The 144,179-nt window shown below is 44.2% G+C and overlaps 1 protein-coding gene across 1 annotated transcript; it reads right to left on the reverse strand.

Annotated features, from left to right (window-relative positions):
• Positions 1-14,861: 14,861 nt before the first annotated feature.
• LOC119172843 (uncharacterized) lies at positions 14,862-118,662 on the reverse strand. Its single transcript, XM_075893590.1, has 8 exons — positions 118,417-118,662; positions 35,123-35,154; positions 34,314-34,510; positions 24,392-24,519; positions 22,088-22,356; positions 21,613-21,679; positions 18,322-18,979; positions 14,862-15,274 (listed from the first exon to the last, which is right to left on the reverse strand). The coding sequence occupies exons 1-7, from the start codon at positions 118,559-118,561 to the stop codon at positions 18,771-18,773; spliced, it is 1,047 nt and encodes a 348-aa protein (XP_075749705.1). The 5' UTR covers positions 118,562-118,662; the 3' UTR covers positions 14,862-15,274; positions 18,322-18,770.
• Positions 118,663-144,179: the final 25,517 nt, after the last annotated feature.

Genomic DNA, 144,179 nt, shown 5'->3' on the forward strand with positions numbered 1-144,179 from the left:
AACGTCACTAAGGATTGGGGCAAGGCATGGCCTGACGCAGATGCCGCAAAAGAACACACAACGAAAAGCACAAGCGGCCGTACATGAGATTTCGGAAAGCTAGAAGAAAAGCAGCCAATGGCATCGTCAACACAAGAGGAAGAAAACTCGCACCAATATCATCATCAAGTGGCTCAAAGATGAGGAATTAGACGGCTCTTTGGCCCGAGCACACGCTGAATATGCTATACAGCTGGGCATGGTATATGTGGCTTTGCCTGCATGACCCCAAGCGACGACGACAGCATACGTCAGCTTACAAAAACCCGGCCCCCTAAAGTGCTCCTACAATAAAAAAAAATGTTAAGCATCGTAAAGCATTTTAATCCGAACCTCCTGTGTGGTAGTCGAGTGTTCGACCGCAGAATCACGCCGGTGTTCGACACGTCTTTGCGAAAACTCCCCATACAAGTGTGATGGCGGGAAAATTGCGGAAACAGCGTTCAGAAGAATAAAGCAACAACGCGGAGTCACGCAGCGTGCATTTCACAACGAGTGTTGGATTTAAAGCTTTGTATCTGGTACCAAAGGGCTGCGCCGTAGTCCCTCATTGTAATCAGTTCAATGCAGCATCAACAAAGTGAACACACTACCTTATGTATGTATACTGGGTATCTCGCTTCTCCGAATGGACAATATAATCCAGAAAAGAAAATAAAAGGCCCGTGAATTCACGTTAAATAGATTGATAACAAAGATGCGCTACCTTATTTGAAAGCATGCTTTTTTCCTCTGATAGTGAAGTCATCAAAACTAAAGTTCAGCGGGTATAAACGAGATACTTCGGTTGTATGCTTAGAAAAGTCCTGTTCTATTTCAGCGCTGTTCAGTTCCTTGTTACTATCAGATTAGCCATATCGACGCTGAACACGTAGACGCTTTTTTACTGCTATCAATGACGTGTTCGCACCACGGTTTCCCTTGAGGGAGTCGTGTACCGTGCAACGGTATAACATAAAACGAGAAGAGCAGCTGCAATGACTTACGTTTGGGGCCTTTCCCCTGCATGCCTCAGCAATATATATATATATATATATATATATATATATATATATATATATATATATATATATATATAGTCCGTGGTGCTACACACATTTGTTCGACCTCTCAGTCCGTGGGAGATCCAGGAAACGTTGCGATCGGCGACTCCCCCGTGCACGGTATCGATTGCTTCCATACGTCGTAATCTTTTCGGCCACACCGGGATAGTGCCGTATAAGGCCGCCACGTTGCCTCGATCAGCGAGTCTTATTTGTTTCCCGGCCTGAGATCCGTAACTTACACGGCGAGTGCCGCAGTGTAAGGAGCGGCGATATCCAAGCGGCCAAGCATTCGGGTTCGTTCCCTGTATTGACACGGTCATGAAAGTGTTTTTTGTGCGTGTACCTCGGGATTCAAGCGTACGTTTCGGGTTTGCGAACGAAGATAACGTTCTCGGCAATGTTATTGTGGGGTTGGCGGTGTTCGTTAAACGCATTTTCTTGACTACAGAGGGACTTGTTCTGACGTCGACGCCTCGTTCCGAATGTCGCGCTTTGTGCTGACTTGGGCTTCGCTGTCTGAGGCTCACCTGTGCGTTCACGGAAGTCACCTACACAGTACAAGAAGAGGCTGAATGTAGCGTGCCTACATCGTTTAGCTCAGGCGTGTGGGATAAGGCATCTATTGTGTGGTGAGAGAGGAGGTGGCATACATTTGCCTGTTGTACTTATCGGTCTGGGCGAGACGCTTTTACATGACGTTGGTCTTCACAATTATGCCACCAATGTCGCAATGAAGGCTTTCTTTCTTTGTGTGAAAAAAAATGCTACGGTTTAGATACAACTCTGCGAACTATCATGAATGTTTGAGGGCTGTCTCACAATAGATTCTTCAAGCCACAAATTCCTCTATGTGATCACCTTCATTTAGGGATAACGAAGAAGTATCTGTAACAAAACTACTACAATATATAGAATTATACAATAAACGAAACATTTATTTTCAACTATTATCATCCTCATACAAGCCGGACAGGTAGGAAAGCCCTAGATGAAGTATATCAACATTTTGTAACAATATGCAGGAAGGTACAGTACTCTGAATTTGAAAGCCACACGACTTATAGCCATGTTGGTCGCTTTACGTATAAGCTTCAGTAGACAAAACCACGCAAGCGTTGTTACTTGCATCATGCTGCATAGAAAACGCTGCCCGTCATGCACTAGTTTCTACATTGCCGTCCCAAAATTAAAGAAAAAGGATTACGTGACGGCATCTAACGCAACATAGAGGTCAGAAATATTTTTAACGGGACGCCTGATGTGTTTGTCGATAAATAAAAAAACACCGCTGGAAGTCTATAGTAAACATGATCTGCTCTAACTCTTGAATGCGAACGGGATTCGCCCTGAAAAGACGACGGACCGCAGTACATTCACCTCTAGAGAATTGCTCGTGCACGCTTTAGTCGCTTTGCCTTAGTTTTTACACTTATTTTCATTGCATCTATATGACAGGAAGTGGAAGCGGGAGCCTTAAGAGAGGAGGAATGGTTTGTGTCGGCCAATCGGATTGCGCAGACACCAATCGGCGGGGATCGCATCAAGCGCGAGCTATCACCCTGTGATCTTCGCTCGTTAAGTGAAGCCAGAAAAATCCGGTTGACTGCTGCTGTTTGAGCGGTGGCTGCGGCGTGGTAGCAAAAGCCGGGCTTGCCCACTGCGAATGCCGCCCACGCTAAGGCCACGGATGTACTTTTCCGCTGGCGCAACGCACCGGTGCGCTTCTCTCCGTTGCTTCGAATTGTTATGTGAGCGCCTGTACAATTGAAAGACGTGGTGCGGTACGGTACGAAAAATTTTGAAGACTTCGCACAAAAGCAACAAAGTAAGACGTGTGGTCCTTTTAGTGGTGAGAATAGCATTTCTGCCGGTGTTGTTCTGACCTAAAAATGTCAGTTTGGAAAAGAATGAATCAGTTTCCCGCCTCATTATATTGTGCACACTTGCATAATTTTAGTATCATCACGCGAGCATGAATTGCTGGAAACCGAAGATTATAATATTGCCGAAAAGAAGTGATAGCAGCAAGAGTTTTCTGTATGCATAATCGCACAAATAAGGCCAATGGTGCGCACCACAGAGTTTCCTAGAAATAACTAGAAGGCACTTTGGCGCTTTGGAAAGCATGCACAAAGGATAAGCTGCTAGTGAGGATCAGGTAACATCAGATCTGCTGAAAGATGGAGGACAGATTGGGTTAGAAAAACTAGCCACCCTCTTTACGAGGTGTCTCCTGGCGTGGAGAGTACCAGAGTATTGGAAGAATGCTATCATCTTAATACAAAAAAAGGAGATGGCAAGGACTTGAAGAATTACAGGTCGATCAGCTTGCTCTCTGTAGTATACAAGCTATTTACGAAGGTAATTGCTAACAGAGTAAAGAAAACATTAGAATTCAATCAACCAAAGGAACAAGCAGGATTTCGAACAGGCTACTGAACAATCGACCGCTTTCATACTGTAAATCAGGTAATTGAGAAATGCTCAGAATATAACCAACCACTATACATAGCCTTCATAAATTACGAGAAGGCGTTTGATTCAGTAGAAATATCAGCCATCATGCAGACACTGCGGAATGAGGGCATCGACGAAGCATATATAAACGTCCTGGAAGAAATGTACAGAGAATCAACTGCTACCAAAGTTTTTCATAAAAAAAGCAACAGAATACCAATCAAGAAAGGTGTAAGGCCGGGGGGTACAATCTCCCCAATGATAATTACAGCGTGCTTACAGGAGGTTTGCAGAGGCCTAGATTGGAAACAGTTAGAGAGTATCTTAGTAACCTGCGCTTCGCCGATGACAATGCATTGCAGAGTAACTCAAGAGACGAATTGAAACTCATGATTACAGAGTTAGACAAGCAGAGCAGGAAAGTAGGTCTTAAAAATAATCTGCGGAAAACGAAAAAAATGTACAACAACCTCGAAAGAGAACAGAGATTCGAGATAGGTAATAGTGCACTTGAAGTTGTAAAAGACTATGTCTACTTAGGATAGGTAGCAACCTCGGAGCCGAACTACGAGACTGAAGTAACTAGAAGAATAAGAATGTGGTGGAGCACATTTCGCAAGCACTCTCAAATCATGACAGGTAGATTGCTACTATCCCTCAAGAGGGAGGTATATAACAGCTGCATCTTTCCGGTGCTTAGCTACGGAGCAGAAACCTGTAGACTCACAAAGAGGGTCCAGCTTAAATTGAGGACGACGCAGCGAGCAATGGAAAGAAAAATGGTAGGTGTAACCGTAAGAGACAAGAAGAGAGCAGATTGGATTAGGGAAGAAATGGGGGTTAAGGATATCATAGTTGAAATCAAGAAGAGAAAATGTACGTGAGGGTGGGGCATGTAGCACGTAGACAGGATAACCGCTGGTCATTAAGGGTAACTGAATTTATAGAGAAGGCAAGCGAGTTAGGGGAAGTCAGAAGGTTAGGTGGGCAGGTGAGATTAAGAAGTTTGCGGGTATAAATTGGCAGCAGCAAGCACAGGACTGGGTTAAATGGCGGAACATGGGAGAGACCTTTGTCCTGCAGTGGACGCTGATGATGATGATGATGATGATGATGATGATGATGATGATGACTTTGGGGCTTCGATCGTTCAGCGACCATGGGAATGATGGGCAGTACAGGAATTCGCCTAGTCTTTGTACTTGTGGGCTGCGAATCGCACTTGTGGCTTTGTTGATTGCAATGATCTGGTTACGTTTCGAAGGAAAGAACGAATCCTTTTAAACTTCATGACCCAATTTCAATTGGTAAGCCTAAAATAATATAATGGTGAAAGGAAACCGCTTAACATTTGCCGATTTTTGGTTCGTGAAAAAACAGCTCCAAGCTACACGAACGAACACAGAGCAAGAAGAACGAAGGTTAGACAAATTCATGTACTGCCCATAATTTTCAATCTACGATTCCCCTGTACGCTGAAGTGCCGTGCGTTGCAGCTCCCATAGACACTAGAGCCAGAGTTCTCCTTAGTGTATATTTAGGAAACTCTATGGGGCGTACTACCTGCGTCAAATGAAACCCAAACAGCGACAAGCCTTCGCGATGGTATAGTGGGCGCCATCCAGTTATCACCTATGACTGGCGCGCGCATACTATTCGGCAGCTCTGCGCATATATGCGGGTCTGTCGATGGAGATAAGTGGACGGTGTGCACTATACCATCTCGAACAGTTGCCGCTGTTCGGGCTTCGTTTAACGAAGATAGTATGCCTCTCTGAGCAAGTAGCGTAGCAGGCGGCGCTCTGCGAGTGTACTCTGTACGCTTGCGCGTGATGCCGAAAATGTTGTTGCTACCCGCCTATATTTTGTGCTACCATGTCGAGGGGTCGATGCTCACCTGATATTGTAAAACTTTGGAAAGTTATTTTTCAACTGCCCTGACCATACGTCGTAAAGCCTTCAGACACTGCCTTAAGAAGCCCATGCTCGATTTACTACGTTCTTCTACCCTTACGCTTTGGCGTATATAGGCGTCTCTTCCAAGCCACCGATGGCCGATGGTGACTGTGCTCGTCACCAACGTAACAATCACCTGTTAGCTGAATGCTACAATCCCGCATACGGTAATCATCAAGAAAAAAACACACAAAATAAAACAGAACAACACGACATGTCTCCCTATTGTGGATTCCGTACATGGCTCTCTACAGTGCTGCCCAGTGGTATTTCCCTTGCAACCCTTATACCCAGGCCTGCAAGTACCACATGTCCGCTTTAACTGAAGGTACGTCGCCTCCTACCAGTCATGAGTCGTTTGTTATATTGACTGTGTGACAAAAATGATCATCTCTGACCTCCCGGCCGAGCATGAGCACACGCTTCGTGGCCTTTTTGCACCATACCTAGAAATCTTAATCCTGGTGACTTCCCACTGCGCCACAGAAATGCCGTAAAGCACCAGATCAACACCGGTCATGCCAACCTGGCACTCTGGCGCCCCAAGGTCCACCGAGCACCAGGTCATCCGCACAGAAGCCGACAAGATGTTTTTTTGGTGCATCAGTGAAGGTTCCTCAAGCCCTTGGGATTCGCCCATCGGTCTAGTCGGGATAACAGCAGACGCTTCGGTGCATGAATCAGAGCAACGTCATGACAGAAGGCGTGCACGCCATAGCAAATTCTGATGACTGCCTTGGTGGAGCGAAGTATCTTTTCTATCGGCCTTCTTTCTACTTACTGGCCGGTAGCTGCTGACGACATGGACCGTGAAGAGGTGGTGCTTGTAACGCTTGATGGTTTCGACCAGTGCAGTGAAGCCGAGCGGATATTTAGTGCCCCAGCTACGATCATATAAATGACGGACGGTGTGTTTCATGGTTTCACGCTTGTGAATATGATTGTGTTACTTGACGACGTAATCTTTTCACCGACCCTCGGAACCCACCTCGAGCCCTTCACCAATTGGAGCAATAACGGACACCGTAACAGTGTGTATTGCCCGACGGCAATATGCGGGGTAGCTTTTCTCTTATAGCTATATACGCGGGTAAAATGCAGTAAGCTCAGTTTTTCTGCTCTTCAAGATGCGTTTTTTGTCGTGCAGCCTAAAAAAATTTTCTGACAAAAATTCATAAAAGATTAAGTCAGTTTGGTAATACAGATTTACTTAGCTAAACACGAAAATGGTAGTGACCTACGCCACATTGAAAAATCAGAACCAAGCATAGCTGTTTGACAATCAGAGAGAACAAAGCATTCATTGGCTGGAAGAAAGATAAGAAGCATAGTGCAATCTGAGATTAAAATGCACGTATGTTTAATGTAAACGGGAAAAGTAGCTCCAAACTCATTCACGTGTTCATGTCATTGTGAGCACAAAGTTAACTTGAATATTTCCATACATTACATGAGAAAAAAAGGTACACCGTAACTTGAACAGTCGAATGTTTCGCTAATGCAACCACGTTTCGTTCCCCTGCATCAAGCTGCCGCTGGTTTCCTTCTCCGTACATCATAGATTCTTGATTATGTGCGAACTTTTGTTTCTTAAGGTCGTAGTTTTCAAAGGAGACTGTTTAAAATTGCATTCAAGATGAACAAAACAATTGGGCACAGGAAATCTATCGAGTAGTACGACAGTCGGTAGTTACGCAGAACAATTTGACACTATTCCAATGAACACATCAAAACATCGGTTCGACATAGTCACACGTTACATCACGTGCTTATCATGTGTTTTAACAAGTTGGTTGGCTGTGTCTGGTCTTGTGGCACAAATGTTACTATGGCTATATTTCGCCAAATCTGTTAAAAAATAAGCAAAAGGGGAGAATATACGATGAGCTACTTTGAAGATATGGTAATAAAAGCCCGATATATGAAGAATGTCTAACCTGTTTTTTTGAAACAACGCCCTTGCCGACTTCGGAGCCATCGTCTGCTTCTTTCTGTGGCCGCTTTTCTTTCGTATGATGAGACGTTTCAGGTCTTTTGCTAGTGATTTCACATTACCGCAATTAATACAGCAGTCTTGAAGTCAGTCTGACGATTCTAATCACGTTGTGAGCAACGAAAAACAGTTCAAACGCAACCATGTAGGATCGTAACACATCATGGCCGCAACCACGGCAAAAATGTCTCACTCGTGAAGAACGATGGGAAGGGTGACGTGCTTCCTCGGAGATGCACGCTAATCGTCTTGGTATGGCATGCTCGGAAGCATTGGTCATACTACTCATAAAACTGCGCACAGCGCCAGACTATGACACGCACTTGCACGTAGGTCTCGTTATCTACCGAGAACTATCTGCGTCAGAAAGGGTACACGCTCGCACTGGTTGGGATACATTTGGCTGATGACAGTGCACTTGATCGCGATAAATGACACCATTTAAAAACATTCTTCCAGGCCTATCAGTTAGGGGAAAACTAGTGAGCGTGTTCTGCACAGAGTAAATAGCGTGAATGCTGGAACTTTGATTTATTATAACGAAAGGGTTAAGTACGCCTATCTTCTGTGGGCACGGAATATGAAGACTAGTATTGGTTTTAAAGGAAAATAAACTGCTTATATATTGACAAAAAAAATGTACTCTTTCACACCACTGCAGAAACTGGGAAACACTTAGGAGATGAGGAGAGCCTTAAAAAGTGAACATGTTCATGTCATATTGTCTTAAAACATACAATTATCGTACAACTAGTGAAAAGTTTGAACGGAATAAAAAGTAGGACTTTGGCGGAAAGAGTTAAAGTGAACACGTACCTTTGGCTTAAAATTTCTTCCCCGCAGTTCTTAAAACATGCATGTTGACCCAGCTGTAGGCCTTCTTTATGGTAGTTGCGTGAAAGGATTCCTGTAGAACATTAAAAAGGCTACTACGCTCAGCGTTTCGCGAGCATTATCGGAAAGGTTCGAGATCGTTTCTTGGACGATATGCTTCCCTCGCAATGGTTCACGGTAGCGATAAGCAGACGCAGCAGTTTTCGCTTGTGTTTCCACCAGCAAAATGTGTGTCATCACCTTCATCGCCACCCTATCGAGGCACCGCACCGAGCCATATACTCAGGTAGTTTTCGCGCCTAACGTTAGGGAGCGCTGCAGTATGACATGCAAGTGGGCCTGTCACGTGGTATTCTTTTGTAATTTGCGCGCAGTTGTAGTAAGCACAAAAAAGACTAATATTTCATGGGTATAAAGTTACAAGCTCTCTGATCGAAATTTGGGCAGCAGGATCTACAAATTTTCGGATTAATTCTTTACCCAGCCTTTTTGCTTCTGAAGTTAGGTAACAAAATTGTCTCATTAAGAAATGATTCTGAAGATGATAAAAAGTATACGAGCTACAGATGAAAATAAGCAATATGAATTTGATTGCATCGACATATAGTGCGTCGCCATTTTTTTTTCAACCGTGGTTAAAGATAGTTGGGGCACCGTTTCAATGTTGAAATATAATGATATTTCGTTCGTATCACGTTTCTATCACTGCAGCCATGAAGCGCTAGCAAAACTGCTCGTGCTTGTGAGTTTTAATGGGGGAACATTTATTTAAGACTTTTTTACTCAGACTAGCTTGTGGACCTTCCATACGTTTTTGCTGCATGTAATGAATGAATACAGAATTCGTCTTAGCAGGATTCATTGCTTGATCATTTTGTGGGTTTTAACGTCGAAAAACCACCGTGCGATTATGAGAGACGCCGTAGTGGAGGGCTCCGGAAATTTCACCTCCATTCGCCTCCATCGAAAATGCAGCCACCGCAGCCGGGATTCAATTTCGTGACCTGCGGGTCAACAGCCGAGTACCTTAGCCGCTAGACCACCGTGGTGGGGCAGAATTCATTGCGTAATAACAACTTATATATGAGTATGTGCCATATAAAAATGAGATTTGGGTGCACGTTAAAGAACCTCAGATGGTCGAAATTTCCGGAGCCTTCCACTACGGCATCTCTCGTAATCATGTGGTGGTTTTGGAACGTTAAACCCCACATATAAATCAATCAATCAATCATATAAAAGTGTTAATGGAATATGCAATTATCTTTGATTTTCGTGAGCCTGTGATTACACAGTATGTGTACACAACTTAATAAATTACTTATTTATTCTGACTTTGCAATATTTACGATGATTTACTGCTGCCAACTGCTTGCTGCCTTAGCGGCTTAGCGGGTACGATGCTCGGATGCCCACCGAAAGACGCGGCTTCTATACCTGTTGCAGCTGTCACTTTTCGATGAAGATGATTTGGCGGATTGCCTTGTGCAAAGTGAGGTAAGGGCGCATTAAAGAAATCCTGGTAGTAGAAATATACTGGATACATCTACTAGGGCAACTGTTAAATTAAGCTGGTTATGGACGTTAGAAGCAATTAATCAAGCTAACCAAGCTCTCTTGTTGTCAACTACTTCCCACTCCCGCTCTGGCCCTGGGAATGGGCTGTCGTTTAACTATCTCAACCGCTGAATAACTAATCGACTGGCTGACTCACTGAGCGACTGCATGAATCCTAAACAGGAGCTATGCTTACGATTAAATATAACGCATAGCTACGAGACGAACGTAATTGGCTTCACAGAACACCATTTAATGCCAGGAACATGTCAAGACCCAGTTGCCTGCGGCGAAATTGGGTCCAGTGTGCGCCTGTAGCAATACGTTACAATAAAGAGATGAAGTTTCGTCGTGCAGGAAAATAAAATAAAGCGACAATTCAGAAGACCAAGAAGAAACGTGGAAGGAACAGTCTCAGCGCCATCGACACGTGTTCCTTGTGTGGAAGAACTCCTTTGTCGTACGTTCAGGTATTGTTGACCGCAACGTCTATGTAGTTGCCGCAGCCATTAATCATTGACAGCGGGGCCTGCTTCCTTGGGCAATTAATCTTTCTGCCGCAGCAGTTCTCTTTGGCACCGAACATGTCTTTAGTGAAGACAGCGTTCCTTTCACTTGCGCTTTGAAGGTGGGTGTACGTGAAAGATGTCCCATGCATCGATACTCTCTTTATTGAAGCGGCAAGCTTCAAGTTACGCACGCGTCCTCACCGTACTATTTAGAGGCTCGCTAAAGTGATATATGACAGGCGATTTCTTAAAGTCTTTCAGAGCCTCGTGCCTCCAGCGCCTACTGTTCCCGCCGTTCGCCGCATCATCTTCTCCCCTTCTGTCGATGTATTTTTCCCCACGAATATATGTATAAACTCAATAACAATGCTGACCTCAGTAAGCTTTTGATCATCGCAGTTTATGTACACCGACAAGCGTAAACTTTAACATTTTTTCATTGTGAATCACAGACGATTTAATTACTGTGCTTATACTATTGCTATAACTGTAATGGTAATACTATATTGTTTCATTCGACACTTCTCACGTATGAGTTAGGCAATCAGCGCATGGTAGTTTTCTAGGTGTACGAAGAGGCAAGTTCCATCACTTAAAAAAAGTATGTGAAGTTAGCGCGAATTGGTTAATACAAAGCATTGTAAATATTGTTTACTCATCTTTGAAAAAAAGTGTTCTTGTATATTCTAGTTTTTTCTGGCACACTCATTGCTGTGCAGTCGTGAAGCGCTTTTGGTTACATTCAAGCTAGTTGCAGTGACTCTTGCGAATGAAGGACCTACAACAAATTATTGAAGATGAAGTTGTGATTCTGAGTATGATTAGGGCGACACGCAAATCATCTCGCGGAGTGCAATTTCATACATTCAACTACGAACAGAGTATACATCTCCGGCACAACCTCCCCACGCTCTCAGAACAACCAGAGAGCAGATTCCACCAAGCTGCAAACACGTTACGGATGAGTTGCGTAATATTGCCGCCTCGGTTGCTGCCGCAGGGCCCGCTTCGTTTCCGCTCTGTCGACGCGCAGCAAACCGCATTCCATCGGCGGCCTGCCAATAAGGGCGGCAAGCACACGTTGGCGCTATGTGCGAAGAGCGTGGGACGTGTCTCGCAGCTGTGCATCGGGTGGAACTGTTTGCCACGGGCCTTCGTTGCCTGCCACGCTCTTCAACCGCGCTCTGTTTGCCAGCTCTGGCAGTCAGAAACCGAATCTGATTACATCTTGCCGAAAGGCACTACACGACGCACCGATGTACAGGAGTGGGTCGCGGCTTACTTGGAGGAAACGTCTGACGGCAGCGTGATTCGGGCATTCTTGGAGCTGCCATCGTGTTTGGATGGGAATATGGATGGCATGAGAAGTGGCTCACATTGAGGATCATAGGCATGCCCAAGGTTTTTCATCCGGGTGTGGTGGAGAGGCAAAGTTTTATTGCAACCACCTCACCACCTCTACATGTGGTCGAATCTGATAAACCAAAAACAAGGTTCACAATGGTTGCAAGAAAGAAAGATTCAGACGATCCGATGTCCTGCGGAAATTGGTTTTGTGCGAAGCATATGGTGAGCCTACGCTGCAATTTTCGGCTTGCAGCCAAGCGTGACGAGTTGAACATACGTATTTTTATCCGCGTAGTTGGTCTGTGCACGTGGTGGGCTTACCGGAAGTGTGAACGGATTGTGAAGCGCAACTTAACGTCTCACATCTGCGTTTTAACGCCAGCGCTTACCTTACAGCACAGACGTCAGTTTTATCAAAACTAACTGATTCGATTGATTGATTTTTCGGGTTTAACAACCCAGAACTTCATATGATTACGAGAGATGCCGTAGTGGAGGGCTCCGGAAAGTTCGACCACCTGGGGTTCTTTAACGTGCACCCGAATCTGAGCACACGGACCTACAACATTCCCGCCTCCACCGGAAATGCAGCCGGGATTCGAACCCGCGACCTGCGGGTCAGCAGCCGAGTAGCATAGTGACTAGACCACCGCGGCGGGGCTATTGAAACGAACTGCACGCTATGGTGTGATGATGTGAATATCACTCGTCATCGACAATATAACACACCTGTCCGGTGTCATATGGCTAGACAAGGCTCGACGAGGCATGCGAGAGGATTGTCGCATTATGCATGCCATGACCACATACCCGCATCGTCAAACCCTCGAGCCCTCCTATGCTAAATTTGGTTTCCACCAAGTAATAAAGAATTTTCAAGAGCACCCATGGGCGCCTAGACAGATCCGCCGATAAAAACGCTCACAATGACATTGGTTCACTAAAATATTATTCGAATTGAAAATGAAGCGATTTCGTGATGCCCTCAACGACTTCCTTTTGGTTTCCGTCTTTAAGGGCTAAATGGTGTAACCAAACAGTCATTACGGTGAAACATAAGGAATTATAACGTACTTTGTCGGTGGGCTAATCGGTTCATCGCCGGAGTGGCGAGGAGCTTGAATTTCTCAGTGTCGTTGACTTCTTCCTGCTGCCTCAGAGAAGTAAACACGTGCACTCGTCTTCGTTTGCTTCATGCGTATGCGCTACACTACATTACAGGGAGCGGAAGCTTCTCACACGTGCCCACCTGTGCAGATTCCTGCCGTGAGGGCCAGTAGTAACGCGATGTATGTGTTGGCCCAATAAGAAGCTGAAGGTTTTGAAGCTAAAAATCTCATGGTAGTACTCCTGGAAAGTCGTCGTTCCAGCCACGTTCTTCATGCTCATGTTTATTACACACGGAAGGGTAATGATTATAATACAGTCCACAAATATAAATCAGAATTGGTTGACAAGACTGCTGGCTTAGAATTACGCCATCATGATAGAAACTTACCTCCATTATCTGACGTCATAAACCGGAACACTTGGTTCAGCCATTATTCCCCACGAAGACACACTAACTCTCCCAAGTTTCCATGATATTGACGTTTTACTCCCCTAGTTATTCTGACTTTGAGGTATGTTTTTTACTTGCAATGTCATTGGTCACAAGAAACGGTAACTAGTTCAACTTTCCTGCCTTTTTATCATGCAATATCTTTACGTACAAGTTTACTGAAGGACTGAAGAACACTTGATTGACCTGGCTTGCATGACCCAGTTCTTTCCATGGAGGGAATATGTCATTGCTACTGAATACCCTATATAAGAATGTACCGATATATATGTAATAGGTGTTGGAGTTTTGTATAAGTCGCATACCGCATATTTTCATCCGTATTCCTATTTATACTTATTTGGCCATTTATTTCTGTTACTCATAAGTAAATAAACATTCGTTTCGCAAATACCTATTAGTCATTCAAATTTCATTCAACGGTCTTTCACTACAAAACACACAGGCAGCACTGTGAGCAAGACTTCCTTGCAGTAGCACGTACTCAATTAAGCAATGTTCCGAAATTGTGCTATTAAAACCGGTTGACAATAAAATATGTAGAGAGATTTCGCTGAGACGCTAGTTGTCCTTCTGACGTTTATGCGAGCATATAGGACAAGAATTTGCAATTCACGAAGTTTCACTCTATATGCAGCGCTTGCTGTGGCTAGCAAGAGTGACAGCAGAAAGCTGGATACATATACACGACCCTTTCTGCGTAATGGCTGAGTGATCTCATTTCTATGTCGACACGTTGTTCTTTTGCTTTTTGGTGCAGTGCAGAAACATCCCGGTAACTTACCTGGTGCTCCAGAAAAAGTATGTCTCGTAATAAATCTTTACAAGTTTTTTTAAACTTACGTGTATACCTTAAAAAGTAGGTGCAGATATGCCAAGAGCAGTGCGCCGACAAGTTACCATCAAATGGATTGCACATAACGACAAGAAACACACATACGCCAGCGTTCACGTCATTACTGCACCGGTTATTATGTGGAACATTTTTATTCGCTATGAATTTCCAAACTCGAGCTATAGTGACTCTTTCAACAGAATTACTGAGTCGCAGCTTGTCAAACGGGGATTTGTACAGCTCTTACAAAGGTTGGCAAGGCTATCTTACATCGCAACAGGGAACGGTCAGAAAAGCAGGACTGTCGGACAAACGCTCAAGTACGTAGTCACAATAAATGTACGACTGATAAAACTCGCACGTCACGAAGAAAAGTACAGTACAAGCCTTCACACGCTGATCGACAAACAAATGTCCCGAGAGCTGTGGAAATTTCATGCACAAGTCGGCTGCAACACTTTTCAGCTGTGTTTTCAAAAGTCAAGTGCCCTTTAGCAACGTTTCCATGTTCCACTCCAGTGAACATCAGGTGATCTACGTAGCCGGTATCAGAGCGAAAAAGTACGAGCTGCTGCACTACTAGTGTTCACAGTTCATCATCTTGCACCAACTCATCGGTTATCTAAGTGTCACAATCTTCCTCGCGCACCACACTACGTCTTGATAGCTACGTGCAATAACTTAGTAAAACAACCGATTTTCTGTCGTTCGTGACGTCATTCATCGTGGGAATGAGTGACGCTTAAAGTTTTGGCGCATATTTATCGAAGCGCTGCAAATGAAGAACAAATGTGAAGGTCACTGAGGCTGAAAGGTCAAGTACAGAAACAGATACCTTTTCCACACGCTCAAAGAACGCTGGGTAAACCACAGAAGCGACTAACACACACACGCGCACACACCACTCAGATAGTCGAAAGCACAATCTTCATTTTCTGCGAGACATAAGGTCAGACGAGGTGAGACGACTCGATGACCCCGACGCCGGCACCCAGGGGAAAAGCCAGTGGCCGCAACAAGCTGTCCACAGTTATCACTGAGCACTGTAGCTGCGATCTTGAGGACTTTCCAGAAAGTGTCCATGCAGTGATGCGCAGCGCTGTGAGGAAGTTGTCAAAGTAGCATCGCTCATTGCAGTCACTGAAAGATAAGAATGCGAGGTGATTGGAACCGCATTCGAGTACTATTCCCCTGCGTTATTTTAATCAATCAATCAATCAATCAATCAATCAATCAATCAATCAATCAATCAATCAATCAATTATTCAATCAATCAATCAATTCCGTTGATCAATCAGTTAAGCTTATACACCAGAGGTCAGCAGCCTTTTGAGGTGGAGGTCCGAGTTGCATGAAGCCGACATGGTCGAGGCCGCACGATCAATAAAAGAAGGGGGGAAGTGCAGGCAACAAAAGAAAAGAGAACTAAAGAAAGAAAAAGCGAAAAAAAGTAGTGCGATTGACGTTTGTGTGCAGAACTGGAGTATAAATTATGCTCATTTTCATCATGCATGTCGCAGGGTTGCCAGTAACAAAAAACGGTTACACGTAAAAGCACAGCTTGAAGTCAAAATTTCCATGTTCGCCTTAAGGCAGGGGGTGAGAAAGGAAGGGGGGCTACATAATACTGCCACGGAGGCCGTAGATTTGCGACCACTGTTTCATACATACATACATACATACATACATACATACATACATACATACATACATACATACATACATACATACATACATACATACATACATACATACATACATACATACTTATGTCCTTATGCGCTCGAGATGACTTCAATCCTGGTTTTGCTAATAGGATATATATCGCATTGTGCTCAGCAACAGGCTGGCGCGTGATATAGATGAATGAATTTTCGTGACTCGACTGACATCAACGACAAGATTCATCGCAGTAGGTTTTTTAACTGAGCTAAGGCAACGTGCGTTACATAAATGACGTCACATGTCATGCACGCCGTAGCCCGTACAATATAAATTCGCATATCGTCTATTTTGGTAAATGCCAGGTGGTGTTAACTAAGGTTTATTAGAGTAGGCTAACTGCTGCCAGCTGTCATGTGATGTCGATCATCTTCGCTATATATTGATAAATGTTCATTGAATGGGCTTTTTTCACAGTTCATGAAGTGCTCAGTACACCAGAATAATTTGTCACAAGGAACCGGTCCAACTATCGTTGACGAAATGGTAACCGAACTCGAAACATTCACGAAACAACCAAAGGAATACCATGGCAAGATTACTACAGTTTTTTTTTGTGGGGATACTGATTTACATTACGCTCTTGTTTATGTGTAGGTACGTTTCACGGGACCCATCACAAAAGATTCACGATATCTTCGCGAACTGCACAATATGTAGCTTTACCTAAGTAGCGAAGTATGACATACACAACGTCGTCTGATTACATCTAAGTACCGAAGTGTATCACATTCACAACGCCCTCTCGTTACACGAAGTGCAGAAGTGCACTTATTTGGATATTGTCGCATGGTTGCGACGGCGAAATACGACGGCGAAAACTCAAGCTGGTTGCGACGGCGACGGCGAAAACTCATGGTTGCGACGGCGAAAACTCAAGCTGCGAGGCATTGAACGTTTTATAGGGTGAAATTGTGCCCAGGAAGAAAGAGACTCAAAGTACAAGCCACACTCGCCGCAGGAGTAACGACAAGCACGCGCAAGTTGGTCGTAAGGAATCTTTTATTTAGTGGAATGCGTGTTTCTTTATATACATGCATTATCAAACCTTCCCGAATTACCGCTATAGTGCTCGCTGCAGTCCTTGAATAGATTTGGTTACTCGTGTTCGGAGGGTACACTTTTAAGGGGCTTTTAGCTTGTACGTTTAGTTCTCTACGTTACCGTGTTACCAGATACTGGTAAGAATCTGCGCATGCGCGGGTCTTTACGAAATGTAAACCTTTACGTTTTCCGCTGAATGGTGTTTAAGTCTTTACGTTTACAAACACACTAACGCCACAACCCTTTCGCAGAAGCTCCGTGAGGCTCTGCGGAGCCCCGCTCTTTACGACCAAACCTGGGCGACCCAGCACGCCCGTAAGGCAGCGTCGAGGCAAGCCCTTGACGTCCCCTCATGGGAGGCTTAGGCCCGGCCACCTAAATCGGCTGGTTTCTTACAATAAAGTTTATTCCTCCTCCTCGTCTTCCCGCCATGTAGGCCTAATGTTTTTCGCCTTATCTCTCCAATCCACATTCGTCCGTAGAAACTCGTGGTATCTGCATAGCGGGGACTCGAGCCGTCGAGTTTAAATAAGCCGAAGTGCAAGCGCCAATAGCCATTACATTGTTTCAGCCGGATTACCAAAGCTGGAAAGGCCTAGGAGGCCTAATACAATGACGCCGTTGACGTGCGAGCTCCAGACAAGGTGGGCAGGTAGCGCCATCTAGCCAATAGTCAATAGTGAACCAGGTAGTTACAAAATGGTTATTGCAGAAACATTGTGCGTTTCACGTTTGATGCAAAAACTGCACAGCGGCGTTATTACAAACGAGTTACCTTTTTAATTATTTTCGCCTCAAAAACATTAAGCGTAAGACAACGTGTTCATGACTGTGGTTTCACGAAGTGTCACAAGATGTCGACACCATCGTTGCACTAACCTTGTATTTTTCACTCTTTTGCGCATATGAGGGTACTTACTGTACGTGATAAAAAAACGTCTCGTGATTTTACCACCACGGTGATTCAATCCTATATAAGTTAAATGCGGTTCACACGCAGTTAGCATCACCCTTTATGGTTTGTGAAAACGTAAAGGTATACGTGTTTACGTACGTACGTAAACGTTTACATATGAGAAGCTAAAACGTTGAAAGACATGCGTTCCGGTAATACGGTAAACGCAAACCGGTGTCCCGTAACACGTTAACGTAACAAAGTATACGTACAAGTAAAAACTTCCTATTGTCTGAAGCAACTCTGTAGATCCTAAACACTGCAGCGCGGTCAGCAACGAGTGGTGTTAACTGTTCTTTGTTGTAAGCAATGCGTGAACACATTCAAATAATAGGATATCTACTCCTCCAATAAGAGCTAGCGTTTAGTTCTGCCGTATTGTGTGGCTGATAAACGACTACACGAAATCATCTTGCTTAATCCTACCTATAGTTATTCCAAAAGGATTGACTGGTGGTACACCCACCTGTCCGGAAAGTCTTGTCCAATCCGACGAGCTCCGACACGGGACCACGAAAAGTTGCCGTCGAATCCTGGTCATAAATTTTTATAGGACGGCCCGTGAAGGCCCGTCTGCGAGAGGCGTTGGCACGGAAGGCTTTTCTGTACATGTGTGTTGGAAAGGGTGCGCGAAAGGATATTGGGGATGCCGCGAAGACAAAGAAGAAAAAGGAGAACGATGACGGGAAACACTGCTGGCATTCGAGACCTGTGATTTCCAATTACACAGTCCTCTGGTCCGCTTTTCAGTTCATACCAGAGGGGGCCATGTCCGTGAGATGTCGAATCGATCTCGGCGCGAACGCACCACGAATCCGGGAGTTGGTACAGGACCCGACTGCTAAGCCCAACAAACTGCTTTTTTCTTGTTGTTTTCTGTCCTCTTGGCAAGTTCCGATGCCGCCAGCTGGCGGACTACCGGTCGGGTGGAAACTTCCCCCTTTCCAGCTGGCTGACCAAATCATCCACGCTGGAGCTGCTTTCGTCGTCCGTGGCCGATTTTCCAGAGCCGCTGGCCCACGTCACGAATGCACCACTGGATACCAGAGAGCTCGGCCTCACAGTAGATGTCCTATATTGCTTTCTGGCAGCCGAAGTCCTGGCACCGACGACAGATGATTCAACTGCATGGAAGGCGGCCATTCTATTATTTCTTGCTTTGAAAAAAAAATAGTCTAGCTATAAAAAATCAAATTTGTTTCACGTTGGAAGAAAAATTGATAGGTGATAAGCAGACAATCTGCTAGTCCTTTTATCGCAAGGGCAAGAAGGGTTGTGGGAGTTTATGCCTTCCGAAACCTTTCCAACTATTTCTATGTGGCTGTATGTACATAGTCACATGCAAGCACACCCAAGAACGTTTAGGTGATGCATATTATGTGGTTTATTCCCTTTCAAAAGAATATTGGGCTACACCCATACCTGCTGAAGAAGCGAACTTTGTGGATCTTTTTACAGGAATGTAAAAAGAGGTGTTTATTACGATTATCATTTTGAATATGCCACACTGCCACGTTGCACAACACTGTTACTTCAGAGAAGTTATCTAGTACGTTACGGCAGATCTGCCACAGTTAAGAAAGAAGACAACTATAGTTCTATCACTGTGTTCTATCACTGTGTTCAAACGCCATCGTTGAAACTGTTTGTGTCAAGTAGTTTTGTTCGAAAGATAAAGTGATACCTCGGCGTGTTTCCGTTGGATACCTGTACACAGACCTTCGAAATGGGGCTTGCTCTCAATTCAGCGTCTCGTGAGGACGTTTTAAAACTAATTTACTTTCGACTAATTTCGAACAGGCTACCCAACAATTGACCACGTTCATACTATCAATCAGGTAATAGAGAAATACTCAGAGTATAACCAACCACTATACATAGCCTTCATAGATTACGAGAAGGCGTTTGATTCAGTAGAAATATCAGCCGTCATGCAGACAGTGCGGAATCATGGCGTAGATGAAGTATATATAAACATTCTGGAAGAAATCTACAAGGGATCAACTGCTACCATAGTGCTTCATAAAGAAAGCAACAGAATACCAATCAAGAAGGGTGTAAGGCAGGGGGACACAATTTCCCCAATGCTATTTACCGCGTGCTTACACGAGGTTTTCAGAAGCCTAGAATGGGAGCAGTTAGGGATAAGAGTCAATGGAGAATACCTTAGTAACCTGCGCTTCGCCGATGACATTGCATTGCTGAGTAACTCGGGGGACGAATTGCAACTCATGATTACGGAGTTAGACAAGGAGAGCAGAAAGGTGGGTCTTAAAATTAATCTGCAGAAAACGAAAGTAATGTACAACAACCTCGGCAAGGAGCAGCGCTTCGAGATAGGTAATAGTGCACTTGAAGTTGTAAAAGACTATGTCTACTTAGGGCAGGTAATAACCGCAGAGCCGAACCACGAGATTGAAGTAACTAGAAGAATAAGAATGGGGTGGAGCACATTCGGCAAGCACTCTCAAATTATGACAGGTAGATTGCCACTATCCGTCAAGAGGAAGGTATATAACAGCTGTATCTTGCCGGTACTTAGCTACGGAGCAGAAACCTGGAGACTTACAAAGAGGGTTCAGCTTAAATTGAGGACGACGCAGCGAGCAATGGAAAAAAATGGTAGGTGTAACCTTAAGAGACAAGAAGAGAGCAGAGTGGATTAGGGGACAAATGGGGGTTAACGATATCATAGTTGAAATAAAGAAGAGGAAATAGACATGAACCGGGCATGTAGCGCGTAGACAGGATAACCGCTGGTCGTTAAGGGTTAATAACTGGATTCCAAGAGAAGGCAAGTGGGTTAGAGGGAGACAGAAGGTTAGGTCGGCAGATGAGATTAAGAAGTTTGCGGGTATAAATTGGCAGCAGCAAGCACAGGACCGGGTTAACTGGCAGAACATGGGAGAGGCCTTTGTCCCACAGTGGACGTAGTCAGGCTGATGATGAGGATGATGATGACTTTCGACTAAGTTTCGAAACAACCCCTAGTGCAGCACTTCGTGCTTCTAAATTTAGGTGGGCGTTAAAAAACCACAAGTGGTCCAAATTTCCGTTACCATCGAGTATGGCGTCTCTCATAATCAAATGCCCGTTATGGTTCATCAAACATCAACAAATAACATTAATAACAATTGATGACTAGGGCTGTGCAGTGCTCACAACAAGGACAAGGAACAGAAGTACGCATAACTGCACATGTCGAGTGCAGTTCTTCTGTCCGTTGTCCTTTTAGTGAGTGCTGTGAAGTCTTAAGCATGAATTTATATCAACTTGCTCAACCTTCTATCCAATTGCCACTTGGTTTTACTTTGAGAGAGAAGATAACAACCTAAACATTCATTAAGGAGTATGTCGAATCAATGAATAGTAGCCGGACCAACTGTCTTTCGAAAGCATAAGAAAACAAAGTATATATGCCATCATCACATCGCACACACCTAGTGCTTTGTACATATTGCTACGGGGTGCCACAAATGAACATAACAGGAAAGATGACGATGTTTAGTGTGAGCTCGTGCAGACTGGGCTTCATATCGTATGCCTGTCTGGTGAAGGTGCCTGTACCCAGCACCTCCACCGAAATGTTACGGGGAGAAGGCGTCTGAAAAATACCTATACGTTAGATGAACAGGCAGACAAACAATATGGAGCCCATAATAAACATCGTCCTCTTTCTTATTATGTCCATTTGCGATGCCCCGTAGCAATATAATGCAATAGAGAGTGAAGGAGAGAGGTAGAGAAGATAATTTACCATCAACGTGCTTGAATGTCCTCTCCACTTTCTCTGCTGATGAGGTGAATTCTGCTTGGCGCTTTGCCTGCGTTGTCCAAAGCATGGAATATCAGACCAGACTGCCTCTAAGAGCAAGAGTATTTCTGCCCATGACCGAACAAAAAAAATCATTCCTGTCTTTCCATCCAAGTACTCGTAATAATTGTAATAATTATATTTCAAATAGCTATGCGTCGCAATCAGTATTAAAAGACTACTACTTCTGTGCTTTCATTTCCCAGAGAAAAAGTCATTGTGCTGTTATGTGATCTATTGTCTGTCTTGAGATTATGCGACATTCTCCTATGCTATTTCGATTACGGTAATGTAATCAGATACCTGATCAAACTACTAGGCTAGAGCGTTAGGATCTTTATATTTATTCGTTTCGAGCAATATAGGCTCGTGCATAACACGAATTTCGAAAACACAAGACAACTGAACACTTTGTCACCTTGCCCAATACGATGGGCGTATCACGAGCAGCAAGTGGAGTAGTCGGACGCAGGGAAACATGTCTTCCAGAATCCAGGCTGTATGTCTCCGTAGTAGCACTAACAGTTTCGGGCGTCGGTCGCAGTGTTGTCGCTGAAGACTTCAGCTGATGCCGCCGGCCGTGGAGCTGCCACGCCAAAACGTCGTTGTCATCCTCGTCGGTGACAATGTTGGGGACAGTGACAACTTCGGACTTGACCATGTCGTGCTCTTCGTTTAATGTAGACCCTGTAAAAGGGAACAGAAAACTGGAAAAGTGAACGCAATCAAGAACCTCGCTACTCTTCTCATTCACAAGTGAATATCACACGATTTATTCCATGGCTAATTCGAAAGTGCTCAGTGAAAGGCCAGCAGCTACCATAGTTAAAACCAAGTGATCTAAAATCTTATTCTGCACAATAAAGAGCGCGAACAGTGCGAAAAGTATAATGACTTCGAAGTGTTCTCACTCATCAACCATTGGTGGGATAACCATGCTGCTATGAAAGCTTACTGACTGTGTGTTAAATAGAAAAAGTTCTTTTTCAAGTCTACCCCTGGCGATCGCTCGCTATTCGCCACTGGGTGCTGTCATGTTCTCGTAGCCGGGGCGCGGAAAACTGCAAAAACCGAGTTTGCGCACGCGACGCGAGCGTCGTGGAGAGAAGGGTAGTGAGGAAAATATTTCAGTGATCCTCCATTGCCATTTTCTTAAGCACACTATGAGTCAAGTATAGGTCAACTCATGAGGGAAGTGTTCACCAAGTGTACACGTCCACAAATGCCACGCTACAAATGGTGAATTAGCGGTCGGCAACTTATGCCCACGAGGCTGTATGATGCGGCGCCCAGCACGGTTTCAAAAGCATAAACGCACCCCCTTCCCACTACCTTTGTCACTGCTACCTGAAGGGTGACATGGCAGCCAGACCACAAATGTGGTTTTAGCCTGTAGCCCTCGCTTGAAAATTGCAACTTCGCGGCTTGCGTACAGCTAATTAAGAACACAATATCTCTCCATCTCCAACCCTCTAACCCCACCCATACCGAGGAACAATAGGAGGTACTCCTTTGCAGCACCGACTGGGAGATCCAAACACGTATTCTGGAAACACGTATGGCCGAAATTTTCATACTCTGTGCACCTCTGGCACTACGGGATGAGAGTTACACAATTGCATCATATTGCTATGTTTGTCTTGGTGAAAATACCATTTGGACATATTAAGGAGATGTTATAAAGTACTCGTGTTCACGAATGCTGGCAATTGGATATTATATTATGTGTCTTCAAATATTGGCACAACTTGAAAGTTACCCTGCTAAGACGAGGCTGCAGAAGACGACTCTTTTTAGGGGGCGTGTGTAGTACGTAGGAACATATTTGAATTGTAGTACGTGTATATAGATAGGAGCGATTTATGTAAATGTGTTCTACGGTGTTTTATCAAAGCGCAAAAACTAGGTCAGCTCAACAAAACAGGCTTAGAGATTGTAGCTTGACAATCATTTTTTTTAGCTGAAGTTCTCGTCATTATTCAACAACTACAAGGAAAACATAACTAATTAAAATAAAAAATTGGTAGCTGCGCAGCAGTGGTGTGAAGATGGAGGAATCAGCGGAACTGGTGGCAGTGCCCTCTCTGTTTTTCTCCTGCTCACCCTCCCTATTGTTTACCACTCCATGGTGTACTTCACCATACAGTATTTCTTCGCTTTACGCTCCCACCTCCTTTTATCATTCTTGCTCCCCTTTGCTTGCTTTTTCGACCCCTTGCTGTACTATGCTTTGCGTGGCTATGCTTGTTTGTTCTATCGTTCTTTATACCAGTTTATCTCTGTATTGCTACCATGACAATATCTTTGTCTCTCTTTTTCTTTCTCTACCGTTCTCTCTTTCATCTTTTTATTCCATAATTTCCTCTCTATCTCACTTTTTCTTTACCTTTTCATTACTCTCAATGCCAGTTCTCTCGCCTTCTTTCCCTCTCGTTCTTTCTTTTCTTTCACTGCATTTTCCTCTAACTGCGTTTCTTTCTGTAATTGTTCCCTCACCCATCAGAATTAATGCGTCCTGCTCCGGCCCTCAGGCGCTTGTATTCTGGGGGCGGGGCCAAAAGTGAAGAAGATGATGACGTCATCGCATGCCTGTTTCTGATGATGATAGCTTTCTTGTGGCTCCACGAGGCATAACAAAAATCTTTATAGCTCCAGTGTTAAAATATTATTAGAGACCATTATAGCTGCTGAGGGTTATGCGCAAATTGTCAGAATTACGTACCCGGTGTAGTCGTTCTCGTTCCGCGTACAAGAACGGGAGATGGTGGCGGGCTGATCTGACCCGTCGTGGGAACAGTTTGCTCTTGCTGATGTGAGGACTCGTGCACAGACGAGAACACGGGGGGCATCCTGAAATACAGCATCAAAAGTACATCAGATTTACGATGTCTGCCAGTAGTATCATAGAATTGCCAAGAGAAGCCACCTTCTAAAAACAGAATTGAGAATGAGCTAAATTGAGAAGCTTGTATAGTCGTACTTCGTCTATTGATCATTCTTAAACACAATAAGTATTACTTTATTGAGTTGCATTGGTTAGTCCTTGCTTGCTTAGAAACGCCGTTCAGAAAAGACAATAGTGAGACAATAAGACGACAAGCGCTTGTTGTCTTGTCTAATCGATGTGTGTTCTTGCACTACAATTCTTAACAAAGCAAGTGTTACTGTTCTGCAAGAGAGGAGCCAGACTACACAAAATGTTTTTGAAAAAATGTAGCCTATTATTAAATGACAGATGGTTGTCAAAAACACCTACGCTTGCGCGACACGAATTTACAGTTGAATTTCAGAACTTTGAGAGCGGATCAGTGATTACAATAAAATATATTATGAGTGGTGTTTCAACAGCAATGCTTTTGAAGAAGTGATATAAAGTTTTCGATGATCAATTGCTCTTCTCGCTACTTTCACTGTATTGTGACAACCACTTGATTTTACGGGCGCGGATTCACCCTGTAAGCAGTCTTATTATTGATGAATTCCTGCGCGTAGCTTTCACCAATGCGCCTACTCATTTATGATTGAAATGGCCGACAAGGTCCGGTGCAATGACTGTGCTATCGATGAGACCATTGAACACCTTTTGTGTTTTGGCCCGACATACGCAAACGAGAGGCTTCACATTCGCGCCGTTCCACGTCAACAGGACGGAAGCAATTTCATCGTCGGTATGTCATTGTGGTCATGTAGAGGAAAACATTCGCCATATTCATTTGGAGTGTGTCGAATACGTGAATGAAAGAGAAAAACTAAAGAACAAACTAGCAAGTTCGGACAGACGGCCTCTCACATTAAAGAAATTACTCGGACCATAGCCTGACATTGATCTTCAGAAAAAGGCGAACATTTTCCTGACAGACTTCTTAATAGAGACTGGGCTGGATGAGCGCCTGTGACAGAGAGCCAGGGGTTGGCATGTAAAAAATGATGTGTTAGTGTATATACTGAAAGTAGAAAAGAATACTGTGCGTGTGAAAATTTTATGAGTGTGCGGAATTCCGTGAGCAAAGTGTACATCGGCATGATATTTCACCTTGTTTTAGTATGCCATTATGTTTTTTTTTGTTTGCTCATTTTTGGGTACTATTCAGTATTATTCTTTTATTTTTTGTCGCCACAGAACTTATTGGTATACACTAGCCGAGTCAATATGTACCTCGACCTCTCCACAGCAAAACAGAACAGAACGGGACAGAAGAGAAGAAGGTCGAGAAGGTATATAAGCCATGGGGCTGCCCATCTCAGTTCCGAAAGGCGACGAAAGCATTGTTTGGTTTGCTCACGGACACTGGTCTGATGCGTCATTTGTGGTGTGAAATGCGAAACTTTGTCAAACTGAGATTTCAAAGTGATGTGAAACGTGATGCTCAAACAGTGACTTTTCTCGCCTACTCTATACCTTGCTTCCCCCTCCCCTCTCCTCCCGTTCTGGGTAGCCAATCGTGTTCAACCCAGCTTAACCTTCTTAGCTTTCTTCTAATATTTTTCTCTCTCTCTTTCTTTCTTTTTCTCTCGCTCTCTCAGGAATGCCCTAGCTGCTATACTTTACAGCAATACCACAGCTTGGAAATCTTTCTCTGTGTACCCCTCTCGAAGCGAATAGAGTATGCCCTCGGCTGGATAGTTTCATCTTCATATTCTTGATATCTGACCGTTGTGCAACCTCTTCCCAGACTCTTTATTCTTATCTTGACCCAGAAATTCCACCCCTGCTTTTTTGAACTATAGCAGAAAATGTTTGAGGACAGACGAGCTTCGCATACAGCAAAAGCGCCAACTAGGCCACCAAGAGGTGAATACGCTCCACAGCAAAAAAAAAAAAAAAAAAAAAAAAAACTGCCAAAAGTGATGCCCACATCCTTCTTGCCCTATAACTGCCAATAAAGTGGTCCATATTTTGTATATATTTGATATATGAACGTATTAGGTTAAGTGATAAGTTCTTCTATTAATTTATTAATGAAATTATTACAATAAAGTGTTTAATAGTAATGTGACATTGCTGTTCCTTCACTACAGTACAAATGCATAGATTGTGCTTGTTGCAGTTGTCTTTGGGACTATGTCATGCATGATTTTGTTGTTAATAAAACTGTTTATTTGAGTGTTCTCCTAACGCTAATGCATAATGTATAATTTCTTATGTCGTTTTGACATACTAGTGATTGTAACCATGTATGACTTTCTGTAGATAATATTATTTCTGTTTTGCCTTCCTAGCTGAAATCTCTCAAGAGATTGACAGTCTATACAAGTAAATAAATAAATAAATAAATAAATAAATAAATTTTGTTAAGAACTTAGCCTACAGTATAATAAATGTTGTCGTCTTCAACGACGGAGTCTCTTTTTTGTTCCGGAGATTGGGCACATGTTATTATTAATGGCCCAAATACCAGTCGGCATCAGAAAGTATCCGACTTTTGACACGCTGAAATACTTCTATTGAGTAGGAGGCAGAAAACCCTAATTTCCTTCAAAGTGGTCACGCATAGGTCGTGCACACACTTGTCCCTGTGGTACTGTCGTTATTAGGCACAATCGTGGAACGCGTCTTGAGAAAAGGTTGGCAGTCGAGCAGCTTTACTCAGCGTGTTGTCATGTCTATACTTCAATCGAGTTTCTTTAGGTGGCGTTTTAACCTTGAAAAATGAACAAAAGTCACCGAGGGTTTTGTTGTAGTAGAAAGTAGCTTGGCGAACTAGAGAAACGTTTTCGCCGCCGAATACCTTCTGTTCCACTCTTCGCAGTTTTGGCACAAATATCAAGGACACTCACCATGCCCAAATCCTCGGCGAAGAAATTCATTGTAATGATCCCACGTTTCGCCTTATGTTGTTCAACAATTCTCGTGTTATGGCCGGCACATAAGTTCGCCTTGATGAAGTCCGCATTTGCTGAGTAGCGGGTTCATTTCGGCTAGTTGAAAGTGTGATTAAACTAGGTTCGCCATCTACTGACGAGAGGCCATCGTTGAAGTGATTGTACCTCTCTACTATTCGCGAGGTGCAGCTGTTGCCTCGTCACCGAAGACTTGTAGAATCTCACGAATGGTTGACGAATCAGGCCTACTTAATGAAGCTGGCTAGTGGTTTGCGCTTGGGTACAGCCAAGCTGTGACCAAGTTTGTTCCATTGTCTCTTCTATGGTTGTTATTTTATTTTTACAGCTTTCTAAAATATGACAAGCACTAACAATAAGCGTTGATTCAAGAGCCGTACACTCTGAAATGACGCTTTCCGCAGGCACAAAAAAAGAGCATATTCTTGAATACGCTCCATAACTCAACTGAAACAATCTTCCTTCTCTTCATTAGATTATCTAAAAAAAAGGTTCGGTACTGCTTGAACACATCTTAAACCAGCCAAACTAAGAAACGCCCACTCTTCTTCTCAAACAGTGCAAAGGTGTCACAAGAAGTTCAAGACAGGTGCAGCCAACCCTGCATCCGCAACAGAAGTTAACCCGAGGTGACGTCTGTATCATACGACTTCATATGTAGTGTTTGTGAGATATTTATAAAATAGATAGCCAACAGTATGACCACAGTTTCCATCGAAGCGTAGTTACGCCTGCATGCAATATTATCCTAACTTGTTTGTAGAGATGGCCTGGCTCTATGATGGAGTACATGAGTGCCAAGCAAAATTCTTCAGTTCAATTCCTACTGGGATCCATATTTATCCTCTTTGCATCCGTTGGGTCAACGCTCGCGAGGTCAGTTTGTTCTTTACCTTTCGCATTTTTATTAGAAATATCTGTTCTCGCCGTTTCTTTGTAGATATGAATTGTCGATTTCTTCCGGCGCATGCCCGTACACCGCTGCCCGTGGTATACTCGTATGTGCCATACGTGTCTCGAAGAAAGTGCTGGATGGCGTACGCGAAAGACGCTCCGCATTATTCGTGTCATGACCATAGAGTCATATTGTTGAAACCGTCTTGGCCTCTCATAGCAATTTTTATCCACACCAAGTTGAAAAGGAGATCACGGGAGCACCAAGGCATAGTTGGTGAGATAGATCGATAGATAGATTCATAGAAATAAACGCTCAAATTTTCTATATTTGGCTCAGAAATGCTGTATCAATTTTTATCCACACCAAGGTAAAAAGACAATCACGACATCACCAAGGCACAGTTGGTGAGATAGATCAATAGATAGATCCGTAGTAGCAAACGTTAGAATTTCCTACATTTGGCTGAAAAAGTAATTCGCATTGACTATAATTGGCGTTATTTACCAAACACGTTCTTACTTATTCATTATGATTATTATGGCATTACTTGGCATAATGCCAAGAACTATGCCAGGAGAATGAAGTATTATTAAATTTCATCTAATACTTCATTCTCTAAATGCAGCAATGCGTAGCTCCTCGGCACATATGATTACTTTAATAATCTACAGCAGGATAGCATATTGTGACGAAGGAACGCGTTTATTTACAGGAAAATGGTTGAGATCGGTACAGCTCAGCACCAGAAACCGGCGACCGAGCTGCTCGTGAGCCAGACCGCTTCTACCTCTTCCTCTTCATGCGCCCATCGAGGTGTGTCATTTCCCCCGTTCGCAGACGATGCCCACTGGGCGAGTCAATAGGAAGGTTGGTGGTGATATGGCTTGAGGCGCGCGACGTGTGTCAGCTGTGTCTTGCTAGAGCGCCGACCATTGCTTGTGACGCCGGAGATGACGTATGTGACGTCACTGAGACGGTCAATGACTACAAATGGTCCGGAGTAGTGGGCCAGAAACTTTTGGCATAAACCACGTTTGCGGACAGGTGTCCACAACCACACCAGGTCACCCTTTGTGTAGGCAACGGAGTGATGGTGGGCGTCGTACCGGGTCTTGGAGCGCTGTTGAGATGCAATGGTTCGAAGGCGTGCGACGCGACGGGCTTCTTCAGCGCGGCATAGTGACTCGGCAACCGATGTTTCCACATCTAACGTAAAAGGCAGAATGGTGTCGAGGCAACTGCGAGGGGAGCGGGCGTAGAGCAGGAAAAAGGGCGCGTACCCTGTTGTCTCGTGTTTCGCGGTGTTGTAGGCGTATGTGATATAGGGCAGTACTTCATCCCAGTTTTTGTGCTTGGCATCAACATAAATTGACAACATGTTCGTTAGCGTCTTGTTGGTCCGCTCTACGAGGCCATTCGTCTGGGGGTGATACGGGGTTGCGTGGCGGAATTGGCTGGCAGACAGGCGTAGGATCTCTTCAACGACGTCAGCGACGAACTGACGTCCCCGGTCGCTAATGACGACTCGTGGAGGGCCATGACGGAGAATGATATGCCGAAGCATAAACTGCGACACGTGAAAGGCTGTTGCAGTAGGTATAGCCGCAGTTTCTGCGTAGCGCGTCAGGTGGTCGACGCACACGATGACCCATCGATTGGCACTGGCTGACCGCGGAAACGGACCTAGAAGGTCGACACCAACAATCTCGAAGGGAGAGCTAGGAGGTGGTACGGGATGGAGAGGTCCGGGTGATGTAGTCGTGGGACGCTTGTGACGTTGACATTGTTCGCAACCCGCTACGTATTTTTCTGTGTCGCGTCGCATCTTGGGCCAGTAAAACCTTTGCTGGATGCGATGAAACGTTCTGGCGAAGCCCATGTGCCCACTGGTTGCGTTGTCATGGCAGAACCGAAAAATTTGGGGACGTAGAGCGCGTGGAACTACCAGAAGCAGACGGGCGCCTTGGCCAGAATAATTCTTCTTGTAAAGGACGGCGTCATGGACTACAAAAGAGCTTGAACTGGCCGGGTCATTCGCGGAGGCAAACAGGTGATCTAAGCAATGATCCTCGTGCTGTGCTGTCCGGAAAGCCGCGATGTCAGGAAAATGAGAGTCAATAGCTGTGATAAAATCGTCAAAATTATCAGCTTCACACTCGGTCGTTGGTAGAGGAAGCCGTGACAGGCAGTCAGCGTCTGCGTGGCGATTACCGCTCTTGTAGCGGACCGTGAAGTCAAATTCTTGTAACCGTATGGCCCATCGCGCAAGTCGACCAGATGGATCACGTAGGCTCACCAACCAGCAAAGAGAGTGATGATCGGTGATGACTGAGAAACGACGACCGTAGATGTAGGGGCGAAACTTGTGTACGGCGAAAACGACGGCGAGGCACTCCAATTCGGTAACCGTATAATTACGCTCTGCCTTGCTCAGGGACCGGCTTGCATAGGCGACGACGTGTTCAGCATTGTTGTGTCGTTGAATAAGCACCGCGCCGAGACCAACTCCACTGGCATCGGTGTGGATTTCCGTGGAAGCAGAGGGATCGAAGTGGCATAGTATTGGCCCGGAAGTGAGAGCGAACTTTAGTTGCTTAAACGCTGACTCACAATTTGGTGTCCAGTGGAAAGGGACGTCCTTGCGCAGCAAGTCAGTCAGTGGCTGGGCCTTTTCAGCAAAATTAGGTACAAAGCGGCGAAAATAAGAGCATAGGCCCAGAAAGCTTCGTAGCTCGCGGATAGACTGTGGCTGCTTAAACTTGCTGACGGCGTCCACTTTCTGCGGGTCCGGCCTAACACCAGCTTTGTCCACAAGGTGTCCTAAAACCAGTGTTTGCCGTTCACCGAAACGACATTTTTTTGAGTTCAGTGTCAAGGCGGCTTTCTCCAAACATGTTAGAACAACGTCAAGGCGATGATTATGTTCTTCAAAAGTTCGTCCAAAAATAACCACATCGTCCAGGTAACATAAACAAATTTCCCATTTAAGGCCTCTCAAGACGGTATCCATATAGCGTTCAAATGTTGCCGGAGCATTACACAAGCCGAACGGCATAACATTAAATTCAAATAGACCGTCTGGCGTTACAAAAGCCGTCTTCTCTTTATCAACTGGATCCATGGGAATCTGCCAATACCCGGATCGCAAGTCTACCGAAGAAAAGTAGGAAGCTGAATGAAGGCAGTCAATTACGTCATCAATGCGGGGGAGGGGGTACACGTCCTTCTTGGTTATAGAATTGAGACGCCGATAATCAACACAGAACCTCCAGGACCCGTCTTTTTTCTTTACCAAAATAACAGGTGCAGCCCACGGACTTGACGATTCTTGAATTACACCAGTGGCTAGCATCTCGCCAACTTGTTCAGCAATAACTTTGCGTTCGGACACGGACACGCGATAGGGCTTTTGTCGGAGAGGATGAGCAGAGCCAGTATCGATCTTGTGACGAGCGCGCGTGGTCGGTATCTGAGCCCTAGGCACCGTCCGTGCAAAATCAAATACTTTAGCATGTCTCGCCAGCAGTGCAACCAGGTCTTTGCGCTTCTGTGAGGAAATGGACTTGCTAACCATTTTTGAAAATTCAGCTTCCATACCAGAAGTTTCCGGACCCGCCCTTTCAAGATCGCTTAAAGCTCCAATGCAGGTGCTGCTCTGCTTTTCGAACAGGGCAAGGCGCATACCAGCCGGTAGTACAACCGACTCGGGTGAGCTGTTTATCACCCATAATTGAGCCGTCTCGTCTGCGAGAGATACAATGCACCGTGGTACAAAGATGTTTTTCTTGAGACAAGCTACAGGCAATGGCTCAATCACTATGTCACGTGAATTCAAACTCGAGTTGGTTTCCGAAGTGGTCACTTGTACGCTGGCCGTGGACCACGCTGGCAGAAGTACATCTTTAGCTACAGTGAGGTTACCTTTCTCACAATCAGGCTGCTGGGCGAGAGTAGACAACAGAACCTCACCTGCTCCACAATCCACGGTCGCACGACACTCTCGCAAAAAGTCTATGCCAAGTATAACGTCATGCGTTGATTGAGCCAGTACTGTGAATTCCGCCTTGAACGTTTTACCGGCAACACCAACAGACGCAGTGCAGACGCCGACAGGACGCAAGAATGCGCCGCTCACTGCCCGAAATGTGGCAGGTTTGTCCCAGTGAAACATAACCTTACGGCCCAGTCGTTGCTTAAAAACTAAACTCATCACGGAAACACTTGCGCCAGTGTCTATCAATGCCATCGTGGGAACGTCGTCAACAAGTACCTGAACCTTATTCTGAAGCATAGAAACTGGTGGAGGCATTCTTTGATGAAAATCGGTACGTCCAGCGACCTCACCTCCGTCGGCCGCGCTGGCTAGTTTCCCGGTGGCGGAGACGACATTCGTGACCGGCGCCGTGGAGATGGTGACCGAGGTGGACGGGTGGTGGGCGGCGTTAAGCTGCGCACAGATCCGGGCGAATCACTCCGGTTGATCGGCTGGTAGGCGTGCCGCTCGTCAGTTGGGTTGGGGGGCCAGTAGGTGTAGTCAGGCCGTTGGCTTCGTTGTGCAAACGTCGCGGATCTCTGAGGGAATGTCGAACGTGGATTACGTCGCATTGGGCAAAATCGGGCGATATGTCCACGAACACCGCACTGGTAGCAGACGGGCCGTTCACGGGGCATAGGGAACGTCGCTGGATGTTGAGGGTACGCGGCGCTCTGTTCCCACTGAGACGCAAAAGGAGGTGGATGGCTGTTGTAGCCGTAACGACTGTGGGGAGCATGAGGCGGCTCTACATAAGAAGACGCCGGTGGTGGAGCCCTTAGCTGAGGGCCGCGGTTGGAATAGCTGCGCTCCTCGAAACTCGTAGCATTGATACTTGTGGACGGTGTATCGCACGGTGGTTCTCGGGCGTGCAAGGGCGCGTAAAGGTGACGACGAAGTTCCTCACGTACAATGAGGCGAATCGTTGACGAAAGGTCGGTAGGCACGGAGTCTTGGCACACATCGACAGTGGCGACGGTCGTAACATTGGCAAGGCGTCCGAACTTCGTAGTGATGCGGCGAGTCTTCAGGGCCTCAAACGTTCGGCAGTGCCCAATCACATCGGCCACAGACTCAAGACTCTCCTTGCCGATAAGGAAGTGGTAGACGTCTTCCGCAATTCCTTTGAGAATGTGGCCCACCTTGTCCTCTTCCGTCATGTTGGTGTCCACACATTTGCACAGTTTCAGTACCTCCTCAATGTAGGTTCTGCATGTCTCACCACAAGCTTGAGCTCTCTGCGACAACATTTGCTCTGCACGTTTCTTCTTCGTCGCAGGGTCGCCAAAGCACTTCTTGATCTCCTCCATAAACTGGTCCCATGTTGTCAAGGTGTCTTCGTGATTCTCGAACCACACTAAAGCACTGCCATCGAGAAATAGACCCACGTGGGACAACTGGCTGGCCGCATTCCAGCCATTGGCTCGGCTCACCCGTTGATAGTGGCTGAGCCATTCTTCAACGTCATCGCCAGGTTTTCCTGTAAATGTGCGTGGCTCTCGGTAGTGGAAAGACGGCGCCCTCGCGACCGGCTGCTGGATGTCTCCGTCCAAGTTCATATCTTGAGGTAGTGGTGGCAAGCCCGCTAGTCGACGGCTGCGGCGAAGCTCGTGCTCTTGCGGTTCCGTCGTTAGTAGACGGCTGCTCTCCGGTCTCGCTTGACAGTAGCTGGCTTACCCAGCACCTTCCACCACAACTGTGACGAAGGAACGCGTTTATTTACAGGAAAATGGTTGAGATCGGTACAGCTCAGCACCAGAAACCGGCGACCGAGCTGCTCGTGAGCCAGACCGCTTCTACCTCTTCCTCTTCATGCGCCCATCGAGGTGTGTCAATATTTAGGAACATCAACTTTAAAGTCCAGTGGCTTACCATGGTAAAAAGGTGTTTCGCTCAAGCTCCATGGCCAGTTGCGTCAACCTGTGCACAAACGCCTGAAGCCATCGGCGCTGTTGTACATCTTTGGCTCTCGGAAGCATTTGGCTGGCTTCGCTCAAAAGAGAGGCCATCCTCTGGGAGAAGAGCGTTGAATAGCCTCGCCATTCTTCTTTTGACATGGCCGGTTCCTCCTGCAGAAAATAAATAAGCGAGTTTGGCATTGCGAAAGGACCCTGCAGTATCTGTTTAGGGAACGGTCACACTCGCTCTTTCCCTTTTTTGTGGAAGTTAGTCACACACGACTCTGAACAGTCAGCGGGCAAGAAACTTGCTGATGCCTCGTTTGCGCAACGACATTCTTGCAGCTAGGGAGATCCCACTCATCGCGGGAAAGAAAAGTAAGTCTCAGAAAGGGTAAAACAGGAGGGGAGAGGGTGAAGCAATGCGAAACCATGTATCGCATCATGCAGGCAAAACAATGTTTAACATAGCACGAGAAAGGGAAGTGAGGAGAAAGAGGAAAACTAGAAATAGAGGGGAGGGAAGAAGTATTCTGTTGTCGTATGACAGCGTATACTCCCTTATTCATGTGTGCTTAACACAATCCCATATAGCCACGGTCGTATTAAAACGGCGCGTTCCGTGAAAATGCTCGCGAGCCTTTCCAGCCTGGCTGTAGTACGGCATAGTCATGTATTGTACGGTATAAAAAGAAGATATCGAAAAAATTCAGTGATCGCAAATCATGCTCGTGTCTAAGGGGGATCCACCATTGTGTATCAAGCGCTGTTAGTGCTACTCACCATGCCCGGTTCCTTTTGACTTCTTGCGTAGTCTAGAAAAGAGAAAAAGAAGTCATGTTCACACAGTGCAGATTGAAAATAAAAGACAAATAAATACAAGAACAATCAGTAATTAATAGTGTTCCGCAGATCAACAAGGTAAATGAACCTTGTTTTAAACATCACTCTAGATGATCTGATCCCTCTAGATGAGGGATCAGAAACTAGAAAGGTAAAGGGCCCATCGATATCATGTGTGCATGGTGAAGGCCAAAGGAAAAATTGATGTCGAGGAAGGGTGGAGTTGCAGGTAAAGAAAAAAATTCGCCGAATTTACAAAAGTGCACAAAATCGGAGGAGAAATCATGTATTTCCATTGCGAAGGACTTAACATTGCAGCTTGGTAGTTGGCAATACCTAATGGCGGCTGCGATCTTTGTTATTGTTAGACCTTGTTTGATGTCAAAACACCATGTCGACTTTCAGATGGAAAGTTACAAGGGCAAGAGATAGGTTTTGACGTCGTTTTCGGGCCACCTAATACTTTCCCTGTGTCCACAGCACGCTGATCCTTATTTTATATCAACCAATCAAATAACTTTTTTGCTGGATGATGCTTTTAGAATAAATAGGAGAAAATGAACAGACAAACTCTAGCCATTGTGTTGTGCGTGTATTTTACGGGTGCATAAAAAAAAAGCATGAACACTTGGCCAGTCTATCGTTTTTCGTCGTTTTTCTTGCATAAGCCTCTGTACAGAGGCATATTACTTGACCGAATGTTAACATCATGTAGAAATAACGAAGGAGAAAGCAAAGACAGAAGTTTTTAATGGTTTACAAGCTTGATGATGGCAAAAACGGTGTTTAGTTGTAATATGCTAACTAAACGCAGTAGCTTAACTCTCTCCAACCCAAATTGTTTCGTTGAGCTAAATTCCTCTGGAGTAAACTTGCTTTCTAATAGCTCCACTTGCTTGGTGTAGTTCAAAGAGAAAAAAATATTGCCTTTAGTATCACTCAGCTTTTACATGTGTTTCTGACATCCGGTTTTGAAATGAATACATTAAGATATTGATCATCACTCTGGCCCGTTGAAATCCCATCTTTTGTAAGTATTACAGAAAGTTAACCATCACCATCTCTTGGAACTATACTTGGTAGTTTAGTTTTTTGCCTTAACACAGATTTATTCTCAGTAGCAACGTTGGTAAGCTGCAGTGACTATAATTGTAGTGCTACTACCGGTTGTATTACCGGTTGTAGATCAAAGCACACATTCCTCTCTTTCCTATACCTTGATAAAGGAAAATGCTGCAGCGCCAATATTTATATTCGCTGTAATGATCTACGGCAAGCCTTCACTTTTCACCGAGAAAAAACGGTAAAATAGCCTCATGACCACGAAGTAATGCTTAAAGGAGAAATGTTTCGCGAACTGAACGTCATTCATGGCTCCTCTAAACCCACGTAGGTCCTTTAAAGCGGCTATCTGGCACGTACTTTTGTCCCCTCTTGAGCAGTGAAATCCTTTTCACGCATTCAGGATCACGTCTCAGAACGCTTCAGGGCACTCTGAGCCTTTCTTTTATGTTCATTATAGGGAAGTTTGTGTAGACCAGCAAGAAGCTATCCGACGACTCCTGTGCTTTTCGAAATATGAGCGAGAAATTGCAAGGAAAAGAACCCGAAGCTTAATGTTCTTTCCCCACTCCCTCGCGCTTTTGATTCTTTCTGGGTACTTCTCTTTATCGCTACGAGATTTCTGCTTCACAAAAAGCGAAGGAAATTTCCACCTCGATAGCGTAAAAACTGTGATCTCGTCTCAAACGAAGCAGTAACGAAACGTAATAAACCTTTTTTACGGACTCTAGCTAACATACAGTGAATGAAGATAACGGCTATAAGAGACATAAACATTGTGATAGAATACATTTTTGTTCTATGATATTCAAAGAAGTGTGAACAGTAATATTCTCTGACAACGAAATAAGCACAAAACATTTTTAGCTGATGGGTTCCTTATGAAGCTCCTTACTTTTCTTGACAACTACAGCACAGTGTTAAATGAGATCCTTTAAATTTGAACGGTATTATAGAACATGATTTCTGGATGCACGTGATTCCTTAATTTTTTTGCCGATTTTAAAGAATCTGAAAATTCAATATGTACACAAGAACTGCCAGGTCTGCGCGAAACACGCAGCACAGTCGCAGCGAAAGCTGGAAAAGTGACCCGGCCTTTTAGATTCTTTTTCCAAACACTCTTTGGGTAACTGGTACGAGCACACAAGCCGGGTACCCGCTATGACATTTCACCCCCCCCTTTGTGTTGTAGGGATGCATTCTATATGCCATTCTTCGACATTATTTGGAGAAGCGTGGCACCCTACACACTTGCAAGGATTTTTGGGCAATTTTTTTTATCCTGTAGCTGACGATGACGAAACATTATGCCTAAAGCTTTTGAAATGGGTTGAAGCATTCAACGACCCACTTGTTATGTGATTCACAGTGTGTCACGCCTGGTTGTCGTTTTGATATTCTCAGATGCTTTATAACTCATATTAACGTTATTCCTTGGTGCCATCAAGCCTGCCTAAGGCCAGTTCGCTACGCAGTTTGCAGCACCAGTGTGATTCAGTGGAATGCTGGGCTGGCAAGCACGTGATCGGGGTTCAAATTCCATTGAGTCCTTGGCATGTTTAGTTCCTTAGTTGTTTTTTTATTTGGCTTAATGTTGATTACCGACACTGGTGGCAGCGGCAGCGCTGGGTGGGACTCTTGTTGTCATCTCATAACAGCTTTCGCTGTAAACCTCAAATTCTGCAGTGTATGTACGAACCCGCAAGTCGCATTGTATATATGACAAATTGCATCGACCATTCCTTGTAAACGTACATTTCTTGTGGGCAAACTTGGTCGATCGCTTCGAGTGATCTCACTTGCCTATATAACGGTTACATCAGGAGGGCACGTACAATACCATCGTAGAAACTTCCACAAGTGCAACAAACCTGCCTCATTGCATAAGGCTTCTCTGGTATCAGTCTGTTTTTTATTAATATTGTGTCAAAAAGAAGAGCCATTCAGATTTTAACTTCTCTGGTGTCGGTGTTCCAAATGATTGGGGCTACAAAGAAACGGTGTTTGTTTAGCATCTAAATGTAGGAATTTGCAAACTTTGTGATATTCTTTTAAACGCCAGTTTTGGGGAAAACTAGTGCGAAAGAGTTTATAGGGACAAAAAATTAAAAAAATGTCGCTCCCTAGAATTCTGGCAAATCGATATTTCTCCCTAAAATTTCACATGAAATTCAAATCAGCCCAAGTTCTCGCCCCCTAGTTCGGGGTAGCAAGCCGGATGCTCAAATCTGTTTAACCCCCCAGCCTTCCTTTTCATCCGATTTTCTCTGAAATCGGTCAAAGGTCAATTTCCCTCCTCAAGAGGTTTTTTATGTTCAGTATGATGGCGCGTATATTACTCTCTTCTTTCGTCATTCATATAGGTCTCCTAATGCATTAAAAGCAATTATTTGCAGAAAACTTCTATAACAGTACTCATTCATGACTTCTTTGCGAAAACACGTACACGGACACAAGGAAAAGAGGCAAACAACATGGGCGCAACTCGCCCAACTTTCAGTACTGTTGTTCTATAACAGTAATCTTGTTCGGTAGTAGAACAAAAAATGTTGTTCCAAATGAAGGTTTTCTCTTTGGGAATCGCCTCTGTCTAATAATATCTATGCTTTGATCTACCAACTCAATATTGCTGTTTACCGGAAGTACTAATGACAGTCATAACATAATACGAGTTCGTAAAACTGCCTGTGATCCACTGATAGAAATGAAACGTGGCTCAACATAAAGAAAGCGATGCTGTTCCGAATCCTCTCATGACCTTTCGTTGAAAGGCATCTTCATAGCGCTAGTTACCAATGCCTCGGAAACTGAACAAAACATCAATAAGAAAGGCGCAGCAAAGAACCTCAAAAAAATGCAGCTAAGAAAACGACACTACTGAAAAATACTTAGAAGAATAGGCAGAATAAGAGAGTTGGCGGAAATTGGGGTCACGCCAAGGACAGACCAAGCTCGAAAGGGTGGTTTTAAATTACACACGAGTAATCAAGGCCACTCTTTTGGAATCGTCACAATGCTTTGTGCACACAATGATCACGAGGCATTTTCATTCCTTTCCAAACCAACAAAGCATCTTTGTAAAAATTTGTCGGACGGCGCGGATATTCCCATTTCAGAGGAGCCACAAGGCAAGTGGTTCTGAGCGCATGCATCAATCACTTATAATGACTTCACCGCGAGCCGCAGAATTGCCACAGTTCTTCGCTCCCCTTCTCCACCGCTTCTTCTCCACGCAGTTCTACCATCTCCTCCCACCCCTTCTTCATCATTTATGCATGTCCTTCGTTCCAGCTAGTTGCGGCATCAGACACGTTTGTGCAACCATGTTCAAGGAATGTTGGAGGAGTAAAACGACGCACTGCACCACATAATTCTCTTTCTAACGAAACGCTACCTCGCAAGTCTCATTGGACAGGTAATTGATTTCGTGAATGTTTGGAAAAAAACTGGCTGCTGAAATAGGGTTGTGCAGCCTGACACGCGGGGAGCGTTCAAGCGCTCCACAAAGAACTGCCCGCTCAGTAGCAGCGCATTGAGGAAGGATCCTCGGTGGGCACAAAGGCGTCCGTTAAGGGCGGGTGGTGGTGAGGGGTGAAGTGCTCGTACTTCTTTCTAGTACTCATTTACAAGTGAGAGAGACACTCTCTCCCCCTCAGACGCATACCTAGAGAGACCAAGCTTGGGATGCAGTCTACTGTAATCGTGTAGCATCGAGTTGAAGTATCTCAGAAAAAGAAAGATTCGAAATGTCACCCGTCAATGAATAAATATTTTGTGCGGCTTACTCTCGATTCATGTTAGAACGGCTTGAGTTGCACACTGCCAGCAACTGATAACGCTTCGACGAAAACAATAAATAAAAGCGTTAGAAAAAAAAGTTGGAGAAAGAGGCAGATTTGCATTAGCGATTGGTGTAGTTCAAACTCCTGCGCTAACCATGGCTACACTATATAGTGCAACCTGAGAAAGGGGTTAGCACAATCACGCAACAATTTTTATTCGTTGGGTTCCCACTATTCTTCTTGCCCAAACTTTGATGTTGTCGACAATTGAGGTAAGCTTTAAAAGTCATATGTATTTTACAGTAATCCACCTGGCTCGAGCCAAGTTTGGTATTCCATAGTTTTAATAGTAAAATTAGAAACTCGTCTACGTTTGCAGACTTGTTCTTAATCACGGAGGGATAGTCTGGCAGGCTGCTAAGCTATCGACTTTTCTAAGTTGTTGCACTGTCCACTGTCGTTGCTCTATCCACACTAAGCGTGGCTGGAGAGTCTGCTTATTTGTATAATCCAGGTAAGGGTGCAAGTTTCGTCGATACGAGATGAATCTTGTTAGTGAGGTTCGAGAGCTTCGTATGCGACATACGCGTTACTTATTGGTACGTTTTATCCTCTTGCTGCTTGTCATGTTTTATTTGTCATGTTATATCAATCGTACGCAATAAAATGTTTTGTCTGAAAAATATAGATACGAGGATCCCATAGTCGAAGTCTGCAGTGGGACCCTCAGTTAATATTATATAATACCTCTAAAAAGGAGAATAAACACTGAGCAGGTGAACAGCAAAAAAAAAGGGTATTAAAAAGAAGTAAAATAAAGAGATAAATACGTAGATTGAACACAGTGGCAAAGTGCAATAACTGAGGAAAAAAACAACGATACTAGTAGTAACACAAGTGTTGCATTCTGATAATCAGGAAGAACAACGTGTGAAAGTAGCGATAAACTAAATTGCATAAATTGACATTTGATAAAAACGTCCAATGGCATATCTCAATTGATAAATAGATGATGAGGTTTTGATAGTCAGGACTAAATCATTCCACAGTTTTATGGCGCCGAATGTGGAGGTCATTGTTCTGTAGTTATTATGTACAACGGGTAAAAAAATGTTGAATATCTGAGCAAACCTGGTATCATTTTTATTAGTAAGACAACTCGAATCAATTAAGTCACATGAGAGCTGTTTATTGAGTTGTTTGTAAAGCATAATATTAAGATGATAGCTGAACAAGCAGGATATATGTAGTATGTTACATTATTGGAGCAACGCGTAGCATGTAGACAATTCCGGCATGTTATTTCCCATCTAAACACAAAGCGAGGACTGCACCGGTGAATGCCGGTGGGAACAGCATTTGTACTTTGTTCAGATGGCTGCATCATCTCTTGCACAAGACGGGCGAGAAAGGGGGGGGGGGAGGATCTGGCACTTGTTACTGACGCGTAGTTAGTAAATTTATGTTAATGACTGCAAATAGTTTTGGTTCTTGTTGCGTTTAATATTTTGAACATCTTGCATCTGAGCCAGTTTTCAGCATTGTGAACACGGTTTAGGCCTGCATTGACAACTTGAATTCAACTGTGATCACGCTCTAAGAGATTTATAAACTGGCGACTCGCCCAGTCCTTTGAAAGCACCAGGAAATGTGGTTTGAGAGCACATACGCTTTAAGACTTCCATAGGATGTGTCGAGGAAAAAGAAAGCAAGAAAAAAAAAAGGCAAATCTCATGTACATTGAGAATACATTGCGGATGCAAAGCGATCGTGTTATAATTTTTTTATGGAGTGCGACGCTATTGAGCGGCGTTGAATATATGTACAAAATCACGCAAACACATACGTTAAACAGCCGCATATCTTTTATATTAGCAGCTCTCAGGTGCGTAGCGATGCCGACGGAAACATGGATACGAGCAGCACCAGACGCGGTAAGCTGATATGAAGCGCTGGCGTTTGCGCTGGGGTTCGCTAGGATAGTAGCACTCAACGCTGTTACACAAATGAAACTTAGCGAATGGCACTTAACTACGAGTCACGTCAGCCCAACATGACGACTGCATATTACGAGTACATGTGTAGTATCTACAGAATTTGACAGCCAATAATGCAACCAGAATCGACGTTTTGTGAGCATTAGGGTCTATTTGCAAAGTACTTGAGGGACATGGCGTGACTCTGTGGTAGAATACTTGATTGCAACGCGGAATGTTAGGCTTACATTCCTGTTTGGACACAGACATCTAATTTTTGCATTCGTCTGGTCAACACTGCTGATGTCAGCATTTGTGCTAACGCTCACGCGTGAAAATTACGCATGTGTGTTCTCGTCGTTCATAGATAAATATAAAATGTCAAACAGCTGTTGCGCACACCCGCATACCAGTGGGACACAACTGCCCCCCAGTATGTGCCACTGTTTTTTGTAAAGGGTTTGACCACGCGCGCGACTAGACTGTGACGTTATTCATGTCATGACCAGCGCATCGTATTCTTCAAATCATCTTACCCTCCTGTACTGATTCTATAGTACGCAAAGTTTAGGAAGAGTTGCTGAGAGCAGCCAGACGTGTCTGCGTTGATAGATACTTAGAGAGATAGATAGATAGATAGACAGATATATATATATATATATATATATATATATATATATATATATATATATATATATATATATATATATATATATATATATATATATATATATATATATTGACACGTGCGGTTCTTTTGGTTTACGAAGGAAGACGCTATCACTTTCTGTTAAGCGCAACGCAGGCCGCGTTTATCTTGTATGCCACTCTGGAACGCGTCACGACGCGTGTATAAAAAACTGACACGTGCGGTTCTTTTCGTTTGCGAAGGAAGACGCTATCACTTTCTGTTAAGCGCAACGCAGGCCGCGTTTATCTTGTATGCCACTGTGGAACGCGTTACGACGCGTGTATAAAAAGCCGGCGCAGTGCGCCACTGGGGGTCTTTTCTTTTTTTTCCGTCGGCCGACGACTGTTCACGCCGCTGTTGCTATGAGTTGTGTTTGGCCCCGTTTTGCTGGGCACAAGTTCGCCCAATAAACAGTTCGCCTGACACCGCCCTGACTCCTGCGTGCTTCCTCTCAAGTGCTGCGTGTATCACAACCTCGTGACATCTGGTGGAGGTGCTTCTCGGTCCATGTACCGTACGCCCCCGTCCAGCCGTGAGCCAAGCCCAAGCCGGCAAGAGGACGACGCCGACCCGGTCGTTCGAGTGAGCCGAAGACAACAAGGACTACCGCCCGAATACCTGCCGCTCCCCGACAAGGACAAGAAAACAAAGGCTGCTACGAAGCCGGCATCCACGATGACGGAAGCAAGGTCTTCGGCAACCGTGGTCGTCAACCAGCCCAAAGAGCCGCCTACCTTCCGCGGATCGACCTACGAAGACCCGGAAAGCTGGCTTGACATTTACGACCGCGTCGCAGCCCTCAATAAGTGGGACCCGGACGACAAGCTGCGTCATGTGTATTTTTACCTGGAAGACACCGCAAGGACTTGGTTCGAGAACCGCGAGTCAACGCTTCGAACCTGGGACGACTTCCGCGTTGCTTTCCTGCGCACCTTTGCAAGCGTCGTGCGAAAGGAAAGAGCCGCAGCACTGCTTGAAACTCGGGTGCAGCTCCCCAACGAAAACGTAACGATCTTTACGGAGGAGATGACGCGACTTTTCCGCCACGCCGACGCCGACATGTCTGAGGACAAGAAGGTTCGCCTGCTTATGCGAGGAGTGAAGCAGGAGCTCTTCGCCGGACTGATCAGAACCCCGCCAAAGACGGTACAAGAGTTCCTCTCCGAGGCTACCACCATTGAAAAGACTCTTGAAATGCGGACCAGCCAATACGATCGGCGCATGTCGCCAGACGTCGCAGAAGTCCGAGGACTCTGCCCCGACGACCTGCGCGAGACCATACGTGCTATTGTTCGTGAAGAACTGCGCCGCATGTTGCCATCGTCTCAGCCCCAAGTCGCCTCTCTCGAAGACGTAGTCCGCGAGGAACTACAGCGCTCACTGAGCGTTCCTGAACGGCCACAGCCCCAACCGGAGGCGATGACCTACGCCGCTACTGCACGACGACCTGTCGCCGCTCCTCGCCAACACCAGGACCCAACGTCTCCGCAGTTTCGTCGCCAGCCACCGCCGCCACCCCCGACGCCTTCCCGCTCGCCAGTAATCCAGCGCTCGCCGAGGAAAACTGACGTTTGGCGCACCCCGAACCACCGCCCACTATGCTACCACTGCGGCGAAGCCGGGCACACCTACCGCTACTGCCAGTACCGTGAGATGGGACTGCGTGGCTTCGACGTGAACGCGCCGCGTCCGCGCCCAGGTGAGCGACCTCGCGACATCGCCGACTACATCGCCGGATCGCAGTGGCAACAACGACGACCATCCCGTTCACCTTCGCCTGGCCGCTACGTCTCCCCGGATCGCCGCCAGTACACCGGCCCTAACCGGGGCCGATCCCCAAGCCCCTACCCGGGAAGCTAAAGGCAGCAACCGATGGAGGTGCGGTTGCTGCACGACGCAATGCCGAAGATCCTCCTCCGCCGCCGCCGCCGCTGCCGATGACGACGACCACGACGCACGAACTTTCCCGACGTAGTCGCAGTACGCCGCCTGAGCAGAGTCTTTACGACAAAGCCTCGCCGCCGACGCGACATAGCAGCACTGGACCAAGCCGACGCAGCCGTGATCCGACGCCCCGACCTAACCGGAACGCCAGACGACGAACCACCGACCTCGACGTGATCATCGACGGCCACAGCGTCACCGCCCTAGTCGATACCGGCGCCGACTACTCTATCATCAGTGGTCTCTTCGCCGCTAAGCTCAAGAAGGTAAAGACTGCATGGGAAGGACCGGATATCCGAACAGCAGGGGGCCACCTTATAACACCGACTGGAACCTGCACGGCAAGAGTCACGATTCACAGCCAGACGTATTCTGTGAATTTTGTGGTCCTGCAGCAATGCTCGCGAGACGTCATTTTAGGCATGGATTTCCTGGACCAGCAAGGCGCAGTCATCGACCTAAGATCCAGGTCAATCACGCTGTCCACGGATAATGCAACGGCGTCAGACTGCAACGTCGCTCACAATGCCTTGAATGTAACAGAAGAGCAGGTAACCATCCCGCCACTGTCGAGCGTCATCATTTCCGTCGGCACCAAAGCGTCTACCAACTTACAAGGTGTCATCGAAGGCGACCAGCACCTGCTCCTAAACCGTCAGATGTGCGTCGCAAGAGGCATAGCCAAGCTTCATAACGGCGAAGCCAAGGTAATGGTGACGAACTTCAGCAACGAATATAGGCACTTAAATAGGGGCACGACGGTAGCACATCTAAGCGAATTTGTGGAAGCGAGCAATGCCTTCGCCCTCACTGATTCTCAGGGAGCCGCAACGTCGACAGCAGTGTCCGCGCCCGCCTTCGACGTCAATCAAAGCCTTTCCAGGCAGCAACAAAAGGAGCTCAAAGCCTTACTCCACCAATACAAGGACTGCTTCTCGTCGTCGTCGAGGCTTCGTCAGACCCCTCTCGCGAAACATCGCGTCATAACCGACGAATATGCCCGTCCGCTCCGGCAGAGCCCCTACCGAGTTTCTGCACGGGAACGCGAGGCCATCAAGCAACAAGTCGACGAAATGCTGCGTGACGACATCATTCAGCCGTCTAAGAGTCCGTGGGCATCACCCGTGGTGTTGGTGAAGAAGAAGGACGGAACCCTACGTTTTTGCGTCGATTATCGTCGCCTGAACAACATCACGAAGAAAGACGTGTATCCCCTCCCACGGATAGACGATGCTCTGGACAGACTCTACAACGCCAAGTATTTTTCGTCGATGGATCTCAAAACCGGCTACTGGCAAATCGAAGTAGACGAGAGAGACCGAGAGAAGACTGCCTTCATAACACCAGACGGCCTATTCGAGTTTAAGGTCATGCCCTTTGGTCTTTGCTCGGCGCCTGCGACGTTCCAACGGGTTATGGACACAGTACTCGCAGGCTTGAAGTGGCAGACTTGCCTCGTCTACTTGGACGACGTAGTCATATTTTCTTCCAACTTCGACGAGCACCTCCGGCGCCTTGAAGCTGTTCTTCGGGTAATCAAAGCCTCGGGACTTACCCTGAAGCCAGAAAAGTGCCGCTTCGCCTACGAGGAACTATTGTTCCTTGGCCACGTTATCAGCAAGTCGGGAGTGCTCCCTGATCCACAGAAAACAGCTGCGATCGCCGACTTTCCTGCACCCACCGACAAGAAAGCAGTACGCCGATTTCTTGGCCTCTGCGCTTATTACAGGCGCTTCGTGAAGAACTTTTCGCCGAGCCACTGACGTACCTCACGAAGGCCGACGTCGACTTCAAATGGGAAACGCCGCAAGTCGAGGCATTTCGAGAATTAAAGCGACGCCTGCAAACGCCGCCAATACTGGCGCACTTCGACGAAGAAGCTGACACCGAAATTCACACGGACGCAAGCAGCACAGGGCTCGGCGCCGTGATCGTGCAGAGGACCGACGGACTTGAAAGGGTCATCACTTACGCTAGCCGGTCACTTTCGAAGGCAGAAGCCAATTATTCCACGACAGAAAAGGAATGCCTTGCCATCATCTGGGCTACATCAAAGTTCCGCTCCTACCTGTACGGCAGGCCTTTCAAAGTCGTGAGTGACCACCACGCCTTGTGTTGGCTAGCTAACTTGAAGGATCCATCAGGGCGCCTCGCACGGTGGAGTCTCAGACTACAAGAATTTGACATCACCGTCGTCTACAAGAGCGGACGAAAGCACTCCGACGCCGACTGCTTGTCTCGCGCCCCTGTCGATCCGCCGCCCCAGGATGACCAGGACGACGACTCTTTCCTGGGACCCATAAGTACCGACGACTACGCGGAACGCCAACGAGCTGACCCGGAGCTCAAGATCCTCATGGACTACCTGCAAGGCAAGACCGCCGACGTGCCGAAAGTATTCCGCCGAGGACTGGCTTCGTTTTTTCTGCGAAACAACGTCCTCCTGAAGAAAAACTTCTCGCCGCTCCGCGCCGACCACCTCCTCGTGGTACCTTCAGCGTTACGTCCAGAGGTTCTGGAAGCATTACACGACGACCTGACAGCCGGACATCTTGGTGTTTCCCGCACACTGTCACGAATACAAGAGAAGTACTATTGGCCTCGCCTCGCTGCCGACGTCGCCCACTACGTAAAAACATGCAGAGACTGTCAGCGACGCAAGACGCCGACAACTAGGCCAGCCGGACTTCTGCAACCCGTCGAACCACCTCAACGGCCATTCCAACAAATCGGCATGGACTTACTGGGGCCGTTCCCGACGTCAACTTCTGGCAACAATTGGATTGTCGTAGCGACTGACTACCTCACCCGCTATGCCGAAACAAGGGCCTTGCCCAAGGGCACTGCCACCGAGGTCGCCATGTTCTTCATTGAGAACATCGTCCTCCGCCACGGAGCCCCCGAGGTCCTCATCACCGACAGAGGTACGGCCTTTACGGCTGACCTAACGCAAGCGATCTTGAGGTACAGTCAGACAAGCCACCGCCGAACCACCGCGTACCACCCACAGACGAATGGCCTCACCGAGCGTCTAAATAAGACCATCGCCGACATGCTGGCCATGTACGTGGACGTCGAGCACAAGACGTGGGACGCCATTCTCCCGTATGTAACCTTCGCGTACAACACGGCCGTGCAGGAAACGACGCAGTTTGCTCCATACAAGCTCGTCTACGGACGGAGCCCAACAACGACGCTTGACGCCATGCTACCGGTCGGCACCGACGAAGAAGACCTCGACGTCGCCAGCTACCTGGATCGCGCTGAAGAAGCTCGACAGCTAGCCCGCCTGCGTATCAAGAGCCAACAGACGGTCGACAGGCGCCACTACAACCTTCGACGACACCACACCGAATACCAACCAGGTGACCTTGTCTGGGTCTGGACGCCGATACGACGACGGGGATTGTCTGAGAAGCTCCTGCGACGCTACTTTGGACCCTACAAGGTAGTCCGACGTCGTGGTGAACTGGACTATGAGATCGTGCCCGATAGCTTAACGTCATCCCAACGACGCCATGCACGACCCGAAGTCGTACACGTGGTGCGACTTAAACCTTATTACGCGCGCTGATTAGCTGTGACGCATTGTTAATGTAATTTATTGCATGTACTCTCTCTTATGTTTTGTCTTTAGCATCGGGACGATGCTTTTTCAGAGGGGGGTAGTGACACGTGCGGTTCTTTTGGTTTACGAAGGAAGACGCTATCACTTTCTGTTAAGCGCAACGCAGGCCGCGTTTATCTTGTATGCCACTCTGGAACGCGTCACGACGCGTGTATAAAAAACTGACACGTGCGGTTCTTTTCGTTTGCGAAGGAAGACGCTATCACTTTCTGTTAAGCGCAACGCAGGCCGCGTTTATCTTGTATGCCACTCTGGAACGCGTTACGACGCGTGTATAAAAAGCCGGCGCAGTGCGCCACTGGGGGTCTTTTCTTTTTTTTCCGTCGGCCGACGACTGTTCACGCCGCTGTTGCTATGAGTTGTGTTTGGCCCCGTTTTGCTGGGCACAAGTTCGCCCAATAAACAGTTCGCCTGACACCGCCCTGACTCCTGCGTGCTTCCTCTCAAGTGCTGCGTGTATCACAACCTCGTGACAATATATATATATATATATATATATATATATATATATATATATATATATATATATATATAGCAATTAATTGAGGGAAGACCTCGCAAAACGAACGGGAAGAGCCAGTACACAGACGAAAACGATGATAATGACCCAGTGTGGCAATGAGGACAAAGAGACAAGCGGATGATGATGATTGTGATCATGCAAGGATGAGGACGATGTAATTAACAAATGGCCACATTATATATATATATATATATATATATATATATATATATATATATATATATATATATATATATATATAGACAGAGCGATAGATAGATAGATATGCAGACAGACGCTGAAAGTACTTGCACTACACACAAAAAATTCTTCGAAATTAAAAAAAAAACACAAGCGAGAAAACTTGGACGTACGGCCTAATTTTCCTCCGAGAAACTCTTTAATATGGGCGGAACGGGCAGGTCAACGGCGCGCAACCACCGGTTTCACCATCATTCGTCAACCTTGATTAAAACCTGCTCACGTTAAACCGAGCGCCACGAAATAGCCCACGGTGTCATGACTCTTGGCCAAGGACAATCTCCTCCTTTGTCTCGACCAGCACAACGGCCCCGCTCTTCTAAACTTTGCGCAATTCCTTACAGCGTCTCCTTTCATCTCATCTTCTAAGTAATAAGACAGCAGTGCCGATCTCTGTTTGAAGATACCGCCTATATGGGTAATCATACATGTCTCTCGGCGTGTCAGCTTGTGTAGCCGCTAATAAATATGCACGGCGAAAACACACACAACATATAGATAGTGCCCGGCAGGTCATATGCAAGGATTTCTGGAATGTCGAGATGAAAAAAAGATAATGAAACCATGACAATAAATTTAATATATTGTAGAAACACCGAAAAAAATGGCCCTTTTAAAATTTAAAGTTTTAGAGAAGTTTATTCTTACTGGATCAGTAGCTTGAAATTGATGGTATATTGAAGCCATATAGTTCAAGAGCTTGTTTCACGAATTTCGCTATTGGTGTCTGCGTTGGTGTGATTAGATGTAAGCAAAAATGAGCGTTGTCTACGTGCGATAGTACTATGCAGATGCAAATAAAGAACATATAAAAAATTATGGTTCCGGAGAAAATTGAACCCAAGAATTGCCCTTGCTTGAAAATAGTTGGGAAAAAACACTATATAAATTTTACGGAGTGCGAAGAGTGCCAATTTGTAGCAGAAGCCTCCCATCCCATGAGGCGTTCTAAAATGCCAGTTTTCACCGAATGTTTTCCTTAAAGGCCCGTATATTTTATTAAATGCAGGTATAACGAATTAGGTTAGTATATTTTAATATGATTTATTTTAATTATCACTTTTATGAGCATCATCATCACTAACATTGTCATCATCATCCTGACGTTTCATCAACTGCATCAACAACGCGCTCAGCTGTGCAGGAGAGCGTGTGGCGTGCCGGAACCATGGTGGGTTCCTCGTCAACTCTTAAGATGAAAAAATTTTGTGGTAGCGGGCTCTTTGCGTCTGTACTTGCAGTAGGCATTTTAGAGAGTTTGAAAGAACAGATATACAGGTACAGGTAAATGATCCTTTTCTTGCGGCACGGTTGAGGTGTCCACCAAACCGCGAGCCGTGCTAAAGATTAAGAAGGCGGTGCGAGCAGGGTATGGTCACGCTGTCGTGCTCAATGCTTGAAAATGAAGCTCAAGCGTTCTCCATGTTTTATTTCTACCGCAGGTTGCGGGATTAAATCCCGGCTGCGCCGGCTGCATTTCCAATGGATGCGGAAATGTTGTAGGCCCGTGTGCTCAGATTTCCGTGCACGTTAAAGAACCACAGGTGGTCAAAATTTCCAGAAAACACTTCACTACAGCGTCTATAATAATGGTATGGTGGTTTAGAGACGTTAAATCTCACATATAGATCAGTCATTAATCAAGTTTTATTTCTACCTTTCTTTCGGAAAGTGCCCATTTGCTTCAGTTTGCCTGTAAAGCGTGTTTTGCCTGTTAGACAGCACTATTTGTGACAGAAGCCAACTTGAAAACTGCAAAGGTGTTTTATGGACAACGAGGACAAGAATAACAAGAGAGAAGACAGGGAGCTCAACCAGGCACATGCCCGGTTTGCTACCCTATGCTGGGGGAATGAGAAGGGGGCATAAAGATGTGTGAGAGAGAGAGAGAAGAGAAGAGAAGAAAAAAAAAGGATTGTCAGGCTGACGCGTATGCAGCGGTGGCAATACACAAAAGTTAAAGATGTTCACAATGGCTTGTAGTCCTCAAAAAGCGCAAGATCGCTTTGTCTGATTTTTGAGCCGACGAAAGGTGACGACGGGTGTTCCAGCAGCATCTGCATAGAGAGTGGCCGATCATCCAATTGTCGCAATGCGTCCGAAAGCTTCTGTCTTTCAGAGGCAAATCGAGGGCAATGGCATATCAGATGGTCGATGTCTTCTTCGGTACAGCAGACGTCGCATTACGCATTGTCGGTGAATCCGATGAGGGTTGTATATGCTTTTGCGAAGGCAATCCCTTACCAAAGGCGACAAAGAAGCGAGGCTTCACGTCGATGAAGTCCTAATGGAGGTCGAAGTTCCAGTCGAGGGTTTATTTCGTAGAGTCTCGTATGTCTTATGCTTGGGTTCCCTCCAAGTTATGCTGGTTATGCTAGTTTCACTCCAGCAGACACAGACTACCTGCCAAGTGACGAAGTTGCTTTGCAGCGTCTGTCCTTGACAAAGGAATCGGAAGGGTGTGCTATTCTTCGTGCGATGTGCGAGCCACGTTGTCTGTGGAATCATTGCCATTGACCCCACAATGTCCAGGTAGCCACTGAAAATTGACCTCACAGCCTGTTTCTGTGACGTGGTGAAGAAGCTTGACAACCTTGTAAGTGTTTTATGTCAACTAGAAAAGGCATTAGAGCAAGCTCGCTAGGTCTCACAAAGAAGTGCGAGAAGTAGTAAACGAAGCGCAGAATTCTTTTTAAAAACATTTGGTTCATAAATGCTGGAATCTTAGGGGAATATGATAAAAATTATAGTAAATGTATGGAAAATATTAGTGCAAAAACGGTATTTGTGGCATAAATGATAACCGATACTATTTTGAAAATATTTTAGTCATAATGACGTGTAATGGTGCAAGTGGAAAAAATAATGGCGTATAGTGGGCGTGGTCACAGCCACCCCACAATTCGCCACTATTTGCTACCACTATTGTGGAGTAGTGTTTGAAATTGCCAGCGATGGTGAAAGTCTAAAAAGCTCGCGGATGATAGCGATGCCAAACATGTTTTGGTGAATGGCATGGCTACCAATCTGAATGACAATGGCATGAAAGAAGCATGGAGCTGCATCAATCTAGACAGAACTATGGTCCCATCAGTATGTAAAATTAGTCATTCTATATTATTCTTCGTAGAATGTGCTGAAAGAATTATGTAGACCAACACACCAAATAAGCAAATGCTGAAAATCACACTTCATGGAACGATTTTTTTCTCTGTTTATTCATGCGGCATCAACAATGAGCTGAATGGGCGCGGGGCAGATTAGCCATGTCCTACGACTGCTGGGCCCACACTTATATTAGTTTATGTACGTACGTATACGAGTTTAACATCCGTGATGTAGCGCTTCACTGCGATTTTTGTGTGCGTCGAGGTGTCAGCGACAATATACGCGAAATTTCTTTCAACGTTACACAGTTGTCGTGCAGTAAATGAGCTGTGATCTCGCAACCCCTTTCAACACGTATGCCAGAGAATAGATACCGATAGATATCGCCACGCTAGAACGCATTTCTGGCAATCCTTACACACTCATGTACCACAGCTGCACTTTGAGGTAACAGTGAAGAAGCTTGCATTACTAAGACGCACAGAGTTCGAGTTCCGGAAGTCACCTGAACCGACATAGGTCTCATTGAGTACAACTTCCAGCAAAAGTTGAGCCGAGCATACCGACTCCGTTTGTCGATATGTCATTGCCACTACTGAATTTAGGTGATTCCGGCCAGTACGAATAGCGTCGCAACACAGTTGTGGCATCGGTTAATCTAAATGAAGCATTTTGTTTCCTTATGTAGGGCGTATGCACAAGAGGTGACGAGCATTATAGCGACACGTGCTTTCAGCAAACTCCTCCAGTCATTGAAAGTGGCCCGTCGCACTCGCCGGCAATTCTCTGACTATTATGGTAGAAGACGCACAGAGTTTGGTCGAATTCACTGGAGGGAACTGACGCTGCTATTGTTCAGCTGCCATGGGAATAATGAGTAACAATTACGGGGCTTTGGCTTTGTTATACATAAAAGAAATGGCCATTGTGAGTTTTGTGAGCTGTTTTAATCAGTGAGCTTAAAAAGTGAAGTTGGTGAAGGTAAAGTTCAGAATTGTTAATGAACTTCGCCTTGTGGTAAAGAGAATTCAAGCAATGCAGAGCCAAACGAAGCCGAAAGTACGAAGATTAGACAAGTTTGTGCGCTACCCATCATTCCTGTGCTGGCTGAAACAACGTTCGGGGCAGCTTTCATTATCACTAGCACCAGAGTTTCCTCTAGTGTATTAAAAAAAAAAACTCCGTGAAACGTGGGCTTGACAATTGTTAGGCTTTATTGAAACAATGTGGCTACATTTTTTTTCACACATTGAGTTAGTTTTCGCCAAGCCGTTATGTAATTGTCACTATCGATAGAGCTACTAATCAGTGCACTTGCATGGCCACGCTGCCCCGCCATGGTGGTCTAGTGGCTAAGGTACTCGGCTGCTAACCCGCAGGTTACGGGATCAAATCCCAGCTGTGGCGGCTGCATTTCCGATGAAGGCGGAAATGTTGTAGGCCCGTGTGCTCAGATTTGGGTGCACGTTAAAGAACCCCAGGTGGTCGGAATTTCCGGAGCCCTCCACTACGGCGTCTCTCATAATCATATGGTGGTTTTGGGACGTTAAACCCCAAAAATCAATCAATGCATGACTACGCTGTGTATTGTCGCTAGGGGAAACAGCATGACCATTCTCTATCGATTGCACATGCACATTTTAAAATCAGATTGGCGACAAGAGAAAGCCCTCCTATTTGTTCACATTTGAAAAGAAAGAGAAATGACTATAGAACTCAACAGCAGCAGCCGGAAAACTGTACCTGCTACTCAATCAGCCAGATATTTTGTTAGCTGGCGAGTTGTAAAAGAAAGTTAGTGCTGTTGCCATTGTCGATGCTGGTGGCGAAAAACTTAATTACAATTGCCGGGCTTGAATTGAGTGCGCAAATTTTTAGACAGGGGAAAAGAAGACACAGAAGACACGAACAAGGGCACACTCGCAACTGAATTTGATACCACCTGCATTTAGTTTGCGTTGAATAAAGACAGAAAAATTTAGCAGCAGGTGAACAACGCATCTGTCTTGAATAGGCGACACGTGAACATGAAGCAGAAGAATATGTTAATGTGTTGACAAGCCATTTGATAGAAAGTAGAACGTATTTCAGCGTGGCGTAGTGGTGAAGTGCGTGGCAGAAGATCTGAAGGTGGCAAGTGCGAATTTCGGGGTGGGAGGTTTTGAATTATTGTACAACGTTTTTTTTCTTTTTACTAATCATGCTTTTTACGAGCATGACTTTAAAGCACAAGGGTTCTGATGCTGTTGAGTTGGTTTGCGTGTCGTCAATTTTTGTGATTAAAATAACAGCTTAAAATCCTATATGACACATAGAATTTAACGTACACAGCACTGCGGGCGTTCCGTTTCTGTAAGTGATGTAGTTTTTATCACTGTTTTATAATCATGCACAACCTTTGCTTTTTTTATTGTCCAGCAACCGTCATACGCCAGCATTCTGCGGGATATATTAAATGCCACCACGGCACAATTCACCATAGAGATGAATGATGGTATCAGCCCTTTCACTATATCCCTTTTTTTTTAGATACAATTGCGCTGATTTTAGAAGTACCAAACTCTAACACAGCGTATATCACGATAATGTAGCTGTCAAGGGCCAAAACGGTAAATGTTTTTATAGTAACACACCTGAGACCGCAGTACCTCCCACAACCTAATGAGTGGTGGACTATTATACTGTTTACGTGCCATAAACGAGAAGGCGTAGACACTGATTACCCACACGTGAGTTATTTTTTTCCTGGAAAGGAGGGACGACCCCGAAAACACCATTAAATAAGACCTCAAGAACGATGTTCATTTTGTGTCTCTGTCTCTCGAAGACATTAAAAAAATTCAGCTTAATTCGCTTTCTGCTATGAACAAAAACTGTCCATTCGGCCTATAATATTTTTATAAGTTAGCGAAGTTTGAATGACCCACAAAAAGTATTCAACAAAGCTACCACGTATCGAAATGGTGATGGTAATAATGGTATTTTACGAATTCGTTATTATTTACAAGAATAGAGGCATGCATGAAGCGTTGTTGGTACCACAGGATAACTATTGTTGATATATTTACCATAAATGCGCACTAAACTTCATTTTGGCCTATTTGTTTATATCGAGTAAAAAAGCAACCCGAAAGCAAGAGAACCTCATGAACACATGTCTATATTCACATAAAGCTCTAACTATAGAGGAAAGCTTGCCAAGACCACAAAAACAATTCTCTTTTGACAAGTGGAATTCGTATAAGGAAGCAGCTAACTCACTCTTCTTGGAAGCAGCTAACTCACTATTCTTGTGCATAAAAAATAAAATACTCCAACATTTAAAAATATCTCGCATAAGTAGATATAAAATACCCCAAGGAAACTCTTGTTAGAGTCCCGCCCCACTACAACGTATAAAGTGAAAATATGGCATATATATCGTTGAACATGTGCCCTGCTGCGGTGGCCTAGTGGCTAAGGCACTTGGATGATGACGCGGAGGCCACGGGATTGAATCCCTGCTGCAGCGGCTGCATTTGGAATGGAGGCGAAAGTGCTGTAGGACCATGTGCTCAGATTTGGGTGTACGTTAAAGCATCCCAAAAGGTCGATATTTCCGGAGCCCTCCACTACGATGTCTTTCATTATGATATGGTGGTATTGGGAAGTTAAACCCCGCATATCAATAAATAACTAAATAAATAAATAAATAAATAAATTGAAGTTTGAAACAAAAAATATTGGCTTTCTTTGCCGAACGTGACAAAGACCAATATACGTGGACGTGAAAAGGTGGGAGTCTGCAATAAATTGAACCCTGAGCGTAACTAAATGCGTCCTATTCACATCAACATAGGGTATTCGAATGAAACTGTCAAAGTTTCAAATAAAAAAAAAAGAAAGTCGGCCATGTTGGGTGAGTAAGTGCATCGTTATTTGAAAGACGAGCCACTCTTTCGATCTCACCTTCGTTATCTCGGTTTTCAAGCTTGCGCCATGTCACTAAAAGAAAGAAAGTAAAAGAAATAAAGAAAGTCAGCTTCACCGCGAAATCGAGGCAATCGTTGCGATAGCATCATACTGTAAAGGTGTACAAGGAGAGGCTGGCAGCTAAGTCTCTTGGATTGTATCTCACGCAACTATACATAACGCTGGTGTAACGAACGCTCCAGGGACACGTTTAGCACATTCTCGACGCGATGCGAGCGGGACATTTGGTAGAATATACGAGCCGCTTACTGACGGTTCTCGAGATTGCGTCATGCCGCAGGTGTCAGTGATGGCCACCGTGGGCGTTAATTCAAAGTTCACATTCGCGGCTCAAGCACTCCTCCCTCGCGTCTTTCCATGCTCGGTAAATACGGGCGGCACTTTTATTTTCTGCCTGGGCATTTCATTGCTAGTAGAACAGGCAGGGCACGCGTCCTGTCGCATGAGTCCGGCGAGCCACGGAGATGGGCCGGCTCGTTCGATCTCTCCTTCAGTCGCGTTCGTGGCCCTCGCTCGCCCGCTATTACCCGCGGGAGGGAACGTACAATGCGCTGAGCGATGTTTTCACTCTGGACTTAAAACAGGACATGACGGCGGCGGCGACAGCACAAACCCCTTGAGACTGTTCATGATATTGATACTGCAAAAAAAAAAAAAACCTCGAGGTACACAGAGCTACATATCTGTAGAACTTTCAAAGCGTTTACGGACCCCGCGCCACGCAGCATTTTTTTTTTCTGTAGCGTAAAAGGCGCGCTTCCTTATGTGATTCCTAAAAGGAAAAGAAGATAAAAGTGAACCCCGTAACTGTCTCTCAAGAGGAGGACACCTAACAGTAGCTTACAAGAAATGGGGGTAAGGAGGGATTAAAAGGATAGGATTAAAGTGTATATATATAGAGAGAAAAGAGAGAACGAGGCGCAGGGCATCGAGTGACGGAAGTAAAGAGGAGATAGGAAAGATGAACACGGTCGCAAGAGTCCGAGGACGGGGCACCACTCGGCGAGAGCTCTTGTCGGCGTCAGGAGATGGCGTAGGGGGAGTCCAGTTGGCCTGAACTGTGGTGTCGTCGGAGATTGCGGGGGTACCACTGGTCGCCAATCTGACGCGCACACGCCTGTATCACACACACACACACACACACACACACACACACACACACACACACACACACACACACACACGTAATCTCCGTTTGGCCGAACGCCAGTTTCCGAGTGCATGAATAAGGTAGCCAATTTATTTCCCCAACGTATGTTTGACTTCAACACCTAACTTTAACCATCAACCACTTCTTCCGAGGGCGCTGAGGAAGCTAGAGAACAGAAGCGCATGCCTGCTATCGGACCATAGTATACTACTTACGTTTACTGATAATTTCCTCATTCACTGCGCTGTATAAACGCAGCTTTATTTATTATGTGAATGAAACAGTTCCAGAAAGTCGTCGGTAAAATACAGTTATTCTTCACTTTGCAAAAAGGCCTGCCTTTTCCTTCCCTTTCTTATACAGCACCATCTTTTCAGCTCATCTGTTTTTCAATGTAAACATGGCGTCCGTGATGTAGTGGGTCAATGTGTGGCCACGAACGAGCTGTCTGGTTCTCAAAAAAAAAAAAAGAGAACAGTGTTGTAATATAGCACAAAACTGTACTGAGCTATCAAATGTTTCCCACGATCATATTTTCGTGTATATATTGTTGTAAAGGCGTTCACTCTGCTACGGAGAAAAATCGAAATCAGTCGCCAGCTGCCGCTTGACTTGCGGAGTAACAAGGATATGCGTAAGCCCTGCATCTGTAGCCTTTGCTTCAATCTCGAAACAGTTTGTCGCCGAGTGCACGCAAAGTCATCCACAAACGTGCTATTGGCGAGCGTGATGATCAGAAATCTGTTTGCTGGAAGAATGCAAAGAAGCCCCCCGAGCGCGACAAGCGTTTGGGCATTTGTTGAAGTGAGACGGCGAAATACGAAGCTCAAGTCTGTTTTTTTTTAAGGAAAACTGGCAACCAAAGCCAAACACCATATAGTGTTTAGAGAAATTGTTTAACAATTTAAAGTACTTTGTACTAACTACGGGAAAGCATTAAGCCGTCCCAGAAACAGTCACAGAGAGACGATCAACCTAATAAAACGAACAGTGTGTTCAGATAAAGTGTTTGCTGATTTAGAGTACTTTGTACTCTCTTACGGGAAAGGAGACTGTTTCTAGAGGAAATAAAGCTAACATGACCATATTGCATTCTAACATGTTCACTGTAATACTTGGTACGACCAGCATTAGCATTTCACTGAATTTGCTATTCTGGAAAGCCTCCGTACTTGCTCAGGTTGCTCGACAGCTTCAGCCTTTACAAAAAAATGAGTATTTTGAACCAAACGCAAGGTAACTACTTAGCTAAGAGATCCATTTTTTTGTTCATATACTTCATTAGTCATCTTCATCGAGTTTATTTAAATAAGCGTCATATCTGAATATTTTTCGCATAGATCCACAGTACTCATAGGGCATTTTAAAGGGACCAACATTTTTTCAAGAAGCAGTGACAATAACTTAACGCATATCGCGTTTTTTTGCGTGAACTTCTAGTTACTGTTTCCCAAGCAATGGTTCGGTACTAACAATGCTATAGAAGGACGAATTACTATATGTGCCATAGATTAGTATTACCAGTATCGACCGTAATTCAAAATGGGTGCCAAGCACGCCAATTTTCAGCGCTGCCAGCGCTGCAAGGCGGTAACCTTGCGTGGTCACGCCCCACCTGATCACGTGGTCACTCTAAATGGTGACGCAAGTTTCAGTTGACGGTCGTCTGATGGGCGAACATGTATTCGCCACACCTACAGCCGTCGCCGCCATCAACAGCTTCTGTGATCGAGGATAAAAACACCGAGGAAAAATTACCCCTTCTCACACTCTAAACGAGTACCATGAGTAGCATGCGAAGCTGCGCATGGGTCGACTTAGTTTTCTCTTCATCACAGGCACCTTGTCCTATGATAAAGGGCCCTTGCAAGTGGAGCACACTGTTAACTCACTTAAGTTTCTGTTGTTGTTACTCGTCTCAAAGTCTTGTTGGAGCTCGCCACACGGGCTCATCGCCACACGTCGCGGGAGCTTGTGCGTTCGTCACGCGTCGGCAGAACCTCGTTTCTTGACGTCATCAGATGATTGCTGTGGGAGTGTAAGATGGAAAGGCCACATCTTATTTCCCAGCCCCTTACATAGGCCGCACTTGAGCGTGTTTTGGCAGTAGCACTTGAGCGTGTTTGGCAGTGCTTGGCCTAGCTGTCGCGCATGCGCAGAAGGCATAGTCACGCCACACACCACCGAATGGAACTCCACCGTAAGCTGCTTCACATAGCATCACCACAACTGGTGGCGTGGCAAATCATCTTATGTTCGATTCTCTTCTGAGCAGTGACTCAACATTCGACGCCGGACAGAGCAGCTACGAGGCAGCTGGAGGCGCAAGCTCGCGCCCTGCTGGCTTGTAAGACATATGAAGGCTGCGGACGTGTAACTTGTTCGCGGTGATTGTAGATTGAAATAATCACGTTCGCCTTCACGACTTCAAGGCGAATCACCCTAACGCTGTATTCGCACAACAGACGAAATCGCGATTTGATCCCGGAGGTCGCGTACTACGTCACTATACGTCACCTGTTTCCGCACTCCGTCTTTGTTCCGCGGGGAGCGATTCGTGAAACGTCGGGAAGCCAAATCGCAGTTGAGATCAGTTGCAATTTCGGGCAAAAGATACCAAACTTCTGGTGGTGAAACTTGTTTGCCTGGCAGCCATGCTTCTTTTTAATGCAATACAATCCGCTAGTACTTTTCGCCATCGCTGCTAGCCATCCTAATGCTCGCGAGTAGCTTTTCGTAAAGGTGGTTTTGCATTCCGAGAGATTTTTGTGTGAGCCTCGGCTGAACCGAGTTCGACCACTTGCAGTTGCAAGTTCAATCTCTTTTAGTTTTATCTCTTGCTTCGTCGTCGGCTGCTTCGAGGGCAACAATGATATCGGGAAGGCTGCGCTTGCGCTTGACGTACAGTATGGTACACTGTTAAAGGCAACACTCGAATGCGCACCACCAATATTCCTGGCCCTCTAAGAGCAAGCGGATTAAGAAACATTCTTCATGCAAGTCAATAGTCTGTAAAGAGGAGTCAGAACTTTCAACCACCAGTAGTTTCATGCATCATGCATATCCAAGCCGCAATGATTCCGTAAGATAGCGAAACATGCTGCTCACGCAGGTGTTCCTTTTAACAGTGGACCCGTCTGCACAATCGGCTCAATGTGGCCTCTACAGCTGAGCTCCTGTAGCCATAGAGTTTCATAAATATACACTAGAGGGAATTCTGGCGCTAGTGTATTAGGAGCTGCTATGCACGGTGCCTCAGCGAGCATGGGAATCACGGGTATGACATGAATCTGGCTAGTCTTCTTACTTTAGGTTCGTTCTGTCACAAAACAGCAATTGGCAACTGTTGGGCAGTTACGCTTCACAACCTTTATCTTTCAGGCTTACCACTCCAAATAAGGCCCCGAAGTAAAACATGTTTTGTGTTTTCATCGAAATAAAACCAAAAGGCAACAAGAAACGAAGCTGCAACTGCATTCACCGCCTGCAAGCACGAAGACTAGGCAAATACATGTCATGCCCGTGATTCCAATGTTCACTGAACGATCGCTGCCGGAGGGTCCTCTTTAGTTAATTTTAGGAAACTTCATGCCTGCCATATTTACAAGATGTTTCAGCGCGCGAACAAAGGAAAAAGGACAGGGTAGACAGAACTCTGTCCTTTTTCCTTTGTTCGCGCGCTGAAACATCTTGCAAATATGACTACGCACCAACTAGCCAAAGCTTCCACTCTTGTGAGTTCCATGCCTGCGGCTGCGTGCGCCATCGTTTATACGCTCCTGAAAAAGAGGGTGCAGCTGATACGTTCCCGTCGTCACCTGCATTTTTGCGTTGTTTTGTGAAAGCGAGCCGCAGAGAGACCCCGAGCGCGTCACATCTCAAATGGCTTATCCGTCCTCGATGACGTCTAAGGTGAGAATACTGCTTATAACATAACAAAAACGCAAGATTCACATCAACGCGCTTGACGAACCATGCAAAATAAAGCAAGTGACACCGTTGCCAGGCAGCCATACTTCGCCGCCGGACGGTATCACATGAAGGCGTCACGATGACTATGCTAAGATTGTCAATGCTCGCTCATTGTCACTCAGTGCGTGTGGTACGTCCTAGGAGCTCGCTGAACACGTCACAATATTACGAATGTCGCATGGCTGTGAGCATGTCGTTGATCTTCAGAACGCTCTTTGCGCTCAAAATAAAATACGGTATACGCAATGAACACCATTCGTACTTTGCTAAAAAAATCACGAATAACAAACAATCGAGTGAACGCCACACCTTGAGTTTTAATTTTGGGGTCACTGCTTCTTTGGTACCAATTAGTTTACCGTTTTTTTTCCTTCACGAACAGCGGAAAATATATTCGGATTCTGCTTATATGAGCCTCGTGCACCTCGTTCCTCACTAGAAGCCTTTTTGAGAGACTTGCCAAGTTGTACACCACCTAACGTTCATTTCCATGCATCTTGGCGAATCATGCAGGACCGTTCCTGCATAGTCCTAGTCGAAGCGCGACTACACTGCCTGTTCTTGAAATATGCGACGTTGAAAAGCTGCATATATGGCATGAAAAACCGCAGCACAAGAAACTACTACTGTGCAATCAAAAACGTGGGAACAAAGCACAATCCTACACCAATTATCGAAGCTGGTTTATGAAAAGGAAGAAGCGACTTAGGTATTCAATATGAAAAGGAAACAAAGTATGCGTTACTTGAAAAGCGACGCAGATAAGTATTGAAGTGATAAGAAGAGAAGTGTTTCTGTGTGGCCATGTAGGAGTGACGATTTCCGGCATCCTGACACGCTGGCGTAGCAGCAGTCAAATAGAAAAAAAAATGCCAATAGAGTTTTCTGGCAATAAACATAAATAGTACGGTAAAAAGCACACGGAAGAGGAGACAGTCTTGTTTTGCGGTGTTATATAATGCGTGCCCACGCACACACGAAGACAAACAGATGCAGAAAAAACCACTTGAAAAAGAAGCCTCGGCACTCTACGCAAGCGGATCACAGCCACCTTTGGTGAAACGCCTAAAAGCCGGGACGTATTTTTCCACTCCTCATTCGGCACTTGAGGGCACTTTCTGCAGGAGTTGTCAACAATCGCAAACGCACTCCTGTTATTTTTCTCGTTCTTCCTGGAAAGTTTGTAATCTCCAAGTACATGCCATCGCTACTGCTTTTCTCTTGAAGGCTGAACCAAGTGGAATGGAATGGTAGTTGGCGAAGTTCTAAAGTGTGCCGGTGCATTAGGACCCGAGTGCATTTGCACTCCAAGGTGCTGTTCGTGGTATCAAGTGCGAAAAGGAGATTATTGCTGATACGGAAATTCCCTTGAAAACAAAGACGTTCACGAAAGTAGCCCAGATTTCTTCGGCTTATAAGAAGGGAATCGAGAATGTGAGGCAGCTGGATCACTTCGAGAAAATACCCAACTTCCTTGTCATCATATTTGTACCAGAAGCTGTGTTATAAGAGAAAGAGAAAACGCTTTGCATTACACTTTTGTGCCATATAAAAAAGTCTTCAGCGAGACAAACGCAAGCGTTCTTGTTTGAACAGCTAGAACTGAAAATTCCCCAACTGCAAAAGCACATTGCTCTGAAGTACCTACGGGATTACAATAAAATGGTTTAGGTTATATTATATATTTAATGTTTACAATTACTGCCAGTATAACAAGGAAAAGATATCTTCACGTAAAGAGGTGCAGAATAAAAGTGCTTTATTTTCTGCATTACGAGTGATACCACGCAAAAACAAAACGTGTTAGGTGCAGGATAGGTTAAACAGAGAGGACACTTGAAGTCTACGCGTTGCCTCAAAAGAAACTGCTAATGTGAAATATGTTGTGTTTTAAAGAGTTCCATAATTCACTGAGTGAGTGACTCCAGTATATTCGCAGCGTCGCGTTTTGAAAAAGAAAATAATTGCAGTCTTCTATTTACGAAAACTGGTTATAGCTTTGTTGCTATATACTGCATCGTCACCATCCGCTTCGCAGAGCAAGATCGTTCTAAAAAGTAGACAGTAACGTTGACTTGCGATGACTTCCACTTTGTATCACATTGCACATAACCAAAAAACTGATTCCGGCACGTACCTTGGTCTCAGCCTGAAGCAGATTGCGCGCGCGAAAATCTCGGTAACATTGCGAATATTTCCGTTGTTTTGATAATAATAATACAGGTTTGATGTAGTTAAACCCCCGTTATGCGAGACGTTGTAGTGCAGTACACTAGAAATTCTGACCATCCAGTGTTTTTTAACGTGTACTCAGTGACATGGTACAATCATCTACTATTTCATGTCCATAGAAATGTGACCGCCACTGCTGGAATCGAACCCGCGACCTCCGGCTCAGCAGCCGAGCACCCTAGCCATATTTCCACCAACGCGAACAAGTCCCACTTGTTTAAGCATGCTCGCTGTAGTGAAGGACACAGCCAGTTACAACCGCTGGATACATGAAAGCAGATTCCACAAGACACTACTTCACTTCATACGCAACACCGGCCTAACAGCACACATTTACCTAAAGTATTATGCCTTAAAAGCAAGTCTTTGTCGCAATAAAAAAAAAGCATGCTCGCGTAACAAGTGTTTGTATTCGAAGTGCAGAGAAATATTTAAAAGAAAACTGACTGGCGCATTGATTACTCTGAGAAATTACTCAGAAATGTTTTTACGGATAGGTCGCAGTACTTAAAATAAAGGCGTTTGCTGCACATAAACTGCTCCCAAATGCTAGCGAACTTATCAGTGTGCCGCTTCATTTCGGAAAATTGCTTACGGCCAACATGTATGAGAGAGCGGCTGAAAACGACCAGCTAAAGACGCCATTAGTGAAAGGAGATGATCGCCCGACCACAAGTACGCTAGTGGAGATAAAAAGCGAGAAAGAGGCAGCACGCTAATAATTAACTTAGAAAACAAGGGCCAATAGGCACACTTGTAATCAAGGCCTTTTGCGAAACCTCATTAGTGTAGAATGACCGCTTTTCGGAATAGAGAGAAGCGGCTGAGCAGCAATCAACGCGCCTAGTTTGGTAACGTCGGCGCCAAAGCATCATCTAAAAGTTCTAGCCACGTGGACCAACGCAGTGTCAACATTCCGCAGTTATATCTAAAGCGAATGGTTCTTTCAAATGCACAATTTATTCTATATTGAAAAACAACTAGGCGCAGATCACGTGTGAGTGAAATCTGTTCTACGGAATCACTACGGGCGGAAGAGTATTAGAGGAAGAGGTATTGCCCGCCCGTGCTATGTTATGGCATCGAAGGGTAGAGGAAACACGGGCATTGTCCCCCTGAAAACTTGCAATCGAACGAAGCCGGAATCTAATGGATGAGCAAGGGCTCAAAGTAGTGGCTGGTGTCTACAATCGGAGATAAGCATAGGTTGTGGGAGATTGTGGGGCTTGACTGAGTCGTCTTGCAACAAGAATCGCAGACGGCGGGAACATTGTAAACAATCTTTGCGAAACCTTTTCAGTGGGGTATTCTAGCGCACGTACAAACACGCGCAACCTTCCTCGCCACCCACACACGAACACATTAAGGCTTCTGAGATTAGACGGCGGCACGACGCCGGCTAACGACGGAGGCCACGAACACACACACAAACAAGATATGTGGGGTTTAACGTCCCAAAACCACTATATGATTATGAGAGACGCCGTAGTGGAGGAGTCCGGAAATTTTGACCACCTGGGGTTCTTTAACGTGCACCCAAATCTGAGCACACGGGCCTACAACATTCCCGCCTCCATCGGAAATGCAGCCGCCACAGCCGGGATTTGAACCCGCGACCTGCGGGTTAGCAGCCGAGTACCTTAGCCACTAGACCACCACGGCGGGACACACACACACACATACACACACACACACACACACAAAACAAAACAAACAAACAAACAAACAAACAAACAAACAAACAAACATAGACATCACAGGAAAATCGTCCCTTGTATAGGCTTGAATCCCGGAACATGACAGCACGCTGGTGGTGGCAGGTTTTGTATAGCTCAGTTTGACTAGCTGTAGGGAGATCATGGTGAATCACAGGCATCATGATGGATGGTAGCGCAGACAACGAACACGGACAAGAGAAGGCACATAGACACAACACAGCGCTAACTTTCAACAACAGTTTATTACACGCAGATCTCCGTGGTGTATGCGATCCACCACGCCAACGTCGCACGTGCGTAGCTCTAAAAACCATCAAATATAACCAACGCGCGTGTTCCAATACTTTACAATTTTATATTTTTCAATCTTTTTTTACTTTTTCTTTCTTCCTTTTATCCCATGTTACCACAAACCCTATCGCGAATACATGTAATCAAGTTCCTTATCTGTCAACACCACTGATGGGCTGCTCACACACGTGTCACCTAGCTCTGCAATTCTGCCGGCCTCCAATACCAACCGCGTCATCTCGTGCCTACTTCTATTGATTATAACCGTTTCCTTGAATTTCGGTGTGCAATTACATCTCTGGCAATGAAGGGAAAGAAAACCATCAGGAACAACACTATTTACTTTGTTATTGTGCTCGCGCAAGCGATCGTTTATGCATCTACTGGTCTGACCGATATAACACTTTCCACAAGTAAGTGGAATGAGGTATACAACACACATGATGCACTCCACAAATAGGTTTCTATGTTTCTTTTGGCATACATTTGATTTTCCCTTGTCTGGTCTTGTGCTTCTGCAAAGACTCACCAACTTATTGGGTGCCGAGAAAACTACGTTAGTGCCACATTTTTCCGCAATCTTTTTTATCCTGTGAGAAACCTTATGCATGTATGGAATTACGGCAAAACTTTCCTTTCTTGAGCTCACCCTATCCATCCCTTCACATCTTTTCTCCAGCACTTTTCTGTGCAATCCTTCAGCAACGGACACGACGAGGCTCTTGGGGTACCCGGCATTGCTTAGCCTCGAGACCTGTTGTCTGAAGCTTTCATTCATGAGGCACCGGCAGGATTTCTTTAGTGCCTCACTCAAGCACATCTTCGCAATGCCTCGTTTTACCAGTTTAGTATGCGCTGAGTGAAACTGTAGTAAAGGCTTACTTGCTCTGGGCTCGTAACACCAGCATGTCTTTTCATCTGAGAATTGAAAGTTAATGTCAAGAAATCTGAGCCTTCCGTCACATGGCATTTCAAAAGTCACTTCAAGTGGGTTAAGCCCCTCACGAAAAACGCTACACACGCTACTACATTGAGTAGCAAAATCTGCAGTTCTGTCATTGATAAACACTAAAAAGTCATCGACGTACCTAAATACGTGCACAACATTGTATTCATTTAGGCGTCCTGATAGCCTCCTGTCCATTTCAGCCAAAAACAAATTACTTACAACTGGTGCTAAGCACGAGCCAATGCATACTCCTTGTTTTTGCAGATACAGGGTACCATTGTTTTCAATAAACGTTGACGACAAGTAAAACCTAAGTAATTCTAAGAAATTGTCGACGGACGTACCTGCTTGTGAGCTAAATCTAACGGCACCGTACTCATCGATGCATTCGCCAACACTTGTTAATACTGCTGATTGTGGCAGAGAATAGTACAGATCTTTTATGTCAGCCGAAAACGCTTTTAACCCTATGTTTTTTCGTTCCCTGACGAAACTTATCACCTGTTCCGAATTTTTTGTCAGGAAGGGGTCATTTATGTCAAGCAAGTTTAATGTTCTTTGCAGATACACAGCTACAGCTTTTTGCCACGTGTCCTTCTCCGACACTATCACTCTGAACGGTACTCCTTCCTTATGCGTTTTAGCACTAAAGAACACATCCAGACTGTCATTTTTACTTTTTCTGATACCGCTAAGCACACCTTCTAGATTCATCCTCTTACAAAGTTCTATTGCTTTTCCCCTCACTTTTTCAATCGAAATACTTTTCTTTTCGCTGAACACTGCCGTAATAGCACTTTTAGCCTTTTCTTTAAATTCATCATGCGAGAAAACCGCAAACCCTCCTTCTTTATCGACTGGAAGTACACTCAGAGCATGCTGTGTCAAGTAAGTTTCCACGCGTTTGAGAGGCAAACTGCGGCATGGAGGCCTACACAATTTTAAAGCGTCCACACCTTCGTTGATGATCCTGGTGGCTTGATCCTCGGGAACCCGCTTCGACACTTGACGTACAATTGATACGAGTTCCGGCTTGTTCTTTTGAGGTTGCACGGCAAACTTTGGCCCAAGTCCCAATACTTCTAGTACAAAGTCCGGTAGGCAGATGCCTTCTGCCACATGAACGTTGGAGGTTGCACTCACGCGCACTTTGTCCACCAAATCACGTAACAGTCGTAATTGAAGCTTCCAGTGGAATTCTATCATTTGGTCTGCCAGACGTAGATGCTTTCGAAAGTGAATCTCCGCTGCATATGACTCGTAAGTTCGATGCATCTGCGCCCGTAGGTAGGCTCTGAAAAGGCGTACCTGTCGAAGCCATTCTGAGCGCTGAATTTTCATGATCCTCGTTCTGTGCCCATCTGAAGGGGTACACCCTCCGAAGAGCGCTCGAACATCCTCTGGTAGAATCTTGTTCCTTATGGAAAAGCTGAGCGTTCTTGCCTTGCACACGGCGTTGACGATGAGGGCTACAACACCCGAAGGATCTCGCAGTACATGAACGAAAGAGCCCGTTGAACGAGAAATGAAGTCAATGAGGGTGGCGATTTGGGCTTGTTGGTATGGTTGCATGATGATGGATGGTAGCGCAGACAACGAACACGGACAAGAGAAGGCACATAGACACAACACAGCGCTAACTTTCAACAACAGTTTATTACACGCAGATCTCCGTGGTGTATGCGATCCACCACGCCAACGTCGCACGTGCGTAGCTCTAAAAACCATCAAATATAACCAACGCGCGTGTTCCAATACTTTACAATTTTATATTTTTCAATCTTTTTTTACTTTTTCTTTCTTCCTTTTATCCCATGTTACCACAAACCCTATCGCGAATACATGTAATCAAGTTCCTTATCTGTCAACACCACTGATGGGCTGCTCACACACGTGTCACCTAGCTCAGCAATTCTGCCGGCCTCCAATACCAACCGCGTCATCTCGTGCCTACTTCTATTGATTATAACCGTTTCCTTGAATTTCGGTGTGCAATTACATCTCTGGCAATGAAGGGAAAGAAAACCATCAGGAACAACACTATTTACTTTGTTATTGTGCTCGCGCAAGCGATCGTTTATGCATCTACTGGTCTGACCGATATAACACTTTCCACAAGTAAGTGGAATGAGGTATACAACACACATGATGCACTCCACAAATAGGTTTCTATGTTTCTTTTGGCATACATTTGATTTTCCCTTGTCTGGTCTTGTGCTTCTGCAAAGACTCACCAACTTATTGGGTGCCGAGAAAACTACGTTAGTGCCACATTTTTCCGCAATCTTTTTTATCCTGTGAGAAACCTTATGCATGTATGGAATTACGGCAAAACTTTCCTTTCTTGAGCTCACCCTATCCATCCCTTCACATCTTTTCTCCAGCACTTTTCTGTGCAATCCTTCAGCAACGGACACGACGAGGCTCTTGGGGTACCCGGCATTGCTTAGCCTCGAGACCTGTTGTCTGAAGCTTTCATTCATGAGGCACCGGCAGGATTTCTTTAGTGCCTCACTCAAGCACATCTTCGCAATGCCTCGTTTTACCAGTTTAGTATGCGCTGAGTGAAACTGTAGTAAAGGCTTACTTGCTCTGGGCTCGTAACACCAGCATGTCTTTTCATCTGAGAATTGAAAGTTAATGTCAAGAAATCTGAGCCTTCCGTCACATGGCATTTCAAAAGTCACTTCAAGTGGGTTAAGCCCCTCACGAAAAACGCTACACACGCTACTACATTGAGTAGCAAAATCTGCAGTTCTGTCATTGATAAACACTAAAAAGTCATCGACGTACCTAAATACGTGCACAACATTGTATTCATTTAGGCGTCCTGATAGCCTCCTGTCCATTTCAGCCAAAAACAAATTACTTAAAACTGGTGCTAAGCACGAGCCAATGCATACTCCTTGTTTTTGCAGATACAGGGTACCATTGTTTTCAATAAACGTTGACGACAAGTAAAACCTAAGTAATTCTAAGAAATTGTCGACGGACGTACCTGCTTGTGAGCTAAATCTAACGGCACCGTACTCATCGATGCATTCGCCAACACTTGTTAATACTGCTGATTGTGGCAGAGAATAGTACAGATCTTTTATGTCAGCCGAAAACGCTTTTAACCCTATGTTTTTTCGTTCCCTGACGAAACTTATCACCTGTTCCGAATTTTTTGTCAGGAAGGGGTCATTTATGTCAAGCAAGTTTAATGTTCTTTGCAGATACACAGCTACAGCTTTTTGCCACGTGTCCTTCTCCGACACTATCACTCTGAACGGTACTCCTTCCTTATGCGTTTTAGCACTAAAGAACACATCCAGACTGTCATTTTTACTTTTTCTGATACCGCTAAGCACACCTTCTAGATTCATCCTCTTACAAAGTTCTATTGCTTTTCCCCTCACTTTTTCAATCGAAATACTTTTCTTTTCGCTGAACACTGCCGTAATAGCACTTTTAGCCTTTTCTTTAAATTCATCATGCGAGAAAACCGCAAACCCTCCTTCTTTATCGACTGGAAGTACACTCAGAGCATGCTGTGTCAAGTAAGTTTCCACGCGTTTGAGAGGCAAACTGCGGCATGGAGGCCTACACAATTTTAAAGCGTCCACACCTTCGTTGATGATCCTGGTGGCTTGATCCTCGGGAACCCGCTTCGACACTTGACGTACAATTGATACGAGTTCCGGCTTGTTCTTTTGAGGTTGCACGGCAAACTTTGGCCCAAGTCCCAATACTTCTAGTACAAAGTCCGGTAGGCAGATGCCTTCTGTGGCAGAAGGCATCTGCCTACCGGACTTTGTACTAGAAGTATTGGGACTTGGGCCAAAGTTTGCCGTGCAACCTCAAAAGAACAAGCCGGAACTCGTATCAATTGTACGTCAAGTGTCGAAGCGGGTTCCCGAGGATCAAGCCACCAGGATCATCAACGAAGGTGTGGACGCTTTAAAATTGTGTAGGCCTCCATGCCGCAGTTTGCCTCTCAAACGCGTGGAAACTTACTTGACACAGCATGCTCTGAGTGTACTTCCAGTCGATAAAGAAGGAGGGTTTGCGGTTTTCTCGCATGATGAATTTAAAGAAAAGGCTAAAAGTGCTATTACGGCAGTGTTCAGCGAAAAGAAAAGTATTTCGATTGAAAAAGTGAGGGGAAAAGCAATAGAACTTTGTAAGAGGATGAATCTAGAAGGTGTGCTTAGCGGTATCAGAAAAAGTAAAAATGACAGTCTGGATGTGTTCTTTAGTGCTAAAACGCATAAGGAAGGAGTACCGTTCAGAGTGATAGTGTCGGAGAAGGACACGTGACAAAAAGCTGTAGCTGTGTATCTGCAAAGAACATTAAACTTGCTTGACATAAATGACCCCTTCCTGACAAAAAATTCGGAACAGGTGATAAGTTTCGTCAGGGAACGAAAAAACATAGGGTTAAAAGCGTTTTCGGCTGACATAAAAGATCTGTACTATTCTCTGCCACAATCAGCAGTATTAACAAGTGTTGGCGAATGCATCGATGAGTACGGTGCCGTTAGATTTAGCTCACAAGCAGGTACGTCCGTCGACAATTTCTTAGAATTACTTAGGTTTTACTTGTCGTCAACGTTTATTGAAAACAATGGTACCCTGTATCTGCAAAAACAAGGAGTATGCATTGGCTCGTGCTTAGCACCAGTTTTAAGTAATTTGTTTTTGGCTGAAATGGACAGGAGGCTATCAGGACGCCTAAATGAATACAATGTTGTGCACGTATTTAGGTACGTCGATGACTTTTTAGTGTTTATCAATGACAGAACTGCAGATTTTGCTACTCAATGTAGTAGCGTGTGTAGCGTTTTTCGTGAGGGGCTTAACCCACTTGAAGTGACTTTTGAAATGCCATGTGACGGAAGGCTCAGATTTCTTGACATTAACTTTCAATTCTCAGATGAAAAGACATGCTGGTGTTACGAGCCCAGAGCAAGTAAGCCTTTACTACAGTTTCACTCAGCGCATACTAAACTGGTAAAACGAGGCATTGCGAAGATGTGCTTGAGTGAGGCACTAAAGAAATCCTGCCGGTGCCTCATGAATGAAAGCTTCAGACAACAGGTCTCGAGGCTAAGCAATGCCGGGTACCCCAAGAGCCTCGTCGTGTCCGTTGCTGAAGGATTGCACAGAAAAGTGCTGGAGAAAAGATGTGAAGGGATGGATAGGGTGAGCTCAAGAAAGGAAAGTTTTGCCGTAATTCCATACATGCATAAGGTTTCTCACAGGATAAAAAAGATTGCGGAAAAATGTGGCACTAACGTAGTTTTCTCGGCACCCAATAAGTTGGTGAGTCTTTGCAGAAGCACAAGACCAGACAAGGGAAAATCAAATGTATGCCAAAAGAAACATAGAAACCTATTTGTGGAGTGCATCATGTGTGTTGTATACCTCATTCCACTTACTTGTGGAAAGTGTTATATCGGTCAGACCAGTAGATGCATAAACGATCGCTTGCGCGAGCACAATAACAAAGTAAATAGTGTTGTTCCTGATGGTTTTCTTTCCCTTCATTGCCAGAGATGTAATTGCACACCGAAATTCAAGGAAACGGTTATAATCAATAGAAGTAGGCACGAGATGACGCGGTTGGTATTGGAGGCCGGCAGAATTGCAGAGCTAGGTGACACGTGTGTGAGCAGCCCATCAGTGGTGTTGACAGATAAGGAACTTGATTACATGTATTCGCGATAGGGTTTGTGGTAACATGGGATAAAAGGAAGAAAGAAAAAGTAAAAAAAGATTGAAAAATATAAAATTGTAAAGTATTGGAACACGCGCGTTGGTTATATTTGATGGTTTTTAGAGCTACGCACGTGCGACGTTGGCGTGGTGGATCGCATACACCACGGAGATCTGCGTGTAATAAACTGTTGTTGAAAGTTAGCGCTGTGTTGTGTCTATGTGCCTTCTCTTGTCCGTGTTCGTTGTCTGCGCTACCATCCATCATCATGCAACCATACCAACAAGCCCAAATCGCCACCCTCATTGACTTCATTTCTCGTTCAACGGGCTCTTTCGTTCATGTACTGCGAGATCCTTCGGGTGTTGTAGCCCTCATCGTCAACGCCGTGTGCAAGGCAAGAACGCTCAGCTTTTCCATAAGGAACAAGATTCTACCAGAGGATGTTCGAGCGCTCTTCGGAGGGTGTACCCCTTCAGATGGGCACAGAACGAGGATCATGAAAATTCAGCGCTCAGAATGGCTTCGACAGGTACGCCTTTTCAGAGCCTACCTACGGGCGCAGATGCATCGAACTTACGAGTCATATGCAGCGGAGATTCACTTTCGAAAGCATCTACGTCTGGCAGACCAAATGATAGAATTCCACTGGAAGCTTCAATTACGACTGTTACGTGATTTGGTGGACAAAGTGCGCGTGAGTGCAACCTCCAACGTTCATGTGGCAGAAGGCATCTGCCTACCGGACTTTGTACTAGAAGTATTGGGACTTGGGCCAAAGTTTGCCGTGCAACCTCAAAAGAACAAGCCGGAACTCGTATCAATTGTACGTCAAGTGTCGAAGCGGGTTCCCGAGGATCAAGCCACCAGGATCATCAACGAAGGTGTGGACGCTTTAAAATTGTGTAGGCCTCCATGCCGCAGTTTGCCTCTCAAACGCGTGGAAACTTACTTGACACAGCATGCTCTGAGTGTACTTCCAGTCGATAAAGAAGGAGGGTTTGCGGTTTTCTCGCATGATGAATTTAAAGAAAAGGCTAAAAGTGCTATTACGGCAGTGTTCAGCGAAAAGAAAAGTATTTCGATTGAAAAAGTGAGGGGAAAAGCAATAGAACTTTGTAAGAGGATGAATCTAGAAGGTGTGCTTAGCGGTATCAGAAAAAGTAAAAATGACAGTCTGGATGTGTTCTTTAGTGCTAAAACGCATAAGGAAGGAGTACCGTTCAGAGTGATAGTGTCGGAGAAGGACACGTGGCAAAAAGCTGTAGCTGTGTATCTGCAAAGAACATTAAACTTGCTTGACATAAATGACCCCTTCCTGACAAAAAATTCGGAACAGGTGATAAGTTTCGTCAGGGAACGAAAAAACATAGGGTTAAAAGCGTTTTCGGCTGACATAAAAGATCTGTACTATTCTCTGCCACAATCAGCAGTATTAACAAGTGTTGGCGAATGCATCGATGAGTACGGTGCCGTTAGATTTAGCTCACAAGCAGGTACGTCCGTCGACAATTTCTTAGAATTACTTAGGTTTTACTTGTCGTCAACGTTTATTGAAAACAATGGTACCCTGTATCTGCAAAAACAAGGAGTATGCATTGGCTCGTGCTTAGCACCAGTTTTAAGTAATTTGTTTTTGGCTGAAATGGACAGGAGGCTATCAGGACGCCTAAATGAATACAATGTTGTGCACGTATTTAGGTACGTCGATGACTTTTTAGTGTTTATCAATGACAGAACTGCAGATTTTGCTACTCAATGTAGTAGCGTGTGTAGCGTTTTTCGTGAGGGGCTTAACCCACTTGAAGTGACTTTTGAAATGCCATGTGACGGAAGGCTCAGATTTCTTGACATTAACTTTCAATTCTCAGATGAAAAGACATGCTGGTGTTACGAGCCCAGAGCAAGTAAGCCTTTACTACAGTTTCACTCAGCGCATACTAAACTGGTAAAACGAGGCATTGCGAAGATGTGCTTGAGTGAGGCACTAAAGAAATCCTGCCGGTGCCTCATGAATGAAAGCTTCAGACAACAGGTCTCGAGGCTAAGCAATGCCGGGTACCCCAAGAGCCTCGTCGTGTCCGTTGCTGAAGGATTGCACAGAAAAGTGCTGGAGAAAAGATGTGAAGGGATGGATAGGGTGAGCTCAAGAAAGGAAAGTTTTGCCGTAATTCCATACATGCATAAGGTTTCTCACAGGATAAAAAAGATTGCGGAAAAATGTGGCACTAACGTAGTTTTCTCGGCACCCAATAAGTTGGTGAGTCTTTGCAGAAGCACAAGACCAGACAAGGGAAAATCAAATGTATGCCAAAAGAAACATAGAAACCTATTTGTGGAGTGCATCATGTGTGTTGTATACCTCATTCCACTTACTTGTGGAAAGTGTTATATCGGTCAGACCAGTAGATGCATAAACGATCGCTTGCGCGAGCACAATAACAAAGTAAATAGTGTTGTTCCTGATGGTTTTCTTTCCCTTCATTGCCAGAGATGTAATTGCACACCGAAATTCAAGGAAACGGTTATAATCAATAGAAGTAGGCACGAGATGACGCGGTTGGTATTGGAGGCCGGCAGAATTGCAGAGCTAGGTGACACGTGTGTGAGCAGCCCATCAGTGGTGTTGACAGATAAGGAACTTGATTACATGTATTCGCGATAGGGTTTGTGGTAACATGGGATAAAAGGAAGAAAGAAAAAGTAAAAAAGATTGAAAAATATAAAATTGTAAAGTATTGGAACACGCGCGTTGGTTATATTTGATGGTTTTTAGAGCTACGCACGTGCGACGTTGGCGTGGTGGATCGCATACACCACGGAGATCTGCGTGTAATAAACTGTTGTTGAAAGTTAGCGCTGTGTTGTGTCTATGTGCCTTCTCTTGTCCGTGTTCGTTGTCTGCGCTACCATCCATCATCATGCAACCATACCAACAAGCCCAAATCGCCACCCTCATTGACTTCACAGGCATCATTTTGGAAGTGTCCCTGTGCCGTGGGTCATGCGTCCGCGATGTATGTAGTAGTAGTATCAGTCGTCGTTGTAGTAGTAGTATAGTAGGTAGCCACCTACATGGCCGGACTAGAGCAGCGGCACACGCGCACCCTTTTCAATTGAGAAAGAAACCCAAGCACGTTAATCATACATAAAAAGATAGTTGTTTCTGAATAAATACTTTACAGAAACAATTATTGGCGACTCATTCTCCTATGAAATTTGCTTTGAATTTGATGCTTACAAAAAAAATTAGTATAAGAACACTTTGAGCACTATCTGACTAGAAACTCGCTGAGCGTAATCTCCATGGTTTTAACAAGGTTTAGCGAGCATTGCGCCGCAGTGCTATCAATATAGTGAACTAGTATATTGCCATGAACTAGAGGCGGTTAAAGGTGGGAAGTAGACACGAAGTGCAGGCCTTAAGGAAGAGCGCGAGTGCCACCTCTCGTTCAGTCCTTGAAATGTCCGCTGCATGGCGGTACTTCTATAGGCTGAATATATGATGAAAAGATGCGAGATGGCGGTACTTGGAGTGTTCACTAGATGAATGGATGGACGCACAGGCAGACAGATGCACAGACAAACGCATGAATGGATGGACGGAAGGATGGACGCATGGATGGATGGACGCAAGGACAAACGCAGGGACGAACGCAGAGATAGACGCACAGGCGGATGCACACACAGACGGATGATTAGACGCACGAACGGATGCACGGACAGATGGATGGACGTACAGACGGTCGCACAGACGGACGCACGGACGGACGGACGCGTCGCCCCACCCGTCATCATGAACTCCGTGGATATGCTGTGATTTTTTTTGCTCAAGTTAAGGTAATCAGAACTCTTAAGAAAGATAGAAAAAAATAAATGCACCAGACGTGTGCGTTAAACATATACTGATTTCCTAGATATCGGAACTACTGGAAGCTTGTCAGCCTAATATGAAACAGAGGCAGCTTTTTAGCTACGCATCTATGTATATATATATTATAAAAAAGAGCTTTATTCGAGACCAGCTCGAGCTGGCACACTTTGATGATGATATCTACAGATGAGAAAATTGTACAAATGATGAGGCGTCTAATTGATAAACAAGAGTCGGTGACTGCGCTCACAATATGTACAAAATATCCATTGAACCTTTCCTGGGGACATGCATTGTGACGCAGTCCCTCTACGCATGCGCTTAAAGCGCCTATCTTCCATGGTATGTTTGAAAATAAATCTGATGGTTTTGTTTTTTGGGATCACCGTACCAGTCTGCTCGTAGAAAATCAACACTTATTAAAGAGGTCCCAAAGAAAAAAACTGCTTGTGATTTGGAATTTACGGAGCACAAATGAGAGAATGTTTTCGGAAGTCTATGCGCCATAGTTTTGGTAGGGGCATTTACACACGGAGAAGTCATGAGCGTTTTGAAGTTAAATGCAACAGTGGAAAGATGTTGTTGTTGGATTACATAGCACATGAACAGACATCCGACGCCAATTTCAAAAGTTGAAGAACTTCACGATACTTCACCCTTTGAGGGAGGTTCTGTTTTTGTAAAAGAGGAACATCGACATAAAACAGACTATTAGACAAAGCACCATAGCTTGCTTACGATACTGCCTATGTCTCTTTCCAGTTGTTTATTTTATGAAAGCATCTTTGGAGTGCACTGTTAGTGACAGCATGAACAACTTTCTGTGGCTCGCACTCCGGAGCGAGATTTGGACTTATTTTAATGTGTGTGCCTTTCTATCATTATCAATTACACCCCGCTTTATAGTAGGCTTTTTTCTATGTAGAAAAAAATAAACAAGCTTACATAAGCACTGACTTTTCAGCGAAACTTTTGGTCGCATTCATAAAAAAAAACGCCAGGTATCCACGGAACGCGTAGCACAGTCACAGTGAAAGCTAGAAGAGAGGCCTTTCAGAGCCTTTTCTAAACACTGGTTGAGGTAACTGCTACAAGCACACTAAATGAATATTGATAATTTTTGTGCAGTGTGTCAACATTTACCAAGTTTTCCTTCACCATTATTTGGAAAAGCGTGGTATTCATTACACACTTGTTAGGAATTTGGGGTAATTTTTTATGCATTGGCTTACGACGCCATGAATAATGATTTCTAAAGTGGGCATGCGCCACAGTTATTAGGTGGGTAAGAACAAGTTTTCTAATAAGTTGGAGCATTGTACTACCCACAGGTTACGCAATTCACATTGTGTGACGTCTGACTGTGTTTTTGGTGTTCTAAAATGCTTTATTACTCACAAATAACGCCATTATTTATCTACATCAAGCCTGCCTAATGCCAGTTTGTAAACTAGTTTTAAGCACTGGCGTTGCCCAATGGTAGAATACTGTGCTGGCACACAGCCAACCCTTGCGGGGACCCCCATTGTGCCATTGGTGTTGTACATTTGCTGAGTCTTTTTTCTTTGGACACTGGTTACGGAAACTAGCGGCGGTGGTGGCGGAAAACTATGGCGTCACGCGTGACCCGCGTTTTGATTTCATAACAGCTTTCGCTCTAAAACTACGCGTACACTATATTTACATGCAGAGCCGCCGAGCCAACGCAAAGAATGTTACACCGAAATGAGCATTCAAACGCCAGAAGACGAGTTCGTTGAGAAGATAGTTGAAAGAACCCCGCGACATTTTTTCGAGTAGTCATCAACCGGCTTCATTTAAGGAGTTTACTGCCTCATCAATGGACGGGTGAAAAAGGTTTAGAGCCAATCTAGCACGGAGGGAGTTACGTGGATTAGTCACATGCTCTTTGCGTTTTGACTCAGCTTTCATAGCAGCGCGTGAGCTGGAAACTATGCAGGGCTTGGGATGAACGTCGACAAGGGGGCAAGAAGTGTGCGTCTTGTTGTTGAACACAATCTTTTTTTTTTCGAATGTGGCTACGCTCCAAAGTGACCGAGCATGAGTGTGCAGCCAGGTCATGCCATTCCATGGTGGCCGCGATAACTATGCAGCACGCGATTCTCAAATAAGCCAATAAGCGCGTTGTTCGGTTTAATGGCATTATTTGTGGAAAGTCGAGGAAACGATTTCACGCTGTCCATGATGAATAATTGTAAATTTTGAGCCTCAAGCTGAGGTACAATATTTTGCTCGCAGGTTCTCAAGAGTTTGACTATCAATCAGCAGCATTCCCTGACCACGCTGAAAAAAAATGTTGCAGGGATTCCTAAATGGCAATGTTTTAGGATGACAAGAATCGAATTAAGCGAACAATAAAGAAGTTAATCAAATACGATGATACTGGCCCACAAAAATATGGAAGTCATGCAAGATTGAAAACGCACACACGAAAAAAAAGAAACAAGCAGCATAACGGCGCTTAGGGGCTTAGAGGCATTTTGGGATAAAAGAAGCTTATACTAGTACGTCGACCCTAGGAGGTCCACATCGATAACTTGGAAACTCCCCGCTCGGAAATCGAAAACGGGAAACTAATTTATCTCTCAGGGCATTTGGCGAAGACTATATATCAGACAAAATTCTCGCATCATAAACTAAGTAAAGTTTGTAGCGCGCTTTAGTGTGCTTGAAAGAGCAACGGAAATGGTAGGTTAAGACGCAATAAAAAAAAAAAACATCCCATTGCTCAGCAAATACACAAACTGTATCTGAAAGGCTTAAGACAAGTACAACTTCCCGGTATACTTATGCCGAGTACTACGATGATTAGGGAGGCATGCTGGCGTCTCAGGAAAGCGTAAATGAGTTTGCTGAAATTTGTAACATTTCTAAGACTTTCTGCAGTACTGTTGAGGCTTTCGTATTTCATTTGTTTTGGTGCTCACGGAATCAAATGTGCGTACTCATCCTGCTACATGTGTTTATTGTGCTGCCAAAAGGAATTCGTGAAAAAGTGGTATTTAGATTAGTAAATGAATAGGTTAATAAATGAGTGAAGGAACAAAGGAAGCCGTTTAGTGTAAATAGACAGTCACATGAAGGAGGCTCCGTAGATAGGCAAGAATAATATCTATGACTTTCAAACTGCAGACGTTCTCTGTTTGTTTCGTCTTTCATTGCGCAGATTCCTTATAATACGGTTGTACTTGGACTGACCCGTATTTCACTGCCATGCCGCTAGCTTAGGCCAAGCTACCGAGTACCATTATTCCAGTTGGCGCTATTAGAAATATCAAAAGCAAGATTATTTCTCACGTTCGCTTTTCGATCTTTTGTTCCACCTATAAACGATAACCTAACCACATCGTTAATGCGTGTCTTTATCATTATGGTTTCCAGAACGCGAAAAGCAACATTTACAATCAGGCATAAAAGTGTGGTCCACCCCAGTGCTATCATGAAAAACTAAAGTGAAAACGGGCACAGAAAAATAATTATGGTATACACGCACCAGTGAATGCAGTGCATTAACGCGGTGCACTCACTTCGCTTCAGCGGAGCGTGCGAACACAGGACATCGTGCTTTTGCAGAGGTCATTGAAGTTGCGTTTTGCTTGTTACGCACATTGCTCCATTATTTATCTTTACTTTCCTCTATGTGCTCTTCTATCGCCCTAGTGTGGCGCATCAGGGCAGAACCAAGGTTACCCTTCGCGTGATGTTGCAGTTGCAGTTGCTGTTGCTGTTGTCGTCGTGAAGCGTAACTGTGCCTCAGCTCTGAAGTGAGCGCGGCTAGCTTGTGGACCACCTAAACCACCCAGATGTCAAAATGTGCTAGTGGCTTTGCCGTTGCTCACGAGTCTCCAGGAACGACGTTTGCCTCGGCTCTGGTATGGTCGGGGCTGACCCAAAGGGCACGCAAACCACTCAGCTGACTAATATTATGATGGTGTCGCAGTTACGAGTCTCTAAAAAGCGCGTAGCCAGGAGAATTCTTTAAAACGGTGCCATATTAGCAGAGTTACTCGCGTTTGATAGCCCTAAAGTGGACCTCATTCACTTCGCTCTTTCCTTCACTGACGCCAGTTCACTGACTCGTCTTGTCTCCTGGCGGACTACTCCTCCTTGTCATGCGAGAAGGAATAAGGGTTCGCTCGCACCGGCAAACAAACAGACAGGTTCTTTTTGTGTCGCAGACGTAGTTAGATAAAAATTCTGACGTCATTGTCGATGATAGAAATATTTAATGGCCTGGAGAAGACAATAGGTTTCTTAAAATTTGTTATTACCAGCGGCTGAGTACTGCCACGCTCGGCATTTTTTTAGTAAAAATGACATTCTGAACTCTATGCGCACATTCAGTCGAATTGCTAAAATTATTATCAATATTGGTTTGAGATTCATAAGGGTATATAATCAAAGACACATATTATATCATGGTACAATGAACATTCAGCTGAAAAGCCTGCTGAAATATGCTAAATTGAGAAGATTGATGACAAATTGTTGTTCCAAAACAGTAAAACCATTTCTATTCTTCCCACCTTATGCAAACCTACTTCTTAAAGATAAATGATGAGTGTGATTTTTCATTGGTGAACGAAAATTTTTAGACAGAAGTTTGGTGGAGAATGCGACAGATTATTTAGATTCTGAACGACTGACGGAATGAAACTTGGCAGCATATTTGTTTCTTTGTTACACGATCACTGAGACCAATTGCAAGTGATCATGGCTTCGTGTCGCTAAAAATCTGGCTGGGCTACGAGGGCACCTGAGTCCATGTATAAATAAAAAAAACACGTTTCCGTAACGTAATTTAGTTCCTCCGCAAGCCCTCTTCTTTCTTCATTCGCAGGAAAACAATGCGGAGCAGATTGGATGCAGCGAGGGTATCTCATTGTTCTCCTATTGCGTTGATTACTTTTCTTTCACGCTACTCGAAATCCCTGGAGCCAATCTACCGATCCCTGTAGCAGACGGTGCAGGATAATCCATCGTCTAAGGCTACAAGGATTCACGAAGGAAGACATAATGGCAAAGCCTTCAAATATCATGAGGCAAAATGGTTAGAAAAAGGCAAGACGATTCTTCATTATAGGTCGGTGAGCGAGAAGGTGCCAAACGTATATTTCTAGCCGAGACCTTTTTTACTCTGCTACAATAAGGGTTTCTTTTTCTTTTTTTTCTGCTGTAGTATCTGCTGGCATTGATTAACCGAGTGACATGGTATTTAACTGTGTCAAGCTCATCTTACTGTTCCTTTCGTCTATTCTTCTCAGTGTTCTGACCTTTTTCGTGGCGACTCTACGAAGCGTAAGAAGAAATGATATTTCTCCAGCCACGAGTTGAGCGACCAGTCCATTCGGCAAGTTGCTGAAAATACCCGTTCCCAATCACTTCAATCCGTCCACTGAGGAACCACTATAACGATTATCACCGACTCAAGGTGAACGGGACAAAGGCTAAATTTTATTTGCAATGGTTTCATTCTGAAGACAAGCTGCCGGAGTATTTTACAATGAAGTTTCTTTTTTTCTTTTTATTACAGAAGCATGACATTACAGAGCGCAAGGTCACACATTTACACTGAACCGAGACAGAGTATTGTCGGAAGTTATTTTCTGTGGCCTCACATATATTCGACGAAGTAGTAGCTTGTTTTCGGTTATCTTCTGTGTCAGTTTTCACTATTGTTCTGCGTGATGCGAAGTGTGAATAGAAACTGCAATTTATGCATGCCCCGTTTTTAAGGTATTTAAATATATTTAATATACAACTCATGACTGCACATTGTTTTCAACAAACGCTTCATTCTATAACTATTCTTCACATTTCAGCGCATGTGTAATGGTAATGGATAGAATCTTTCTTTTAAAGAAGAAAGGAAGGGGGACTAAGCAGACGTTTTGCAAAGTGTGCCACCCTACAAACGAGGGACAGTAGAGCAACTAAGTGCCGTCATTGCTTAAGGGATGGAGGTCAAATACGGAAGGATGTCTACTGGAACCATTGTGGCACATTAAACATTTTGATATTTTCTATTTACTGCTTACCTCTGTCTCCTTTCAGTGCGTTGAGCCCTGTCATTTTATTGGTCCCGATCGTAACTCTGCTGCTTTTTTGTTTTTTCTGTCGTGACAACAACCATTTCCTGCCTCCACTACTTCTCTCTTCACTAGCAACGTTATCCTCTACGCACTACTACATGTTTAGACGGGGTCTGACATATAGTAGCTGTCTCGACCTAACTTTTGTGTCAAATAGCCTAAACACCACGGTGCAGTGGTTTGCGGACAATGAAACGCATGGCAGTGACCACATCCCCACCTATATAAAAATCAAGAGACTAAGCAAGTCGCAAATCGCGCCCACTTCACGGATAGACTGGTCAAAGTACAGATCATCCACACAGAAGCCATGCGAGAGAAACCAAGAAGGTTCTTTTGAAAGCCTAGAAGGTATAATGAAGGCCGCTATTCAAGAGGCAACGTTTAATTGAGCACCTTTGCCAGATTTTTGCAAATATGAGGTGGAGTGAGAGTGACTTCGTGCAATCCGTCGTCGCACTGAACGACGTTATAGGCGCACGAAATCCATCTACGACTTGAGGAAAGCGAGACGTCTACAAAAGAAGATTCAACGTCGAATCAATGCACTACAGTCACAACGATGGAAGTCACTATGCGAGTCGCTCGATCCCCATAAACCTCTTTCGCAAATATGGAGAATAATCCGCGGCCTACGAACATTGCCACAACAGAATCGTCCGTTCAAATGCCTTGCTCTCCACCAAGGCCGGCGTGAAATCGATGTAGCGGAAGACTTCTGTGCCAGGGTTGCAAACAAGGGGTCCGGGATCAACATGAGTAACCTACGAAACGTGCTGGCGCCCAGAGACACCCGGATGGACAATATGTTTTCTCTAGGGGAGCTTCAGGCAGCATTGGCAGCATGCAAGCGCTCGTCATCGCCTGGACCCGATGGAGTCACTTACATGGCCCTTGCTAACCTAGGACGAACAGCTCGGCGTGCCCTTCTAGCTGTATACAATGACTCGTGGAGCAACGGTTTGGTTCCTCCTTTGTGGAAGTGCAGCCGCCTTGTGCCCCTGCTCAAACCAGGCAAATCGCCTCTTGACATGGCCTCCTATCGCCCCATCGCGCTTGCCAGTTGTTTTGGAAAGGTGATGGAGAGAATGGTGCTGACTCACCTGGAGTGGTACTTGGAACATAACAATATATACCCCGATGCTTTGACCAGCTTTCGACGTGGACGGTCTTCCATAGACAATGTTGTTAATCTTGTCACGTCTGTACAACAGCAGAAGAGCCTAAAGAGATTATCAGCGGCACTTCTCTTGGATATTAAGGCTGCATACGACAATGTATTACATGAAACCATCCTGGACGCCGTGGGCAGCATTGGATTGGGAGGCCGCGTTTACCAATGGATCTACAGCTATTTGAAGGACAGAACCTTTTTCGTCCAGACAGAAGATGGCGCAACAAGGCAACATCATACATATCGCAGCGTACCTCAAGGTGGGGTCCTAAGCCCCATACTTTTCAACCTTACGCTCATCGGCCTCGTTGACGTCCTGCCACACTCCGTACATCTGTCGATATACGCGGACGACATCTGCATCTGGGCATCAAGGGGCACGCGTCTACACGTACGAGCCAGGCTTGAGACAGCGGCTACACTGACGTCAAACTACATTCAAGGACGAGGACTGGAGCTGTCATATGAGAAATGCTCACTAGTTGCGTTTACGCGCAAGAACATGACGCCATACCGCATCAGAATTAATAGACACACAATCAGCTATCAAAAGACTCACCGTTTCCTGGGAGTAATAATAGATCGTGATTTGTCTTGGAGTCCTCATATCACTTACATGAAGAAGAAACTGACCATGATCACCCACGTCCTAAGGTTTCTTGCGAGGAAATCATGGGGTGCATCGGTACGAGCCATGCTTCAACTGTATGCGGCACTTTTTCTTGGCTTCATGCGCTACAGCCTACCTGTGCTTGGCAAGGCCCGCATAACAAACGTACACGTCCTCCAGTCACTACAAGCTCAAGCACTGAGAATATGCCTCGGGCTGCCGAGATGCGCATCCTCAGCAGCGACTGTCGCAATCGCTCATGAACACCCTATCACAACCTACATTCATGTCGATGGTTTGAGAACTCACATAAGACATGCCACTCGGATTCAATCGCATCACCTCGCCTCCCTTCCAACTTCCAGGCCATGCTCTGCGTTCTGCTCTATCATTGCCCCACATCGCACGGTGATTCCTACGAACTTCACGCACGCAGCAAGACCGTCGTTACCATTGTGGTGTCTACATCCACTGGAAGCTCTGATAACCATCCCCGGAACGCAAAAGAAAGAAAATTTGTCTGGCCCTAAAACAAACAACATTACTGTTTCTGCATGAGAAACACAGTGGACGCATTCACATTTACACGGATGGGTCGGTTACTTCAACAAGTTCAACAGGCGCAGTCGTAATTCCAGAGAAATTCGTCACGATAAAGTTCAGGACCTCGCATCTGACATCTTACACGGCGGCAGAACTCGCCGCCATTCGTGCGGCTCTGGAGTTCCTAGTTGAAGAACCACAACAGACATGGTCAATATTCTCCGACTCATAAGCAGCTCTCCAGGGCATTCCCTCGCCATATCGTCAAGGACCAACGAACAGCTAATTGCTGAAATACCACTGCTTCATCACCGGGCTATAGAGAAACAACATGACATAGTGTATCAATGCATACCAAGTCACTGCAGCATTGATGGAAACGACCGTGCAGATGAAGCAACCTGAACTGCTCATGATGATGCCCCTTGTGTAGCCGCTGGCGTCGGTGGTATAGTGGTTAGCATATGCTGCCTTCCCTTGTGTAGCTATACTATTATCACGAACGGACGCCGCTGCAAGGCTTCGATCTCTTGCACGAGAGCTGACACTCGCTCAGCGGTATTGACCGGCATTCACCAACGTCCGCCTTCATAATTTGGACCCACACCTACAGCTCCGTCTTCCATCAGGAATAACCAGAGCAGAGGAGACACTTTTGTGCCGTCTATGGATTGGGGTGGCCTTTACGAATGTTTATTCGTTTCGAATCGGAATGGCCAGAAGCCCGACATGTGACAACTGTGGCTGCGCAGAGACTTTCTCCCATCTTCTCTGCGAGTGCCCCCGCTTCAGCGTGCCAAGAGAAGAACTGTCAAAAGCTTTAGATAGAATAGACAATCGCCAATTGTCGGAAGAAGGGGTATTAGGACACTGGCCGAGGTCGTCCTCTGCACGCAAGGCATTGAGAGCGTTGTTGCGCTTTCTGCGGGCAAGTGGTCTTAGAGACAGACTGTAAGCAGCGTCGTGGATCGTCTGATGACCTTCTCTCTCTTTTTTTGACAACGTCTCTTTTCTCTCATCCTTTACCCCCTTCCCCCCTTCCCCAGTACAGGGTAGCCAGCCGGTCTGAGAACTGGCGAACCTCCCTGTCCTTCCTCATTTATTCCTCCTCCTCCTCCTTAGACTACAAACTTTCTCAAAAACACGATGTTGCGAAAAAAAATGCTTTAAAGTGTCACGCAGAGCCACCAAGATGCCAACAAAGTGATCGAGGTAGTTCGCGTCACGTGGAGTTAACATTTGCTTTCATTTTTTTATATAAATAGATGCCTCTATAAACATAACTCATGCCCCGCCACGGTAGTCTAGTGGCTAAGGTACTCGGCTGCTGACCCGCAAGTCGCGGGATCGAACCCCGGCTGCAGTGGCTGCATTTTCGATGAAGGCGGAAATGTTGTAGGCCCATGTGCTCAGATTTTGGTGCACGTTAAAGAACACCAGGTGGTCGAAATTTCCGGAGCCCTCTACTATGGCATCTCTCACAATCTTATGGTGGTTTTGGGACGTTAAACCCCACAAATAAATCAATTATAAACATAACTCACGTGCTGTTTTGTTGCCACTACCGAGCAGAATCTGAGGACATGCTGAGGATTCGAAGTGCAGCCCTTATAATGCATGCTGAAATGAGTACCATCTCTCTTTTGTGCTTGTTGTCTTTCATACTTTGAAAAATATATTGAAGTTTTTGGTGTCAATGGCATCAATCATATAAGTATAAGGTGCGCCGTTCTTTGGTGCGGAGTTTTATCTTTGACTACTCAGGCTTCTATAACAAGTACCTAAATACAAACACAGGTGTTTCGTTGTACTTCCCTCGCAGGAAAACATGGTTGCTGGGGTCGATAATCGACCGTAGCTGTGGGGTTGCGCGTACGCGTCCGCTTCAGCTACGGGAGTTGCGGGGTTCGATCCCCAGTGCCGGCCGGCCACCCACCGGTAGCTAAACAGGGTACAGGCGGGCTTCGAGTGGCTGTGATGCGTCCCTCCACCCTCCAGTGGTGAAGCTTACTCTGCCTGGAGGACTCCCAACCCGTTGCTCGGGACCTGGGGTTGATAATCGAAATCACGTTACAACTACTTTTTAGCTATATAAAATCTTCCCTGACTATTCCGCATTTATAATTTTGTTGCACCGAACAATGTTTAGCAAACCAGTACGTGAAAGCCGACAGGAGAGAAAACCTCGCTATATTTCACAACCACCAACTCGCTATACAATTGCCGTGACAGCCTAGTGTGTTTATGCAAGAAGCTTCCTCTGCGCTCTTTATATCAAGACATTTATTTTCTGTACTTTGGTCATCCTGTCAACGGTGCACCACATGAACCATATCTTTACCCTGAATTGCCTTTCTGCGATGAGTCGTGTGTCGGCGCAAATATTTCACAGCCTTGAATATTTCATACAATAGGGCTTCCCTGTCGGTGGCTCTTTGTAAAGTCGCAATCAATCATCGTAAATGAAGTCGGAAGATGCCGGAAGCATTGCGAGTTTCAGCAGAATGCATTTTTTTGAAGAGACATTGCATGCGTGCATCATTTTTCTTGAGCTAGCCGAAACCTTGATTCTGCGAAACCAAACCCCTGAATAATCAATTAAACATTTAAAAACCATTAATCAAGGCTAGAGCTTTGAGAGTCAATGCAAGAATGTATTGATACTGATGTTAAGCTGGTGGACGCCTAGCCTGAAGACGTGGGATAACGTGTTTTACGCTGCGTATATAAAAAAAAACTTGAATCATCAAATGAAAGTTTTAGGACAAATGGTGGTTTTATTGTTACAAAAGCATGTATGTTTCTTTACTGAATATATAATGTAAAAAATATCTTTCATTATTTTTTTATTTTCTTAATTTAATTTCAAATATTGCAAATTTCTCAGGAGGATGCGCTCAGCGTGTATAACGTAGCAACCCTTTCTTGTCAGATAGTGCTCAATGTACATGCCAATGGCTGCTAAGGGGGAATGAGATACAGGAGAATTAGGCTTTTAGTTCAACAACACACAGAAGAAATCTCCCACCGTCACCACCATGGAGGTCAAAATGCAAAACTGGTTACACACTACTACTACGACAACGAGGGACAAGCGGGTGTTGCTATAAGGAGCTTCACCCCTAAAAAGAGTAGCGAAATACATTGTTAGTAGGACGAAATCCCTCTAACTTGAAGCTGCGTTTGTGTCGCGTTTATCTGGCAGAGCTGTATGCAAACAAATGACCTGGGGCTGATCCTAAAACTATATTGTAACAACAAATAGAGGAATTTCAATCTCTGAACTTTCGCTTGGTTAGACAAAGTAGCAAGGCCAGCCACCCGAAACTATTATGGTACTCTTGCATGTTATTTTCAAAGATAAATGTTAGAAGAGTCCTATTCTTAAAAGCTTCGTGTTTCCGAAATATTGGAGAATGAAACAGCACTGACTTGACTTTACCTCTTCGTATGGATTAGAGGCAATAGAAATAATATATGCTTTTAATAAGTGGGTGCATTGCATGTATATATTCATTGTTTTTCACAATGTGCCTGTACCGAATAAATTATGCAATTAAGGCTGTAGGCGAAATATTTTGCTACAAATAAAGACTAATCACTGAAACAACCAACAAGAGTCCGAAAAGGTCCGAAAAGTCATGAACGCTGAGGTATCATAAAAAAAAGCAAACCACGTTATTTTCTGATATGATGGCCTGTATAACTTGCTTAATACCACGACCACATCTTTTTTTAGAAATACATCAGCTACAGAGTACTCAATGTGTGAATTGATTCTACGAAAAAAATGCATGTGCACAGCATGAACTCTAACACGCAGACTCCAGAAAGAATTATGCTTGTTTTCTCAGAAGTAGGTATTTGAGAAATGTGAAATGTGGAATAAAACGTCTTTTCGCAGTTTGGGTTCCTGTCAGCAAAATGATTTCATCTTTGCCCAGAGAAACAACGCTATTAGAAAAACCATAACATTCAGTACTATAGCACCAGCCATGTCTGTTTTATTGTTTTTACCTTTCTTAACCTGTCAAGGTTTAGTGTTTAGGGTAAAGGTTTTCTAAACGAATTTCTAAAAAAAATTCTAAAAGAAAGTTGAAAGGCGGAATAGAGAAACATGGAATAATTAGTTCTTCTAGTATGCAAGAACAGCTTAAATTAAGGTTTAAATGATGGATTCATTGTCTGACACACAAACGATACGGCAAACAGGAATTTTTAGAGTTTTTATAGCCCGCTGCGTTCTCCCCTCGTCGCATCACGGTGTCTACATTAGCTTTAGTTTGCTTTCAATCAATCAAATAATCAAGTAATCAATCAGTCATTCAATGGAGCTTTTTTCTATGAAAAGAACAAAGTATAAATAATATTTGGACTGATAGCTTCAAGTGCCTTGTGACTGGTTCAATACAATGTGTACAGAGAAAATACAGGTCAGCAAAAAAAATTAAACTATATGAATACAGTCAATACACGTATAAATTTTCTCAGATCAAAACATACATATACAGAGACTTACATATCTTATCTCAATAAAGAAAAGACTTGCAAGGTAGACCGAAATCATGTGCAGTTTTATACTCAATTGGAATAACGTTCCATATTTTTGTTTCATTAAATTCGATCTGTCTTTCTCCATAAATATTGTAGCATTTGGGTGAATCGACATTGCCATTAGATGAATGGCGCATATTGATTATTTTGTAAATACTATCTATGTAAAACTAATCAATGTAAATAATATCTTTGTATTAAAAAAGATGTTTTGGATAGCGTAGGGCTCTGATTTCTGGTCGAACGTAATTTAGAAATAATGACATACCCTTTCGCTGGGTAAAAATTCACGGCTGGTTATTGGTCGCACTTGATTGATTTGGTTGGGCTTTTTCCAAATGGCGAGATCTCAGACAGGTGAATAGCTTCTGAAGCTAGCTGCGAAAATGAACGACTGGCATTGGTTTACGAGTTCCGCTGCAGTGACGGAATGTTGATGGAGAATATGACCTACTTCGTTGTTATGATTAACATAAAAAAAACCATCGTTTTTATGTAACAGCCTGTGTCAATTCTATTTTCTCTTCTCCATATCAACTTCAGGCCCCTCTTGCCCGCGCCGAAAGTCTCTGAGCCGTACCGTCATGACGGGAGGTAGAAAATAACGTTTTTTTTTCTCTTGCTCTCACCTTAAACCGCACACACTAATATTTGATTGATTTGTGGGGTTTAACGTCTCAAAACCACCATATGACTATGAGAGACGCCGTAGTGGAGGGCTCCGGAAAATTTTGACCACCTGGGGTTCTTTAACGTGCGCCCAAATCTGAGCACACGGGCCTACAACATTTCCGCCTCCATCGGAAATGCAGCCGCCGCAGCCGGGAATCGAACCCGCGACCTGTGGGTCAGCAGCCGAGTACCTTAGCCACTAGACCACCGCGGCGGGCCACACTAATATTTACCTACGATATCCCTGTCTTGTGATTTTAGGAGCACATACCACGCTAGGGCACCAAAGTTAATTTGGCTCATTACCCTATTGCAAAGAAAGGTTTCTGCTTTCACATGACATGTGGAGTGCAATTATGCATGATTGAGTATTAGTTTCAAGGACGTCATGAGGATAAAACAGGGCATCTTGTGCACTTTCACTGTCGGTGTGTTTGGTGTGCTCCAAGCTAATACTCAGTCAAGTAGGTTTAATATAAAATGAAGAGCTAGTTTGCTTATCGTCTCTTTAGAATATCGTAACACAATTTCAAAAAAGAAAATAACTTAACTAGAGTTTTCTCCTGCGCAGTTAGTGCAAGATTTGGCTGAATGATACATTTTTCGAAACAATGTAAAATTTATTAAACTTTTAACGTTAATTAAGCCTTCACTTATTGAGCAGCCATTTCCCCTATGTAAGGCCAGTTTCAGTGAGTGAATCTGATTAAAAAACATTTAACTTTTATGATTATACTGCAGTGGTTATACCGACAAGCGCGCCCGCCCATGAAGTACGCTCCAGAGGGGGAAGCCAGATAAGGTTGGGTGCCAGTGGTTGTTGAAAGTGCATGTAAATACCCGAAAATATGAACTCTGTCGTGGTATAAATGTCACAGCCAGGGCTGGAAATGAAACTCGTCTTTGGGTATATGTTATAGTGTTGCACACCGAAGATGCAGCAATGGTGCAACAAATGGCTTTTTTCTCATCCTAAACTCAGCACAGTCAATAAAAATCTACGCCAAGTTCAGCGAAGAGAAAGCCATGATGAAGTCATGCAGTCAAAGACAGAACGATGCCATTTTAGGAAGAATACGTGCTGCTCCAGCGATGGTCATGCGGACGAGAAGCACGAGGTGAGAGCCAGGAAGTTCCAGCCGCTTTAATGAACACTTTATACAGATACGGTACTTGGCAACAGCTGTGTGACGTCAATGGAGCCACCAGCGATGAGTATAGAAGAGAACTACGCGGAAGTTACAAAAGCAAACCTCCACGGCTGCTCTTTTTCTGCCTCTGACCGGGGCGTTTTCGGCGCTAAGCGATGAACATCAGATCAACGGCGCGGAAAGACTTGACAAATGGCAGCTGTCCGGTGACCATTCCACGCCACGAAGCGGCACGAGACATCGATTCACTCTGAGCTCTTCCTTCTCTGGTGCGTTTTTACCAACGGAAATATACTCTACTGCCTTCTTTGTACATCCATCTGCGAGATGAGAATGTTGCCGACTGTGTATGTACGTGCCACGAGTTTTTTTGCACAAAACACGAATGGAAAATATGCCTGAATTTGATGCCGTCTCACGCAATTTTGATGTAGTACGTGAATGAGGTAGAACATGCTTGGCGAAACTAGTGGCCAACAACTGTCAATAATCTGCTATATAAAGTGTGGAACACTGTCCTTTGAAGAACTGATTTTTTTTTTCTTTTCTGTGAAAAACTTTTATTTATTGGTATAGGATTTCAGAATAAAGACGACCAGAGTAACGTCATTGGTAGACGTCCGGTAAAGTGCGAAAACTAGATACAGAAATTTAGGCAACGGTCTGTTTTTTTCTTTGCGCCCCTATTGCTAAACCTTGGTATAAAGGCATGAATTATGTGTGAAAGAAAGGTTTTTGTGGTGGTTTTACAGCCCCTGTAAATGTTTTTTATATTATTTTGGCCTAACTGCCTATAAGTACCTATTTATTTATATTCATTTTTTAAAATGGGCTTTGTATGAACACTATTCTGAAAGACAGCCAAATTAACGAAGTCCAAACTCCACAAACGCTGACTATAACAACTGCAGGAGCGTACAGCGGCGGGAAGAGAAAGAAAGCATGACAAAAACATCTTCACATGCTCAGGCAACTGGTGAATATATCAATCTAGCATGCATGGGGTCGGGGCGAAAAATACCTGGTAAAGCATTTGATTTCCTTTTTGGGCAAACTAATGAAGGATTCCCCAAGGAGAAATCGGCACCTTTCAGAAACTATTTCACGAAGAGCCATTGTTCTTTCTATGACTAACCAACTATTTCATACCACAACATCTTATCATTCGATATAGAGCCTCCTACGTGAGTATCGAGATAAGGACTGCGAGCGCCTGAATAAATTATATCTCCAGTTAGAATTCCTCTTTTACTAATTGACGAAAAAATCGGCAGATCCCACGTACCTGGGAATCGACGTTATGCGAAGCATGCGGAGGGAAGGTGGCCGTGTTGCAATATTTTTATTGAGCTACATGTCATGAAATGACGCTAAATATATGTAGAAATGTTGCGCTTACAGACATATGTTGACGAGTTGCAGATGTTTCTATAACCAGTTGTTTGCACTTGCGCAACGATGCCAGCTGGAACATGCTTAATAGCAACACCAGAAGCTGAAATGAAGCACTCATGCGTGCGAGGATGCTGGCCCTGGACACTGCTACATAAATCAACTTCAGTGCATGAAAACTAACCACAATTGACGTTAACCCGACGTGATGGCTGTATTAAAGGAGTACATACGTAATATTTACAAAATTGGGCAGGTATCACTGCAACCACTATTCACGTTTCACGAAGATTAGCGTCTATTTGAAAAGCAGTTCTGAAACCTGACGTAGCTCTGGTGAAAAGTGCCTCATTTCCACGCAGAATGCTTGGGTTTGATGGCAGCTTGGACTCTGACGTTTAATCTCTGCATTCGCCGGGTCGACGCTACCGATGTCAGTTATTTATTAACGCTCGCGTGTTAAAATTCCCAAGTGCGTTCTCGTCGTTCCTGGGTAGATACTAAGTATCAATAAGCTGTGGCACATAACCACATACAGCGGCATATGGATATGGACAGACAGTGGCCCATGGATATGTGCCACTGTCTGTCAGGAAGTGTTCGACGACATACGTGACGGGATTGTGACATTATTCATGTCCTGACCAGCGCGTCATATTCGTCGAATCATCTTACCCTCCCATGATTATTTAGCTTCACGTCTAGTTAAGGGGGGGACCACAAGAGCACCCAAACGTAAGCCGCTAGATAGATAGATGCGCTCAAAGTCGCTAAAATTCGCCAAGAAAAGCTTCGTATTTAAAAAAAAAATCAACAAAGGGCTCAGCTTTGTGCTAAATGGCATCGGCTTTCTTTTTAGAGGCGAAGCTCTTTATAGCGGCACCCATTCGTCCTTCGTAGCCGCTGTAGTGTGTAACTAGTATAACATTTTGACCTCCAAGATGGTGCCGGTGAGCGATTTCTTCTGTACGTTGTTGAACAATGAAAGATAGTGCTCAATGTGCATGTCATTGGCTGCTAATGGGCAATGAGAGACAGGAGCATTCAGCTTTTAGTTAACGCGCACGCTGCAATCCCTATTAGCAGCTATTGGCATGTACATTGAGCCCTATCTGACTAAAAAAGGGTTGCCACGTTATGCTCGCTGGGTGTAACCTCCTTAGCTTTAGAAAGGTTTAGCGAGCGTTGAGCCGCAGTGCCATGTATACAATGAACTAGTATATACCATGAACTCGAGGTGGTTAAAGGTGGGAAACAGATACGAAGCGCAAGCCGTAAGAAAGTAAAAGCCAAATTCTCCTGTCTCTCATTTCCCATTAGCAGTCATTAGCATGTACATTGAGCACTATCTGACACGAAAAGGTTGCTACGTTGTACTCGCTGGGCGTAACCTTCTTGGTTTAGAAAGGTTTAGCGAGCGTTGGGCCGCAGTGCCTTGAATACAGTGGACTAGTATACACCACGAACTCGAGGTGGTTAAAGCTGGGAAGTAGACCCGAAGCGCAAGCCGCAAGAAAGTGTGCGTGTGCCACCTCTCGTTTAGTCCTTGGAATGTCCGCTGGTTGGCGGTAGTTTAAAATGGGGAATATATGATTAAAATATGCGAGATGGTGGTACTTGAAGTGTTAAATAGATGGACGAAAGGACACACAGACAGATGCATGGATGGACGCATGAACGGACGCCGGGGCAGATGCAAGGACGAACGCAGGGACGGACGCACGAACAGACGCACGCACGGACGGGCGGACGGACACATGGACGGTCACACAGACGGACGCATGGACGGACGGAAGCAAGAACGAATGGACAGACGAATGCTTCGCCACACTCTCCATCATTCACTCCGTAAATATGCTGCCATTTTTTTTGCGCTGCAAGTCACCTTCTGCACACCCTTTCATTGTTTACAAACACAACCCCTTGATGACTTTCGGTTTCCTCCACAGATGTGCCAAATTAGCATCGGTCAGCAAGAAGAGCTTTAGAAAATAGCCCGCTGATTTTCTACACTTTATGATATTTGGCAAAATACATTCAAGTGAATATTTCTCTGACCTACATAAAAATTATAGAATATTTGCTTGAACTTTACGCAAGTTTCTTTTATCTGAAAAACTAAAAAAAATACATTTCTTACATTTAAGTAACTTGAAAACGTGCTTGCAGTTTTGACGCTAGGAGCTGGCAAATGAGGTGACTAGAAGTTTTCTGGGGTACAAAGCTTGCGACCTTGAAACCGTCTAAACCGCTCGACGAAATTCCAAGCTGACCTTCTCACAATGCGGGTTAAGCTTTCGCCTGATTATGCTGTAGTATAAAATTCTTTTGATAAATAAGAGGTCTATTACGCTGCTACGTATTTCTAGAGCTTTTTTTATATTGAACGAATATATTACTTTTGAATGCTGACGTAATTAGGTCCCCTTATTAGTCGTACATGTCTGTGGTGCTCCCCTACAAAACTGCTTTTTTAAATGTTGTTACGGCCAATATCGCGATTATATTACGCGTTGGACCACATCACTTCGGAGCAATCCTCATAATCTGTCGTTCTTTCGCGTGCAGCCTAAAACGGAACACGAGGGCTCCTGTAAAAATGGAGTTTCCACGATCGGAATCAACTGCATGGCCACATGTTCAACTACTCAAAGTGCTAAGCAAGCCACTAAGACCACAGTACGTTAAAGAAGGAGGCTTCTTTAATCATGAAAAACACGATATCAAGTGCCCGAAGATGGTTAAAAAACTGCTGTATTTTTAAAGTTACACTCACAAAATCACAGAACATTTAGGTCTTCTATTCTATTGAAATGAAAACAATATGACTCCTCATTCGAAAAAAAGGCCATGTGTCGCCGAAGACAAAGGTGTTCAGAAATACAATAAAAAAGATGTCGTTCAACATGCTTTCAGCATATAATGTTGGCTCGACGAAAACGATTTGAACGAAAAGTAAGCGCATTTCACTGTTGCCACTTCCGCGCCGGCGTCATGTTTTCACGCCCACACATTAAGAACTTGGAATTTCCCACCGAGAAATTGAGAACAAAAATACATTCACTCTAGAAAAGGAAAGCATATTTTTGGTCCATGTTTTCTTAGTTTGTGAAGCATTCGTTGGTACCGAGGATAACGCAGGTATAAAAATAGATCTTCACAGACGGAATGATAGAAACAATGGACCAGAGGAACTAAACAGAGGAGGCTTCAAACAAGAAGAAACAAAGATTTTCTTCCTGCCAATATATCCTCCGGGAAATTCTTTGGTCGAACGGTTTTCAAATGTCACAATGAAAATGGCTGAGTCCTAACGGAGAATTCAGGTGCCATAGCCACAAAAAGCAATTTACAACTTTAGAAAGAAAAACAATGTGCTGACAATCGTTAGCTAATAAGCATAGACATTTTACTGTGGGCCCGCCACCTTATTTAATTTTTGTTCAACCGCACGTTCAGAAGGAATGACGAAACAGAGGAAAGGCGGGGATGTTTACCAAGCTTAATTTAACAAGTTGATGAACTTGCATGTTGGCAGCAACTGGCCCTAGTCAACGTGTTACGGTTACCAGTTTAAAATGACCACTATGCTATTTTAAACCGGGGAACGGGATTTGCCATCACGTACATCACCTCGCACTGCTCGATAGAACCCATTATTACGTCGTCCAATACCATTGCGGAATAACACTGGGAATAAAATAAATAATTTATTTTGTATTATTTAAAGAAATGTTCACTTCCTTGGCAAGTGAACATAATTTTAAGGCTAGCTGCAAAAGCGGCCGCAATAAAACAGCTAAAATATTTCATCAATCGGAAACCCTACGCACTGCCCGTAACACGCATTCGCGTAAGGCTTTGGATTCTGGATGCGCCACCTATTACAGCCGATGAGTTAGCATTCATTATTGCAGAAATATTACCAAGATAAAGAATGGTGTTGCCTATGAAGCGTGCGTAGTTGGCTAGCGAGGCGCCACTTTGCGAAATACACGCAAAACACCAGTGTACAACCATCAATGTGGCTATGTGGTCGACTTTGTTTACTGTGACTCGAGCATGGCGAAATGCTTAAGTGTATATTGGATTGTTGCCAAGCCCATTTCATTCCATGTATCCGACGTTATACTGCAGCCTTCTGTCGTATAGCTGTGCATGTCCGAAGTTTAAATGCTTGCCCTCCACATTGTCTCTCGGGCGACGTCATTGGCGACAGCTGAGACCAATCTCGTGCAGTCACGTCAAGGCTGGGAAATTATTGGCGTGTTTGTGATATAGCCTAGCCTCCCTTACGTAATGAATATTCATGAATCTAACGTGGTTCCAGAGGGTTCCTGGCCAGCTGTGGCCTCACCGCGAACGTTCCGAAGCACCCAACAATGCTTTGCCTACGTAGCTTCCTTGTGTCAGACAACGGGCGAGGCTATCAATTGATGCTTACATGTTCGGCTGGCTTGATGAGAATCTCAGTTCAGAATTGCGCGTTAGACTGTACCTTTCACAAAGACACTTTGAGGCCGGAAACACCATCAGTTGTCTGAACAGCTAGTTGATTGGTAATCCTGACGCAAACAACAAAATTCGTCAGTGCTGCTCCTACCACAGATCATAAAAAGAAACCCGCAATAAATAGTCCACTAATATCGTTCTTCAGTAATTTTGCCATGGCTCTGAATAATAGGCTATGATACAGTTAAATGAAACCTGTAACAGTGCGCCGCACATGCAAACCAATAATTCCCCTGGTAATCGCACCCCTGCTATGTCGGTGGCGCCATATTTCGCGTGGCGTAGGTGCTGCCGGATGTATCAGAAGCGTTGTTTTGCCAATCTAACAATCTAAGTGTGTCACTAAAATTTTTTTCCGGCATTTCTGTATTCTCTATTATTTGCACCTTGCTCCTTTTGTACTGGTTACGAGCGTTGGGAATCTTAGACGTGTATTTACTAAAACGTGACCACTTTGCATGAGAAAGGGGATAATCGACAAGCCAGACTCGTAAAGTGTCACTAACATAAAATGTACGCCAGTACACTTAACACAAAGCAGACATCATATGTTTACATAATCAAGTAATGCCTTGAGAGAAGTCATTGGTTATTATTGTTTCTTTATATTACTGAATATGTGAACATGATTCACTACCGAAGAAAATGTACAAATGTAGTGTATTGACCTTGGACCACAAGCCTTTTCCCTCGTCAATGTAAATGTATAATGAGATAAACCACTTTAAAAGAAGTAGAGAGCTGATTAATAATGCGACGATCCCATCACGGCTGCACCGCGTATGCAGGAAGTCGACGGCGTATTTTCGGTACGTCCACTGAAAATTGCGTGCCCCGGCTTACAAGAGTGTTCTTCGTAAATGTGTCGTAAATATGTGGATTTATGTATAGGTGCACCACCAAAAGCACAAAACTTGTCTTCGTGTTCGATGACGCATGAAAGCGGGCAATACTATGTTGTATATTTGTATTTTGCGGGCATAACAGTAAGCAGAACACTAACTGTTGATAAATAGAAACGTGGAAGCTGCACTAATCATAAGTTTTCAGACAAATCTATAACATTCGCATCAGAACTTTTTGGCCAGTTTGTTTGCTGCAGAAGTTGTTTCTTAATTTCGCCTAATTCAGTAATTAGGCAGAACCTATAAATAGAGTAAGTTGCTCCATGCAATATTTCTGATAAGAATTAAGTCGAGCCGACGTGGAATGCGTCGGAATAAACACTGGCTATAGTAACACAGAAGATCCTGCATGTAGCTACATAAATTGTGTACAACGTATGGGCCCTGATGAACGTCTGGGCCCTGACGTATGGGCCCTGTTTGGCATACTACTGCCATGTTATGCGAAAAGCTGGAAAAATGTGACAAGTGAACTTTTAATTGGCTTCTTCTTTTACTTGAAAAAGCTTTCTCCGCCAAGAGCAGCCTATGAGTTAAAACATTGCATGCTGGCCCCACGCGCAGTTTCAGCAATTGCTGCCCCTAGACACATGCGTGGATGCCAACTTAGAATTCGATTTTCGTCATCGTACTGGTTCACTTTTCAGTCAATCTCGCTGAAAACCCGCTGTAGTTAGTTTCGAGATCGACTTTTACCATGCTCCGGGTACGTGGCCTGTCGGGGAATTCTACGGGTCACCGAATCTTCGATCTGCCACCGGTCAGATACTGCTGCAAATACGTGAGCCAGCGATATGCGCGGATCAGTGAGCAGATTACCTTTACGAAGCCTTGCGTGCATTTAACGTAATTAAAAGGTATATCGCCCCAATGCCATTGGATTTAATGCTCAAGGAATGTGTTGTGTGCTTTCCTTCCCAACGCATTGGGTGCGCGCCGGAAGCAATCGCTAACCATCGATAAAGGCTCGATAAATTCCTGCGTGGGCTTATATGCGATAGCGTGCCGTCTCCGTAATTAGCTAGACTCTCAAATCCAGTCTTATCTGCGCTCGCCGCTTGTGTGTATGTAGGTTCGACTCTCTGTAGGCACTCCTCGGCGTAGGTTTTCTGGTTTTCAAGCACGCTCGCAACACGCACACGCGTACGCACGCGTTCACGCACTCCCTCCCCTTCACACACACTTGTGCACGTGCACATGCATACGCACACAAATGTGCGTACGCTCATGATTTATAATGGTTGAATACTTTCGAACTGCGGAGCTATTAGGCGCGTATGAGCTGTGGTGTCATCGATTACGCATGCAAGAGAAACCGTGAATAGAGTGGAGAAAGCCCGTTCTGAAGCGAAGGTAGCAATTAAAATAACAGTAAGTGCTGTGTATACATATAACATAACACGACGATTGAGTAATATTCCTGTGTCACAAAAGTTTGCACTCTAATATTTCTCTTGTGCAAACAGAGCCATCTGCTCAATGAAATCGTAAGGTTGTAGCGCAGCTCTGTTCATGCTCAAACAGAGCTACGCTATAACCTTGCAATTTCAATATTCACCAACTCACACAATCACCTGTACTTGTCGATTCCCTCTGCTTCATTTTGCCAACAATGAAACTTTCAGGGTACCAACATTCTTTGTCAGCTTAGTTACAGCCCAGACCTTTGGAGCTTTTGTGTTCAAACTTTGTTGCTGAATTTAACTATAAAAATGAATGAATGATTTTTTTTTCATCTGGTCTTTGGTCTTAATGTCCAAGAGGTAGGCATGAACTATCTGAGACATAACCACTCGAAAGTCACAGGCCATAGCAAAGTTTGACTAATATACAAAGGGTCTTTACTAAAAGCCAGATGCGCATTAGAATGACGCTGATGTCAAGGGCACGAAAACACTCCAGGGTAGCTCTGATAGCGCAGGATTGTTACAAAGAAGAAGCAAAAACATTAGCTTTTAAGTCGAAAAAAAGAGGAACAGGCAGGAATCAGCATCAAAGAGTGAAGACCAAGGAGGAGAAAAGCCCCAGTGAAGCAGATAAAATGCGTGCTCTTTCGAAACGATTCCGGGGAATCTACGGAGGCAAAAAAGAGAGATAAAAGCACATGACAGTTAAAAAATAAGAAATGATGCATGAATAATTACACCTTATGATAATTGACTTACAAGAACCGAAGCCCCATTAGAGGCCGCAATTTACGCGCTCATACATGAAGTATGTACCTAATTCAATATATTGGCTTTTACAATGCAATTAACGGAGAGAGTCGCGCGAATTAGTGGGTTAACACATTTTGTTGTACGTGCAGTGCCGCACAGGAAAGGAACGAAAAATTGCGCTTATACTTTCCACTTTGTCAGGCCTCGTTTGTGCCGCGCTGCACATTCAACCATAATTAGCGTGCAAATTGCAAACTGACGAAGCAGAGTGAAAGAAGAAAAAAGCGTCTTGGGAACAGGGCCTGGACAGCTGAACCTTTTTGGACTCTTAGGCAGCCCTGCAGTGAACTATGTATTGATAAAATCACGGGCCACAATGAAGATTTGTCGTTGAGATACGACTGCTTATCACCGCCATATGAAGACAAAAAACGTAACATGGCCTATAAGTGGACGCCGGGTCATTGAGGTATCCACAGTAATTACCATGCAGAAGAGGCCGCCTGATATACCCGTAATCTTGTTACGTGTGCGGTCTGACAGACTTTGCAGTGGTCGCAGAATAGTTTTCAAATCCATAGCCACAATACTGAACTTAGCTTTTGTACTTCCAGAGAACTCGAGTCTTCTGTTTTCAGAAATTCGGATACTTTTCAAAGATGCTTAACCCATGCGCTAGTCGTACCAGCCACGGTCTAAGAAGGCTCGCTTACCGTCTGATCTCCCTCCTCTAAGCTCGTTAAGAGGGGCGTGGATAAATCTTGTTTGAGCGGATCTTAAGTCAAGTCCTGCACAATCAGAGACAGCTTCAGCTTCCTAGTGGCTAGCCTCCGAGAAGCAGGTTTTCCGCAGGCTCTACTAAAGAGTATAGCGGACTCACCTCTGCAGATCAATTTTAGGCGTAGTGTACCTTAATGCGATCACAATGCAGCAGAAGTAGAAGGGTGCCCATTTGGGGCTGTACTCTACGTTCGGAAACGTCCCCAAACTTCCGAATAGTAATAAGAAAGTGGTGAAGACATCTGGCGTGAATGTTTTGTGTTAAGGGTCGTGCAAACTCTCCCGAGGGCGCACCTTTACGAGGGTTAGAAATAGTCGCAGCCGCGGCACACATCTATAATGAGAACTTGTAGCGAGCAAGATGAAGGCGCCTCCATCTATGAGGCGCCGTTAAGGTGTAGCAGATCCTATGTGAGCCAAACGGGGAGTGCATTGAAGACGCACCTGTTGGGGCATATATATTCGCAGTGCCCATGAACTATAGGTGGCGCTCTGTATGATTCAAGATGGCACCAATTAAGGGTGAAGCAATTTTTTTGCCTTAGGAACGTAGAGGACGTGCAGACGTACGGCCCGTGCCACTTTGACAGGATCAAGTAATGAGGTGCACTGAAATAGATGGAAAACCTAAACACTTTACCAAGCCATAGAAGATCGCGAACTATCCATTTGCCGCTGTGCGAAATGCTATATGTCAGCTATATAATCGACCATAAGCAATGTTTTGTGAAATTCTGGCCATGCTTCAGAAAAATTCATCAACTATAGTTGGCGTATGAACTGAACGGCACTCCCATATAGTATTTACCTAGCCTGCGTGAATGATTTGCGGCCGTGATAGGCCATAGCGTCATCACTGGTGTGCAGCACGGAAACTTGAACGTGGTGACGGTCACAAACTTACTTCATACGTCTTCCGTGTTGCGAAAATTTTCCGTAAGTCTACGCCGTTCGGAAGGTACTGGTGAAGTTCAGATATTAGCCGAGAGACGTAAATTGTAGCCGTGAATGCAGGTATGATGATATAGAGTTGGGCGGGTGAATGCTAGTTTAATTGATTTCATCATTTCGCTTCACTGGTCGAATGCTGGTTGCATGCGGCGCCACATGATATCCACAATAACAGCGCTGCATGCAATGCACAAAAGAAACTTATACCTCTATTTTTATCTCGTTCAAGGATAATATACATAGGAAACAATGAAAGGGACTCACGAGCGTGAAGAAACTAACACACGAGTGGAAGTGAGCCACTGCTCGTTCCTTGCGAGTGAACGGCTGATCGTTCACCGTCGCTGTCAGTCTCGGTACTTTCGCAGCCTTCTACGTCCAGTTAAAAATCCTCGCTCTCAAGACTAATTCGTTTTTAAGTATTTGCACAGGCACACAAGATATAACCAGTTGTTAGATTGTGCCCATTTGTGCGTCTCATCTTTGTCCTCGTGTGCCTGCGCAAATACTTCTAGACGACTTATTTCAACATTACCGCTCAAAGCATTCTGAAGAATTTCCTTCGCCGACCGTCATGGACCACACCATCTCACCACGCTTATCTGGGCATGAAAAACATTTCGCTTTTAAACCGCTCAACAAGCAAATCGCTTGCAGTTTGCTGCCACCTATGAAGCAACGTATATAAACAAGCCGTGCAGCGCTACCCAATTTGAGATTGCCGAGTTATAAAAACAAATTGCGAGTCCACGCAACTACCCACGTACAATATTATGAGATTCGTGTGGCAAAAAAGCACTGACTAATGCTATATACAGGTAAAACAAAGTCACTTTCGTCTCAAGAGGTCAGGCGATTAGATTTAACTAACCTATGTGACTACAAAAAACTTCACGAAGCTGATATGAGTATCCTTTGGGTGCTAATATAAACTGCGAGTTGCCACGTATTTTCACAATGACTTCGCATCTAACGACCTTGAACATAGTGTGTTATACTACCCGAGTGCTTGTGCGCCTGTTAGTTGTCACAAGTGAAAATTTTATGTATTTATTCAAACTCAGTTGCTAGACTGCGGTCATTTTATTGACTTTTTCTACTTGTGCGCCGTCCACTGCGTAGTTTATTTTACCTTATTTTACTATCAAGCACTTACCCACGGCTGAACCAGACATGGCGGCACCACCTAAGAGCAGAGGGTTTCCATCCTACAGCAAAACAAGACCATGCTTTCTGGCTCTATGGGCCAACCATAGACCACTGTTGATGTATTTAGTGGAAACTAGCTTTCATCTGTGTATATTGACTCTGTATGTCGTTGAGCGAACTTAAAAAAAAAACAAAAGGAAAAAAATCTATTTTCGTCTTGCGAAGGAAATAGCTACACATTTGATAAAGTTTATTCGTTCATTCCTATTTCTTGCATTGCTTGCTCGGTGGATGAGTACCTATACACCTGGCAACACAGGCAGTTGCCTGTGTATACAGTTGCCTTTCATATATGAAAGGGACGCAACTGCCTGTGTATACAAAGCGAGCTCTTCTAATGTCATAGTGCGTGCTAACCACCTGTAAAATGAGAATGTGAATAAAAATAATGGCGTGTACCTCAAAGTGACTTATCGTTCGTCGTATCAGGAAAGACATAACAGCTGTGAGAAAGAATACAAGGCTGATATAACCAGTAAGAGGTAGCAGAGGTGCAACGTGGCGACCAGAAAGAAAAATCATCGACATTCCTTTAATTTCTGCAAGACACCGTACCATATCCGAAGACGACGCCAGTCCTTAGGTTCGGCATGTCACCGTTCTCCTACTTTAAAAGCGAATCCTCTACGCGGGTGTGCTTTCTGAACGTTCTTGTTGAGCTAGAAAAGGACACAGCAGACGGGGTCAGAGATCATCAAGTTGGGTAAAATTAAAACTATCAAAAAGATATGACACTCTGAAAATTGGCGGCAAGAAGGACCGCGTCTGCTTCTTTGTTGAAAGTGCCTCTTTGCAGAACAGCTTTGCGGAACAGCTCAGCTGGCCGCCGTTTCCTAACTGTTATTGGTGTTTCGTTTCGCGAACGGTGCTCGAGAACCATATGGGTGAGCGCCTACCCCTGGGAGTTATTGCTTTGCGTAGTTCACTCATCTTCAGGCTGTGCCTACTTTTAGCTCCGACTTGCTTTAGCTGAAATGGTAGCTGGGAAAGTGCTGAAGCACCCGCTTGGGGCACTCATAACCTTCACGCTTGAGAGCGTTCTTCTCGGCATAGAGCAGCCGAAAGAGGAAGAGGCTGGGACGAGTTGTGCTTATACTGCTACGCGATGTTCGCTATTTATAAATTTCTATTTTTTTACTTTTCAATTCGCCTCTTGTAATTTTGTTTCGAACACTTTCATCGACTCGACGAAACGTGCTTTTCAGAGCGCGACGAAATATGCGCGTGTCTTTTAGCCGTGGGAACGGCTCTTGTGGGATTGCGGTGTTTACTGGCGCGCAGTTTCTCAGTGTGGTCGCGCTGGCGTTACTGGGTGGCTACACGCTCTGCGCATATTCTCGCGCAGAATCCGGCTGACTATCGCCCAGACGGGCACGGCACAGCTTGAAGCTACTGCGTTTTTGGTAAATAACAACAGTGCTACCACAGCTTTGCCTACGGTATATGTAACCGCTGGATAAACATACCCGCTTGGAAGAACACTGTTTCGCTAACTTGGCGCGCGCAATGTCGGTATGCACACCAGCCGTTGCTTCAAAATTGAATAAACAGTTCATTTTTACGTTGGCAGTCGTTCTTCATAGGCTCAACATTCCCCGATTGCGAAGAAAACGAAAACGTTCGTGGTGTTCGTGAGTTCGTTCAAAAGGAAGTGATGAACTATACGTGGTGTGAATATTGCTAAGTTCATATCGTCGTGTATCCTATAACGTTTCGAATATGTATAAAATCAGCTTTACTTTGTTTACCAACCTGGATTGTTGAACTCTATAAAGTCGCATATGGCTGGATCAGAAGGAATTTGCATTTGTATTTAATTACAGCGCAAACGCAAGTTGCTACAAGTAGCTTCAGCGTAAAGCATGCGAAAAAAAAAGTGGAACCAGGGGCTAAGACAGCGTAAGTTTGTACAGAAATCAGACTAAACCAAGACACACTGATACATAGAAAGGCAATAGCAAGAATAAATTCTTCAATTGGATTGGCAGAAGTGGGAAAAGATATATGTACCGATAGGCGCATGCAACTGCGAGCTGATGTACAAAAAATTGCGGTTCGTGAAAGCGTACAGAGTTCAATGGATAATTTATGTGCACTAACCGAGTGTGCGAACTTTCTCCCACAGCAAACTTTACACAAACCCTGAGCCTCTCTCTAGCTCTTATTTTTCATCAATAGCACCTCCGCGACACCCCTAATTTTTTTTCCCTTGGCGAAGCTCTTAGCCCAATTCTATGGCCTGTCTTTAAACATTAATGCGTAGACGCTTTCGTTCAACTTACTTCATCGCTAACAAAGCAGAAACTTCCCTAACAAAAAAAAAAACAAAAACGGAGGACAAAAGATACACGTGTGAAACGAAGAGCAAACCAATATGCTCTAAATAAATACCTGAAGCGCAAAATACTAAATATCTAGAACATCAGTAAAGGGGAAGCCAGCAGCGGCGCTGGAAGATTGGAAAGAGGAGACACCACGTTAATTAGGAAGCTCCGACGAACACGACGCGCCAATGTAACTCGCGCACTGCGCTCCATCAAAGCGTGAAGAAGCAAAAGTGTCACACCCTGCAAAGCACGATGAAGCTTGGGAATGCACTTGATTTTTTTATGTTCCTCTCATTATTTTCTTGACTAGATTATAATACTAGCTGTAAAAATTTCAGTACTGTAAATAAATACATCTAAATAAACAATGAAACATACAAAGTGTATGAGGTGAATAAAGAAACGCAAAAAAAAAACGGCGAACTTAACAAGTAAAAATATTCTCAAGTGAGGACAAGGCAAGTGTGAGGACACGAAAAACAAAACAGAGCGATTAGAAGGCGGGTAAAGGGCAAACGCGCAGAATGTTAGTCACGTAATTATACGGTGTTGCACCTTTCTTTTTGCCGACGTGTTGAAAAGATGGGAGGTGCTGCTTCCTCGGTACTCACAGATATAGGCAATGCTTTGCAACATAGTTGTCGCATTAGAAGATATTTAATTTCCGTGCGCATGAAAGCAATGGAAGCGAAAATTCTCGAGACTGTGAAGTTTTCCTAAATATTGCGTACCTGTGCCTCTGAGTCTGACGGGCTTATTTTAGCTTTATTAGAACTTTATTTGTTCTAGACAACTTGAAATTCGCATGAGCAAAAAATCTCGTGATCTGGGAATCGTATTACCATGGTATTACGCATTAAAAGGGGGAACAAAGGATAAGAAAGATGTGTATTAAAATAGCAGCGACAGTAAAGTCATGGCTGAGCGCTAAGGGAAGGCGATATTCGATTTGTGTACAGGTTGAAACATTGTTTTTATGCATACGTGACTCGTTTTTCTGCATCATTCTCATCGTGACGAATGGAAATAAGATAAACAATATCTGGTTTGTCGTTTTTTTTTCTAGATTTTGAACTTTCACCACCACAAGTTTTTGTGTCGTTACTTCCATATTTGTTTAGTATGCATTGTATGTGCCTCAAAACCAAGTTGTAGTGTGAGGTGAAAAAGTGGATACATTCCCTTTTGCAAAAAAAAAGTGCCATTTGAATAGAACTTATGAGCTTTGAAAGGATGTGAGTGGAGAGTGGTGCCTCCTGTTTATCGAAGGGGCTGGTAAATTGTGAATCGCCGCAAAGCATAACTTTAACGGTGACACTACAATGGCTCTCTAGTTTCAATGAGCGTCTGGGAGGTTGTGCCTTGCATATTTTTTGTCTAGCTATGTTATCAGCTCCGCTCGTTCACCTCTACGCTGGGCTACTCAACATACTGAGCGCACACTCTCCGTCCACACCAAGGTGATCGCAAAGGCGATGATAGGCTGTGCCGGAACACTCAAGTGAGGGCTCGAAAGTTTAGTCTACTTCCTTCCAGTTTGGGGTTTTCTTCAAAGCCGCAAGTCCAACACCAGTATCGTAATAGCATAGCGGCTAAGTCGTTAAACATCTAAGCTGTGAGATATCGTTACTTGCCACGGTGGATGAAATACAATGCACACGTACAGTTCAAAATAAAATATGAACAAACAAAATTTAAAAAAATACAATACACAACGAAATACAATGCATGCAATGTGGATGAAATACAGTGCACACGTGGCCATCTTTAGGCACCTAAAAAAACAGTTTGTAAAAATTACTCTGAACTCCCCTCGTGTGACCTGGCTTCTAGTCATATCATGGTTACACCATTTGTAGCGCCGTAGTTTGTTTGCAGCTGCATTTTAATCCTGTGATGACATCGTAATGTGATCCAGTATGGTCAATAAAGAGAAGCTCTTTTGGGCAATTGGAGACAGCAAACATTCTATGTAACGAAATATGTAGAGCAGTAGGAAAATCATCACAACGTCAACATCACCAATACAAGCATCAGGTCACACATTGATAGATTATGCTTCCGCTAGAGAGATACTGTAGAAAAAAAAACGCATTTTCTCACTCTAGTAAACTACTCTTTCATGAAACCCCGCAAAAAGAAGAAAACGAACCAGTGGCGAAAGCGCTGTTTAGTTACAGTAACCGCTAAAGGAAAGGAATTTTTATAGAGCCTGTTGTAAACTCTCTTGATGTAACTAAAATAATTACCTTTGTAGGGTACCCGCCCCGCCATACACCATCATTTTTGTCTGATTGAGAAGCAACCACTTTCCCATCATTCGTCGCCATGGTGTAAAGCGAGGTACCCGCTACATATCTGCAAATCATTAGGCGCGCTGCCATCACGAGAAAATCATGGCTGACGCAATTGTACCAGATTCAAAGCTTTAAACAACCCTCTGGTTACGTAAATCGCATTGTGTGACGCGCGGTTGCCAGCTTACTTTCATATTTATTTTTTATTTTTTATTTATTGCGAATACTGCAGGCCAGTTTGTGGCCCAAGCAGGAGGTGCAGTTGGCAATACACATAACACTGTTACACATACATACAAAGAATAAAAATAATAACAATAAAAAGGAGTACAATGCAGATTGGTCAAGGCATAGCACACCATACAATGCATATACTTAGCGACAGATGCTTTCCTGGAGCGCTTACCAGTCTACACTACGGGCAATAATATGAGAGATAAGGAGCTTTATTGAGGTGGCGAGGAAACTGATAATCGGGGTCTTACGAGTTTCTTGACAACTAACACAAGTACACTTGCGAGGTAACCAGTAGGCTACAAATCCTCGTAATTTTTGTGAAGTAGGTCAGCATCCAAGATGCCGTTTTTTTTTTGTCGTTCTTGGAGAATGGTGGTAACTGCGGCGCACGCGTAAGACATGACGTGCACATTGTTCGTGCTGTGGCTGATGACAAAAAAATTATGGCGGTGCCTTTTGCATTGATTGGGAAGTATTCAACGATCTCGCCGTTACCCAGTCGGCATTATTTTGGCGTCTAGTTACGCAATTCGAATTGCGTGACGTCTGGTTGTTATTCAACTTTTCTACCGCTTCATATTACATATATTAATGGTAATCCTTTCCAACATGAAACCTGCATAAGGTCGTAGGTTCAAAAACACCACGCCCACTGGGATGATACGCTCGGTAAACGAGCGAACGTGGGAAAATAAGAGGCGAGTGGCGACGGCATCTCGAGGTTTTCTTACCAGTCTTCATGATTTACTGAACTTGGACGGCGTTATATAGCTCTTAATTGGTAAATAAAGGAAGCAAAATTTTTTGCGAGCCAGCCAGAGACACAACATTCGACTTTCCGGGTCCTTCGTTAAGCTATTAAGGCTAAAATAAAAGAAAAAAGCCTGACCTGATCATCAATAGTTTCGGCGACCGATTTGAAAGTATAACATTTTATGCACCGAAGAACTGCGCAGTGTTAATTTTCTTATAATCTAGTGCGGCGAAAACCTATAATTGGCCAGTCATTTGGAAGTATAATGTATTTCTCTTGGTATTTATTGTTTTAATGTAGCATTCATTTATGTCTTGAGCCCCGCTATTCTAGCTTTTTTTTTGGACTGCGCGAATAGTAAGCAGGTCCCACGTTCTTCAAATAATTTTTCTTTGCAAGTTAATGGTCTCTCCTGTCCTTATGTTTTTGCCTTGCATTGCGTTGTTACTAAACTGCACGATATGAATAAACTATCCCGAAACTACGTTTTAAATTTATTATAGTTCATCTTCAAAAAACAAACACAAAAACGGATAGTAAAGAAACAAAACTGATACAGTGGCACTATGTAGACCAATAAGAAATTCCTAAAAACTCTAAGATAGCTAAACTCACCGCTACGAACACGTATTTAAATTTTGTAGCAATACAAGCTTATTTATTTCTAATTTTAGCCAGTACAAGTGAACATAGATTTAAGGGGAAACACTGTATTGAGCAGGACTCATTTCAAACTGTAAATAAAGTTATTCATGTTTCTTCTCAATGTATTGCGTAATCTAATGCACCCTTTGCTTGTGCGCCAAGCAGTGACGTTACCGAATTGTCTTGTAAAACATTAAACACTGTCTAGTAAAGAATGTTTTACAGTCGCCTTCATCGCTACGATTGGCGGTGACTTACACTGCAAGATTTGCATGCACATAAATGCCCTGCAAACATGACTATTGGACCTCACAAAGTAGACAACCTAAATATGTATTAGCGTGCGATATACTTTCCTTGAGTTCATTATCTGCCAGTTCTCACTAAGTCTGTGCTAAAAAAAAAAAAAAACTTGCCCATCAGATTCTCTTGCTTAAAAGTTCTGTAAGGGCCGACTTAGTATGTGCTGAGCTGCAATACATTCATGCACTGTCGCGTCCTGAGATTCTTCTGTGCAAATTAATTCCTTCTTAATTAGTTGTGACAAAAGACAAATTAAGCCCTGCACAGCTAACGTATTCACTATGAGATTACGAGCACGTGGAAAAAGAGACGAACAAATGGTCGAAGGATATTTTTTTGTTGTAGTTCCCAGAGCGAAATCCCGCGGGTACCATTTATTAGTACCGCTGACGGCCGTGTCAGCGACATGGCGTTCGCACGGAAACACGCCTGTTTCATTTTTAGCGCACACAAAGTTTCGCGCTAAGAAAACGACGCTGTTGAAAGATTGAAAAAGAAACGATGGTGAAGAGTGTATTTTTTTCGTTCTGGCTTTCAAGTCGGCGAAAAAGACACAATACTTGGGCAAACAGCGGACGAACGGTGGCGGTGCCGGGTAACTGTGTTAGAGCGCGCCGCACGGAGGATTCGCGATCGATGGCGCTTTAAAGACACGTTGAGCGAGCCTCGTAAAGCTGACAGGCCGGCGGGAAAGAACCGTTCGATTCACTGACAGCGACGGCCGTCCTCTCGGGTGCGCTTCCCGGAAAGAAAGCGCCGCATCGCTGAAACTGAGGAAGTTGAAAGCCTCGAAAATGCGTGCGCTTTCCGTGGTGCTTGTTTCGACGCACCAGAAAGTCACAAAAAAATCGAGTGAGGCAAAAAAAAGATGGCTGGCTGACCACAAGCACAGCGGCGGATGATTGGAATGCTGCCTGCCATTCAGTGTCACGGTGCATTTTCGAGTGACGTATTTTTTGTTTCCATGGCCGATCTAAGTGAGGCCTTCGTCACGAATGAGCCACTGGGCCCGATTTCCATTCTAACCACACTTTTCGAGCCTCGGTGACGAACAATAATGGCGCATGCGCATTACGTGGTGATGTACGATTTCTTGGAAGCCCCTTTCTCAAGTTCTTAATAGGCTTGAAGACAGTCAAGTGTCAGATAATCTTTTTAGGCGCAACCAACAAACAAAAATGACAGGAAGAAGATTCAAAACTGAACAACCTTTCATTTAAGAAAATGAGAAATGAAAGCACGTAAAGAGGAATACAACAATCAAAAATGAAGTAGAAAAGTTATAGGTTCATTGTCATGCTAATTCTCTTCAAAATTTAGAAATAACAAACTGAGGTATCTGAAATTATCTACGTTTGTACAATTAGTGCGCAATCAAGGCATGCGCTAGATATCATTATTGTTCGTACGGTAATCATCACACTCAAACTGTTGGTTGACTAATATGGGGGGGGGTTGAACGTCCCAAAACCACCGTATGTATATGAGAGACTCTGTAGTGGAAGGCTCCAGAACTTTCGACCACCTGGGGTTCTTTAACGTGCACCCAAATCTGAGCACACGGGCCTACAACATTTCCGCCTCCATCAGAAATGCAGCCGCCACAGTCGGGATTCGAACCCGTGACCTGCGGGTCAGCAGCCGAGTACCTTAGCCACTAAACGCCGCGGTGGGGCTCACCCTCAAACTGTGTGCGCGCACTCACGATGGTATAAAGTAATGGGAATATAAGTATGTCTTGCTACAGCAACCGACTCTCTAAAAGTAACATAAAGGCACCGCTATCAGTTCTTTTTACGTCGTCTCGTATTTCATCTGATTGGCCAGTGACGCCATAGCAGCCTTTGTTAGGGGAAAATCATCCTAAGGAATATCTATTGCTGAGGAAACACAACTCTCCAGGCGCCAGCCCTCATGCCGTGAAAAAGTTGAAGAAATGGTTGGACCAGTGCACAAAAATCGGTAAAACCAATCTCTAGGACACGGCCTATCTTTCTGCTAGAGACCATTATGTGTAATGCAGGCAGAAGGGTAGATGATAAATGTACAGTTGGCACAGCGAAGATCCAGATAAAAGATATATATAATGTAATCGGCACAAACGTTTCTCTAAAGAAGAGTAAATTATTAGTGACAAGATGTGATTGGACTTTAATGCAGACAATTTGTTCAATAGAGGTTTTAAAGAACATTCAATTAAAGGTAGGACAATTTACACGAAACCTCTAAGTTGCAGTGATACTCCGGTCGGGAACGTCGAAAATCGCTGCCGACAGAAGCATAACAAAACTACGTGCTTAAGCTCGCCATGCCTAAGCACGAAAAGAAAAAAAATAACCTTTATTATGATACAAACAAAACTGGAACAAAGTGGTGAAATGGCGTCATGTGAAAGGTAAATTAAGGTAATAGTAAGTTGGAATGGCGAAATGTTTTTCGCTGCCCCGCCCCGCCAAGAAACAAAGAAACAAAGTCTTTCCGTCGGGATTAGTAATTTTGAAGAAAACAATGTTAGATTGGATAAAAAAATTGCTTTGTTATCTCAGTGAACGTGCAAATTGTGACAGTAAGCTCGTGTCAGCACACTTATTACGTCACTGTATCCAATAACGTTGCTACTAATACGATAATACAATTTTAAAATATTTTGCGGAACTTTTTTATAGCATATATCCGACGAATGATGTATCTTGCAATTATGAAAAAAAAATTGGCAAAGGAGCTTGTAGAGAAACGTGTTCAGCTCCACTTAAGTGCATCCTAGCATGGGGCAAAGCATGCAATGTGTGTTTCCTACAGAAAAATCGTTACTTTTTGCCCCTTACTCGCCCCCGGTCCACTTGTGAAGATATCGTTAGAATCTCACAAATAACGGATTCATTAGTTGACGAAACTAGTGTAGTCTGTGCACTTTGCATACATGAGACATGTGAAAGTTTACGTCACCCAAAGCGGCAATGCCACCAACAGACATCGTCTTACAACACAGATCCTGCAAATGCAGATCATTTCTTTGTTAACTAAAAAGGTTTGTACCAATAAGCAAAAGGCATGCAATGCTTTTTAATACACCAGGAACGTGTAATCTAATTATATAAAGACAGTATGCGTAAGCTATACAAAAAAAAGAGCTAAGTTAAACCGAGAACGACGAACATGAAGACATAATCAGAGTACTAGAAGTAATACAAAGATAAAGTCATGATGGAAGAGTAGTCACGTAAACAACGATAACTGTATACATTGAACCTTGAAGATATAATGGTTCGCACATCCGTGAAACAAAGGTTATCGAACCAGGTTCTCGAATTGATATTTGTGTCGCTATAATGCACGTATATTCTTCGTGAATTTTCCTGTTCTTCACGTTCTTAGAACACTCTAGTTAAAAGCGATGGAAGGACACTCTGCATATAGACGACACGTGCATTCACTTCATTACTTGAGTCACGTGCGTTCTAACTCTCATTTTATAATTACCGAAACACAGTGAACCACCGTTGTAGGTACTACAGTTATGACATACCGATATAGATAACGCTCTAGTGCCTTAAAATAACAAATATAGCGCGTAATTGGGACAAAACCTCTTCCAATTAACGAAGAGAAAGTATACTTCAGCTGTGAATATCGGTCTCGTTTGTGAAATAAGGTGATTGCTTCTAAAGGACTGCGGTTCCTCTTCTAGTAATCAAGAGACCTGGAAACGTAATAGCGCGCTTTTCCAGATTACCGAATTGTGCGGCAATGGTGCTTCGGGCTTTTTTTTTTTCGATTATCCGCTGCCTGAAATTGCCCCACAGCGGCCTTCTGCGGAAGGACCGATAAATGCTCCGCGTTTTTTCGCTCGAACGCCATTCAAGTCCACCAACAGTCCTCGGTAAACGATGGTGGGTGCGTTTGCTTGTTGTTGTTGTTGTCGTTGTTGTTGTTGTTGTTGTTGTCGTTGTTGCTGTTGTTATTGTTGTTGATGATGATGATGATGATGTTTCTTCTACATAAACGGTCGCTTACCGAAATCTTGTTTTGTTTTCGTATTAACGTACAATTTCTTTCCGGTTGCAACCACACAGTGCACTGGCTATGTTTTTACTGTAGTTAAGGAGGTATAGCTTACAAAGAAAGCTGCAAGCTTTGATGCGTTTTGTAGCGTTGAAAAAAAAAAAAACCTCTGGTGAGGAGGATAACCTACAAATGAGCTAGCCCTCCAACCATATTATAAACTGAGAGATAAAAACTTCACTGCTGATTGGCACGACCCTAAAAACTTTCTTCTCGCTTTCTCACATACGTAAGTGGATCACTGCTAAGTTTGTCTAACCGCATTTGTCGAAGGGATACTTCTACTGATGTTCTCCCATGCTACTGCTGCGCTCCGATACCCTCGAAGCAGCCCGAGTTTCGTTCTCCGCCCTGAGGTTTCGCATGAAGTGCGAATCGGCAACATCGCCACCTCGTGATGAACCTCGTATGTTTGAGTGGTAGCATGTGGCGCAGCGAACGACTGCGGCTCAGAAGGACATGAAGCGCTCCTTCTTCACCGTTTTCACCAAAGTTACAATGATGGGAGGGGTGTGCTCTCGGAGGGGAGGGAAGAAGTGGCTTTTGTTTGGAGAACGCGCAGTTTAATCTGACTGGTGCAGTCGTGCTCGCTTCGTTTTCAAAGAGATCATCGGACTGCTGGTGTCGTCGGTGTACGCTCACCAGTTAGCCTGCTTTAAACCAATGGTGCACGTCACTTCGCTTTCTGTAGCGGCCGCTTCTATTTACGTCAGCGTTTTGTAGAGATAATTGAGATGGATCATATATAAAGGAGTTTGCTGCTAGCATTGTTCTCGTATAGCATGAAAATTTGTTGCTATTGTATTCATTAGTTCACACCTACGGCGGAAGTGCGACTTTTTTTTCTAGACAACTATATACAATATCATTTAAGTTCAGCGGATAGCGCATTGTCCCAGAAGTAAAGGACTGTTTCATCCATGATGTAGGAGAGATGTTAATCTCTGCTTTGAGCACAGTTGAGGTGGTATGTTTTGAAGAATGGTAGAAGCATCAAACGCAGCAACGTTTCCTTTGGGTCATACGAAAACACTGCGTCAGTTATTTTGTTATTTACAATTAGTTTCGAAACATCCTGGGCTCATGAAGGGACACTTTAAATATACTTTGTACTACAAGTGCACCTGCAGCACATAAAACAAGACTTTTTAGCATCTCTAGGGTTCTAAAAATGCAATAATGAATGGAATCAGTGATTACGACGTGGCTGTCCTGTGCTCACGAAATCTTAGCTGCGAACGGCTAGTAATAAACCGCAATTGTCATGCCAATGCGGTTTTCCTCTTACATGAGGTCCACCGTGGTGACGTACACTTTTGCAAAAATGATTGGCATATTCACCATATAAATACTAACCGTTCTTTTGTCCCCAAAAGCATCAGAATCTTGGTAGGTGAAGGCAGAAAATTGCTGGTTAGGAAAACGTACTGCCTACATAATAAATAAATAGTGCTGACTCTGAGAATCATCCTCATCAGCCTGGTGATTATAATGCGTGCTTATTAGAATAATTAGTACCTTACGAAATTTTACCACACTAGCAACTTAGTAGCCGCATTAGGTTGTCATGGTGCTCGATTGCTTGCGCAACGGTAACGTCTTCTATTGTGGCCGCATTTTGACAGAGGCGAAATGTTAGAACCCGTGTACTGTGTATTGCCAGTGCGCGGTAACAAACACCAGATGGATGAAATTTCCAGGGCATCTACTACCGCAGGCCTCGTTATCACATCCTGACTTTAGCACGTTAAACACGATATCATTTTTATCCCCCTAGATGAAATTCAGTGGGCCTTCAGCGTGACCGATTCTCAAAGTTGTCCACTTTTTTTAGAAGCTTCTCAATGAAAATACACTTAAAACAAAAGGAGACAGGAAGTAATACCTTTACTAACTTTTTAGTTTACCTATATAGTGATGCTTGTGATGGGTCGTCAGTTGCTCGCGCGTTCTATTACGCATCATCGTGCATGCCCTTATTTATCTAAGTGATGTTTTATTCATCATCAAGATCTCGGGCACAAGCTTTTTCGCAGGAAATGTAATGATCCGCGATAGCATCCACAACAGCTCAGAACAAATGCCATGAACTTGTCTCGAATCCATTACGTAATTGCACCATTTCATGTTTGTCAAGTACTATGTGGCCGGCTGAGGCCCGCAGCGGGCATATACATATGTGTTAAAGCTTTCGCGGTGGATAATACCTTGAAGTGATCGCAATATCAGTAACTATCTCGCAGGGTATTCGAGGTATGTCAGAAAAGTAATAAGACTGGCAGCACTATTGCGCATAATATATATATATATATATATATATATATATATATATATATATATATATATATATATATATATATATATATATATATATATATATATATATATATATATATATATATATATTTATTTATTTATTTATATATATATATATATATTTATTTATTTATTTATATATATATATATGCTTAGTCTCATTTCTTTAACGCACCTTGTAACTCATAGAAGTTATTGTGAATAAGGTACAGTTTGGGCGAAGAACAAACGCACGATGGTGTGGAAGTTCCAAAACTAAACGAAGCACGCGAGCTCTACACAAAAACGAATGTCATCGCACTCCATCAGATAAGTGGCTCTTCCTTCTTATACAGTAATGGGGACACAATCTTCGGGCACATTTTAGTATAAAAATAATGAACCACTTTTTTTAATGATCACTCTCGCATTCACTTTTGCGTAGCTTGGTTACAGCTAGTATGCTCCATTTTTCTTTCAGAAAACCCATACTTGTACACAATCGCACTCTACACGCGCCTTGCCTTGTACTCAGTTAGTTACTTTGGCGTGTCACATTCCAAAACTTAGTAAATATTCCTAATGAAACTGCTTAGCTACAATGGCAACGATCTGATAAGAATAATAAGCGAAATTCCGTTCTATAATCGTATCAGCACGTCAGAATACAAAATCAGGAACTTGTACTTACTAAATTTATACTAAAGGGCCACTCACCAGACTCTCCAAAAGCAAAAGAACGAGCACAATACTCTGTCCTAATATTCGTTGTCATTTTTGAGCACTTCTGTGACACAGACAGTAGTTACCGTGACGTCTATAACGTACACCCACGGCCACGTCTGTGTAGAGCACGTGAACAGGCGGTTTTTGCTCTGCGGGCCGAAACCTTGGGGCAGTTTCGGGCTGTGAATTGGCGTATCCGGGGCATGCACGGCCTTGTTGTCAGGCTGACCACGTCAGAGCCTGATACTGCCCCAAGTCTGACCCCGCAGAGCGAAAACCACCTGTTCACGTGCTCTACACAGACGTGGCCACGGCTGTAGATGCTTTTGATTAGTTCATACACGCGAAATATAAATGTGATTTGTCTCTTGCACTGCGTTGCCATGCAGCGACCCATCCGTTCTTCTTTGTCTCGCATGAATATCGTGCAAAATCAACCTTTCACACTTCATTTTGTGTACTTGCAACTGCGCAAGCGACAATACTAGCGTGTAGCTGAAAAGTGCGAAATCTTGATATGCTCCAGCGCTCAGTGCTGACATTATTCCCGTGCTTTCAAGAACTAAGGGGCGAGAAAGATGCATTGTTGCGAAGGCAAGGAGAAAGCCACTAATCGTGTTAACGCGGGATGGTGACAGGCTCTTTGAGGAAGTGCTTCTAATTGTGACATTGTTCGGTCCAGTCCTGAGACTTGCAGCTTAAGGATCGTAATATTGCAAATCTGCGAGGTATGAAACCAATCACAAATTGAAAGCGGGATATAAGAGGCAATGAAAGAAGCCCAAGCCTTGGTAACATACAGAGTGTCTTTCGAAAACAAAGACACTAAAGATTACACTGTGACTTGTGCACGAAAGTTTCATTTCTCGGCGAACATAAGAATATCCTGACATCACTTTTGCTTTCGAAGCTGAACTCACGCAGCTGCACGTATGCATTATTCGTCATCAGCGCAGTGAAGTGCTTGAATATTTGTGTCATTGAGAATAATGTCGTATTTATAACGAGGCCACACACTTCTTTCTATGCTGGTTTACATCCAAGTTTAAATGAAAACAACAACAACAACAAAAAAGAGTGGTTACTTGTCGTGAAACAGTTCTTAGGATGTGGCAGAGCAGCATAATGTTTGGAACTTTTCTCACGCAGAGTCACTGCAGAAGATTACCGCGAACGCGTGAAAGGATTTCTCATAGCGCGCAGCACACAATTTTCTGACACCAGCAGCCACAAGATTCTTTCCATAATTGATTCCGCGCCTCGCTTCTCTAACCACATTTTCCATCTGAACGTATGAGCTGATCAATTTATAAACAGCAGAAGTTACTACGAGTGTGATGGTATACCTTTGTTGGAAGGTGGACAAGAAAAGGTGCACCACCAACGTCTAAAATACAATGAATGTATTAAAAATGCGTTAGAACGGGAGACTGTGAAGTTGTTTACATTCTTGTAAATTCTCTGTATTATACGTACAGCAACGGCTCGTTATCCGCAGCCAAACCCTTCACTGCTCATGAAATTTACCTCAACACGACGAAAGCATATCACATTTTGCAGATGCGTTTTTAGAAAATAAAATGTAGGGGACAAAAGCATGTTACCGATGAAATTCTGGCCTGCGAAAGTGAGCCATTGGAGGGAATAGGGAATATATGCACGGCTTAAGTAGTATTGTCAGAATAAAATTCTATGGCATTCGCGTTCGAAGAGAACCGCAACCATTATCGCATTACAGCAACTTAGAAACAAGATGATGGCGCTTAACAATGAAGCCCCTCCTAACGTTCAGGCATTGAACGACACAGAGAACGAACAGCAGGTGAGAAACAGAAGAAATAGGAGTATGTAGCGTGCAATCCCCCATGCTTTTCACGGTTGTCTCCTACCGCATCAGTTATGACAATAAGCGCTTCGTGCTATCATGCTGCAAACAGGCGCGCATATCTAATAAGCGTGAAGGAGCGGCGAGCCGGCGACATGGCACTATCTTCACGCCGGCAAGCGCGAAGCATCACCGCACCATTACGCAGACAAGCTAGCTTACCCGTAGGAGGAGTGACCACTAGGGCCTCTGACAGGGCTGCGTGAAGGAACACGAGTAACAGGACCCAGCTTGCGAGACGGGAAACACCGCGCCACATTGTGCTGGCCTTCGGGACAGCCCAGGATGGAATGCGTGGAGCGTACATTGCCACTCTCCGAATGTTTCCGCGTGTTGCGTTCTCACTTCCTGCACCGGAAGGACGCGGCTCCGTGCACTCGCGCCAACACCAGTCTGCACTCTGCGCGCACCGGAGTCCAAACCACGAGAAGAACGGAACCCTAGTCTGGCCCCGCCTCCTCTCGCAACCCTCCTCCTTGTCCTTCTCTCCAATTCTCCGCTCAAAGTTTTTCCCTCGGTTCTACGCGCTTCGAGCGTTGAGGCAACAGGAAGTTCCCTTTCCTCCCGTGTCTGACGTCACATCCGGGACTGGTCGATGTGGGCACTCCGATGGAAGCAGAACGGAGGGGGTCTAGGCGCACTCATTGAACACGGCCACTCGGCAAGGGAATACCGCCGTCGCACAACAGTGCAAGTTGTGCAGTAAACCTTTGAGATCGCTCTCGTCCAGTCGTTGGCGGATCATATTTGAGCGAACGTGAAATACGGGAATCGCTCGATAATGTCCGCGGTGACACGTCCACAAACCAAGATATGATTATAAGGGACGCCGCATTGGAGAGCTCCAACAATCTGGTGTTCTTTAACGTGCACTGACATAGCAAAGTGCACGGGTCTCTCAAATTTCGACTCCATCGAAATGTGACTGCCACGGCTGAGATCGAACCCAAAGGCGGCGACTCGGAAGCCAAGGATTGCAATGAATGTTTCACCGAAGCATATACTACGAAAATAGCTCAACTTTCATATACGATTCTGTTATTCGAAAGTTCGTAATCACTTGCTTAGAAAACAGATAGGACCCTTTCGAGTGCTGACTTGATGCAATTCCACTATTATATCGAGTACGCGCTGCAAGTATTCGTATTTTAATACTTGCAATGATTTCCTTGGCTGTGTTAGCCAGCGAACTGTCTGCTGATCTTTTTTCTTTTAGAGTTCCAGTTTTCAAATCCACGGAGTGCCGGTAATGAGTTGTGGTATGAAGCACTCAATTAATGTCTTTGTTGAAAAAGACTGAAGACTACTATAAGTCTTCTTGTAGTGAATATACAGTTCTTATCAGAGATTGTGTTTGACAGCTTCACGATAAAGCATTTACTCGAGTTCCCCCCGTGGGAAGATGCGTGCACCAATTGTTTCTTCGTCGGGCCTTGCTGGACAGCGTAATACGTTACGTATACAGGTAACGGCTCTCATAGCGGATAATGGTGCGACCTGGTGCCTGGCGCACTCATGAGTTTACAGGAACGAACGGATGGGCCGTTTGGCACGAGACATGAGACAGGCTGAGTCACAGACCACATCGACCGAGTCAACACCCGGCGCGTCAGAGCAAATCTTAAATTTTAAAGTCGATAGCCAGGTGAACTAAAGCTGCCCCTCAATCTAACCTAAGCAGGAGACATGCAAGAGATTGTCGTTGCCTGCCAACACTTTCCCACGTTTACACGGGTTATAAATACTGGACTCTCACAGATACAGCAACAAATGTCCATGGTGTGAAACAACTCGAACATTGGAGCACATTCCGAATCAGTACATACAATGTCTGGAGGCTGCCATCTCATCTTTGTTGAACAGCACTCCCCCTGAATGGTCGTGAGAGCCGCTGCTTGCGGAACTGGAAATGAGAGGCTAACTGGAGACGCTTGACCAGGTCCAGTGAGCCGCTGTAGCTAGAGGGGCCCTGAAATAGGGAAACCGCCCACCATAACGATAGAAAGCCCTTATATCAATAAATATTCATTTCTCTCTGCTTAGAATCTCGCGCCTGTGCATGAAAATGCATAGGAGTTAGCATTCTGTTGAGTGCATCTTGCCAAAACTTGCTCGAGTCAGCTGCAAAACAACTGTAATGCGAAGTGGACGCACCATCACACTAGATTGATTTGGCTTTATAACAGAACGAGAGATGTGTTGAACAGCGGACCATTGCGTCAGACGCACCTGGCATTCGAGAAAATGTTTCGCAATGTCTATCAATACCACCTACATTCATTAGTAGATTATGCGTACTTTCTAGGGAAAGAAAGCACGTTTGTTATCAGGTGTTGTAAAAAATAATATACTATGTCCAGTCGTGGCGGAGGGTTTTCTCCTTCCTGTACCAACCTGGTTGGAGTCACGACTGGTTCATGGGGTTTAAGGACTTTGTTTAGCTACACCCTCTGGTCTTCCAATGAACTTCTTTGTATATAAGTATGTATTTGGCGATGTCGCATCTGTAACATAATCACAGAGCAGTAGATCTCTTCAGAATCTTCTGGAGGTGAACTGCTCCAAACGACTTCAATCAACTAATCACGCAAACTGTCTGCAATAAGCTCTACATACGAGAGGTTAAAGTACCTATATTTTGAGTGAAAATAACGTCAAATATTTTTTTTTGTTAAAAGCACCGTAAACGAGCGTTGCAAATTTCCGTGGCACATACCTCCTAAGGGAATGAGTAACCTTATTTCCCATAATTTTCATCCTGTTTGAAGCACCCCCAAAGGAGACACCCGCACCAGATTACCCCGTAGGGTTTAAAGTAAACTACTCTGTGACTTCACCTTTGCGGCGATACTGGAAACTTTTTCACAAAAAAAATTGCACTTTTGGCAAAAGAGGGAGCCCTGCCGGCGTACTAAGGATTTGGTGTATTTGTGAGCGCTGCTTTAATAATGCTCAAACCAAGCATATCCAACTGAATATTCTATATGGCAGCAGAAAGTCTAACTTTTATTCTCCTTTGCTTTTCTCCAAACGTGCCTAATGCATGGAAATACACAAATTCTGTATACCTAACGCAGAAACAAACACTCAGAATTCTTCACACACGCTAAATTCTGTTATGCATTAACACGTATGTATTCGTTCTTAGTTGGAGTGTATAGGCACCACATTTGCTGAGTGTTTGAACAAGCAAACTCATCAAATCACTCCAGCTTTATTCTTTTCTTTAAAATAGCATCGACTATTCTTGCCTAAATTCAGCTGTAGGTTAAAAACGCTGGCACGGTTTAACGCAAAACTATTTCTTTGTAGTTAGATTTCGAAAACGGCTTTTTTCTATGAGCTAGATTAGACAATAAATGCTTTGAATTTCGTAGGCAGAAGTTAGAAACTAAGGTGGTGCCCAGCGTGTTGCCTTGCGGGGTGTCACTGCATCATGTGCCGGCGGAAGAAGTTCATATGAAATTAATTGCTTAAGAAATTTTTAAAACCAGCACATCTTACCTCGCGAGAAGAACATTCTTGATTGCCAGTAAGGCTGACAAAAAAGCTAATTTGTAGCGCTTATAAAGGAATTTTTTCTCTTTTCATATGCATCAAAATGTTTTTCGATCAAGCTCACTGGCCATCAAAGATGTTATTCGCACATGGTATTAGGTGCTGGTTTTGAAGATTATTCGAACAATTTCTCGCGAAATGGTTTGTGTATCACGTGAGAAAAGAAAGATGGTAAGAATAATAACTATAATATCTGAGGCTTAACACGCAGAAACCTCGATATGAATATCAAACTCATCGAAATGAAAGCTCTGAAAATTTTACCTCCATGGTGTCATTTAACGTGCAGCTAAATACGAATCTGGCCTCTGCTATTCGCCTCCATCGAACCGCAGTCGTCGGAATAAAATCGGTGACAGTCGAATAATCAGCTGAGCTCCGTAACCCCTTCATCACCATGGCGGAGCCGAGTGCGACAAAGAGTGTAATTGCGCTGGCCACTTGATTTCGCTCATAAGCACAAAATTATGAATAGCTTGATTCTGCTTTTTCATGATGCTAAGCACGCGTTGCTACTTTTACGAGTTCTAAGTTCATTCTAATTTATTCCACATTTAGTCTTTCAGAACTCACTTTGGACCTAAAATGAGCTATACCAGGATTCGAGCAAACAAGTTGGAAGCGTCGAAGAGAAAACCCGCACTGAACTTAGCCGGATGGCTGTTTCACACGTGTATACACCGCATCGAACTCCGAAATCACGATTTTCATGTTTCTCACCACGAACGTATTCGTAGTCTCAGCATTAGAGCATTAATAATGAGCCCATTCTACGGAGACGCACGCATTACTTTCAGTTAGGAGAAGGTTTGGCTGCAGTAGAGTTACTCCTGCGCTTTGAATGACCTTTTTCTTTAATACCTTCAAGAAGATAGGCAAATGTTTTTTTACGGGTAAACAAGGACAGATCACAGATGATGCAGGCTGTAACCTAATTTTAAGGAATGCTTTCGCCCAGCTGCTCTGAACATTCAGGCTCGGGCCTGAAAATTGCCCTTGTTCTCGACGTTCATGAATGCTTCAAAAAATTATTTTGAGTAATAAGTACAAAAAGCAAGGTACTCAAGGTGTAGCTGAGAGTTACGCAACGCGTTTTAATATGACAGATTTCTTTATACTGAAAGTATCGTTTCGCTTAAAAACTAAATACGTTTTATAGGCTAATCTGACTCTAACGTATCAAACTCTCGTATAGGAAAAGAAGTGTAGGTTAAGAATGTAATGTGCGTATCCTTTGGTGCACACCCTCGAGCGAAGCAACGTTACTGTACCAATATCTCACGGAGCCTTCTGCGCTCAAAAGAAACAATTTTATTTGTAATTTATACAGGAGCCCTAAGCCACGAGTTTGATGTATAATAACTTGCAAACTGTTTTATATAAATAAGTTTGGGCAGATGTAACATACCTGGTGAGTTGTTGTTATTTGAAGCATTTGAACGAAAGGTGCCTGTGTTGTAATTTTTTTTATCGTTCAAGACATTACGAAGTGGAGCGAAATATCAGTATATACAAACGCAAAGACACACTTTAAACATTTTATTCTGTTTTATATAAACGTTTTCTCACACTTGCGCAACGATGCCATCAACAACATAGATATTTGCAACACCAGAACGGGTAAGCTGATATGAAACGCTGGTGGTCGCGAGCATGGTAGCTTTGGACACTGCAACATGAATTCACTTCAGCGCAGGAGCTTAGATACCATTGACGTTGACCAGACGTTGTATAATAGATTGTATCATAGGAGTGCTTACGTAATGTTTACAAAATTGGTTCGCCAGCAATGCCACCACATCGGACGTTTTACCAACATTAGGGTCCATTTCAAAAAAGAGTCCCGTGGCCTGGCATCGTACTGAGACAAAAATACTTGATTGCCACGCAGAATGCGGGGGTTCAATTCCTGTGAGGGCCCCGACATTTACTCTTTGCATTCGACAGATCAACGCTGCAGAATGCCATCTTTTTCTTAACGCTCATGCATTAAAATTGTCCGAACGTGTTGTCGTCGTTCCTTGGAAGATATAAACAGTCTGTCGCCTGTGGCACGTACCCGCATACCAGTGGGACGTAGGCGTCTCCGGGTATGGGCCATGCGTCTGGCGAAAAGGGTTTAAGAACGTACCCAACGAGGCCATGACATTATCTGTTGGTGTCATCGATTGGCTGATTCGGTGTGGCCGATGAACTCTCTGCCGGAGTACTCCACTCTGGCGGAAGGCAACTGGAGGTAATCTACCAGTAGAACAAACGCGCTCTCTATGTGGCAAATGGCCGGGTAAGAATGGGACGCGATAGCCGGGCCTCTCTTCTTGCGTGAGTGGGCACGCTGCACACCGCGACGATGCACTAGCAAAACGTGAGCTCCGACACGAGACGCAACTGACGCGACCGGCGACCGTTGACACGTCCAAGGTGGGCACCGTTTAAAGGCATGAGGCGGTTGCGACTTCCGGTCGATTCCGCCGATTTTTGCGTAAAGAAGTTGCTCCGTGGAGTGGATTTCACGGTGCTGCTCCAGATCTGCCAATGGAACGTAGAGGGAGCCCTATCAATCAGCCATCGGAATAGACTTGCTCCACATTGAGCAGAAGAAAGTATTACCGGAAGTGCTTAGAATTTGCCAATGAATGACACCATTAGTTATTACCGGCGAGTCAATCGGCAAACCATCTTACTATCCCAGGCTGATTTCGCTTTACATTGAGTTAAAAGGTGATCATGCTAGCAACCCAGACATAGGCGGTTAGATAAATAGATAGATAGATAGATAGATAGATAGATAGATAGATAGATAGATAGAATATTCAAGTGCCTGCAATACGCAAATAAATGCTTCGCATTTAAAACAAATTATAGTTCTTTGATGTTTCACCAGCTGCCTCATTTATTATTTTTGGCTGATCACGTGAGCCCTCGTCAATCACCCGATAATGATTATATCACTCAACTTCTGATATTCTTTAATTTATTATCTCACTGTCTCGCACTTTCGTCATTGTCTTCGGTACGCGGTTTGTATACAGTGGTATCATGTAAAAATAATCACCCATAAATATGAGTAAAAAACGGGTGAGTAAAGTGTACTAAGATTGATGTGGTGGGCACCGTTGTTTCTTGAAATGAAAATAGATGCATCAGATTCATGAGTATACGGCTGGCTTTGACAAAACACCTCTCATTAGTGGTCTGTGAGCCTACATAACGGCCCGTGAATTTTTTCAATATGATGGTGCTATTACGTGAATAGTTTTAATGAGGGGGAAGTCGAGCACAATAAGTTTCAAGAAGGCATCGTTAGTGCGTGACTGGTTATTGCCGAGGATATTCGTACAAGAGGCCGAATTCTTTTAATGAAGGATGCACGAATTTCTACATTCAATTGCAAGTGTTTTTTTTTCCGGCTGGGGTTTTAAAAGAAAGCCTATTGGTAAAGCGATACGGCATCAATGCGAACCTATTTGATGCTATAGTTAGAATGGGCACTGCAAGCTTTCCCCAGTGGAGTGTAGAACTTGTATGTGCTATGGGCTGCCCTAAAAGTGACGTCAAACCAGCCTTTTACTGTATACGTCGCTTACAAGCATTAGAAAAATGATAAGTTTTTGTTACAGGACAGCTTGTAAAAGCAATTAGCATTACTACCTTTTGTTTCAAATGTTTTAGTTCCACCGAACGTGCTTTTTTACCTGGTGAGCATGTTGTGTTTTAGCACGAGAAAAAAAATGATTTTAACGAATACTTCCTCATAAAAACAGGTTTCCCAATTTTTTTCTGAAATTTTTGTTTACTATGAAGCAAAAACTTGTGTACCCTAGTGGAGTTGCACTTGCATGGCGGACAGCGTTGAAGAAATTATCTTCAAACACGTTTATTTTCACTACACAAAATTTACATAGTTTTCAATAATAGTACGGCCTTCTTTGGCAACACTGTTTTATTTAAGGATTTTTAAATGCAAGCTAACAAGAACTTAAGGTATGAAAATCTATTAATCCATTGGATGCATCAGTGACTCGCGAAAATTTCGGGGCGCTTGCAGCCATATCAAATGCTAGACATAAAGAATTGTAGAATTTTAGCTAAAAATACTAGAAAGCTAGTTTTTGCCTGTTGCATACTGTATTGAATGATGGTTACTTTTTAGTATATTAGGCGGCAGTCAACTTTAAGACAACCACAGATCAATCGCACTACATGACGTCTCAGTAGTGACTTTTTGTTACGGCTGGTATGTGGTGATCACTTATAGGCGCATCACTTTTTCTCTCTTGCCTTCTTTTTCGTTATTTTCATCGTTCTCGCCCCTTGTCTGCGTAGGGTAGCGAACTGGGCAGAACACGGTGAACGCCATTTTATTTCCTTTGCTTCTGTGTATTTTGTCAACACGCGAAGGCACCCCAGAATTGCGCACCTCAATTCTCCATCACCATGACGTTGAAAAATATTTCATGAACGCCGAACGAAGGCACCTCGTCAACACCGTCATTTCCGTTCTTGTTGCCAGAGGGAACGACAGTCGAGCAGGCATTCGCCATTAGCATTCTTTACGAGCGTTCTCGTATTCCTATCTGCGCACTCTTTCTTCGCCTTGACGTAGCTTGGTGATACGTCTTGGGTAGTATCTGTAACAAAGTAAGAAGGAACAAAATGGAAAGCCACTAATGGTTTCGCATTGCTTACTGTGCGGGGTAGATTTTTTCTCTGAAACAGCGTATTCGTAGGCTCATTTTCATTATCCGAAGAGGCAGGAGCTTTCTCACCCATCTGAAAACTCTTTTTTATAGTAGCAGGCGTGATAAAAGGAAAAGTGATGAAGATATATGCTTTGTTTTCGTTGGGCGAGTGCAGTAACGCCTTGAATTTGCATTGCTACGACATATAATGAGTGTCTTATACAGCTATGATGTACTGTGAGAGTTACTGTATATGCTACCTTTAGGAGTATATCCAGTAACTGTAGTAGTACCTGTCTATAAATGCTCTCGGTGGTGTGCTAGCTTGCTATAACTGCGCTGATAATTCCGACTAAAGAGTTTTCTTCCGTGTTGCACAGAAATGCAATGCAGCCCGAAAAGTATTCGTATTTCTATACGTATATAAGTCAACAAATATGTTTGCCGTCTCAACAGCTACATATTGTGGAAGTGAGAGAACGATGGATTTAGGTTAAAAAAATGTTCGAGAGGTGTGTTTGGGGGGTTGAAAAATATTAATAATAGTATTAACACATGTAGAGCTTCGCTTTAACATCACACATTACGAAGTAAATGGCTGCTTCTCGTAAAATTGGCACTTATGCGTTTGAAACAGTAAATTAAAAATCAGCAAGTTTTTTTTTTCAGAAGTACGAAATATGAAGAGCTTTTTCTATAAATGTATAAGTTTAGCGGCTTATGAAACATTGGAAATACAGCGGCATCTGCAATGTCTGAGTTATGCGCTATCTTTTCAAAAATTGCTTGCATCATCCCTGGGCAAACGTCAACTATAATTCCGATTGTTGTGAAGCCTTCAATATTGTGCAAGAATAGCCCAATAAATACGCTTATACTAGAAGCTAAATAAATAATCAAATAGTTACTGAATACATATAAGCGTAATGCAGGTCAACGTGATCCAAGTGCTTATCAGTGTGAGAGTAACAAATGCTGAAGTACTGTCTTCGATTTAAAAAGAAAACACATGGTTGATTCCTCTGTAATCAGACTTAGTATGAAACAAAAGTAAAGTGTGTCCTTACAGATGTACTTGAGTGCTTACTGGACGTTGATGTAAGAGAGCTGATGCATTGTCCATTGGTGTTGGCAGATATATATATATATATATATATATATATATATATATATATATATATATATATATATATATATATATACATATATAGCACCGCTTAAAGTGGATACACTTACGTGGGCGCTTGGTGCTCTATAAATAACCTTGATGAACAGTTATTAAATAAATCGTTGTGGTAGCCGCGGTCATTAACGATGAGGACGTAATCAGAGAAAGAAGTTGGACAGTGAGAAGAGCTAAACTTATTGATGGAGAACTTAGACTAAGGTGACCATCCAGCAGCATGTTAGTTAATCAACACTGTGGCGGCACCAGAGGGACACGCAACGCCCTTGTACCTTCTAGCTCGACCTTAAGCGTTTTCGGGGCAAGCATAAGCGAGCAACGTGGTGTTATAGAGAAGCGAAGCAGCAGTAAGTCACAGATTTATCAACGTGGTTTGTGAGCTAGTTTCGCAGAAATTCAGGCGTTGACGTCGTTAGTTGAGAGCGAAAAATAATCTTATGCGTGACCGGAAAAGTGAGAACGATCGAAATATTATCAATAAGAAGAAAAAGTGGCAGATGCCACGTAGAGTGGGTATCGATGATATGCGAAGCACGAATGAGGAAGGTTGATATGTCCCTTTCAAATCAGCACAACAATGCAAGGTGGACGTAACTTATGCTTTACACAATTATAATGTCATGATTATCATTAGAGGCCGGAGGTTTAGGCACTAAAAACTGTGTTTTAGGCGCCAAAGACAGGCAAGCAAAACACCACTTTATGTCCTCAGAATCATAATTATAGGCGCAATAAATTTCTACAAAAATTTAAATATCCCAAAACAACGACGTCGGTGACTTGTATCTACAGCAAAAAAAAAAATGATATTGAAGATAGCAGAAAGGTACCAAATATTAAACATAGGCATGCATTTTTCGCGCGATTCCCAGTATATGGTCTTTCGTTTTATATTCTAGCATTGTGCGCCAAGTGTCCGCCATTCAATTAACACTCTGATTGGTCTCTTTCGTTTTGTTGTGGCTGGGAAGGGCAGCGCAGAAGCAGATAACCAGAGCACTGATACCCCAGAAAAGAGGCATGGTAGGACTAATCGCGCAGCACCAATTTCTCCCCTATCGGTGAACACCTTGAAGGGACCCTCACTAGGCTTGAGCATTTCGAGCTGACAAGCGTAATAGTGCACTGGGCACTCCGGATCATTCCTGTCAAGATTTTCAAAATTACATATCACGGAAAAACGCTCAATCTCTAAAGAATGCCACTTGCCCTTCTCACGGGCATGCACCCCAAGATCTAGGGAGTGACGTACAGCAAGGACTGGTCCTGTTTTTACGTCGCTCCTTTACGTTGACATTGGTGGGCTCACGTCGCATACTGCACGCTCTTCATTAGAACTTCATTAAATGCTAACTGTATCTATATAAACGGACGAAAAATGTTCCGTCTCCTGCATATATCATGCATTATAAACTGTCCCTCATTAAGAGTGTTGCACTTGACATTATTCTACTTGGCATGTGCAGTTTGTGCGTTCTATTGTGTAGCATGAATAAGGAGTACTTTGATTTAGGGAAGCTGCTTCATATCGCTTTGAAAGGGAAGCGCAACGATAAAGGAAAAAGAAAAACAGCACTCTTTGTCTCTATGTCTTTCTTTTCCCCTTGTCTTCGCACTGCCCTTTCAAAATCAGTATAATGAATGAAAGCTGAGAAAAATAATAAAACACGCAAACATATTCTGAGCTGGTTATTGTTTTTATTTTTGGTTTGAATAGCCTCGAGATGCTATCCCCTAATCGGCCGTCGTTTAGCGTCCGCCTCGGTGGACCAGCCGCTATAGGGTGCTGCGCTGCTGATACTAATGCCACGGGTTTGATTCCGGCCGTGGCGGTCACGTCTAGATGGAGGCGAAAAGGTAGATGCCCTTGTACTGTGCAATGTCAGCGCACAATAAAGAACAACAGTTGGTCAAAATTTGCGGAGACCTCCACTACGGCGCCCCTCATATTCATATCGTGTTTTTTTACGTAAAACCACACATGACGTTACTGCTACTACTGCTATATACTACTACTACTACTAATACTACTACGACTACGACTACTACTACCACATTTCGCTTGCGTTCGTCTTTTCGTCGTTCCTGCATCGTGCATTCGTCAACCCTCACAACGCTTAGCTTGTGTTTGCTGCGTCGTTTCTGACCGCCGTTTTAGCTGAGTGACGTGGTGTATCACGGTCACAATACATGATCTTTGCCAGCCTCTCCTAAAGAACATGCATTGACTGATCCATCCCACAGAATCTGGTAACACACAACAGAGAGCGCCGAATCCACACAACATCGATGGCGTGCGCGCAGGAGTAAGGCTGGGGCACGCCATGCACGCGTGACCTTGCTTACGCATGTTGTTATTGGTGCGTATGCGTCATGCGCTTCTCCAGTCCCGATACCGAAGAAAACAGGAAAGGAATAAGGCTCACGATGACTACATGGGACGAGAGGCAAGCTTGCTTTTTCGCATTATGCTGTGGTGGCTCGTTTGAACCAATTTGAAAAATCATCAAGGTAGAACGCTTTTCATTGGGCACGCAAGGACTTCTAGTGTCTAAGTGCCACTTATTATGTCACCTAGACGTAGACGCTTAAGAAGTAATTACAAACAGAACAAAAGCCGCGTGCACATCACATTTTTTGCCTGAAGGCGCTGAAGCAGATAGACGGGATGCAATGTCAAAGAAAACACGCATTCATTGACACAGCACACTTTGTTCTGTTTAAAAGCCATTTCATTCTGTCATGAAACTAACAAAAAACGAAACACACTTTGTTCTATTTTTAAGCCATTTCATTCTGTCATGAAACTAACAAAAAACGAATTACTAGAAAAATATATCTCATACGACATTCCGAAATCTTAATTACCATTGCGCGAAAAGGACTGTTTAGGTACCTTCATTTTCTAATGTGAGTTTAGCTTGAAATGCTTGGCATAGGAGTTTCAACCGCAGTCTAATTCGACGCGATGATAGTAATTGTCATCCCAGTTATTTTTTATATTGTTACAGTTGTCATTTTTGAGTAATGGCTTAGGGTAAACATTGAAGCGCTGTTCTGTATTTTTTCATGTTTGTCAGTTGGAGGCATATGACAAGGTATCTAGTACGAAACAAGCATATTCAAGCATACGGTGAATGTATACTGAATACACTGTTGATTATAAGCATGCCGGCGCCTGTCTCAGGCTTCGCCGTATATTGTATAACGATTTGGCGACCTTCGCTACCACTGGATTAACAAAAGCATTCCATGAGTGGCCCTCCATGGTTTTTCATTCGTTCTCTAGCTACTCGCGGCTGCTCAGAAGAACCTGCTCTTCCTTTCCCCCCGCAACAACAGCTTTTAAGAGGGGGGGGGGAGATCTTCAGTTCCTTCAGGGCACTGGACAGCAATTTGTAGAAGGTGGTTGCCACGTCCTCGGCCATAGAAGAGTTACTTTTATTTTCTTACCCCATCTTTAATTCTCTCTCATCCTTCCCCTACAGACGCTGAGACATTCTTCCATTTAGGGCTGCAGAAATAGCGTCTTTTGCCCTCCTCATGTTCCTCCTCCAATCGCTCGCAGCATGTCAGCTTTGCCTTCATTGAGCTTTATAGTGTTTGGAAATATCAATGCTGCCTTTTTCACATGAATAACGGTTTCACATCACGCTCGAAAACAAAATTTGGGCTTGCATTGCCCTGATATACGCGCTCATTTCAAAATTAGACATTTATAGGCACTTATAAGCACTTAGGCCCGAACACCCAAAATAGGCATTTGTAGGCACTATAAAAACACCATAAAAGCCCTTCTTAACCTCTAATTTATGCTCATATATCAAAACGGCACCATAGGAATGCAAAGAACAAAATAGGCATTTGCCTATTACTCGGTCTCTAATTATCATGTTTGAACGTGTTATTTACCTTCATCATCTATTCACGTCCCCCGATACCAAATTTGGCATATGTGGAGCAAGCGCAACGGCAGCTCGCGCTCTTTGAGCGTAGGATGTAGTCATGCTTTACATGACATGCATATCATCATTATCATGTTTGTACCTGTCATTTACATTCGTCGTCCATTCACATCACCTACGACCAAATGTGGTATAAGTGGCACTAGTGTAACGGCCGTGAGCACGCTATGAGCGTAGGACGTAGTCGTGCTTTACTTGACAAGCATAATATGATTATCATGTTTGAACGTGTCGTTCACTTTCGTTGTCTATTGACGTCACCTGATACCCAGTTTGGTATATGTGGAGCTAGCGAAACGGCCGTGAGGGAATCATGAGCGTGGTATGTTGTCATGTTATTACATGGCACGCGTGTCATGATTATCATGCTTGCACCATTCAGAAGCCTTCGTCACCCATTGACGTCACCTAACACCAAAATTGGTACATGTCGAGCTAGCTAAACGGCCGCGAGTGCAGTATAAAGGGCCCAATATAACCCGAAGTAACGTTGACGCGTGCGCACTCTCGACGCAGCGACACTACGCTAGCAAAACGCGAGCGTCTGACGCCAGGCGCGATCGACGCGACCAGCATGCGTTGGAGTGGCCCGGCGACAACCGGCGCGAAATGCGACATGCTGAATTTCGTTGCCCAGCTCTACCAAGACAGCACTGCTATAGCACTGCGTCTGCCTCTCTTCGTAATGGAAGGACCCTGGGCACGCTCAAACGCGCATGCGTAAAAGCAACGCAGTGCGGCGCGCGCCTGCGAGTGTATGGCAGGCAGATCGGCGTCTGGCGTGGCATCGCCGGCGTGACGCGACAAAAGGAACGCCAGCGCGCACGCGCACTGGGTCTCGTCGATGTATATTGACGTCTTGAGTGTGGCATGTTGTCATGTTCTTATATGACACGCATCTCATGATCACTATGTTTACACGTTACATGCCTCCGTCATCTATTCACATTACGTAATACCAAATTTGGCATATTTGAAGCTAGCGAAATGGCCGCGAGCGCGTCGTGAGTGTGGCGTGTAGTCATGTTGTTACGTGACACGCATGTCATGATTATCATGTTTGCACCAGTCACATACCTTGTTGTTACATGACACGCATGTCATGATTTTCATGTTATGACTAGTCACTTATGCTCGTCATACAGTCGTGTTATGACATACCAAGTTTGGTACGGATACCATTATTGAAACGGCCAGGAGAGCTGAAAGTTGTAAGCGGACGGACGGACGGACAGACAGACAGACAGACAGACAGACATACAGACAGACAGATAGATAGATAGATAGATAGATAGATAGATAGATAGATAGATAGATAGATAGATAGATAGATAGATAGATAGATAGATAGATAGATAGATAGATAAGCTCAAAGTCGCTGAAGTTCTCTAAGAAATTCTTCCCATTTAAAATCCTCAGAACAGAGAGGGGATCGAACCGTGGTTGTTTGGGACCGAGGGCAGATAGAACCCGGGTAGCTTGCATGAAAAGCGGATGTTTCACCACGCGGCCCCGCGTCTGCTTGCAAACTTGTGGCAGTTAAAGTGGGGCGTAAGAATGAGCACTTCTTAAGTAAACGAGATGATCAGAATAGATCCTGTTAAAACGATCGAGACCAGGGAAAACGGTTTATTAGAAAAAGTGAAGTAGCACGCACTCGCTGCAGGCAGTAGTCTTCTTTCTCCTTCTGATTTTGATGATGATATTTTATAGGACCTGAGGCATGTCGCAAGGCACTTCGGTAGAGTGCGTAAAAGCATGTTTGTGATATTAAAATGCATTTGTTTTTATTTAGAGTCGGTGGCTATTAGCGTATATATATATGCTAAATTGTGTTTCCTGATAAAACACTTTGAGACGATCCTCAGTACGCATGTTAATAAAGAAAGTTGTTTATTTTAGCTTCTGTTTGTATATTGTCATTGGAACGATGGCAAAATAACGTCGGGTTGAGGAAGAAAGAGCAAGTGCTTTGCTCGTCGCTTTTGTGTGTGTTTGTTGATTTCAAAAATGTCGATGTCAAAGAGATATTTTACAGTAATGTAAGACACGCGAGATTTACCAAGCATAAGAAAAATTATGCCCTCTAAAATGTTATTCCGAAATCACTTTTAAGGCGATAGCAATTAAAAGCTCGTTTCACAGAAATATTGGCGTTGGTGTCGATGTCAGTGGTTGTGAGCGAAAAATCATCATCTTATGCGTGACCTAAAAATAGAGAACGGCGCAAATAAAATAGGCGGCAAAATTCCTGGGTCAGTTTGGGGATCCGACCCGGGTTGTTTGCATGGCAAGCGGACGTTTTACCACACGTCCACGCGTATGCTTGAGAATACCGTTAAAATAACTTCCTCTGCTAGCAAATGCGGGGAAAGTAACTTTCATACCTCAAAAACAGACGCTCCCTGTATACATTCTTCCCAATACAACATTAAATATTGCAGCTATAATGCACGGTACAAGCGTACATTGCCATCGGGCATCCGAACATGTGATCATCATATTGACTTTGTGGTTTAAAGTCAGTAACCTACTACTAACGTACGCACGCTACTGCACATATTATCTTCGGGGCACGCAGTGGGTGAAGAGCAAGTTCGAAAAGGTTGTATGCACTAAGTGTTTAAAGTACGCACTGGTAACAGGACATCACTGTCACGTTAAACTCTTAGAAGCGAAGATTCAGTGTCCTCTAATTTTATATTGCAATGGTTGCGTTGAAACAAAAGTAGATATTAAACTGTACGTATACGAGAGCTCAGTGAGTGTGGCTACTTTCCCTAATGTAGATGCTGATATGTGGAGTTTAACGTCCCAAAACCACCATATGATTATGAGAGATGCTTCCTTAATGTAGAGTGGGTCTCAGTGCGGAACACAGTGTCTTTAGCGGTTCGTCTAGTCTGGTGAACCAGTTTGAGCAGGTTCAATGATAATTGCCTGACTCAGGAATGTGCAGCATCCCCTTCACTTACGTGTGGCTGAAAGGAAGATGTATATGTGCTGTGGTATGTTTTAGAATGCTCGTATGATGTGATAAACAATTGCCTGAAACTCGTTGTGGGTACAGTTATATCAAGTATGCATAGGGTGCAGGAACAGAGAAGCCCAAAAAATTACCAGCACAAAGCATATATGACGCTGGCTGACCACTGGCACTGAGAAGGGCACATCACCTTCCAACGATTTAGGAAAGGAAGAATATAAGTTTGAGACGAAGATCTGAAAGTGGTAGGTAAAGAGGAAAGAAATAGTGACAATTACAACAGGAAGAAAGTATATGAAAGATAAAATAGTAACTCGAAAGAAAATTCCGTAAAAAGGAAAGTACAAGCCGGTTTCATGTAGTAATGTTTGCAGGGGGCGTTGGCTCTTCGCTATTTGAGAAGCCCTGCCACTGAATTGTACAGGTAAAGGCAATTGTACAGGTTTATAGGCGCAGTTCAAGAGGCTTGTATTTCTCTCCTTATGAATAGCGAAGCACATGGTATACGATGAATGGCACACTTTAACAACTAGGGTTTCAAGAGCTTCGTTGTAGCTATAGACATTATGACGAACTTGTTACACCTTATTTTCTGTATATACGCTCGCCCACCAGGACAGTACAAATGTTTAACCAGGTTTGAGGTATATTGCACGGGAAGGAAGGTCGCGAACACGAACGTGTGTAGGGAGTGATTCATTTCAAGCGCACTGAGTTTGATGTTGCTTTGGAAGTATCAACAAATTGTCAGGACTGCATAAAATTTCTGGGCTGCCATTGGTACCGGAAACACAGGAAGGAGCGCTCCAATCAGTTCTTTCATTTTCAACGCGAGAACCATGTACAAAAATTTCAACTGGGCAACAAGTATTACCTCTGCTAATACTTGTAGCTCTGCTGGTGGATTCAATAACGTAACAGGTAAACCCAGGATCGGCTTTCTTTTTCATAAGTGAACTGTGTGTAGTGCAGTAAGCTGTACGGTTCTCGAAGCGCCGACATGACGTGTTTCAACACAGAGGAAAAAAAAAACAACGAGAAACGCCACATTTTATATGAAATGTGTTCAGAAGTACGTGCACTATTAACGTTTTGTGGGACAGTGAAAAAGCAGCGATGCCGAAACGGCTCGAAGAGCTCCACATTGCAAGCTTCCAATAAAGAACAATGTTTTCTAATGAAGTTAAAATGAAAAGCATTTTTCGGCTACCGCTCAGTACATGTTAAACTGAAAAAAAAAACAGTTATAGTCTATGAAGAATTTAGCGACTACGTCTACAATATAAAATAAAAATAAAAATGAATCACGTACTTATACAAACCCAGTGACCGTATTAAACTAATCCCGACATTGCATTGAAGAGGAAGAAGTAGGAGAATTTCTCGCCATTTCAACGTCGCTTCTCGGAACCGAACGTATAAGCGGCTTTAGGCAGGCTCTGCGAATGTTGCTCTTTTGTCTGTAGTAGGGTTATGTCTTGGGGAATTCTCGGAACACTGACTGAGAGGACTGAAAAGGATTTTCTATAGTATCTGTATACTGCTTACCAAAAACTGCAAGTGCTGTTGAAACGGAAGACCGGTGAAAATCAAGGGCAGCATGTTCTATGACCGCAAGAACATCCAGAAATGATTAACCTAACATCCAGTACATTGCAGAATTCCCGTTTGGTTGTTTTGTTCAGAGTGCAGAAATTACTTCATGTTAGAAATGCTTGGTATGAAGAAGCGCTTACGAAATGCTGACTGAGGTGATCCTTTTAAGTACACATATGCATTCGCGTTGCTTGTGTTCGCATGAAATGATACAAACCATTCAGGAGTTTTATTTATAACTTCAATGGTGCTGCTCTTAATAATAGATGAATAAAAGAAGCTCTAGCTTTTAGATTATGACTGCAGCTAAGTGTGGTGCACTGAATGATGTCGATGCACACCTATAAACGATGCCACAGCACTAACAAAACGAAAGCTAATTCAGTGAATCAATATGAGTTTTACCCTGAGAGCAAGAACAGAAGCTGCCGTTTTGCCTTGGTCTTTCAGCGAGCTTCCAAGTTCGCGGTGTTGGAATAACATTCCTTCTAACCTAGAATAAAGAACAACATTCGTGATTTAGCTTGCCCACGCACTTTTTTGCATCATACCTGCAAAGCTTGCTGTTTACAACGATGAAAAAATTAAAAGGTAATGTTTTTTGTTATTTCGTGACCACACATAAGAAAAAAATCAATACTTTAAACATAATTAACCCTAATAACTGACATCTGTTCATTTACGGCAGATAAAACTATGATTGACTGCATGTAAAGTATGATGCTGTATAATTATGTCGTGGGTGACAAAAAAAAAATATCTCGAAATTTCACGACGAAGATTGCGTAATGGAGAGTAATTGGAAATCTACCATTACAAAAGCCACATCAGGGCAACCCATACGCCCTTGGTTTTATGAAGTTACGGTTAACCATTTATTATCTTTGATTCTGGTTACGCGAAACGCACTGTATCTCATTGCATGCATATGCGAGCGTGGCTATCAGCACACAATTTGCAATGCCGCCAAGCATCACTTCGATGCACGAAACTTTTCAGTCCACGGACGCGATGTAATGGCATAAAAAAAAAAAAAAACCGCGCATCTTCCAAGCGCAACGCATTTTCCACGTCTTTCGGCGGGATACTCAGCAGGCGATGAGAATCGAGGGCTGTCCTTTCAAAACACGCGTTCTCAGGCTAATTTGCGTAATTGCTAACGTACGACCGGCTCTGCATACGCATTATTCGTTATTTTGTTGCTTATGCAAATGCGATTGCACTCAGTGAACACGCTCTTTCTTTCAGGCGCGCATTAATAATCTTTTCAACACTGATTTGCGGGACAGCAATTCAGCCTTATTTATTTATTTATTTATTTATTTATCCATTTCATTATACATACTGCAGGACAGCTGGAGGGGCAGTACACATAAAGGATCAAAATACAAGGATGGCTTAATACATGCAATTACGCAATTTGAAGCATGTGTGCATAAAATAAGGGACATAAAATTATTATCGCTCATAAATAGGAAAATAAACTACAGCAACACTAAAGAAACATATAATCTAAAAAAATATATGCACTTTTAGGGCTTGGACGAAGTCTGGCGACGTAATCACTGAATCTGTGCGCCTGTTCCTGTTCTGTATAGTTCTGGGAAGGAAGCTATTTTGAAATGTCTTAGTTTTAGCGAAAATTGGTTTGAGTGCATGAGTTCTAGTGTGCCTTGTTTGAATTGTAACATGACAAAGGTATGACAAGCCACCTACATTCAAGCCACCAGCCAAGCTGATGTGTAGGAACTTTATGCGATGAATGTTTATTACAGACTGTAAAGAAAATATTTTGTTTTTGGCCATGAGGGCACTATAAGAATGTCTGTCCGTTATATTTACTAAAAATGAATCTAGCAGACTTGCGTTGAAATAATTCAAGCTGATGAGTGTCTTTTAACGTATGTGGGTCGCAAAATTGTGCCGCATAGTTTAATCTTAATCGCACGAATGTGTCCACAGCAAGCAAGCGTACCTGAGGTGGAGCGTGACAGAGCCTTCGACGCAATAAGCACAACTTCTTAAATGATTTTGAGCATATCTCTGTATTATGTTTTGTCCATGATCTTTTATCAGTAAAAGTGACTCCAAGGTACCTGTAAAGGTCTACAGTTTGAATAAGAACGCTGCTGGAGTGGTACTCAAATATTATTATAGCCACTTTTCTAGTGATTCCTAAAAAAACTGTTTTTGTGGATTTAACGCCATATTGCAAGAATAGCACAAAGAGCATATATTATCATGTGCTTGTAGGAGGAAATGTTGTTTGCTAGTAGAAGCAATTTCTTTGAAAATATTACAGTGACCTGCAAACAGCTTTACTGACACAGATGATGACATACCCTCCATTAAATAATTTATATATTAAAAATAGAACGAGAGCCCCAATACACTACCATGCGGTACGCCCGAGCTAACAGGAAGCACCCGAGAATGGCAACCATCAATATCTTAAAATTGTTCTGAGACTGCCTGGCGGCGCCAAGCTGTGAACACATGTTCACACTGCGCTCTGCTTTCTCGAAGCTTTTCTAAGAGCAACTTCGCGCAAACTCATCAAACAGTCTTGTAGTCTGCTTTGTGAAGTTATCCTGATTCCACGGGTACCCAAAGCTTGGTACAGGGCCAACTTTAAGGGAAAAAACTACCGCAGGCAGATTGGATGACCTTGTGGAGACGCCCTTAACGACCACGGCCGGCGTCGCGCGTCCCGGAAGGCACTCCGACGTGCGGAACATGACGGTGTTGTGTGTTTGTGGGAACACCGGCTAGCAGACAGTGAACTTTGGACACTTGCTTTGCTGCTACGGGACAAGGATCGAATATGAGCGATGTTTACGTTACTTTTTTCACCTGTTTTGTGACACGACAAAATGCCGGCGGGAAAGCTCTGTAAGCCTAAGCGCTCCGACTAATTTGGCAGGAGCAGCGGTCACATTTCCTTTATTCTGCCAAGCATGAAACGAGACTGGCGACGTGACTTCTTCGGAACGCCGTTGATCGACTGAGGAGGCCTGGGCAACGCCCCCTCTAGAAAGATGCCTGAGGAATGGCTCGCGCTCTCAGCGGAGTTGGCCTGCCAGTTAAAACCAGTTTAAAAAGCAGCAATCCCAGATGGAGAAGACTGTGAACGTGAACGAGAAAGTTGAAAGCGATCCGCCCGCCGAAAAAAAAAAATGGCAGCATATCCACGGAGTGAATGATGGAGTGTGGGGCGAAGAATTCGTCCGTCCATTCGTTCTTGCTTCCGTCCGTCCATGCGTCCGTCATTGTGACCGTCCATGCGTCCATCAGCCCGTCCATGCGTGCGTCTGTTCGTGCGTCCGTCCCTGCGTTCGTCCATGCAGCCGTCTTTGCGTCCGTTAATGCGTTCATCCAAGCATCTGTCTATGTGTCCGTTCGTCCATCTATTCAACACTCCAAGTACCACCATCTCGCATATTTTCATCATATATTCCCCATATCAAATCACCGCCATCCAGCGGACATTCCAAGGACTAAATGAGAGGTGGCACACACACTTTTTCTTACGGCTTGCACTTCGTGTCCACTTTCCACCTTTAACCACCTCGAGTTCATGGTATATACTAGTTCACTGTATTCATGGCAATGCGGCCGAACGCTCGCTAAACCTTTCGAAAACCAAGGAAGTTACGCCCAGCGAGTATGACGTAGCAAACTTTTTCAGTCAGATTGTGCTCAATGTACATGCCAATGGCTGCTAATGGGAAATGAGAGGCGGAGAATTCTGCTTTTACTTTCTTATGGCTTGCGCTTCGTATCTAGTTCCCCGCTTTAACCACCTCGAGTTCATTCATGGTAGATACTAGTTCATTGTATTCATGGCACTGCGGCTCAACGCTCGCTAAACCTTTCTAAAACTAAGAAGGTTACACCCAGCGAGTATAACGTAGCAACCATTTCTTGTCAGATAGTGCTCAATGTACATGCCAATGGCTGCTAATGATGATCACAGCCTGCACGTTAACTAAAAGCCGAATGCTCCTGTCTCTCATTCCTCATTAACAGCCATTGACATGTACATTGAGCACTATCTTTTATTGTTCAACAACGTACAGAAGAAATCTCTCACCGGAACCACCTTGGAGGTCAAAATTGTAAGGACCGCTATTTCGGGTATGTGCCACTGGTGGTTACATACTACGAGGGACGCAGAAACCACGCCGTAAGAAGCTTCGCCCCTAAAACGTGAAGCCACGCAGGGTTTCCGACGGAAAAAGCGACGCGGCCCACCTCCGCTACCGAAAGAGGACATCAAGGTTATTCTGAGGACGCATAAGGGTGTCTGGGTTAAAAACACATTGGGACTTGAACTCTCCAGGGCTATGATAGATGCCTGCCAACGAAGTTTCGATGGCTATGATTTTCTGTTGTGGGTTCACCCAGGATCAAACATTGTAATGCTATCTATGCCAACCATGGAGGTAGCGAGTAGGCTGCGAGGTATCAGTCAACTAAAGATAAGGGGACAAATACACGCTTTCAATGCACACATGGCCGACCCCGAAGGCGTCTTGCGGGGAATTGTACATGGAATACCAGCCGGCACTTCGGAAGATGAACTAATGGAGAACCTACGTGTTAACACTCAAGGGGTGAACATCGAGAGAGCAAGAATGTTGGGCTCGTCTAAAACAGCGATTATCACATTCACGAGCAATGTGCTACCGAGGAGCGTATTTAAAATGGGTGCCGAGTTAATATACTACCCATATAAGCCAACAGTACAGGTGTGCAAGATGTGCCTCCAAACCGGACACCGTACGGATGTCTGTCCAATTCCAAATGTCAATGTATGCCTAAAGTGCGGGGCAAGAGAACCGATGCAAGGACATGACTGCATCACCAAGTGTGTCATCTGTAACGGTGAACACCCCACAGGAGATAGTCTGTGCAAGAAAAAACTTAAGAACGTTGCTCCTTACAAGAAATTGAGGACAGATAAGCCAAAAGACTGGCTATGTGAACCTGAATGTACCAACGATGCCAAGTCGTCCGAAGAATTCCCTCCATTAAGGCTGGACATGTCTCGATGGTTCAGCTCGGACCGGCAGGAACAGCACCAGTCAAGGTCAAGTTCACGATCTCGATCGAGATCCCAGTCAAGGTCGCGATCGAGATCTCGTTCAAGGAGTGACAGACAACATCACACTAACACGGCACCTCCGACCCCTGGGAAACCCAGCTTAAAGAACCAACGAAAGCATCGCGGACCTCCGGCCGAGATAGATTTCTGCCAGGAATCACAAGACGCCCTAACCGCTGGCCGGACAAACATAAATCAGGTGAGCTTTGCGGAGGCAGTGTCTTCCAATGCTCCTATAACAGAAAATCCACAATATAAGAAAATATTGGAAGAAACTAAGAGATTGCCTCAAGAGGTCAAACAGCCAAAAAAACAAATGGCCGAAGAGCGAAACAACTTACAGGCAGCAATATCTTCATTAGAGAGACGGCTAGAGGCTAAACTACGACCACAAGACTCGACAGGAGTAGCTGGAGGATGTGGTCAGAAAATGACATATCAACAGTCAACAAAACCCACCCTTTTGGGGGGCAGCGTGGCGTCGGCTGAAGTTGAGAAAGGGTTGGTGTACGCAGGTACAACCACCCCTACTCCAAGCACGACAGTAAATAACCACGACCAAATAACGCAACAAATACAGGCGCAGTTAGACGAAAACAGGCAAGGTATAGGTAACGTTAATAAACTGCTAGTCGATTTCATGAATGAGATAAAATATTACATTTGCGAGGAATCAAAAACTCAAAGGCAGTACGTGATTGACGCTGTGAGCAGCTTGCAAAGGGCGATAAACGAGCGTCCTCGCTCGACCTCCACTAGAAATAGCAAACAATCTAAGGGGAATCGCGACGACGCGGAAGCACCCATGCATCTTGGCCAAAAATAAGCAGAGAAGTGTGGAACAATTGGAGATCTGGCAGTGGAATTGCCGCACTTTTCACAAACGTGCCACAACACTCCAGAGTTATATCAATGTGGCACCAATTAAACCCGATGTTATATGCTTGCAAGAAATTGGTGCCAGAATAGTGAAGCTTCAGAGATGTAATGTTTTTCAGAACCCAAATTATCCCCGCGTAGCAACGCTGGGGAGCAAGATGAGTGTGGCAACACGTGAGTACATAGGAACGCTACCGATCAATCACCAAATTATCAGTTTATTCCCCCAAAAGATAGGCGAAGCGAAGACTCTAATAGTGAACCTATACAGTCCTCCAAAAGACAAAGGCGACGACTTCAATGAGCTCCTAGTTGAGACGGTTAAAATTGCAGGCAACAAGGACCGCCTATTAGTATTGGGTGATTTTAACGCACCCAGCACCACATGGAGTTACCCAAAAGACTCTCCGAAAGGAACGTGTCTCAAACATGCTGCGTCAAGGCTGGGCCTGAGTTCCAGTCCACTCTCCCGATCGCGCCCACGAGAGTGGACAACAGCGTACGTAGGGACACGTTCCCGGACCTCACTTTCACCTTCAAACTCAAAGACGCATCCTGGACAAACTTGCAGAAAAATCTAGAAAGCGACCGTTACATTATAAGCGTCTCCATTTCGAATCCCAAACTGCGCGGATAGGCGACGCAGCGATCACAGATTGGTCTGAGTTCAGGAAACGAGATCCTCCACCCGACTCTGTACCGGACTCAATAGGGGCATGGTCGGGGTACATAAAGTCGGTACATGCAATCACTACGAAGAAAATAGCCAGAACCGTACAGACGTTAGCAGGAGACAGCCGTCTGCTACACCTATGGGAGAGCAGGCGCAGCCCACTAAAGCGTTGGAAACGTCAACGCCTGAATAGGACACTACTGCGTAGGATCACTGCTCTTGTAGTGGAAGCAAACGACTATGCCAGCAAATTGGCTACCGAGGGATGGGTCAAGTTCTGCAGTTCGCTTCAGAACACACTGAGCACCGCGAAGACTTGGTTCATCCTAAGATATATTCTTAATCCAGACAAGTCCATATCCACAACAAGCAGAACACTGCAGAAAATCGCAGAAAGATTTCCAGGCACGGACGACGACCTCGTGAAAGCCCTCAAGGAGAGATATATTGGCGATAGTCCACCAAGTAATTCGGCTAATCACATGAGTTACAGCGGAGCTAGAAATGAGAAACTAGACGAGCCGATAAGAAAGGAGGAGGTCTGCGGCAGCCCAGGCAGCCAAGAGGAACGTAGCCCCTGGTGAAGACCAAATTACAAATGTGATGATAAGAAACCTTAGCGACAAAGCCATCAAAGGCCTGACAACACAATTCAATGAACACTATTGGCCCAAAGGAAAGGCCCTGCAGAATGGAAAACCGTCAAAATTATCACCATTCCAAAACCCGGAAAAAAGCGCTCCCTGGAGGCACTCAGACCTATATCACTTACGTCATGTAAGGGGAAGCTTTTCGAACGGGTCGTTCACACCAGACTTCAGAATTTCATAGAGGACAGCGGGGCTGTTTCCGGCCACCATGCTGGGCTTCCGCAGTGGTCTCTCAACACAGGACGCTTTCCTCCTGATACAAGAAAAGGTCCTCAAAGGCGTTCTCAATGGTGGAGAGCATTTTCTGCTTGCTCTAGACTTAAAGGGAACTTTTGACAATATCTCTCATGAGCTATACTCTACGAGCTAAATATAATTAGTTGCGGGGAAAAGATATATAACTATATAAAGAATTTTGTCTCACCGATCGGGAGGCGACAATCGGTATCTCAAGCGTTAGCTCTGAGCCATTCCGAATGCCAAACAAGGGAACGCCTCAAGTAGACCTAATATGTCCTCTGTTTTTTAATATCGCCATGCGTCGACTCGCTCGGGCCCTAGCTAGGTTATATCCTCTACGCGGACGACATTACTCTGTGGGCCACACGGAGGTCCCTGGCGAGCAAAGAGCAGACTCTGCAAG

The sequence above is a fragment of the Rhipicephalus microplus genome, chromosome 4 (assembly GCF_043290135.1).
Source record: "Rhipicephalus microplus isolate Deutch F79 chromosome 4, USDA_Rmic, whole genome shotgun sequence".
Taxonomy (NCBI): domain Eukaryota; kingdom Metazoa; phylum Arthropoda; class Arachnida; order Ixodida; family Ixodidae; genus Rhipicephalus; species Rhipicephalus microplus.

What these genes read in the sequence shown, in the direction of transcription:
- LOC119172843 (XM_075893590.1), bottom strand. Translation starts at nt 118,561, where the DNA reads ATGTACGCTCCACGCATTCCATCCTGGGCTGTCCCGAAGGCCAGCACA. An exon ending in GTCAAAAGGAACCGGGCATG is followed by an intron (nt 34,511 to 35,122) that starts GTGAGTAGCACT and finishes TATTTTCTGCAG; the next exon opens with GAGGAACCGGCCATGTCAAA. An exon ending in AACGAGAACGACTACACCGG is followed by an intron (nt 22,357 to 24,391) that starts GTACGTAATTCT and finishes TCCCTTTTACAG; the next exon opens with GGTCTACATTAAACGAAGAG.